The sequence below is a fragment of the Cibotium barometz genome, chromosome 41 (assembly GCF_041138505.1).
Source record: "Cibotium barometz isolate CiBa-2024 chromosome 41, ASM4113850v1, whole genome shotgun sequence".
NCBI classification, from domain to species: Eukaryota; Viridiplantae; Streptophyta; class Polypodiopsida; order Cyatheales; family Cibotiaceae; genus Cibotium; species Cibotium barometz.
In genome coordinates, this window is record NC_141086.1 from 23,193,639 (window position 1) to 23,315,534 (window position 121,896).

Sequence of the window (121,896 nt, forward strand, 5' to 3'; positions counted from 1 at the left end):
GAAGGTACTCTTGAAGGATTCAAAGGCATCATCAAAGCAATCAGCTTGAGCAACAAGAAGGCACCAAAAATCAAAGCTATAACTCTGTGTGTGCCAAAAATAGTGAAAAACAGCCTTGTGAGCATTATTTGGAGCCATTTGTTGAGGGCTTCTGTACCTCACACCTCAGGGTGTAGAGGCCAAGCATCTAATCAGCCCTCTATATAGGAGCGCATTATAAGTGTTTCCTTAGGGTTTGTGCAGCCCTACTCAAGGTAGTTAGGCCCATCCAGAATTGGTGCAAATTTGAGTACCCAGCAGCAACTACAGAGAAGGGGTATTGAGCATGACTCAGTGCAGAAAAACGGGTGCTGCTTAAGCTCTTAATTAGCCTCTAATCCGGGGTTTATCGCGTCAATTAACAGTGCAAACCTCTGACGCATCTCAAGGCAACCTAGTTCCAACAAACTCTGCTCGATTTGATGCACAAATCGTGGAGAAATCGAAGCTCCACCTGCTGCTAGTTTTTGTCCTCCATTTTAGGACGGAAAAAGTGGAGTTAATCCTTGTGGTTATTTTTTTTCTGGATCAAAATTTCACCTTGGTGATTAAAGGGAATCATTTAAAATTCTTATTGGGATTTTTTTTGCACTTCTCAAAATTTCACCTTGGTGATTAAAGGGAATCATTTAAAATTCTTATTGGGATTTTTTTTGCACTCCTCAAAATTTCACCTTGGTGATTAAAGGGAATCATTTAAAATTCTTATTGAGATTTTTTTGCACTTCTCATGATGTATATGCTCGAAAGTTATAAAGAGAAACGCCTCATCTCATTCTGTGTGAAGAATTGGAACTTTCAGTGCGCAATGCTCAAAATCATTCATATCAAAACTAAAGCACACATCAAATTATCTCAAGAATCTAAGAATATCAAAAAGGAGAAGTCATAGCCCTACTACTACTACTGCCTTGCAAAATCACTTGAGTTTTTAGAATTTATGTATACTCATGCATCTCTCTGGTGAAGGCAAATTCTAATTGGGGTAGTTTTCTTCCATCACTTTGTGTAAGTGGGATTTGGGAAACGTGCTTTCCATTATAGCCCTCCAGTTATAAAGGGCATCTTTCTATGTGTGAGGAGTCACTTAGTTGAGCTTTGGTTGCCATACAATTTCTACTAGTTATATAAGATCCTATGATTGATAAATTCTCTCTCTCATCATTGTGTGTGAGTTGGCATAATGTGTGCATCGTCTCAATCTTCTAGTCACCATTTTGGTCATTTCTTGGAGAAATCCGAAAAGTTTGATGGCTCCGAATTTCACACATGGAACATCAAGATACGGATGGGCTTAGTGGATCGAGATCTTTGGGCCATTGTTAATGGCACAGAGAAAAAGCCAACCAGAGACCCTGACAACATTGCTAAGTGGACAAGAAATGATTCCAAGGCACTTTAATTTATCATTTGTGGATTAGTTGACAATCAAATTCATCAAGTGAGCTCTATTAAGAGTTCTCATGCAACCTGGAACCGTATTAGATCAATCTTTGGTCAAGTTAATGTAGCAGCTAGGATGTTTCTTAGAAAAAAATTGTATAGGCTTGAAATGGATGAAAAAGATAAAGTGGCTAATCATGTTAACAATATCAAGAGCCTCAGATCACCCTTCCCCTATTTCACTCACCACATACCACCCCACCTCATGTACCTTCACCAACACCACCCTTGCCACCTTCCTCCCTCTATCTTGGTGAAGGGGGTACATTATGCATTTGGGGATACATTATGCATGTGAAACTTCATGTTTTCACCAATTATGCATCAATTTGGTGGATAGAAAAATCAAAAGTGAAAATGTTTTGTTTTTATGGACTAAACTCTCACTATTTTGTCTAAGTTATCTTTGGTTGGTGAGTTAGCTATGTCTTACTAGCTTGTCTACATCTCTCTACATTTTTTATTGGGGAGAGATAAGCTCAATAAAACACTATGGGTATACTACACTATTTTCAAGGCAAGAACAACCCAAACCCCCCTTTTAATATGGAGACACTAGTGCCTGTGGTTTTCTTTTACTATTCCAACAAGATAATTGAAGTATTTGCAGAACAAGGAGGGTGTTTTTGCCCTTGCGGTGTGATCCCTTCACATGGATCCTTTATTTGTTGTTGCTGATTCTTGGGATCTGATTCTACTTTTGAAACAGTCTTCTGCTATTTGTGATGCTTTTGAGGACTTTGTTACCACTGCAGTTTATATTCCTGCTTCTAATCCTCATTGTGAGGAGTCCTCCTCTGCATCTCTTTGTGATGCTTCTGAGGATGCCCCTCCCCCTGCTAGTCCTGCTGGCTTGTTGTTTTGGAGGATGGTTTTTTGGACCCAGTGGGATGCTTTGGATCTGTGGTTACTAACCGTGCCTGGGACACAGTGGTACTTCTAGAGTTTTTTGGATTTGGATCAGAATCAGGTTGGGCTTATATCAGTCCAACGATATCTTTTTTCAGAGGGGATGTGGAGTCCTTTCATCTTGCGATGCCCACCTCAGTGGTGTGTACTTATGTACAGCATTGGGCAACTCATGTTATGGAGTTTGAGCAGATGGGCAACTCATGTTATGGAGTTTGAGCAGATGGACCCCATCTTTTTTACAGAGTCTTTACATCTTGCCATGCTAACCTTTTCAGAGGATGTTTTTGTACAGCATTTGGCTACTCTTGGAACAGAGTTGGAGCAGATTGACTCTATTTCTTTTTAGGGTTCCAACGAGGAGCATCTTGCTTCTCCCAGGATTGATTATATGCAGGATCTGATCTTGGTTGGTTATGAGGTTTTTCTTACCTTCTCTAGGCTGGATACACAACATTTAACTTTGGGGGGTGTTCTTACACGGGTTTGGAACCATTATTTGGAGCAGCACGTCGCAGCCCATATAATTGTTTTCTTCCAAAGGAGCGGTGTACACTGGCAGCTTGTTTTGTTGCTTTTGTTAAATGCAAAAAGAGGAATTCCCATGGTATTTGAGATCCAAGAAATTAAATGGGAAGAAGAGGAATTTTTAGTATAATTCAATTTATGATTATTTATCAAAAATGGAAATATGGGTAGAATTGATTTCTGTAAATCCCATGAATTCTTTTATTCAAAAGAGGAATATCTATCCTGATTCACATCACATCGCATCACATTCACATCTCATTCATTCACATCTATGCCGATTCTCTATCCCGATTCATATCACATCTCATTCATTCACATCTATCCTGATTCACATCACATCGCATCACATTCACATCTATCCCGATTCACATCACATCTCATTCACATCTATCCTGATTCACATCACATCACATCCTTTCACATATCCTCACATCTCATTCTCATCTCTTCATTCACATCCACATCCATTTACATCACCTCACATCCCATCCATATTCATTTACATCACACCACATCTTTATCACATCCACTTACATCTTATTCCATCGCATTCACATCTTATTCACCTCGCATTCACATCGCATTGACATTTAGTAACATTTTCTATTTTTGATACCGATAGGACTTTTCTAAATTTCTGCCAATTGCTTGTTCTAGTAGGTAAAGGTTCTTTTTCTCGAATATTTTCATATTCTTTCTCAATTTTCTCAAGTGAAATATATTCAATATTCTTCTTTTTGAGTAAAAGATGCATGGGATTTACAAAAATCAATTCTGTCCATATTTCCCAATAATGCTCAAAATTTCACTTTTGATAACTACTCAATCATAATTTGAATTATGCTAAAAATTTCTCTTTTTTCCATTTCATTTCTTGGATCTCAAATATCATGGGAGTTTCTCATTTTACATTTAAATGATTGAATTCCAAATGTCATGGAAATTCCTCTTTTATCATAAAATAAATGTATCTAAAATTTCTCTTTTCTTTAATAGAATATCCATTATTTAAAATTTACCAAGAATTCCACTTTTACCATTTAAATGATTGAATTCCAAATGTCATGGGAATTCCTCTTTTATCATTTAAATTTTCTCATGCATAAATTAAATTTATCTAAAATTTCTCTTCAAATTTAAATAAAAATATCCATTAATTCAAATATGCCAAGAATTCCACTTTTACTATTTAAATGATTGAATTCCAAATGTCATGGGAATTCCTCTTTTATCATTTAAATTTTCTCATGCATAAAATAAATTTATCTAAATTTTCTCTTTAAATAAAATATTCATTATTTTAATATACCAAAATTTCTCTTTTTCTATTTAATTACATGGATCTCCATTATCATGGAAATTTCTCTTTTTGCATAAAAATAGAAATACCAAAAATTTCTCATTTCTCTAATTAATTATTTATGCATAAATACTAAAAATTAGTTTTCCATGAATGTAATGAAAATTATTCTTTTAGCATAGGATGACTAATCCTAGAATATGGTAGGAACTCCTCTTTTTCTATTATGTATAAAAATAAATTATGTATTAATTTTTAAAAATTTTACGATAGCTCTGTTGCTATTACTGATAATTTTTAATATTTTTGAAAAGAATAAGACAGTAATATAATTATGATAGAATAACTATCATTAGATCTAAATCTAATTTATGAAATTAAATCATAAGATTATCATAAGTTTATTAGTATAAAAGCATAAAAACCATTTTCTTAACCTCTAGCTTCACAAGCCTAGAGTTTGATTTTTGAATTTATGAGAAGCATCATTTGAATAGAGAATTGGTCATAGGAATAACCATTCTTTTGGGGAGAGAGATATACATAAAAAACATCCTAAATTAAGCATAAAGATAAACTTTTCTTAATTATTCATTACAACTCTTAAGAAAAGCTTGATTTGCATTATAAACACTTAATTAGAAACTTCTCATGCTTGAGAGGGATTGAGAAGTGAAACATTGAGAATAGTAGAGAAAAAACATGAAATTATATCTTACCTCTTGATTTTACTTGCTTCTCTATCTTAGAAGAAGCACCAACCAATCAATTGGTTAGTGTGTTGAGAGGAAAGCTCCAAGGATAGTTGAAGAGAGAGAGAGAGAGAGAGAGAGAAGCTCCACTCCCTCCAAAAGTAGAGGATTTTTAAGGGATAATATAAAATATGAGTATTTTAATGTAATACTAGCATGGTATAGCTCAAAGATGAGAATAAAAAAGAATGAGGGTCTATTTATAGGTGAGGGAGGCCGCTAACTGAGTCCAACTAAGTTCTAGAATTTTTCAGCTTCAGTTTGGCTGAATTTGGACAAGATTTGGATGAGTTTGGCTCCCTTTTTTATTTGGTTTGATCTAGGCGAGAGGAGAGATAAAAATATCACAATTTTTTTGAGTTAAAAACTCATTCACATATGTGAAATAGGCGCCTACCTCAAAGTCTCCCCCCTCCTTACCAAGGTGTCAAAAATGTATCATTATTCTAAAATATCTTATTTTTTTAGTAGTATCTCATAGTTTTTAACTAATAAACCTTGTACTCAGTCAACTCTTCAGCATTTACTCATTTTTGAGTATTTTCTTTTATTCTTTGGATTTATCTCATCCCCACACTTGGATTAATCCTATTGGTCCATAGGAACCTTAATTGGACCATAATCCAAAATTTTCGAAAATCTTGACCCTTAGGCTAAGGTCTTTTAAATCATTTTTAATTGATTTCTAATGCACTTTGGAGAATTTATTTTGAACTTCTGTTTCAGGGAAAACCATTTCAGACACTAGGAGGATTTTTATATCCAAAGATATCTCAATTTTGGATTACCTCTCTCTAGACATTTTCTCTCTCTAGGCCAAAACATGGTAAAACAAGATCTTTCTTTTATTTCAGAGACGGGAATAATTATAAGAACAAAAGGGGAGGTTCTTACACCTTTACACCTCAAAAGCTGGAGGGAGGAATCTTACATCCTACCCCACTTAAAAAACATGAAATGTCCTCATCTCGCAGGTGGAGTATAGTCTCTTTCATCTTCTTCAATTACTTCCAGCGTTACTGCCTTGGAAGTGGACGGCTGATTCGGGAACATCTCTCTTTGACTTTCCCTATTCTAAGACGGAGGTCTTGCATTACTTTGGATTGAAACTGCGGGTTGGTTAGAGGGTCTACCTCTGGGATTTGCCTGATTTTGGCATAAAGGAACCTAATTACTCTGGAAGGAAGGAGCTGGAATCTTGGTCCCTGATTTCCCCGCCCCAAAAACCTTGATCCAAAAGGAGTTGGACAATCCATACTACGATGTCCAAATCCTTGACAGTTATAGCATTTCCCTTCCTTGTTCAAGGGTGGAACTTCTAAAGTTGAATTCTAGGGGGATCGAGTTCCGAGAAAAGGACCTTTCTTCCATTATGGAACTTTCCATATTCTAAGCTTGACCTTATTGTCTCTTAGGCGGTGGAAGGTTGGAATCACCTCCTTCTAGAGCTAGAAATCTTTTGAAAGATGATGGTGCTGGCTTCGGTGGGACCTTGACATCAAAGGGCTTGGCGAAACCCTTTGTCATCCGTACTGCTTCGGCCATGGAAACTGGATTGGCATTCTTCACTAGGATATTCAAAGGTTCGTTCAGTCCCCGAATGAACCTGGCCCATCACCTATTCTTCATCGGTGGTGACGAGTACTTGAGGATGAGAGCGAACGCTTGGTGATACACTTCAATAGTTATACTTCAATAGTTATGCTCCCCTGGGTTCTCTAAGGATTCGTTTATCTTGGTTTCCAAAAAGCCAGGAGGACAGAATCTCTTCCTTAGGTAAATCTTGAGATCATTCCATGTCTAGGTGTTTGATCCAGACGGTTTGTCTCGCAGTGGTTTCTCCATGCCACTCTGGCTGTTTCTACTATCTTCAGCCTTGCAAGAGCCATTTTACTTTTCTCATTGTTCCCGGTGACATCGAAGTATTCTTCCATTGCTTCGATCCACTTCTCTCCACAACCTAGCCCAAGTTTTCCTCTTCACCCTTGAAAGGTCCAGGCTGTGATCTATGAAGAGTTTGTTGCCATATATATAGGCAGTGATGTGTGTGAACACACTTAGGACCGTCGAGACACTTTTTTCCTGTTTAGGAGGTTTTTTTCCCCGGCTTGTATATACGCCCATTATTCTAGGGCTAACTTATCTTTTGTACATTGACACAATCTAATACACTGTGTATTGTGTGCATTCTTGCTTCTTCTTCTGCAAGCTTTGTGTGCTTTCTTGCAACCCTAATTCCAACAATTGGTATCAGAGCAGGCATCGGCTCCTAGGGCTACGCTGCTAGCACCCTCCGACTCACGTTCTCCAATTGAGGTAAGCTTTCACGAGCGCTTGCAGGTCCCTATACTTTGCAGATAGGCCCGTAGGACTTAGTGTTCTCAGAAATTGCATCTGAGGTCGTTTCGGGCTCTGTTTTTGCATTACAAGTTTTGTACAAGTGTTTTCGTTTCGTCATTTTGTGCAGAAATTTTGACAGTGCAGTTTTCTGCAAAACAGGCATACGTATTCTATTGTGGACCGTGCCACATAGTAGGAGTTGTTTTCTGTTCAGTCTTTGCTTCATTATAGGTAGCTTTTGCATCAGTTTCAGTCAGTGGCCATGGCTAATAACAGCAATGATGTATTTCGCATGTTGTTTGCTGATGACAAATTAGATGGAGACAGCAACTACCCACTTTGGGCATACATGATGCAGCATGTTTTGGTTGCAAAAGGAGCGTGGAACATTGTGTAGGGTATGGATATACGTCCAGGTTCTGTGGATGTAGGATCTGTTGAGAGTGTTGCAAGTTCTAGCAGCTCTACTGTTGTTGTTGTTTTACCCACTGCTGAACAAGCTCATTGTTGGGATGGTAAAGATGCGCAGGCTCATGCCTTGATTGCACTTTCTGTCAAACGTAACATCACTCCACATATTCGTTCAGCTAAAACAACAAAACAAGCTTGGGATATTCTAGCTGGTTTTTGTATGCAGGTCGTAACGAGGCAAAAATATCTTACCTGCGTAACGAGCTAGAATCGAAGATTATGCAGGAAGATGAGGATATGAATGTTTTTCTTGCTGAGATTAAATATCTCAAGGAATAGTTGACTTCTGCAGGTGAGATTATTCTTGATCATTCTCTTGTGTAGACTGTTCTTGATGCTTTACCTGAGTCATATCAGACTTTTGCTTCCACGTGGAGACTTGTTACTGAGATGAGGACAGACCTGATGTTGTCATGTATTATACTTTAGTCAACAAGCTCTTGCAAGAAGCGTAGGCCAGGAAAAATAGGGGTAGGCAATGTGCAGTTGATCAAGCATTTGTTGCTGCTTACCCAGCAGAGAAGAAGTGGTAAGGTAGTCCCTTCCACTGTTTCTTCTCCTATTAGTAGGTCTACAACTTCTTCTCCTTCCACAGGTAGCAAACAATAGGTCTAAGAAGGCTCTTGATAAAGGCAAGCAAAAGATCAGGTGCAACTATTGTAAGGCAACTGATCATCTCATTAAGAATTACCCTAAGCTAAAGGCTAAAGAGGCAAAGAAGAAAGAGTCAAATGCAGCCACAATAGCGGATGCTTCTACAAATGTAGATTCTACAAATGTTGTGCAGGATACAGAATGGGCGTTTAGCGTGTATTGCCAGTATGACCCATCTGTACATGATGCATGTTTGGCAGTTTTTGTTGACTCTAATGTATGGTATTTAGACACTGGTGCTACAAAGCACATTACCTCGCATCGTGATATGTTCACTTGTCTTGAGGTTGTCTCTAATGGGAATACTGTCACATGTGCCAATAATGCTTCTTACCCAGTGAGAAGGGCGTTGGTAAAATTATGCTTACTGCTGCAAATGGTAGCGCTTTCACACTTTCAGATGCTTTGTATGTGCCAGGGGATAAAGAAGAATCTATTGTCTATCTCTGCACTTGCTAGACTTGGACTTATAGTCAAATTTGTGGATGACAGATGTACTGTTCATGATTTGACTTCTGGTGATACGATTATTGCATCTAGCACCTTGTTTCGTGGGCTATATAGGCTCAATTCTTATGACAAGTGTGTGGAAGATTCAGCAAATGCAGTTTCTGCTGAAAAGAAAAGACAGTTCAGATGCAAAACTATGGCATGCTCGTTTTGGTCATCTGAACTTTGCTAGTTTGCTGCGTTTGCAGAAATTTGATATGGTTGCTTCATTGCCCCCTCTTGAGGCACCATTGAAACATCTTTGTGAAGGCTGTATTTTGGGCAAAATGCAGCGTTTTGCATTTCCAAAGGATGGTTCTGTGCGGGCCTCACAAATTGTAACTTGTACATAGTGATGTATGTGGGCCTATGCAAACTCTGTCATTTGGTAAACACTTGTACTTCGTGACTTTCATTGATGATTACTCAAGGCATGCATGGGTATATCCACTGAAGACAAAGTCCGAAGTCCATTCTGATTGAGGGGGGGAGTACATGTCTAAAGAGTTTGATGCATTTCTGGCTAGTCGTGGGATAAAACACCAATGTACAGTGCCGTATACCCCTCAGCAAAATGGTGTTGCTGAGAGGAAAAACATGTCACTTATGGAGATGGCACGATGTATGGTCAAGAGCCAAGCTTTGTCACATGCGTTTTGGCTTGAGGCTGTCATGTGTGCTATATATGTACTCAATAGGTCTCCCACTAAGGCCTTGCAGTCTGTTACTCCATATGAAACTTGGCATGGTAGGAAGCCTTCTATTGGTCACTTGCGTGTCTTTGGTTGCTTGGCCTATGCTTTAGTGCCTGTGCGCAACAACATAGAAAATTGGATGATAAGAATGTCAAATGCATTTTTGTTGGTTACAGTGCTGAGAGCAAGGGTTACAGATTGTATCATCCGCAGGTCAAAGCGTATCTTGATTCGTCGAGATATTGTTTTTGTGGAAGATGCTGTGTAGTCTTTGTTATCATGTACCAAAGAGACAGGTGTGAGCTCACGGGATGTATTTGATACGTTGTTGTCTCTATTTACAGGTGGGAATTCAAATGTAAGTCCTATGCAGATTTCAACCGACATCATAGATTAGCCTATTTCTGATGCAGATTTACAGGATGTAATTTATGAGGATAGGGCTAAAAATGAGCAGGTTAGAGGTATGCCTAAATGGCTAGTGCAAACCTTGCGTGATAATAAAATTGATGCACCTATGTCTAGTCGTACTCGTTCAGGTTTTCAGCATGCCTCTTATGCATGAGATTGTTATGCTTTGGCTGTGTCTAGTATGTGTGAAGAGGAAGAACCGCTTTCATTTGATGAGGCACAAAAATCAAAAAATTGGTTGGCTGCAATGCAAAGTGAATATGATGCTATAATGAAGAATGGTACATAGTCTTTATGTGATTTGCCTATTGGTAAAACGGTCATTGGATGTAAGTGGGTTTTTAAGTTGAAACGAAAGCCAGAAGGTAGTGTTGATCGCTATAAGGCTAGACTTGTTGCAAAGGGTTATGCTCAAGAAAAAGGCATTGATTTTGATGAAACCTTTCTCCCACTTGTCGTATGACTGCCATTCGTAGCATTTGTGCATTGGCAGCTCATAATGGTTGGAATGTACATCAGTTGGACATAAAGACTGGGTTCTTGAATGGAGATTTGCATGAGGAGGTGTATGTATCTCAGCCTCATGGTTTTGTTCAAAGAGGGTAGGAAAACAAAGTGTGCAGGTTGAAAAAGGCTTTATATGGTTTAAAGCAAGCTCCACGAGCTTGGTATGAAAAGATACATGCATTTTTAACTGCACATGGTTTTCAGAATAGTCCAATAGAAAGCACTTTGTATGTTAAACATGTGGATGATGTACATCTAATCATTGCTCTCTATGTCGATGACATGCTGCTCACCCACAGAACCAAATGAGAGTCATATTGTTAATTTTAAGGCTGATTTGAATGCCTCTTTTGAGATGCCATATTTGGAGCATTTGCATCATTATTTAGGGATACAATTTAAACAATGTGATGGAGGTATTGCTTTGTGTCAGACAAAGTATATTGAGACATTGTTATGGAGATTTGGCCTTGAAGACTGCAAGCCTATTACTACTCCAATGGAGATAGGTTTGAAGTTGAGTCTTCATGATGCTGGAGATCACTTTGATGTCACACTCTATCAAACAACTGTTGGTTGCCTCATTTATGTATGCATTACGAGGCCGGACATTCAGTTTGCAGTCACACAGGTGAGCAGGTTTATGCATAGCCCAGGGTCTCAGCATTGGAAGAAGGCAGTTAAACGCATCTTTCGCTACTTGAGTGGCACCATACATCTTGGATTGTTTTATCCCAAGGGGGGATCGTTGCCGCCAGATTTACATGCCTTTTCAGACTCAGATTGGGCTAGTTGCTATGACACAAGAGTGTCCACAAGTGGTTTTTGTTTCATGCTCGATAGCTCATGCATATCTTGGTTGAGCAAGAAGTAACCTACTGTGGCCACTTCTAGTTATGAAGCTGAGTACAGGGCAGCTTTCACAGCTACGGTTGAGTGTGTGTGGCTCATACGGCTTATGGAGGCTGACTTAGGTGTTGGACAGGAGTCTGCCACCTCTATCTACACTGATAGTCAGAGCACATTGGCAGTTGCGAGAAACCCAATTTTTCATGCTCGCACAAAGCACATTGAGGTGCAATATCACTATGTCAGGGAGAGACTCTCAGCAAGAGAGATCAGCTTGGCATATGTCCCAACACAGGACAACCTCGCCGATCTTTTCACAAAGGCGCTTCTTTGTGAGAAGTTTGAAGCTTTCCGCAAAGCTTTGGGCTTGCTCCCCTTTGTGGACTGATAGAAAATTCTTGTTAAGTCCCTTTATTTATAATTCAAATCCGACTTTAGATCCAACTGATTTTGGGGTTCTTTAGATTGGTCAGCCCACCACGGAATCATGGGATAAAGATCCCTTCTAACAGAAGAACATACAGAACTCATTATCAGAGAATAATTCATTCATATTGTTAACACAGTAATGGTCCATCAGATCGAAAATTCCATCTGAACATTCCTCCACGAAAATTTCAGTTATATAGGTTCTGAATTTGTCATCCCTTAATTAGAGTCACTGGGCCAAGGGTTAACATTAGCAATCTGTCACAGCACAATCCACTAATCTCATAGTGATTTGCTGAAGTCACAATCATCATTCCAGTTACTATCATCATCACTGGGATTCGTCCTATTCATTCTCATTGTGGCTTTGTTAAACATATCTTCTTTCAACTAGGATTCAGGAATCATTATCTTTCAATCAGAATCCAAATCAACTCATCAATTCTTAACCAGAATTCTAAAATCATATCAACGAGCATTTGTATTCATCATCTGGATAGCATTTTTGCTTAAAATTTCAAGGTCTTAGATTTACTCATATATATTGTCAGTAAAGAGCTGCAGTTATACCCACGGTATGTACGGGTAGTCACGGTCCTTAGAGTTATAAGGTAAATACCATCATATTTAGGACTCAAGCAAGTCAAGGGTTCCATATAATTACGATACTTCCATCTGAAGACCCAATTACCAATGTATGAATTTTTATTTTGAATATCAATTTGTATGAATTTCATCACACAATTACAATCTTTTACTAGTACTTCATAAATTTTTGACATTTCTTGCTTCTCGATTGATCCACTTTAGCCAATTCGCTCTGTTACTAGCTGAAAGATCCCTGCCCCCTCCGCACAACCAATTCGGGGGTGCTAGCAGCGGAAGGAGCACTTCTTGCACAGGGGCAGAGCCTCTCACTCGAGGCCTCGCCCACACAGATATCTAGACAAGAGACTAATCCCTCGGTTCTTCCAAAACCGAACCCGAAAAAACTTCCCTCGCCCAAAAAGCACGAGCAATTCCTCTAGGATATTTTTGTTCTAATGTAGTTAAGAGCCTTAACTAACCAGACTCATCTGACCGAACCCGTAAGTCACATGGTCAGATGAAGGAAGAAACTTGCACTTGGATCATAGAGACCAACGCTTTTTTCCTCATTGAGAGGCACAGCCGGTTGATTCTTTTCCATAGAACAAGACTATCCGAGATTTGCTTCATCTATCATACCATAACAAAATTGAGTCTCATTTTAGGGATCCATCAGTCCAACCATCTAATCCCATGGATTAGCAAACTGCCCAACCACTGTAGTGATAGGATCCATTTATGAATTTGGTTATGTTTTGTCCCGAGTACCAGGGAAAAGAGTTCTCAGGTCCCCCTAGCTAGCGCTTCATGCAAACTGCAAGATAGTCACACCACTTACACACCCAATATGAAATTGCCTATTTCACAGATTCAGCTATCTTTAAAATAATTTTTTAATGAAACCATAGTATCATTGATCATAATCCTCCAAAACATCCTGTTGAATACTGATTTTCAATCATTCTTTTATCGGTGTACCTATGGTATCATTGGCAACCAGACTTTACCTAGGACAAGCAATTGGCAGAAATTTAGAAAAGTCCCATCGATATCAAAAATAGATAATGTTACTAAATGTGAATGCGATCTGATAAGATGTGAGTGGATGTGATAAAGATGTGGTGTGATGTAAATGAATGTGGGATGTGAGGTGATGTAAATGGATGTGGATGTGAATGAAGAGATGCGAATGAGATGTGAGGATATGTGAAAGGATGTGATGTGATGTGAATCAGGATAGATGTGAATGAATGAGATGTGATGTGAATCGGGATATATGTGAATGAATGAGATGTGAATGTGATGCGATGTGATGTGACTCAGGATAGATGTGAATGAGATGTGATGTGAATCGGGATAGATGTGAATGTGATGTGAAGCGGGATAGATGTGAATGAATGAGATGTGAATTAGGATAGATGTGAATGAATGAGTGATGTGAATCGGGATAGATGTGAATGAATGAGATGTGAATGTGATGTGATGTGAATATATGTGAATGTGATGTGATGTGAATATATGTGGATGTGAATGTGAATGAATGGATGGATGTGGATAAACATGCATGTGAATGACTGGATGGATGTGCATGAATGAGATGGAATGTGTATGGATGTGATGAGATATGGATGGATGTGGATGTGATATGTAATGTTGATAGAATGTATATGATGGGATGGAGATACAATGAATGTGATGGATGTGAACGAATGAGATGTGATGTGATGTGATGTGAATCGGGATAGATGTTATGTGAATGGATGTGATGTGGATCAGGGTAGTTGTGAATGGATGAGATGTGATGTGGATCGGGGTAGTTGTGAATGGATGAGATGTGATGTGAATGGATGTGATGTGATGTGATGTGGATATGGATAGATGAGAATGGATGAGATGTGATGGGATGTAATATAATGTGATTGGATGAGAATGGATGTAATATAATGTGAATGGATGTAATATAATGTAATTGGATGAGAATGGATGTAATATAATGTCATTATTTTAACATACCAAAATTTTTCTTTTTCCATTTAATTACATGGATCTCCATTATCATGGAAATTTCTCTTTTTGCATAAAAATAGAAATACCAAAAATTTCTCATTTTTCTAATTAATTATTTACGCATAAATACTAAAAATTAGTTTTCCATGAATGTAATGAAAATTATTCTTTTAGCATAGGATGACTAATCTTAGAATATGGTAGGAAGTCCTCTTTTCACATTATGTACAAAAATGAATTATGTATTAATTTCTAAAAATTTTACCATAGCTCCACTACTATTACTAATAATTTTTAATATTTTAGAAAAGAATAAGACTTAGTAATATAATTATGATAGAATAACTATCATTAGATCTAAATCTAATTTATGAAATTAAATCATAAGTTTATCATAATTTTATTAGTATAAAAGCATAAAAAGCCATTTTCTTAACCTCTAGCTTGATAAGCCTAAAGTTTGATTTTTAAATTTATCAATGAGAAGCATCATTTGAATAGAGAATTGGTCAAAGGAATCATCATTCTTTTAGGGAGAGAGAGATATACATAAAAAACATCCTAAATTAAGCATAAAGATAAACTTTTCTTAATTATACATTATAACTCTTAAGAAAAGCTTGATTTGCATTATAAACACTTAATTAGAAACTTCTCAAGCTTGAGAGGGGTTGAGAAGTGAAAACATTGAGAATAGTAGAGAAAAACCATGAAATTATATCTTACCTCTTGATTTTACTTGCTTCTCTATCTTAGAAGAAGCCCCCAACCAATCAATTGGTTAGTGTGTTGAGAGGAAAGCTCCAAGGATGGTTGAAGAGAGAGAGAAGCTCCACTCTCTCCAAAAGTAGAGGATTTTTAAGGGATAATAGAAAATATGAGTATTTTAATATAATACTGGCATGGTATAGCTCAAAGATGAGAATAAAAAAGAATGAGGGTCTATTTACAGGCGAGGGATACCACTAACTGAGTCCAACTAAGTTCTATAATTTTTCAGCTTCAATTTGGCTGAATTTGGACAAGATTTGGATGAGTTTGGCTCCCTTTTTTATTTGGTTTGATCTAGGAGAGAGGAGAGATAAAAATATCATATTTTTTTGAGTTAAAAACTCATTCACATGTGTGAAATAGACGCCTACCTCAAAGTCTCCCCCCTCCTTACCAAGGTGTCAAAAATGTATCATTATTTCAAAATATGTCATTTTTTTAGTAATATCTCATAGTTTTTAACTAATAAACCTTGTGCTCAGTCAACTCTTCATCTTATGTGAGCATTTACTCATTTTTGGGTATTTTCTTTTATTCTTTAGATTTATCTCGTCCCCACACTTAGATTGATCCTATTAGTCCATAAGAACCTTAATTAGACCATAATCTAAAATTTTCAGAAAATCTTGACCCTTAGGCTAAGGTTTTTTAAATCATTTTTAATTGATTCCTAATGTACTTTGGAGAATTTATTTTGAACTTCTGTTTCAGGGAAAATCATTTCAGACACTAGGAGGAATTTTATATCCAAAGATATCTCAATTTTGGATTATCTCTCTCTAGACATTTTCTCTCTCTAGACCAAAACAGGGTAAAACAAGATCTTTCTTTTATTTCAGAGAGGGGAATAATTACAAGAACAAAAGGGGAGGTTCTTACACATTTACACCTTAAAAGCTTGAGAGAGGAATCTTACATGTAAAATTCTCGACCTCAACATTTATTTTATATTACTTTTCTTTAGTATTTTAATTTGAGTATAAAACTAGTGTGAAAGTATGTGAACATGAACCTTGAGTTCTATAAACTAGATGTAGAAATAAAATCATTGCATAAATATCATTCCTATATAGTGCACAATTTAAGAAAATAGAAAGCTTTCAATGAAAACTATCTTAATAATAAATGATAACAAATTAAATAATAACCTACATTAAAAAATGGAAAAACATAGAAACAAACAATAATGTTATCTTACAAAATAAAAGACATTGAGAACCTAAGAGAAAGTATGTTGACATTAAGCAAAGAAAATAACTTAACTTCATGTCGAAACATACATAGAATGATTAAACCTAATGTATGAAACTTTAGTTTAATGTAATCGAAATTCATGTTAAAAAACTTAGAGACAAATTAAGTGTTCATTATAAAAATATAAGAAACACAAAAAGTACTTAAAGTTTATATTGATAAATTAGAATTACTTGAGGGTTTTTTTAGAATACCATCTCTTAGAAGCAATAAGAGAATATTTAAACAAATAAATGATACTCCAAGGAAAACTATAGTTGTATGAGGATTATTTTATAGAAAATATTCTCAGCAATAAGAATATATTTAAAACAAATAATTGATACTCCAAGGATTGCTTATGCATCATGTGACATGCTATAAAACAAATGTAAAGTCATTAGTACTCTTATAAAGAAGTATCTTGATTTAATAAACCTTAAAAGCAATTAGAATTTGTAAATTCTATGTAAAATATTTAAAATATAATAAAATTATACCTTATTTATATGTATTAAACTTTAGGTTCAACAAATAGTCAAGGCAATGTTAAATCACTTAGATTGAAGAATGATTGATTTCACCAAGAATAGGATTTATACAAAATAAGAGAATTAGGGTTCCATAAACTATCCAGTATACATGATTCTATTGTTAATGTTTTAGCCAATGCTTCAAATTTCAAAAAATATGAACAAGATTTTGTGATTTCTTCTCAAGTTTATTGATTGAATTTTAAAAGGAAAATGGAGTACAACCAAGCATACATGCTTGGTCACATAAGGCCAGTTTTGCCTTGCTTACCACACTAAGTTGTATATGAAAATAAATGTTTAAATTAATCTTGAGTGGGATTAAACATTTACAAAAAATTCAATCAAAATAACACTAATCTTGAGTGGGATAAAACATTTACAAAAAATTCAATTAGATATCACTAATCTTGAGTGAAAAAAAATTACAAAAAAACTTCAATTAAACAAAAAGGTACATGGTTTGGCTACCTTTAGCAACCCCAAAAGAGAGAGAGAGAGAGAGAGAGAGAGAGAGAGAGAGAGAGAGAGAGAGAGAGAGAGAGATGGCCGTGTATTCAATATATTCATATGATACAAAAAGGTACATGATCTAGCTATGTTTAGCAACCCTAAAAGTCCTACTCTAAACCTAACTTCTTGAGGAGTGAGATAACAAATGAGCAAGGAGATGCCTTTTACAAAAAGGTACATGATCTAGCTACGTTTAGCAACCCTAAAAGTCCTACTCTAAACCTAACTTCTTGAGGGGGAGTGAGATAACAAATGAGCAAGGAGATGCCTTTTATAGGCTTTGGGAGGAATAATCAATTGGCCGACCTGCTGTTGGGGCGAGTTCCACGAACATGAATACATACATAGGCTGTCGACCACCTTAGATAAATACTAAACTCCTAGTGGCCGACAGGGTCCTGTTCCACACATCATGCCTTCTCATGCCTCTGACAGCTATACAATTGCCCATATCTTGATGTTTTATTTGCTGCTGTCTGCAAATCAGGAATTAGCATGGGATTAGGCATGTTCATGTACATGCACATGACACATGATAGAACGGATGTTGAGATATCGAGCTCGACTAGTGTTGCAGACATTGATGACCCGCCTAGGTAATAGCTTCCACAGTTATGCCACTAGCACGGTTCGTGAGATTATGGTTGATATGCCGCCAATGGATGACACAATGCATGATAACCACATTTAGAATACTAGAGTATGGCATAGTTTTAGGGCTAGCTCATATAGTCAGATTCACACTATGCCACTAGCACGGTTCGTGAGATTATGGTTGATATGCCGCCAATGGATAACACAATGTGTGATAACCACATTTAGATTACTAGAGTATGGCATAGTTGTAGGGCTAGCTCATATAGTCAGATTCATACTATGGACTAACCTTATATGTTTTATTAGGAGAGTACTTTCCCTTATAGTATGTATTCTTATCTTTATGATATACTAAGTTGTAGAGTAGAGAAGAAGATAGAAGAAAATTCAGCAATCCATCTCTCGTGTCTTCGTCTCTCTTGTGTGTGCGTGATTTGTTTGCAAGAAACTCAAGCTCTCTTGTAGAGCTCCGGTCCATGTGTGAGATGAGGAGAGGCAAGCAAGAGGCAAGAACAAGGCAATCAAGGAAGCCTTACATGGGTAAGGCTTCCTTTCTTGCACAAGGCAAGAGGCAAGAACAAGGCAAGCAAGGAAGCCTTACACGGGGTAAGGGTATTTACATCTCTTTCTGTTTTTTATTTTGGAGCAACACCTTTGGTAGCTATATCAAAGCTACAGGAAGACAGGGAAGTCACTGTCTCAAATTGAGGCATCCTCTTGGGTGAAGGAAGAAGATTCTATTTTGTTTAATTAACTATGTTAATTGAAATTTTACGTGTTTCGGCACGATTTGGGTGCATTTCGGGCCCTGTTTTGACTCTACAAATTTTCCACATACACTCTTGTGAAAGTGTCAATTTTGACTACATACACCAATTTTTGGTTTGATGAAAAGTTGTGATAAAAATTGGCTGCAGGACAATCTATGTAGAGAACCTAAGTGTTACAGGTATTGGTGGAAGTATATTTATGTGACTAGTTCACATATAGTGGCATTATAACAGGCTCACAGTATCACAAACAGTGATACTGTGAGCCTGTTATTATAATGCCACTATATGTGACTAGTTCACATATAGTGGCATTATAACAGGCTCACAGTATCACAAACAGTGACTCAGAGTTTGCAGGTTACTATAAGTGAAGAAGTTAAAAGTGCTTAGTTTCTACAAGTAAAGATATCTAATAGCTTGCCATAGATTGTGAGTGAGAAGCTGGATAAGAATAATGTCCAAGTATGGAAATTCAAGACAACCAATTTCCTTATGGAAAAAGAATATTGGGAATTCATCAGATGAAAAAGAGCCACAATTTGTTGAAGAAAATGTGACCCCATAGTACTTATACGGGCATATAAACCATGGCATGAAAGAGCCAAAAAGGTGATCTATTGGTTGATAGATTCTATGATTGTGCATATATAGGGTGCATAAATGCCTAAGGAGGCTTGGGACACCTCCGAAGATGCAGCTAAAGCACGAGTTGCATAATGTGACAAGAGAGAAGCTGAGTATAAATGATTACTCGGTGAAGGTTAATTCCATATGCCCTTGCTTCTATTGAATCACCAGTAGATGATTACGATATGGTGTTCGTAACCTTGAATGGCCTTGGCAAAGAATACAACAAATTTCAGACGTCCATTCGAGTTTGAGAGAACTTTCCTAATTGATTACTCTCCTCATCCATGAGAAGATGAATATTGGGGAAGGTTCATCCTCTAGGAATTCACATGAGCAGGCCTTCTACTTGGATACAGATAGAGGCAAAGATAGATCATCATATGGAGGATAAGGTGGTGGTTGGTTTGGAAATTGAAACCAGCAACAACAAACAAGAAGGAAATCAACACATTTGGATATATTACATATGTGCATGTTTCCAATGAAGTGAGAACGAAGTTCGATCCAAAGACAAAGAAATACATCTTCATTGGTTATGCTTTAGAGAAAAAATGTTATAACCTTACCACTCACAAGATGTGAGCAAGCAGAGATGTTATCTTTGATGATGAGTAGTTGGTATGCACCAGTAGAGGCAACAAAAGATGTAGATGTAATAAGTAATGATGCTACCCCACATGTAGAGCAATAGTCACATGTGCTTAGTGGACGTGGAGAGTTCTCTAGCAGTGGATCTAGTGTTAGTCCATGGTCAGGCAGGTTGACAATAGACATAGGTACACATGTATCACACAAAGGGAACAAAAAGATAGATTAACCTTTTGTGCCTGATCTGTCAGTATGTAACTCATATGTGGATGGTGACTCTAGTGGCTTCGAGCAGAGTCTTGATGCGGAGCTTGGCATTCCATCAATGGTTACTCCTAATGTAAGGAGAACTAGAGCTGTTTTGAGGATAGCTGGCAATGATCCAAGTGTACACAGGTCTGTGGGTTAGATACCCTATTGACAGGTTAAGATATGATAGATATAAAGCCCATCATTATGCTTACATAGTTGAAGCAATACATGAGATAGAGCCCACTTGTTTTGAGTAGGCACTTAAAATCAGAAATGGGAAGATGCCATGGATGAGGAGATGGTAGCATTGGATGCAAATGCAACATGGCAGTTAGTGTCTTTGCCTAAGGAAAAAAAGGCAATCAAATGTAAGTGGGAGTGTAAGGTCAAGCATAACTCCAATAGGTATAAGGAATTTGGATGCAAGTAAGTGTATAAGGTCAAGTATAACTCGAATGGATGCAAGTAAGTGTATAAGGTCAACTCGAATGGATGCAAGTAAGTGTATAAGGTCAAGTATAACTCGAATGGATGCAAGTAAGTGTATAAGGTCGAGTATAACTCGAATGGATCAGTGAGTAGGTATAAGGCAAGATTGGTTGCCAAGGGTTATATGCAAACCTATGGTATTACTATGAGGAGACATTCAATCCAGTTGCGAGAATGGCAACCATGAAAGATATCATTGCTATGGCTGCAAAATGAAGGGTTGATCTTTACATTAGATGGATATAAATAATGCTTTCTTGCATGATGATTTGCAAGAAGAGGTATACACGATGCAACCACCAGGTTATGAGAGTGATGCACACCCAAATTTTATGTGCAAGTTACGCAAAGCCTTGTACGGCTTGAAGCAAGCACCCAGAGCATAATCAAACAAGATCGGGAAGTATCTTGTTACCATTGGATTTTAGATATCCAATGTAAATTTTTCACTTTATGTGAAAAAGACAAATAGAGGGATCATGGTACTAGTCATTTATGTGGATGACTTGAGTATCACCAGTGATTAGTAATACTCGCATACATGATGTCAGGATACTTTTGAAGCAGAAGTTTGAGATGAAGGATTTGAGTTAACTGCAATATTTCTTTGGTATAGAGGTGATGAGACCAGCTCATGGCATTTTGTTGTTACATAGGCAATATAGCTTGGACATGTTGTCCAAGCTATTGTATGACAAGCCATAAGCCTATTTCAATGTCATTGGAGCAGAACGCATAGCTTTTTGCAAATACACATGAGCTTTTGGAGGAGCCCACTATGTTATAGACCCATAGTGAGTAGCTTGATCCACATGACCATTACTAGGCTAGACTTGAGCTATGCTATTAGACTTGTGAGAGTTTATACAGGCCCCCAGGAAGCCACACTTAGATGTGGCTAAAGTTTAAACAGATTCTCAAGTACATAAAGTCCACACTTGATTATGCACTTTTCTATGAGGCTGACACAGAGATACAACTACATGGGTACATAGATGTTGATTAGGCTGATAGTGTCGTAGACAAGACACCTACCAGTAGCTATATGTTTTCTTTTTTGGAAGTGATGCTGTGAGTTGGAGTAACAAGAAACAACCGACAATTGGCTTATCAAGTATAGAGACAAAGTACTAGAACGTTGCTATTGCAACTTATAAGGTAGCTTGGTCTATGCCTTATCAAGTATAGAGACGAAGTATAGGGACATTGCTATTGTAACTTGTGAGGTAGCTTGGTCTCAGAAGCTACTTGGTGATATGGGTGAGCCCGTGGATAGGGTTATCATTTATTGTGACAATATAAGTAGCATACAACTGGCTAGTAACCCAGTCTATCATGCTAGGACGAAGCACATTGAGGTGCATTATCATTTTGTGAGAGAGAAGATTCTAGCAGGTGATGTGGATTTGGTATATTTCAGCACAGAGGATCACGTGACTGCCATCTTCTCAAAGGCATTGGGTACAAAGAAGGTTCTAGCAGGTGATGTGGATTTGGTATATGTCAGCAGCACAAAGGATAAGGTGGTTGACATTTTCACGAAGGCATTGGGTACAAAGAAGCTCTGTAGGTTTACGAGCTTACTTGGAGTACAGTGTGTGGAGTAAAGCTCGAGGGGGAGTGTTGAGATATCGAGCTCAACTAATGCTGCAGACATTGATGACCCACTTGAGTGAGCTTCCACACTTATGTCACTGACACATTTGGTGAGATTATGGTTGATATGCTGCCAGTGGATGACAGACAACCACATTTGGATTACTAAAGTATGGCACAACTCATATAGGCGGGTTCACACTATGGACCGACCTTGTCTATTTTTATTAGGAGAGTACTTTCTCTTATAGTAAGTACATTCTCTTATCTTTATGATATACTAGGTTATAGAGTAGAGAATAATGTAGAAGAAAATTCAGCAATCAATCTCTCTTATGTCTTGCTCTCTCTTGTGTGCGTGTTTTGTTTGCAAGGAACCGAAGCTCTCCCTCTCCTCGCATTCTCTTTAATGGACACTTAAACCAAAATCTAGCACTTGAACTTGCTTGATAAATATTATCTCCAACTCCATGTGACCATAAAGGGTATTATCAGCCTTATTTTTGGATCAGAAGCTTCATCTCAAAAACCACTCTAAACTCCACCATTCTGCACTACTCTCAAACCCATTTCTAGGCTTTCAGGATGACCTTTTCTTTGCATAGGGCAAGATCCCATCAAAGAGAAATCTCTCCTGTTTGTTCAAAGGAAGGTTGCGACTGTTATCTTTCCCTACAAAAGAAAATTGCCAACACCTCGTTATAGAAAAATGCACATATTTTGTAAGTGCCTTAGAAGTTTAAGGGCCATCAGGAGTTTTGCAATTCTACAAATGTTGTATCCATTTTGTATGACATGGTCGTGGGTCACAGAGGAGAGGGAATCATGGCCGTACAATCAGGACCTATCCACGAGAATTGAGATCTCCCTTCTTGAGCCGTCACCATCTAACTTACTGCCCATAACATAAGGGCCATTCTGATGGAATCTGATATGTCACAACAGAGCTCAACTGCAATTGCTAGAATTCGGGGCCATTCCAACTGGAATCTGATGCACCTTGATTTTCCATGTCACCATTAGTTGCAAAATGCACCTCCTATCATCATATCTCTCTGCTCTCTGTAAACTTGTCATGATGGCTAGGAAAGGCCGATGGTCACCCCCCTCTCCTCTAGGGAAAGGCCTCCCAACAGCCTTTTCCTACAGCATTCACAGCACGATTTCTTCCTTGAGTTGGTCCCCTCCTAAAGCATTACCTCTATTAAAAGGTGTTTTGAGTTGCTAGAGAGGTGTTCCTTTCTCCCTCTCTTGCATCATTTGGCTAAAAATCCAATCTCTTCTTCTTCTCCTCTTCCATGTCCTGGTGTCCGTTGCGTGAATCGCTCTTGCATGGTCCCTTTCTCTGACTACCTTGTGTGTAAGTATACGTGTCCGTTGCATGAATCGCTCTTGCATGGTCCTTTTCTCTGACTACCTTGTGTGTAAGTATACGTATACCTTGGTCCCATGAATCTCAATGTCCATTGCCTATGGCGATGTTTTAAGTTGTTCAACAGAAAAGATAATATCTAACACACTTCTCTTGGGGGCATTTCTCCAGCCTCAATGTTATTCAAAGTGTCCATGGTGTGAGCATCCTTGATTCCTTGTGGAAAATTAAATGTTTAAGGCTTACATATGCAAGTCTCAAAGAAAATGTTAAGGCCATATTTGCTTGACATTACATTTTTACAACAAAACAAGAACAAAGGTATGGATGATTGATAGGCCATTTACAAGCACAGTAAACCTAGGACAGTTCTTGAGAATGCCAGATGATGGGAACAAATCTCATTCCAAGGTTGATGGAGACAAGCAGGGAGAGAACTGTTTGCCAAATCACATATTCTCGATGAAATGCTCATGATTAAAAGCGGCCTTACTTATCATGCGTCTAGTCAAACGTTTGTGATAATTACAGAACTAATCCTTTTCTTTTCCTTTTTTTTGGGAAAAAGCCTTCTATTAGTTACCAAGAAAAACAACATCAAATGACTAAGTACAAACTCATCTCCACTTGGGGAGTGGGAGTCAAGAAACATAATGAGGGGGAAGGATGCTCTTCTCCTCCGGCTGGCTGCTCTAGGAGGGGAAGGATGCTCTTCTCCTCTAGCTGGCCACTCTAGGAGGGGAAGGCTATCTCATACAATGGGGGGAGGGCGAAAACACCACACGTGGTCTATAGTACCAAGCTGGCTCACCCACCACTCTTAGTGAGAAAGTGACCATGCCGCCAGACCCTCATGAAGGCCTCTCTGACGCTTCTGCATGCAGTCTGAAGAACCACCCTGAAGCTTCCCCCACTATCCATGGAGGGTATGAATGATATCAAGCGAGATGCTCCGAATAGACTCCGCTGGTAGAGTGAGGGTGCCTTCAATGGCTTCGTTGCATCGAGCTCTCCAAATATGCCATGTGGCAATACTGCTGCAAATCTCCCATCGCTGGCTAGAACCTGGAGTCTAGTGATCGGTAGATGGAGCTGGGACTAGCACTGAATACGAAGGTGAGAGACCTGAAGGGCTAGCCCCCCACCCTCCTCCTCATATGACATGATAGCCTCGACCTCAATGGCCCAAGCAAAGTGCCCGACCTAACAGTGCAGGTGGGGGCCCAATCCATGGTAAAGATGTGGAGAATCTGTTGTGCCAAATTTGCTAAGCCTTCATGCAATCCCAAAGATAATGATGCTCAGACTCCTGGGGATGGCTGCACCTCGAAAAGACTGCTGGCCTACCTCTAATGGACAACCAAGTGCCAACCCACCAAGCTCTTATGTGCTAGCTGCCGCATAAAGAGAGTGATCTTTTGCGGCCGAGAACTATCTCACAACAACCACTTCCAGAAATCTGAGAGAAATTGCACAGGGAGGCCCTAGGACTACCAATGTCCTACTAGACTGCTCTCAACCTCTGGCATCTAGATCTTACAGCTCAACTATGTGATGTAGGCAAAAAAGGGGGTACCAAGAGTCTCCTCCCTATCATCTGGATCATGCCATGTCCACTCCCTTGGGTCCCACACCGGAGGCGCGTGTGAGAGGCCAGCCCTCCCAAATCCACAAATGCTAGAATCTCTCTCTGGCCATGTTACATATCCGTAACGCCGCTACGGGCGTTACCACGAGAGGGGACGGCCTCTGGCTCACCACCCAGCCATAGAGGAAGAATGAGGATTGCCCCTCATCCCCCAGGCTATATAGTGTGTGGCCTACCGTCCACACTAGCCTGGCCGCCCATGACTCCGCACGGGCGTCCTCTCCCACCACTGAACCCCAGACATGGCCATCCGGTCTGCCGTCAATCACACAGGCATTACAGCCTACGTGACATTACCCCCCCCTTAAGAAGAGTTTTCGTCCTCGAAAACAAGCTGGGGAAACCTTTTGGAAATTGCACTACGGCGTTCTCAGGTTGCTACTCCTCATCCCTATCTGTCCATTTAACAAGTACCTCCTGGTACACTTTATGTCGGGTTTGTCTGTCACGATACTATAGAATCTTTTCAGATTCATGTGGTATCTTTGGTGGCTCTATCAAGTCCACCAAATTCTCTGGAGAAACTGCGTTCTCTAACCCGTGAACTGATTTCTTCAGTTTACTTACATGGAAGACAGGATGAACTTGAGAACTCTCCGGTAACTCAAGTTTATATGCTACATCCCCAATCTTCTTAAGGACCTTGAAAGGACCGCAATATCTAGGAGAAAGTTTATCACACTTTCCCGTTTGCATGGTTGCTGACTGTGCAGGAACCTTTAAAAATACAAAGTCACCTTCTGCAAAGGTCACTTGTCTGCGTCCTTTATCGACAAATGTATTAGCACGATCCTGTGCGCTACGGATGCTCTCGCGTGCAGCTTTGAGCATATCATTCATTTATCAAGGAACTCCTTGACAGATTGAATCTTCTCCTTTTTTAGGCCTACAGCCATCGGAGATCTCTTCTGGAATTCATACATTAACATGAATGGTGTAAAGCCAATCGCTGAATGCTTGGAGTTGTTATAAGCAAACTCCAATATGGGCAAATATTCTTCCCAATTTGATTGCTTCTTACTTACATAAGAACGCAACATATCCTCGAGTATTTGGTTAACTTTTTCAATTTGACCATCAGACTTCGGATGATCTACCATACTCATACTCAGAGTAGTATCCAACTTTTTTGAAGACTTCCCTTCAAAAATGACTGTTGAACTTTCTATCTCTATCCGACACTATATCTACGGGCAGGCCATATAGCTTGTAGAGATGTTCAATAAAGAGTTTTGCCAACTCTGGCGTTTTTACAGTTTTTTTTGTGGCAATAAACTTTGCCATTTTAGTTAACATGTCCACTACCACCCACACCGAGTCATTCCCTCGACTCGTCTTAGGTAAACCGGTAATGAAATCCATGGAAATGCTTTCCCATTTCCCTTGAGGAATCTCCAGCGGGGATGGAGTAGTCCTCCAACCTTAAGACGTTCATGTTTATTGACCTGGCACTTACTGCATTTCAGCACATAAGTCTGGACGTTTTTAAACAAACTAGGCTAATAAAACTGTCTTTTTATTAGTGCATAGGTCTTCCGAATCCCAGGGTGACCCGCACTTGGACTATCAAAACTATACCCCGAAGACTCGGCTAGCCTCTTCGAATTAACTCTCGCTTCGCTACCCGCCGCACCTACGGCCAGTCTCTCCGGACTAGCATTATGTGCCGGCGAGGAAGGTGGGCGCGGCTGTGACAAAGTGTGCACGCGTACAGCGCGCCAGACCTCTGTAAAGACAGGATCATGCTCACACAAGCCGTGATATGGTATTTCAACCAAAACCCCAAGGCAAATTTCATGCCTTGATTTGCATGCATCATGTCATTAGCACAGAAGCTAATGTACTGGAGAGCACTCTAGTAGCGCAAGTTCTTAGACTATGCTACTAGATATTTGTAGACTACGCTACCATGTTGCATTACCAACTTGTTAAAATTTCTCGTTGGAAAGCTCTACGGCCAATCTAATCATGCATCACAAGGATTAGTTCCAAAGCTGAGAGATACTTTTCTCTTAGAGTAACATCTTTGCACAAGCATATGCTCTAGAATCTTGTTGAGTTTCTAACTACCATCAATCTACGGATGGTTAAACTCCATTCTAACTCAGAGTAAATGTAAGTTTTGAAGATTTCCCTTCAAATATAACAATCAAACTTCCTATCTCTTATGCCATACTATATCTGCGGGGGCAGACCATATAGTATGTGGAGATGTTTGATAAAGATTATTGCACCACTACGGGTGTCTGGAGTTACATCCAATCACTTACAACTCTTTGTTGCTATTACCAGACACATCCCTTTCAGTATTGTCTGGACTCACACAACTATTCCAGTTTATGTGATATTTGAGGATATCCCTCCTTTCCCTCAAGAAAGGTTTTGTCCTCAAAAACTCTACTCTCAAGCGGACTACGCGCTAGTGTCATAGGTCCAAGAACAAATCTAGACCGTGTTTAATATCAATATATTCTTGAGTCCTTCCAAGAAACTTTAAACATCTTGCAACGAAGATGTGGTATAGTGTCTACGCACATATGGTGGTACTATTGATAAATTGCTTTGCAAACAGATCAGTGGTTTCACACTTGTAACAAAGTGCTTCATTGTTGCATATTATTACCCTTCATAAGTGGTTACACACTTATGAATTATTTGGGTGGATTGTACCATCTATCAAGAAAAATTCCAAACCACAATAACCACATTATCAATCCACAGATAATAACCGAGCTTGCTGCGAAGCCATAGGTTGCTAGATAATTGATGGTAATTACACAAGCCCAATGTCTCAATATATCATACATTCAATATAAATGCAAACATCACAGTACTTCGTGATGATGAACTTAGGAATTTCATCCTATCCCTGTTTGGTGTTGGTATGTAGTATAACTATGAGAACATTATTTGCTGCCTCCTCATTATAGCGGCAAAGCTACCTACCCATTACAGGTGGCAATCTCTACCAAGCTATAACCAATGACAAGCAAATAAACGAGTACTCTTATAAGAACTTCATAACCATATCTCACACCCAACTCATAATCACTACGGATTAAATGCCAGGGCTTGCAAAATTGAATGTTATCTGATAGGTAGAGGGGATCATCAAACTACGGATGATTTCGACAACTTACTAGGACTAGTGATGTGTAACTTTTAAGTTACTCCACTTTCCTTGCTTATTTCATACCATCGAACAAATCGGTCTTTGATTTGAGCAACGTCAACATATTTATGAGTACCTCGATACTAATGGATTGTGGTTCGGTAATTTAAAATGTTGATCTAGAGTATCTTTCACTCGAGGATCTTAATTTTATTAGCGGTTATGTATTAGTAGTGGGTAACTACGTACTCACTATCATCACATTAGTGAGTAACTACGTACCCACTATCATCACACTAGTAGCTCCATACTAGTCTGTGAGTAACTCCGTACCCAATGGCGTACCTCCCCCGACGAGTGGGAGTACCATATACAGCCATCTATAACAAGATGCTTAAGTCACTTGCTGCTAAGAAGTGACTACACAAATTGACCCCTCCATTGCACATTGTAGTACAATTTCTGGTATTACAACACGTATTTTTGGACGTCCTTATCATAGAGGTCAACTTAAAAACTGCATAGGTCTTGTGGAGTCTCGGCCGACCTAACCACACCACTGGTGACTTCCTACAAAAAATGTGGCGCCGAAGTCACCACCTATGTACTTTAACTCCGTAAAGTACATGGTCTTCATCTATCATCTATGGAAAGTTGTAAAACATTCCTGCGAGATGGATTTTTATCACCCTAGAATTATTGTGCACTATTTTAGTGTGAAGAGCTTTTTTCCTGGGTACCATGGTTCACCCCAAGCTCATCTTTTGCTAAATTCTCCGATTTAACAAAAGACATGTCTGCCTCCGAACATTCCAGTTCAGCCCCAGACTTTGAGTTTACTTCTTAACACTCCGGTTAAGTCAAAACTCACCAGATACAGTAGGATTTACCACTAAGCTCTCCGGCTTAGCCTCCTATCCTAACTCAGCCCGAGTTTATGTACACTACATATATCGGATCCGATACTAAAAACAACCAGGCTCATTTGGAGTGAGATACTACTCACTATTGCCATGTAAAACCTTATTAAATCCTAGAAATGCTCCACTCATTTCCCAGGGGTCATACGACTTATAGGGTTTACACGCACATGAACTTTGTAAGAAGCAAAATATTACAATTGCTTATGTAGGAAAGTAATATATTTCCCAAATTCATACGGTAGCAACTAAAATGTGCTCACAATGGCACACTTATGTTGAACATAGGCAAGACTACGCTTGCAAAATGCTATAGGGCGTCCCCCATAGTCTTACTGCTAACCTCTAGATTTAGATCACTCCGGAACTAAATCACTCTGTTAGCACTAGTACACCATCATGGTCTTGCTACCTAGAGCTTCTCCGAACTCTGTAACTAGGTTTTATTCCAACTTATGGCTATATTTGGTAATTTTCAAAGTTCAAATTTTATCTTGCACACTTTATCACTACGGACAAGTGTACATATAGACCTGCCAAAGAGTCAAGTTACATGCACAAGCCTTGGCGTCCCATTCCACCAAGACTACAATCGATTCCGTGAGAATTTGATGTCCCATACCATCAAATTACCACCAAACCAATTGATGTGACATATAAAAAGGCTCTTTCCCCCCTCGAAAGATCACCACAAACTCTCGAGCAGTGGGATATCGACGCATGGCAATAAAAAGAAGAGAAAACCATGCTAGTAAGTTTAAGAACAGTTCTCTTCGATCAACTTCTATAAGGGCATTGAGCATTACATCTCAAGACTATACCCCTTCAGATTTACCTTTGATTTCTACAAATCAATCTTAAATCTGCTATTATTATCTAGGCGTATGCTAATCCCTCAGATTAGTACTCCTAGATAAACCATTCCATTGAATACTGCTAGCAGCACTGCTAGCCCCTTTATCCCAAGTAATACACACCTTAGGGATTACTTTTACCAGGCAATCACGTGACTAAATAAAACTAGTCACCACTCTCTAGGCCCAAGTAGTGACACTATTTTGTTATTACCAACAAGGGCCAGCTTGCCTCTACGCATCAAGGTTCTCTTGTTGCTACAAACAGTAAGCAACTTGTTTGGACACAAGGCATAACCACATCAAGACTACGCTTGTACATGGTTTTCATTTGCCAAAGTTTATCACAATCTTCTAGCAAACTGTTAAAAGATTGTGAAGGGTTATGAGCACTACGGCTTAATTAGGCTTACCTTGATTTCTCGTGATAAGCACTTCGTCTAATTTGGGCACAACTGCGCCATTGCCGGTCCTCTTAGCCCAAGTAAAACACACCGCGGTTTCAGATTTACACTATAGCCAAACTACGTGACTTTGATGGTTAATACTAAGTCTATGCTCAGCTTAAATTTAGTCTCTCTAAACCAAATGTGTGATCACCACATGTGCTACTTTCGAGGCGCTACGGTCATAGACGTGCTCACTAGGCACAACGGCCATAGAACAGCTCTCTCTCAAAGGACTCGGCACTACGGCCGTGGGATCTGTCTCTCTCTTAGCACGTGGCGCTACGGCCGTGTGCGGTGGGTCTCTTTCATGGAAAACGGGCACTACGGCCACACGGCACGACGGCCGTGTTGGGCTTGTTTCGTGGGGTGTGTCTACAGAAGAACACATTTGTTTGTCACTACATAACAAACACAAATTTGTCCGAACAAACTTTAACTCTAGCAAGACGGCGCTCGCAAAAGTGTAAATTGAAATCTGGCGAGGCTACGCTCCCAGAGTCTTCATAACAAAAATAAAAATGGTTAAGAGGCTGTGCCTTGCCATATCTTTCATCCCCATTCAAGAGAGGATATGTTGAATTCTTTCATTTTTAATTTCATAAAAATGAACAATAAGAATATATTTAAAAAATATATATAGATTTTTTAACCCTTTTTTTCTTTTTTTTTTCTTTTTTTTCTGCTGCTGTCGCGCTGGTGGTCGTTGATGGCCGCCTAGCCGCCCGCTCTGCTGGCCACCCGCTTGGCCTTTGGTTGGTCGCCCCCGCTGGGCGCCTAAGATTGGCTGCCCGCCCCGCTGGGGGCCAGGGTGGCCTGGCCGGCTGGCCGCCGCTGGCTGGCCGCCGCTGGGCTGGGCTGGCCGGCCGCCTAGCTGGCCCCGCTGGGCTGGCCTGGCTGCAGCGTCGGGTAAGGCTTGGCCGCTGGGCTAGCCTGGCTGCAGCGCTGGGTAAGGCTGGGCTGGTTGTGGCGAAGGCAAACCGGAGGCTTGGCTGCTGGGCTGGCCTAGCTGCAGCGCCGGGTAAGGCTGGGCTGGTTGTGGCGAAGGCAAACCGGAGGCTAGGCGCGGGCTTTCGCATCTACCTGCTCTGCAGAGCTTTCCAGACCTCCAATTCAAGGTTCCCTTCTCTGCTCGACGAGCCACAGTCTTGACGGTGCAGAAGGAGTCTGCTGCGCGCCTGGTTGGCCTGGCCGCCCACTGGGCTGGCCGGCCCAGGCTTCTCTTCGCCCCCCCTTGATACGAGGCACGAAGTCGCCATAGGCTCGCCGTGGGTGTATTTGCTTCACACACAACAGGCTCCGTGGGTTTTACCCCCCCACTAGTCGCTACCTGGGTTCTACGCCCCCACCCACTCAACGTTGTGGGCTGCTCTTCGCTGACAATGGGGCTAGTTTCGCCCCCCACCCCCACACACAGTGTGGTCTGCGCCCCCCCACCTCTACACAGTCGAGAGAATGGCGACTTCCTTTGTAACAAATTCAACGCAGAAAGGAAAAAAAAAACGAGATTCACTTACCTCCAATTCGCTTGCTCCAATTCGCTTCCTGTGTGATGGGGGGAGAGAGAGAGAGAGAGAGAGAGAGAGAGAGAGAGAGAGAGAGAGAGAGAGAGAGTTCTTCCCCTCCATTCTTCCATGGCTGCCTCCCTCCACACCCTCCATTCGAGATAAGGGTGAGAAGATTGTGGATGAAAACCATCGAGTCCCCCGGTCACGCGCGGACTCTGACAATCCCATCGAACCACGCTCTGATACCAATGTTACATATCCGTAACGCCGCTACTACAGGCGTCACTCCTGCACAAACGATTAACAATTATAACTTTTAGAAATCAACATTTAGCCCACATACATACATTTACATAAATAAAATTGCTACTGTGTGGCCTGCCGTCCACACTAGCCTGGCCGCCCATGACTCCGCACGGGCGTCCTCTCCCACTGAACCCTGGACATGGCCATCTGGTCTGCCGTCGATCACAGGCATTACAGCCTACGTGACAGGCCACCTTGGCGGGTGGAGGATCAATGTGCCACTCGTGCAAATGGAAACCGATCACCCTCACCCTCTGCAAGGTGCATCCCCCCCTAAAATCCTCCATGGGGACTCTACTCTCTCTAGTCTACCATCCAACAAAGAAGGTGAGTAAGGCGGAGCTCTCATCCGCACCATGGACTGCTAAGGGTATCTCAGAACTGATAAACACTCCCAACAACTGCAGGGGAGGAGGGTTCGAGATCGGGGCTTGCCACTCCTAAGGGTTGGAAGAGTCAATGTTGAGGCTAAGTCTGTCCCTACTTTGGATCCCAGTGAGGCCCCTCTCTTGGGCCTCTAGGGTCAGCTAAGAATCTCCAAGTGACCTAGCGGGACCCATGTTCAAACCTCCCCATGATACGTGTAGGCAAGCCCCCACCATGTGACCACTGGGCAGGGCTATCAGAGACACTCGTCACTCACGAGGCAACAGGAGTTGACTGCTAAACCGCTAGCCTGAGATGATCCCAAGCACACAAGGGACTTGCTGGCAAATTTGTCCTCAAATGCAAGGCTTTATAAATCCACAAGCTTACGTCTCCATGAAAATCTATCTCGTACTCTCGGGCCAAGGGCTTCCAGGAATTAGAGTGCAGGTTGAGATGCTAGCCAAAAAGAAGTCCTTCCAGCCCCCCCGGAAGAAGGCCCACGAACAATCAATTTGCCCAAAAGGCGCGGCTCTGAATAGAGGGGTCGATGATGCCCATGCCCCCTCTACGTTGTGGCGACTAATTGATCACTCTCTAGGTCACCTTGGCCAAGGAAGGCGTCCCATCACTCGATGCTGCTAACCCACAAAAAATTGTGGATCAACTGCTAAACCTAACCAACACAAGCCTGAGAGAAGGCCCAACAGGAGATGATGTACCGCATGGTGGCGAGAAGATCCTGATTCGCCACCACGACTCGGTCAGCTAAGGAGAGCCTGGCTGAACTCCAATATAAGAGCTTCTTCCGAATGCTCAGAAGAAGATGGGGTAGCTGCTACTCCAAGGAAATATCGATGCCCACCTGGCATCCAAGATAATGAATTGGAGTGCCCCTTGGGATCCACTGAAAAGCCTCAACTGGACGTCAAGCCGCTACGGGTGATGAGCCAACCAAAAATCCACACGACTTGTGCCAATTGATCTACACTCCAAATGCACAATAGAAGATCTCTATCGCCTCAACGAATCTCTAGAGCTTCCCCTCGTCTCTGTAGTACTGGAATGCTACAATGTCATCGACGAACTCGAAATCAAGCAGGTCCTCTTGCGCACGGATGGAAAGATGCAATCCCTGAAGCCTTATCTCCTAAGAGGAGAGAAAACTACTCATGGCCTCAGCAACAACAAATAAAAATAGATAAGGTGCCACTGTGGTGGATAGCCCTGCTGGACCAAGCGAGAAAGCGAAAATATGTCGCCTCTATCTCCCTGAATGAGAACCTCGGTGTTGTTGCATGATTGCAAGTGATGGATTATCCCATATGCAAAAGCATGGAAAGTCGAAGAGCCATATATAGGGTGCGGTGGCACCTTGTCATAGATATCTCCTCCGGCCAAATTTTTGGAGGGAGCAACGGTTGGGAGATGGGCTCCAACGGCTGGGAGATGGGAGCCCAACCACCAACATTGCTCACTGCCCTAGGGTGGTGTGTGTGCTGCTGCGTGTCTCTGACATGGTATCAAATCTCGAGCCTGTGTGTTCCTGGGCGGTCCTAACCGCTCTTGATTGAGGTGCTCGAATTGGAGGAGGGTGTTGGAGGTGGAAATTCGCGCATCTACTCTCAGGTTGTTGCATGACTGGAAGTGGTGGATTATCCCATATGCAAAAGATGGGAAACTGAACCACCACATATAGAATGTGGTGGCACAGATGGTCAAATATGTCGTTTTGAGGAGGTGCGACGGCCGGGAGATGGAAAAATAGTAACTGATTTTGCTTAGTGCACCTAGGGTGGTGTATGTGCTACTACTACTGCGTGTTGCGTGTCTCTGACACTCCCGAGGCCTTTGGTTGCCACTTTTCTCCCTCCACCCTCTCTCCTCGCCGTCCACCTTTTTTTGTGTTTTTCCTTTCTTTCTTTTTTACCTTCTCGCTATTTTGTGCCCCCGTCCCTCTGCCTCCCTTCCTTTCTGCCTCAACTGTCCGTCCTCCGCTTCTTCCCCTGCCTCACTCCCGTTTCCTGCTGCTCAGATTCGGGTTTGCTCTTCATCACCGATTGGCAGTTGTTTCTGGTCTCCCCCCTTCTAAGAACTCCATGGCAGCTGCTCAATCTTCCCAGACCGAGGCCGCTGCCCATTGCCATTTTTTAGAAGCGAACCTCCAACGTTTGGCATTGGCAGTCTCCTCCTTGGAAGCAACATCCTTTGGTTGGCAAGATTGTGGGCAGCTGAGCCCCCAGGGGTCAAATTCGAGATCTCATGCATTCTGCCTTGTTGGGCAGGCAAGGGCAGATTTCCAGCATCCAACTCCTTGGCCACAGCTACATTCACGTGGATTCGACTCGGCCATCATGGCGGATAGAGTGCTCAGTCAAAGCCCCATTACGGCTCACTCACTGGCTACATGGCTTCGAGGCCACATCCGACCCATTGGCAGCTGTTGTAGGATTCCCAGTCACAGTTTGCTTTCCAGGCCATTGCAAGGAGTACTACCCCTTTCTCAAGGCAATCGGACACACCTTGGGCCAAGTCGTGGAGTCCCCTCGGACGACAGCCTCAGTTATCGCTAGGGCGGCTAACATTCCGTCCATTAGGGTGATTGTAGCTGCTCCAGAGGCTCCCCGAGATCATCACCACCTTGCGTCGCCTCCCCGGCGAGGACGTTTTCAGCAGTGGGTGGAGTACTCTGGTCTCCCTGGACAGTGCTGCATCTGCCAGATGAGATCTTGCTCTCGTTTGTATTAGCAATGTAGCCTTCCAGTGAGAGTGAACTGGAGGAAGCGCCCCTATATGTTGTGTTTCTTTTACTATTGTAGTAGTGTTTGTAATCTGCCTCCTAGGCACGTCTTTTTCAACTAATAGAAGGATCTCTTTTCCGGGAAAAAAAAAGGAGGCCTGGGCCGTACACAGCACGATGGGGCTTTGCTGCATGACTCTGTCCGATATGCTGCAACGTGGATCGAACTCAACCTGGTAGTAGCCATGCCCCAAAAGATGAATACCATTGATCTTTCCAAGCTCACCAATAAGGCTTACTTGTAAACAGATCCCTGAGCTGTCCACGTGCTGGGCACAATCTTGCAGGCCAAGCTGGAGGCCTCCAAAGATGTGACTATCGAAGCTAGTTGCTGGAGCCTGGAGGTCTGCTTCTGAGAAAGAAAGGCAAGGGACAATGGCCTCGGTCGGGGATGACCAAGTGGCTGCCATGGAGTCCTCCTGAAGGTTCAAAGGCCAGAAGTTGCCGAAACTTACCTAAAGGGAGACTACTAAAAAGTTGAAAGCACATGTCCAAGGAGATAGAGAATAGGATTTGCGCGGGAAAGGGGGGGGAGGGGGGGTAAACAAGCTGAAAAGACGGAAGCGTGGAATGCAAGGGGGGAACGGAGGCCAGGGCAGCTAAGGGAGAGGCAGAGGGCTCAGGCAGTGCACAACAGGGGAAAGCGGAGGGCAGCGAGAGGAAGGAGGGGAAGGTGGGAGACAGCGGAGCTTTGCACAGGGGATGGGGGGTGCTGAAACAAAAGCGACGGTACGTGGCAAAGGAGGGGGCTGCGCACAGGGGGCCCAGGAAGGGGGGGGATGGGGGGCACTGAAGCGATGGCGATGGTGGCAGGTGTTTGAATCGGGGAATCTCTAGCGCTCGAATCGGAGATCCTCTCTTCCACAACTTTACAAAAAAACTAGAGAGCTACTAATTGGCTTTAACTAGTAAGTAAATTGGGTCAAAAAAAGGGAGGGTTGTGGACTAAAAACAATCCAATCAATTACTTGCCTTAAAAGAGCTAATGTTAAGGTTGAGTATTCTGAATGACACGACCCACACACAATAGAAAGGGAGAATTACCCAACGAAAAGTACCACAGAGGCATCAGAGGACACTTACACCATAGCCCTGCACTTGAACATTGCTTGATAATTTATGTCTCCAGCTCCATGTGAGCATCAAGGGTACTATATCAAGGTTATTTTCAAAACATTGGCTCAACTCATGGGATTGGTCAGTAGGAACAAATAGATCTAAAGGCCAGAAATAAGCTTGGGGAGTCTTTCAAGACATGGAGTATCTTTTATCTGACTTCGGCATTCAAACGCTCTGGAAACAGGAGCTCAATGTTAAATTCCTTTGCCAAGTGGGTGAGATTAGCCATTTGGATGTTTTTTGCTATAAAAAGTTCTTAGAAGTGAACCAAAGTGAGGACCCTTATTGTACAACCGCCCTTATTTGCCAAGTGTACAACCGCCCTTATTTGCCAAGTGGGTGAGATTAGCCATTTGGATGTTTTTTGCTACAAAATGGCTTAGAAGGTGAACAAAAGTGAGGACCCTTATTGTACAACTGCCCTTAAATTTAATTTAAATGTAATTTATACATGTAAATATACATAAGAGAGTCTTAAAATCAATATCCAAAATGTATACATAGGGAAGGGAGTAAATACTAATGTTAAAATATATAAAAGTTTAATTTTAGGGGTATTTTTATATAGAAATATGCTTGAGTTTATAAGGGTTTTAATAGAGTGACCCTCCTAAGACTCTGAATTATACAATTTTTAGTATGAACACAATTTTCTTAAAAATTATCATGCTTTCCAGCAAAAGGAATGATATAAGTTTTTTTTAGTTATTACATTGAGCCAATTGAAGTGAAAGCAAATGTTATTAAATTGCTTGAGTGGCTTGGTACTTATCATTAGCACTCTATTTTTAAAGGTCCACTCTGGTTCTTCAAAGAAAATTGCTACATGTTGGACTAAGCTTTGCACTCCCTGGTAGCTTCAGCTCCACTTTCCAACCTATTTGTAGGCTTTCAGGATGACCTTTTCCTCAGGGAGAGAGGATCCCATCAAAGAGCAATCTCTCCTGTTCGTTCAGAGGAAGTTTGGGACGGTCATCTTTTCCTACAAAAAAGCAGCATTACCAACACGTCGTTGAAGAAAAGTGCCCACAGTTTTAAAGCCTCTAAAGTTTACATAGGGCATCGCAGATACTACAAATACCATAGCCATTCTAATCCACTTCCAAGCAATTGCCTCGCCACAGTTCATTGAAGCAATTCTGTAGTATCCAATTAACCAAGAACTCTGTAACCAGCTTATGCTCTCATTTAGCTACACCTTTGAATGAGGCCTGCACTGTATGGCCGCCTATGGTGTCTTGATTCATAAGCCCCAAACCACACATTGCAAGAATTTCCACCTCGACGTTTCACCTCCTTAAGTCTTCTGTCTGTCATGGTCATGATTCACAGGAGAGGGAAATATGGCCGTACAATCAGAACACTCCCTCTAACAATCCCAACCACTTTTATGCCCTTCTGTCTTATAGCTATTCTCTCCTTCTCCAAAACTCTCACCCCTCTTTGTTTCTGTTGCCACTACTGCCTTTGAGTGTGCATTTTACAACTCGTATCCATGCCTTGATCCCGCTATCATGTTCTTTGCATTCATCGCTTCCCATGGTAGCGTCCACTTCTTCATGCCTTCACCTTCTCCGCCTTGCTTCACACTTAATGACTTCTGCGTAAGAATCGAGATCTCCATCTTGAGCCATCCGCCCAGAAAATCAGGACCATTCTGATAGAATCCAATGTGTCACACAGAGCTTGAGACTACAGTTGCCAACCATCAGTCACCAGGAATCAGAGCCATTCCAACTGGAATCTGATGCATCTAGACCATAGTCACATGAAAATGCGTTTCTGGAGTGAGAAACCCCGAAACGTTACGAAACTCCTAATTTTTTTGGTTTCTTTTTAAAAAAATGTTTCTCAAATGTTAAAAGTTCCTATTGTTTGGAACTTTAGTGTATAGAAAAAAAACCGAAACCTTGGGGTTTCTTAGTTGAAGGCCGAAACGTTTTGCCCCGAAACCCCAAAAACCCCGAAATGTTTCTGGTGACTATGATCTAGACACCTTGATTTTACCGTCATCTTCAACTGTAGAATGAACCTCCAATCGCCATCATGTCTCTCTGCTACCTGAAGACCTGTGAACCTATGACTGGGCTCTTGGCTCCTGCTGGGCAGCCTCCTCTCCTCCCGGGAAAGGAGTCCCGAGGGCTTTCTCTGTTACTTTCCTGAAGCCCTCTCTCTGTAAAACCCTTCCTTTCCCTCCTTGGGCTGCTTCCTTCTTGAACATTACCTCTCTTGCATCTTCTGCTTCTTCTCTCCTCTCTTATTCTGGCATATGTTGCAGGAATCGCTCGTGTCCAGCATCGTACGGTCCCTTTCTCTGACTACCTTGTGTGAGAGTTCAATGGTCTCGTCCCTGCCATGGATCTAACGTTCATCTCTTGGAGGGATATTTCAAGGTGTTTAATAGGAAACAAGACGAGATCAAATGCGATTCTCTTCAGCATTGATAGACCGTGCAGTTCCAGGCTAGCGGTCATGTGTTTCGGCTAATGCTGAGCTTCCTACTCAGCCTCATGGCTGTGCTATCCTCGTGGCCTTGCACATGTTCGAAGAAATCCTCATGCTGCCCGATCAAGGCCTCTGGTTCAATCCAGTATGGTGTCTTCTTCTTCCTCATCTCGCGATGAGCCTTTGAGATAGCGTAGATTAAAAATAGGGTTTCTGTACTGCGATGACAGAAGGGGCGCGTGCAATTGTGACAAATAGGTAGGGGTTTCTAAGGTCTGCAGAGAGAAATTAGGGCTTGGGTTGCTGTATCGCAGGGTTTCGGGTTTCTCTACTGCGATGACGGGAGACATCGCGAGCAATTATGAAAAACAAGTTAGGGTTTCAATGCCGGGAGAGAGAGAGAGAGACATATACTGTGCTTGCAATGCGTGGTTCAGGCCTGCTACACGTCACCACAATGTGATATGCCAAACACTACCCACCTACTTATGGTGGTAGTTACGGCAGGTGGGCGCCCTTACCGAAGGAGCCATGGCGATCGTGTACACCTCCATTTCATTATCTTCAGGTGCCCTTGCTCGCTCTTTGCCTACCTCCACCACCATTCTTCCCAAAGCGTCCCTCGCGCCTCCCATCTCCAACAGCGCCGCCCCCCGTGAGCAGGAGGAGGAGCTGCAGCGCCCTCCCCCCTCCGTCAAGCGACGGCAGCGGTGGCAGTGGTCCAAAGGTGACGGCCCGGGAGAGTACGGGGGCCCCCCACTGGACTTCCGAGTACGCCGTGTGTGGGGCGGAGGAGAGACCGTCCCGGATCCCATCACCACTATCGACGACTACATCTGGAACAAAGAGTGGCAGAGCCATATGCCCTCGGAGGAGCCCTCTCTGCCATCACCCTCTTCGGTACTCTCTCTCTCTCTCTCTCTCTCTCTCTCTCTCTCTCTCTCTCTCACACACACACACACACACACACACACACAATCTGACTTGGCTTGCGTCCTCTTGGTTGTGTTCGGCGCAGGAAAAACCTGCTGATGTTGGATTTTTGAGCCTGAACAGATCAATTGCCCTTGATAGGTTTATTTCGCTCTCGTGTTGTTCACATGTCTTACGAGCAAGACTTCCACCACATCTGGCTAACGGGAGCTTGGCTTGCAGAATAGAAGTGGACTTAACCAAGGAGCTTGCGAAACCTGCAAAATCCGTGCTCGCTTTGCAAGTGGAGGCTGTCCGAGAAGGGCTACCCACAGATGAGGTTCTCAACCGCCTCCTTTTTCAACACTCTTTGGCTTGAAGCTTGCTTCATTGGGTTCTCAAGGATGGTCGCCTGTTCTTAAGAATTGAACGGTTCCATTACAATTACAGAGTTAATACAGAGGATACCTGCAAGCTTTCTGGATGCCATGTACTCTCACTTTGAGCTTCAAAGTTCAAATACTCAGTACAGAAAATGGAAAGGATTTTTGGAAGTGTACACCATTTTAGGGTTTTGAGCTTGGATTCAGAAGTTAAATGTCACAAGTGCCTTGATTTTGAAAAATCAAAATCAAAATAAAATCAGTGAACCCAGAATATGTAATTGCTTTTTCCAGGCCATCAGGCAGGACAAGCCAAGGTGGAGAATGGCACCCACTCGTCGAGAGCAGCAGCAATGGGCTCGTGCCCGCAAGGCTGGGGGCATGGTATGTACTTCTTTGTTGTGTGTGTGAATCTTGAAATCGTATACATCTTCCATCTTTCAAGAAAAGGTAGTGCTATTTGCCAATTATGTCCTGTCAGAGTCACTGGTTGGCAGCATTCCAACCCAGCTGTAAAAATGATGTGCAAAACCTTAATTTTGAAGACTGCTGTGTGGTGCATACGTTTTACCTCCATTCCTAGGGCTGATGTGGCCCATTCTGCAGTGCCCTACCAGCTGCTGCAGGATGGCCTGTGGGAATGGGTGTCCGGGAAAATATTCCCTAAACCTTCCTGGCCATATGTGGCAGTTTGTCTTCAAGTTTGAAAGTGGTTGCCTTATCTTGCTAGGCTATGTTGGTATCAGAGGGTGAGAAAGGTCAAGAAGTCATTGGAAGAACAGTTGATGCAACCAGGCAAGATTACACTCGGGTGAGCCACAGCAACTGGGTTTCTGCACTTCGCAGTTTTGGAATGTTGTGTAGAGGTTTTTACCCCATCACTTTGCTCCTAACTTGAACAGTTGATTTATTTGAGCAGATAAAGAGTGACTTGCAACTCCTCACAGCAATTTTTGGAGGTGTGGGTTCTGCTGTTGCATATGTATCATACTCAGCTGAAATTGCATTGAGGTACATCTTTATTGTTCAATGTTGCTTTATATGAGGGTCACAATGGGGAGCAACCTTTGCCTCTTTCTTTGGTTGAAGTCAGTGTCCTGAGTAGGATCTGGTGGAATTTGGATACAGCTATGGAGTTGGACTGCTTGGAGCTCTAGCCTATGTAAGAATGTTGGGCAACAGTGTAGATTCACTTGGGCAAAGTGACACTAAAGGTGCCATCAGGTATGTTTGGGAGCATCTTCTTCTTGTTGACTCTGGTTGTTTTTGTGATGGTGATTGATACCCATTCTTGATATTTTGCATGTATAATGGTGATTAAGCTCATTTTCATTTGATGCTACTGCCTAGTTGTTTTTTGTCTGCCTTTTCTGCAAAGCATTTATGTGTGTGCAGAGTGAAACTTGCATAAGCATGGGTTCTAGAAGTGCTCTCCACATGCCCAATGACTGGATGGATAGCAAAGCTTGCAATGCATATCAATGCACTGGCCACTGTTTAAGGTGTGGGGAGCATGGCTTGAGTTCATGGGCAGCTCCTTCCAAACAAGCTGATTGGCTGAGTGTAAGGTCACTCCCCAAGAATCACCTGATACAGGTTAAGCACACAGGATTTGAACAACATAGAAGGGTACAAGAAAACTCACATCCCAAATGTAGATTCTGTAGATTCCATCCAGAATCTCCCCTGAGCCAGGGGCTCCCCCAAAGGCCAAGCCAGTCAGCTGTGGCATCCCATACCACCAGAACCTATCCTGAGGGACCATCGGTACTGCATGTGAACCACCATGTGCATGACAGGTGTTAGACTACTCTGGTCCAGGCACAAACCAGCTGTTAAGTATATCAATATGTGACGTGACTACTGCTACTATAAATAACTATCCCGTTATAAATAGCCAGTAACCATAGATTATTAGTAATATTGAACCCTACTTGCAGCCTTCCCCCGAACCTCAAGGCTCCCCAACTTTGCCCATATGAGGACCTAATCCCGAGGATTAGTGTTAGGTACATAACATTGTTCCTATTGAGGAACAAGCCCTCATGTTGTTGTTTGCCTGCCATTGAATTAACTAGGTAGACTTAAGCCTGCCTCCTACACCGTCTACAGGAGATAGGAGTCCCATCTGACAGGTTTGGAGCATCATCGCCCTCTGTGAGTCTATCACCGGACGAGTGAGAGCCCCCAAGAGGTACATCACAGGAGATTTCTTCCAGCACTATTGGGGTGAAACAGGGCTGCCCTCTGTCACTCACACTGTTTGGCCTCCACATTGATGAGATCTCGAGCTTCATTGACGGATTAGGCGGGGCTGGTCCCACACTGGCAGGCATATTGATCCCCATACTACTTTATGTAGATGACATCATCCTTCTCTCAGATTCAACCGAGGGGCTTTAGAGATAGTTTGATGCCTTACATGACTTTTGCACTCAGCAAGACCTCTCTGTTAACCTTGGTAAAACCAAGGTAATGGTCTTCTATACTTCCCACCCCTTCATATCCATATTGAGCTTCACATACAGAGGGGATCCTGCTGCCCTATATTTCCGGAGCTCTAACAGAAACTCAATACACAGACCTTTGTACGAATGTGTGCTCTTATGTGTGTGTGTGCGCGCGCATGGGGGTGTGTGTGTGGGAGCATATATTGATACCAAGTTCTACTCCCACTATTGGGCACTGATGACGTTAGTGGGGATGTCGTAGTATCCAATCCATACTATGCATGATGGAGTTGATGTTTTATTGTCTTGTGGACGACTACCATGAGGTTATAAATTGCACATTCTTATAAGGTGAATTTGGGCCTGTTCTTGGATTCATCTAGGTATATCATCCTATCTCTACCTTGGTGTCACTTTCAGTGGCCCATGCTTCCTGCAGCACATGCCAGAGTGACACGGGGATGTGTAGCCTTGAGCTTACTTGAGCGGTAATGCTTAGCACTCATGGTATGCCTTAGTTTCCACTTGGTTCTCAGCATATCGAATCTGCATGGACCGCCTACTACCACCCTTCCAGTATAGTTTGGACTTCCCTTTACTCCAGCTTTCTCATGAGGACACCAACCAGGTTATCCGGTTAGATCTTCTTAGCCTCCACACCCATTGCACATGGATCACTCCAGCGGAGCTCCCAACGAAGATGCACTTCTTCAGAGATCACTTCCTCGTGCTCACTAAGGATGGATTCATCCGAATTGCGATTGGCCAGATATGGGTTTCGTCCCACCTCCCCAGAGTGGACATAGGTAGAGCTGAGCACTGGGGGAGCTCATACGGAGACCCAAAGAGGATCTACTGATCATGCCACATAGAGGTTGAGACAGAGGAGCATTACATATGCCAGTGTCCACTATACTATGAGAATCTGCGGGAGGTCACTGTGTTTTGTGAGGGATTTGGTCCATTCTCTAGGATCATTGACTTCCTGGACCAACATTGCCTAGGGCTCTTCCTGCTTGAGCTCCGCAAACACAAGGACGCTAAAGATTGATTATTCTTTAAATATATTAGAGCATTTGGAGAACATTACATACAATGCACATTACATATGGATGACCAAAAAACATAATGATTCATGAGGGAAAGGATATCCATGCTCGTGCCATCGTATTGGCCAATCTCAGTTACTTGTGGAGAGACATCCACAGTGTCAAAGTCAATGAGGTCTTCATCAACATCCTGGACAAGGTGACAGCAGAGCTCTTCCTCCCTCAAATCCAAGACCTCAAGGACATCCTGCAAGCATGAGCAAGTACTCAACACCATCTATAGTGATGGCACTCAATGATGCAAGTTTTGCATTCTCAGTAGGATGGGCTGTCTCTTGGTAGATAGTCGACAAGTCCAAAGACAAGCCATGTGCCTCGTCTTCTTGCTTGTCCAAGGATTGTCTCCTCTAGCTCCTCCTCTTCATAGGTGAGAAGAGGCACCATTGGCTCCTCATCATTCTCCTCTTCAAAATCAGAGCATAATATATAAATAGCAAAGGCAATATCTTGCTCGATGAGATCGATCGGGTTTGCCGACAGAGAAGGAGAAGTGAAGAGAAGGGAAGGAAAGGAGAACAAAAGGAAGGAGAATATAAGAGAAAAGGAGAAGAGAAGAGGAGGAAAACGGAAGGAAAAAGAAAGGAGATGGGAAGGAGAAAGTAAGGAGAAGAGAAGAGAAGGAGAAGGGAAGGAGAAGGAGAGGAGAAGGGAAAGGAAGGAGAAGGAGCTCAAGGGCCTACTAAAGGGTGCGCACAAAATGAGGTGAAACAACTCGCAAACCAAGAGCCTCGCACCAAGTGTTGGCTTTTTGACACTTTGTGTCATGTGCAAGATTTGCCATGGACATTCTCTAAGGCTAGTCCTGAAGGGCAACAGATAAAGAAGGAACTCAAGAATCAGTTAGAACTAGGTTTTGGAGCATGAAGTGCAGATTTGGCAAGTGTTGGACTAGGAGAAGGACAAGGAGGATGAGTCGTCCGCGTAGAAGTTCAAGAAAACTGTTGTCGGCTGCATGTAACTGGTTGGAGCGACTTTTATGGTGAACATGTCCAGTCGGCCAGCACTCTATTTGTCCAAGAGGCCTATATAAGGGCACTAATGCTCATAGTTGGATTCATTCACTCTCTTATGGAGCGGGTTCAAGATTTAGGACTGTTTTGGGTGTTTCCACCTTTTCATGGAAGGCTGCCAGATTTAGAGGTACCTTTTTGTACCATATGAATATATTGAATTTCCAGCCATCTTTGTCTCTCTCTTCTCTCTCCTTTGTCTCTGCATTTTTGCATCAGCATGTTCTAAGTGGTGTTTAGGGCTGAAAGAAGACTCTCAGAGCTTCCGTGTGTTACATTGGTAAGCATGAGGCTCAGCAAGGCTAAACACTGATTCAGTCCCATATGAAGGTGTACAGGTCCAAGGTATAGGAAAGTGCATAGATACGAAGCCCAAGGCAAGGAACACAAGTTTGGGAAGAGCTCCCAGGAGGTTGGTTGGTGGTGTTCCACAAAGCCCAAAGGGGATGGCAGTCGTGTGAGCCAGGAAAGGCTTTTGGGCAACGGTTCCAAGGGAGGATGATCCTCAAGGGGTGGAGTGAGAGTGCCAAACTCATTTCTTAGGAATGAAGACCAAGACGATGTTCAGAGATAGGGCAGGAACGGATTGGGGACTGGATGGAAGAGATGCATAGATCTTATTCAGAGTTTGAGTGGATGGGTTTTCAGTGAAAAGGGTTGCCAAAGATGGATGGGATGACAGAGGGACTCCGGGAACAGAATGGGATGATGACAATCATCCAAGAGCAGGTTGGAATCCCGTCATCAAGTTTAGCAGAGGGGGATGTCATGTGCAAGATTTGCCATGGACATTCTTTGAGGCTAGTCCTAAAGGGCAATAGATAAAGAAGGAACTCAAGAATCAGCTAGAACCAGGTTTTGGATCATGAAGTGCAGATTTTGCAAGTGTTGGACTAGGAGAAGGACAAGGAGGACCAGTCGTCTACGTAGAAGTGCAAGAAAACTGTTGTCAACTGTATGGAACTGGTCGGAGCTGCATTTATGGTGAACATGTCCAGTCGGCCAACACTCTATTTGTCCAAGAGGCCTATACAAGGGCACTAATGTTCATAGTTGGATTCATTCACTCCCTTATGGAGTGGGTCGAGAATTTAGGACTGTTTTAGGTGTTTCCACCTTTTCATGGAAGGTAGCCCATGGCTTCCAGATTTAGAGGTACCTTTTTGTACCATATGAATATACTGAATTTCAAGCCATCTCTCTCTCTCTCTCTCTTCTCTCTCCTCTGTCTGCGTTTTTGCATCAGCATGTTCGAAGTGGTGTTTACAAATTAGAATTGATTATGCAAGGGCTTCGAGGCAAGTGGTGTTTATGATTCAACTAAATATTGAAAATGCTTATGATCATGTTAGTTGGTCTTTTCTTTCACAGCTTATGCGAGCTATGGGATTTGGCTCTCGCATGTCTTCTTTGCTTTATACTATTAGCCAACATGCATTGGCTAGGCTTATGATTAATGGTGGGGTGACTGAGCCCATTCATTTGACGAGATCGGTGAGGTAGGTATGCCTACTTAGCTCTCTCTTGTTTGCAATTGTTACACATCCAATCTTATCTCAATTGAATAAGCTAGTGGAGGTCGACGAAGTTGTAGGGCTTACATTTTCAAGTGGAGAGCAGATGGTTCACCAGGCATTGGTAGATGATTCTTTCATGTTCCTTAAGGCTTAAAGAGATAATGTTCAGAAGGCTGTGGCTGTTTGAGATACTTTTGGTCTTGCTTCAAGGTTATACATTAATATGTAAAAATCTGCTCTAATGAGCTGTACCGAGAGCAATTTAGTTGGTTTGGGATGAAATGGACAGGTCATACAAAGGGGATGCATCATACGCCACTTGGGTTATCCGATTGGAGTTGATGTTGATTCACAGGCTTTGTTGGTATGGATTTTTGCAAGGATAACTGATAGGTTTATGTATTGGAAATCTCAGGGTTAGCTTATGCATGTTCGGCTCAACGTGGCACAATCCATTATGATTAGCATGATATCTTTTTACTTGCCTTTATTGCCATGGAGAGGCAAAGCTTTGCATTAGATACAACAGCCTATTAGATTTATGCTATGGAAAAGAGCCAGAAATAAGCCAAGGCAGGCGTGGATTTCTTGGGAACATGCTACTACACCGAAGAGGAGTGGAGGAGCAACCCTATTAGATGTTAGATTACATATGGTCACTAGGAGATGGCCTTCATTGCAAGATATGTGTGTATCTCAAGAGCCATGGGTGGCAATGGCTAAGGCTCTCATAGAGGAGGTTGCACTTGTGCCGGGTAATACCAAGATTGACGGTACATGGTGGGATGTAGTGAATGGTTCCCAACAGGTTGAAGTGGTAGCTTCACCTCTCCTTTCTCATTTGATGATCTCATTGAAGGAGGTGTTGGCACACACTTAATGGAAGCCTTCAGAATCCAAATCAATGGTTGCAGTTGATATCTATGGCAAGTAGTTGATCTCTATGGCAGGTGAGGTGTTGGCTACTTTACGGCTTCTAGACTGGCCCAACAAACTTGTTGAGTGGCCAAAATTCTATAGAATGGCTCGATTGGGACTAGTGAGAATTATGGATGCCTTGTTGCTAAATAGAGGACGCTTATTATCTTTTCAGAAAATCCATTAATATTTTTGGGTTTCACATGGATATATACAGTTATGGAAGAAGGTGAGGGCAGGACTTACACTATTTGGTGATATTCCTCAGTTGGAGTATCAGCAACCTTGGTTAGATTGGGCATTTCGAAAGCCTCAGGACATTGTCCAGCGTACAAGTAATCAAGTGTACCATATGATGGTGGCAGATAATTGTTGGATCACTGAGAAGGCTAATAGGTTATGGAACATCAGGAAGAGTAGGGCTTGGTGGAAGGAAGTAATCTTACAAGGCTGGTGGTCTAAGATTCCATATCAAGGGAAGGTGTTCCTATGGCGCTTGCTAGTTGGAGGCCTACCATTGGGGGACTAGTTGCGAGAGCGGCAGATTGGTTCTAGTAATTGTGTGTTTTGTACTACATGCTTGGAAACATGCCAGCATCTTTTCATTTCATGTCTGGTGGCAAAGAAGGTGTTGGATTTCCTTTTTCGCGTATGAATTCCGTTGACAGATAGGCCATAGTGACAGGGGGACGGCGGGACGCCCATGTGGGACGTGGGAACACCGTCCCGACTAACGGCATTTGCGTAACGGCGGCGGGACGGACCAGGGGACGGAACGTGACCAGGGGACGGGCGTCCCCGCCCGGGGGGACGAGGGGACGTCAGCAGCCGGGGACGGGGGGAATTTTGCAACGGCTACAAATTCCAGCCGTTTTTTTTTCAGGTAACGGCTACTAGCCTACTAGCTGTTGGCGCTTGGCTGTTTGAGAGTTTGAGAGAGAGAGAGAGAGCTGCCATATGCTATATAATGGGCTGCAAGCTACTCCTCTTCTACTCAAGCCTTCCAACTTCCAAGACTTGAGTTCATCTCCACCATCTCCCTCTCCTACTCAAGCTTTCCTCTCCACTATCTCCCTCTCCTACTCCACCACCTTCCTCTCCACCCTCTCCTACTCCACCACCTTCCTCTCCACCCTCTCCTACTAGACTACTTCAATCTTCCCTCTACTTCTTCTCCTACTCTACCCTCTTGCTCTAAGCTCTCTCCACCCTCTTCTACTAGACTACTACTAAGTTACTAACTATTCATGGCATCCTCTTCTCGTGTGGGCGGTAGGAGTAGAACGGATGGGTGGTCATGGTGGGATGAGGTCAAGTTCGAGCCTCCTACTCATGCGGGGGGTGCACGTCCATGGACATGCAAGCTTTGCCCATATAAGGGTGTGGGTGGGGCCAATAGGGTGAGGGCCCATTTGTTGCATGAGCCCGGTCATGAGGTGAAATTTTGTGAGCGGGTCACACCGGAGATAAGAAAGGAGCTTCTTGCAAAGCTTGCCGCCCATCAAGCTTTGAGTGCAAGCCAAAAGGTGCGTGGAGTGGATCCCAACACTTATGTCACTCCAACCCAAACATCAGGTTCTACATCGGGTGGTGGTGCATCTTCATCTACCCCTCTATCACGTCCTCCTCGTGGCACTACTCGAGGCTTCACACAAGCCGCCTTCTCAATGCCGCAACCTAGTCCCACCCTCTCTCTCTCGTCGGCAAAGTACTCTTGAGGGGAGTTGGGATCCCAAAAAGAAGGAGGAGGTTGATGCCGCGGTGGCCCGCTTCTTTTTTCATGACCACATTGCTTTTCGTGTGGCACGGTACGTATTTCACTCACATGATTTCATCATCATGTCTCATGAGTCACGATTCACGGGTCACCATTTTGCCATTCTAATTACTTACCCTCTTTTTTTTTGAAATGATAAATAGGTCCGACTACTTCAAAACGATGGTGAAGAAGATTGGCGAGTACGGTCCTCACTACACACCTCCATCCTCCGAAACCTTGCGGACCACTATGCTTGACAAGGAGAAACGCCTTGCTGAGCAAGCGGCGGCAAACACAAAGAGACAATGGGCTCGCAATGGAGTCTCTTTGATTGCAGACGGATGGAGTGATACGCGGAAAAGGTCTATCCATGGCCTTGTGGCATACTCACGGGGGGAGATGTACTTTGTCTCCTCACATGATGCTTCAGGGACAGGAAAGAGTGCGGATGTACTTGCTGCTGAGTGGAGTAGTGCTGTCGAGATTATCGGCCCCGAATGTGTGATCGGTTTCGTCACGGATGGTGAGGCGACAAATAGGGCAGCGGGAGCTATTCTTGAGAGTATGTATCCTCAAATCACCGTCTCTTTTTGCATGGCACATTGTCTCAATAATCTTTTGAAAGATATTGGGAAATTGTCATGGATTGAATCGGTGATTGATGATGCATGTGCAATTGTGACCATCAACAATCACACATACCTTTGATCCGAGTTTGGGAAGAGGTCCACAAAGGTCCTTCTCAAGTACTCGGACACTCGCTTTGCATACAACTTTCTTATGTTGCATCGCTTGAAGGATTGTCAGGGTGCCGTGCGGCAACTATTCATCAGTTTGATGAGTTTTACTCCTCATCTTTTGCACGTACACAGGTAGGGATTTCATGCAAGGAAAAGGTCGACGATGCTGATTTTTGGGAGGACCTCAAGCGCACTGACGCCATGGTGCATCCCATTGTCCACTCTTAGGATTGTTGATGCTATGCAGCCATGCATCGGCAAAGTATATGAAGCCATGGACTAGATGATAGAGAGTCTTGAGAAGCTTGAGCTAGACGTAGATAGATATGAGGAGATCCACTCGCTTTGTGTGGCGAGATGGAGCTCATATTCCTCTCCTTTACATGCAGCAGCTGCTTTTATGGTGGACCCAGAATTTCAGGGAAAAGTGCAAGAGGGTGAGCAACAATTGGAGACTCATCTTGGATCGCCTCACACCGGATGCAGAAATCAGGCGCAAAATCAGAGACCAGCTCTCTAATTACAGGGCATTTCAAGGCTCATATGGATGTGCAGATGTGCAGCATGACAAATTCAAGGTTGGTGCAGCATTATGGTGGGAGGACTTCGGAGCAGATGGACCAGAGCTACAACAGTTGGCGATCCGGATCTTGAGCCAGTCCGTTAGCTCTTCTTGCCTAGAGCAATTATGGTCGTCCTACAGTCACATTTCATCAAAGAAAAGAAATCGGCTTGGGGTGGAAAGAGCTAATGATCTTGTCTTCATTAGCACAAACTTGCGCATGCTTGGCAAGAGTGCAAGATGCAATGCCGATACTTTTACACAGTGGGAGATGGAACAAGAGGAGGCAGCTACAACTATTGCACAGGAGGGTGGGACAGATGGTTCTTATCATGAGCCTTCATCGGATGACACAACCCCCATCCACACTTCACGCACTCATGATCATGAGGCTAGCACCTCTGTTATTGGGAGCGTAGAGTATGAGAGCGAGTGACTTATATTTTGTATCGCCTAGGTCCCAACATCTTTTGAGTATATCTATTTAATGTTATCAACTTTAAAGTCTTTCTTTTCCAACTTTGCAAGTCTTGACTCTTGACTCTTGCACCTCGTAGCGTAATTTAAATGTAATGTGTATCATGATTCATAACTTTTGGAGTTAGAAAGCTTGTTGTTATTGATTGATTAATCTTGATTCTTTACTCCTCTAAAATTAACAATTTTTAGTGCCGTCCCCACCCCCCATCCCCGTTCCCTGCAAGTCTTGACTCTTGACTCTTGCACCTCGTAGCGTAATTTAATTTTAAATGTAATGTGTATCATGATTCATAACTTTTGGAGTTAGAAAGCTTGTTGTTATTGATGGATTAATCTTGATTCTTTACTCCTCTAAAATTAACAATTTTTAGTGCCGTCCCCACCCCCCATCCCCGTTCCCTACCTTTAGCTGTCCCCGTCCCCGTCCCCGTCCCCGTCCCCGTCCCTGTCCCCGTTCCCGTCCCCCGTCCTCGTCCCCGTCCCCTGGTAACTATGAGATAGGCCCTTGAAGGTTAAAGATTGAATTTTTTGCAAGATTTCGAATGGGCCAGATAACCCAAAACATTCAGTTTTCTTTCATTTTTTCAGGTGGACAGGTTTATGGCATATCTGATTGACTAGGAATGCCTTCATATTTGATGTAAAAGTTGGTATCACAACTCACATAGGTCGTATAAAAGGGCTACTGTTGTGGCAAGTCTCTTCCTTGTGGTTGGCTCATTTGGTGGAGAATGACACGGCTATATATTGGATGAGGATACTCTGAGCCACACCTATGGTTGAGAGTAATTAGTGAGAGAAAGCTAGTACATCACATGGCAGTCATGTGGCCATTTGCAAAGTAATTTTGGTAATATATCTTCTATTACGGAAAAAAAAGAGGGATAAAACATGACTCAATACGAGGGTGGCAAAATGATTCAAATGCTTGCTTTTTAATCATTGACAAGAGTGCCTACATGCTACTAATATAGCTAGCATTTGTGATTAGGTTAAGGCTTGTTCTCCAACATATGGATTAACCTCAGGTACATGAAAGGTATTGATTGTACAGTAGTTATGTATGCTATACATCTCTATATATAAATCATACTATAGGTACATGCACTGTTAGTAAAAACAAGACGCCGAACAACTTGTGAACGCTAAAGGGTCGTACATAGCTACTAGACACTGTCTATCAACTCTCGAGTGTTTTTGCAAGTTTCAGAGATTGTTAGCATGAAACCAAACCCTCATTTTTTATGCTAACACTTATGAATGTAAATACCAAGGTTATTGAAGCCCTAGACTCGTGAAGAAATAGCATGTGCACTATATGATAGAACATGGAGGGCTAGCATGCAAGGGGTGAAGAAGAAGGTGGTCGACCAACTTGGAGGAGAAGCTCACAATTTGATGCACCTCAGATATGCAGCTTGCTTCTTGCACCCCATTTGTGTGGCACCCTGCATCTAAGTTGTGATTGAACCATAAAAACAACCTTGGCACCTTGGCATTCCTTTCTATAATTTAGTACACATCCTATTTCTTCACGAGTCTAGGCCTTCAATAACCTTGGTTTTTATATCCATAAGGGTTAGCATAATAAAATAATAATAAAATGAGGGTTTGGTTTCATGCTAACTGTGTGAAAATGGCATTTTATCCAGTCCTAATAAGGGGATTTATCTGGATTATTTTGGATATATTAGATTTTTTCCATCCTTTTTGTGTCTTGTTGTTGGCCGACAGCCTCTAGCCTGGCCGACCAACAGTCCACTTGACTATATATAGCATTTGCCTCACCATTCAGCACTCATACCACTTCAAAGACATATCCGGTACCACTTTTGCTGCTGTTGCTACTACCAGGGACTACACATCATCTGCTTCATCATCATCGGCTCTTCAGGTTAGCACATCAGCATTTTACATCAGGCCACACCTTGGGACAGCAGCCCACTCATTGCTACAGGTCAGCACATCAATGTTTTATATCAAGCCACACTTTGGGACAGCAGCCCACTTTCTGCTACACAGTGCAACACTCCAGCGTTTTATCGTTAGTACCTATCTTGGGACAGCAGCCCACTCTCTGCTACAGTTTATCATCGTTTTTGTTCTACAGTTTACCTTGGGACAGCAGCCCACTCTCTGTTCACCATCTCACATCATCAGGACGGCAGCCCTCTCTGCTTATCTTCACCATCAACACCACTCGGGATGGCAACCCTCTCTACCCCTCACCATCACTCAAGTATTGCAGCACCTTGTCACCAGAGCTTGCACGACCACCACTCGGGACGACAGCCCTCTCTGCTCCTCACCACCTCTCAGTTATTGCAGCACCCTTGTCTCCAAAGCTTGCACCACTCGGGACGGCAGCCCTCTTGGCTCTTCATCACCACTCAGATACCGCAGCACCCTTGTCACCAGAGTCAGCATCCCTTCCGCTGCTCACTGCCACCTCGGAGTGCCTTTGCTTCCACCAATGCGAGCCTTCGACACCAACCACCTCACGGAGTGCCTTTGCCTCACATCGACGCGAGCCTTCGTCACCAACCATGTGACATGTGAGGGATACCAACCATGTGACATGCGAGGGATTGATCGTAGTAAAACAACCTTAGGCTTAACTAAACTTCACTTAATGATACTTAAGAGATAGACAATGGTGTCAATGTGTCACGATTGTGACGTGTTTATGTATCAGATTCTCTCTTCATTGCTGATTACTGTTGCAGATGCAAAGAGTTACCAGCCAAAGGGAACCCCTACCCTCGACTGGTTGCGACTCTTCGTCAAAGGATGTACCTCTTCATCGAATAGCCACATCTCTTCGACGAATGGTTGTATCCCTTAATGAATGGTTGTGCTTCTACATTGACTAGACACATCCCTTAGCCTAAAAGTTGTACCCTTTCGTCTAAGGTCATGTCCTTTCATCAAAGGACATGCCTCTTCAAATGTGTCTCTTCATCTCCTATATAAGAGACCTATTGTACTCAGTTTAATAACAAGAAGTCAATTCAATCTTGTCTCAAGTGTTCTCCTGAAGGTTCTTGTTCTAAGTTAATTACTTAAGTAGTAATTAGTACACAATATGCAGGATTAACAACATAATCCCCACAGTGGTATCAGAGCAAATTTTTTTTCCTACCCGTGGGTTGTGAAGCCCTCACCCTCTCCGCGGCACTCCCTCATCCACCTCTCCTCTCAGTGTTGTATGGAAGAAGCAGAGCGATGGTGGACTTGGCGTGAATCCTTGCTCGTAGTAATGTAAACAAGTACACAAGGTCTCACACCCATATACAGGTATTGTGTGTATAGCAGAGAGGGACCCCTGCTGTATTTCCGGAATACCCTCCCTCCCTGCTGACCGGTGGCGTTCGCAACATGGCAGGAACTGCCTCCCTCACTGCTGAATATGGAGCCCCCCCTCTCTTCGCCTTGGTTGCTGCCAACGTGCACTCTTGTTTGCTGAGCGTGGCTGCCAGTTGTGAGCCGCCTTAATATATTCAGCGACTGTTGGTGGCACACTGTTCGAAGCAACTCACAGTCGGCGATTCAGCCCTGTTCGAAGCGATTTAGTCGACGATTCAGCCCTTCGAAGCGTCACCTTCGCACCTCCAATCGGCGACGGCCTTCGAAGCGTCAACCTTCAAAAAAAAACAATACACAATATTAATACGTGTACTGCCACGTGGAATTCAAAAAAAACAAAACAAAAAAACACCCAACAGGCGTGCGTAACCCGCTGGGCGTGCGTTGGGCGTCCGTTTGGGATTTGCTGGTGTGAACAGCCACCGTGGGCGACTCGAAAACCACCACCCGGCTGTCAGGATGTCGCCTAGTTCTTCCTCGCCTCCTTCTCTCCAGCGAATAGGCGCCCTTCTTCTTGGCTGTTCATGGGTTTTCCTGGCTTTGCCCACACCACATACTCTGTGTGCTCTCACCCTCTACGTGCATGCTTCATGGACAACTTTCCGGAGGAACCCGACATGCACGTCTCTTACCTGAGTTACATTGACGAGATCCCCGAGGCTGTTCTTCCCGAACACAGCCCTCCTCGTGCCCTCACTCCGGAATCAGTGCCACTATCCGCCGATGTTGGGTGGATTCCAAGTCTTCAGGCCTCTCCTATCCCAGCATCCCCGGCCTCTCAGGTGTACCGCATTCATGTCAGCAGCCCGCATGTGACCGAACCCGACACTTGGGCAATTTGGACTATTTTCCTCACCTGCGAGCCACTGCATCTTACTCATTTCGAGTATTTTCTATCACGGTACCCGCAGTTGGCACACTTTCTTCCAGTGTGGATGGCTTACGCAATATCTCCTCCACACGCCATACTGCGAGATCTTCGTCCTCGACTATACTCCATTATCTCCGGTGCCCAGTTCTTTGGCGGAAGCCGATGCAGTAACTTCGGAGGACGATCCTGATGAAGTGGAAGACCCCGACTTCGCGTACGAGGATCCTATTACTGCCTCTCCAGCAGCTTTTCCTTCCATTCTCCATTTCGGGTGGACCTTTCCTGCTTCATCACAGTACTCTCTCTGAGTGCTCCAGATGTCGACTTCGCACGACAACGTGCCACCCGCCGATCCTCAGATGGAAGCCTTGCAGATGACTACTCTCCAACAACAGATGGAGGACTTGCAAAGGGCATTTTTTGACGGAATGGCATCAATGAGATCCCAGATGGAAGACATGCAGTAGCGGCACCAACATCAGCACGAGGGATCCAGGAAGTCACAGCGAGCGCATCATTCGCATTCTCCACAGTCATCATCATCATCCTCGGTGGGCCAACAAGACGATCCCTTAACTCCTCCCGATCCGACTGCCGAGGTAGACAATGTTGAACTTAAACTTTTATATAAATTAATGACCACAGCAGAAACACGAAAGATGGACATCAAGTTACCTGAGCCCTACAATGGCCGCCGTGATAAGCGGTTAATCGATCATTGGCTCTACAAAATGGAGGTTTATTTCTCGAATACCGAATTGCCCGAGAACAAAAAGGTGGCATTGGCCAGTACCCTCTTGAAGGATACCGCCTTCCTCTGGTGGCGACGCAGGATTGCAGATGGCAAGTCTACTCCAACGTGGGATAAATTCCGGCGTGCTCTTCGCAAGGCTTTTGAGCCTGCAAATGCGAATTTTCATGCCAGGTCTTCTCTCCGCCGCCTGAGTCAAACTGGCTCCGTGGCCGCGTACATCTCAGAGTTTCAAAAACTGGCTCTGGAGATAGAGACACTCAGCTCCTCTGATCAGCTTCACAGCTTCATTGACGGGCTTGAACCCACAATCCAAGACGAAGTCCATAAGTATAATCCTGCCACCCTGGATGAAGCAATCTCGTATGTCGAGCGCATTAGTGATTGCCGGCGTCCTCCCAGGAACTTTTCCTCTGGCCCCCGTTCCTCTCAGCGGAATCGATCCAATGGAACTAGCCAACCCCAGCGTCCTAATTCTGGACAACCCAACTTTCGGCAGCCATATTTTGGACAACAGTCCTTCCGGCCGCGCTTTTCCGGGCAAACTTCCGCGTCAAATGCAGGATCCTCTCAGACCGAATCCTCTGGCAGCAGCAGAAATCGAGATTGGTCTCGACAGGACCGTCGCAACAATGATCGGCGCAACTTCAAGCGAGAAACCTCTTCAAGACAGCAAACCTCCTCATCAACTGCCCCTTCATCCCAACCTAGTCGCCCAGGCCTTTGCACAATTGTTCTGGCAATCACCGATGGTATGAATGCCCTCAGCGTCCTAAACCCTCCAACACTCGGCGCAATTCTCAGGTGGACAGTTGTCACCATGCTGATCATGACCCGCCTCCTGTGAAAGACAAGAACAAACAGATGGCTTGTTCTGTTCGCGTTTCGGAGTTTGTCAGTACCCTGATGCTTAATGGCCAAAGTACCAACCCTGTTTCGGTAAATCTTTCCAAACAGGTCCTTAGTCTTCTTGGCTTCATTGGCGACCGTCCCATCAATGTGCTGGTGGACAGTGGCTGTTCCACTAATTTTGTGGGCACTTCTTTGGTTCACAAGCTTCGCCTACAGACCCGACATTTTGTGGATGTTTTTCAAGTGGAGCTTGCTGATGGTTCCTTCCTTAATTGTAACCAAAAGGTGCAACAGCTTCAGTTCCAGATTCAAGATTACCAGGATCACCTTAATTTTTCAGTTATGCCGTTGTCACATTATGACATGATATTGGGACAATCTTGGCTGTATCGTTATGATCCGGTGATCAGCTTTCGTTCCCATTCAATCCAATTATATCATGATGGTCGAGATCTGGAACTTCATGGCCTTTTCAGTGCCAAACCCATCACAGTTGTTTCTGCCCTGCAAGTCAAACGTCTCGTTCGCAAACGTGACAGTACAACATCCTTGGTCATGTTACGAGAGATTGAAGCAGAAACCAGTGAGCAATCTCAAGCCTCGTCATCAACTACTGCTTACTTGGAGCAACCCTTCTTCAGGCCTTTTCAGGATTTGTTTCCGAATGATCTTCCGACGACATTGCCTTCTCGTCGTCCTGTGGATCACCCGATTGATCTTATCCCAGGTCAACCTCCTCCAACCCGAGCTCCATACTGTGTTTCTTACTCTGAATCTCAGGAGATACAAAAGCAATTACAGGAGTTGCTGGACAAAGGTCACATCCGTCCCAGCAAAAGTCCCTTCGGAGCCCCGGTTTTACTTGTCAAGAAGAAGGATGGATCAATGCGGCTTTGCATTGATTACCGTGCTCTCAACAAGTTGACAATCAAGAACAAATTTCCTTTGCCTCGCATCGATGAATTGTTCAACCAACTGCTTGGTGCTAAGGTGTTTTCCAAGATTGATTTAAAGTCCGGCTATCATCAAATTCGTATCCGTAATGGTGATGAATACAAGACAGCCTTTCGGACAAAATATGGCCATTATGAATTCTTGGTCATACCTTTTGGGTTAACCAATGCCCCGGCCACTTTCATGACCCTGATGAATGAAAATTTTGGGCCATACTTGGATAAGCTCGTGATCGTTTACCTTGATGATATTCTGGTTTTTGGCCAATCTATGGTCGATCACAAAGAGCATTTACAGATAATCTTTGAAGTACTACACAACAATGTGCTGTACATCAACAAGAAGAAGAGCGAATTTTTCAAAAACCATGTGGAATATCTTGGGCACATCATTTCTGCTAATGGGATTGCAGTAGATCCTAAGAAGATTCAGGCGATTGTGGATTGGCCCTTGCCTCTCACCACTTCAGATGTTCGATCTTTCTTGGGACTTGCTAACTTTTATCACAACAAGGTGCATAGATTTTCGGAGATTGCTGCCCCTTTGACAGAACTGACAAAGCTGGACAAACTTCAGTGGTCTTCGGAAGCTGAGCAATCCTTCAATGATCTCAAGCATGCCTTGACGACAACCCCGGTCTTGGCCATTGCAGATCCCACTCAGCCCTTTGATGTAATGACAGATGCCTCAGATCGTGCTTCTGGTGGAGTTTTGATGCAGAATGATCGTGTCATTGCTTTTGACAGCAGAAAGTTTTCAGCCATTCAAAGCAGGTATCCTGTGTATGATAAGGAGTTTTTGGCAATCGTGCATGCTTATCGAACATGGAGACATTATCTTCTTGGAGCAGATTCAGTTGTACGTACAGATCATCAATCTCTGACGTATATTTTCACTCAGCCTGTTATGAACTCTCGACAAGGCAGATGGGTTGAATTCTTGGCTAATTTCCACATGATTATTCAGTATGTTCCTGGTCTTCAGAATGTGGTTGCAGATGCCTTAAGTCGCATGCCTCGAGCCATTAATTTTGCCATCACAGATGTGCAAATGGAAATCCCTGCTTGTTTTAAAAATGAATATTTGACGGATAGAGATTTTGGAGATGCGTTCCGTGCTCTCAAATCTTCTAATCCCAGTCCTACAGAAATGAACATGTTTGCAGCCTATATTATCATGGATGAGTTGCTGTTCTTCTCTGACCGCATTTGTGTGCCTCACAATATTTCATTGCGGAAGATTCTTATTCAAGAACATCATGAAGTTCCTTATGCTGCTCACCTTGGTATCAACAAGACATATCGACTTTTGTCTGCTACATACTTCTGGCCTCAGATGCAGCAAGATGTTATCAAATTTGTCAAAGCTTGTCATTCATGTCAAACAATGAAAGCCTCTCGACAACTTCCTCCAGGGTTACTTCAACCGTTGCTAGTTCCCACTGAGAGATGGGAAAGTATCAGTATGGATTTAACACCACCTTGCCTCGTTCATCCAAAGGCAATGCTCAGATTCTTGTGGTGGTTGATCGATTTTCCAAAATGGCGCATTTCATTCCTTGCAAGAAAGCTGCTTCAGCCCCAGATGTGGCGTCATTATTCGTGCAACATGTCTTCAAATTGCATGGATTGCCAAAGACCATCATCTCTGACAGAGATCCAAAGTTCACTGGACATTTTTGGACGTCTTTGTTCAAATCTCTTGGCTCGAATTTGTTATTCAGTTCAGCCTATCATCCTCAAACAGATGGACAGACTGAAAGAGTCAATCAGATTTTGGAGGAAATGATTCGACATTACATTCAATTCCGTCTGGCATCATGGGAAGATTATTTACCACTCGTGGAATTTGCTTAGAATAATTCCCATCATTCAGCAATTGGATTAACTCCATTTCAAGCAGCATATGGACATACTCCTCTTGTGCCTACAAACTTTGTTTTACAACACAAAGTGGCGTTGGTAGATCAGTTGGTTCAGGAGATGCAAGATGTGCTTGTACAAGTTCGAGATAAATTGGTCCATGTGCAACAAAAATATCAAAAACAGGCCAACAAGCATCGTCGACATGCAGAATTTCAAGAAGGAGATTTGGTCTTATTATATGTGGCACCTCACCGCTACAAAACAGTGAAATCAATTTTTCCAAAGTTACCACCTCGCTTCTATGGGCCTTTCAAGATTCTTAAGAAAAATTCAGCTGTCAGTACAAGTTGGAACTTCCACCGTCATGGGGAAAGATTCATCCGACTTTTCACATATCTTGGCTCAAACAGTATATTCAAGGAGATTCGCCTGTTCCATACTTATCTTCATATGTACCAGAAATTGAAGATGACCATATTATCCTTGTTCCAGAAGTAATACTTGACGTAAGACAGAAGGAAACAAGAAGAAAGTTGACTACAGAATTTCTTGTGAAGTGGATGGATTTGGATGAGTCTGATTCCACTTGGCAAACAGATGAAGAAATGCAGCAGTACCCTAACCTTCTTCAAAAGTTCTTTGACAAACGGATGTCTATCATTTGACACATGGGTTTTATTTTAAATGGGAGGGAATGTCACGATTGTGACGTGTTTATGTATCAGATTCTCTCTTCATTGCTGATTACTGTTGCAGATGCAAAGAGTTACCAGCCAAAGGGAACCCCTACCCTCGACTGGTTGCGACTCTTCGTCAAAGGATGTACCTCTTCATCGAATAGCCACATCTCTTCGACGAATGGTTGTATCCCTTAATGAATGGTTGTGCTTCTACATCGACTAGACACATCCCTTAGCCTAAAAGTTGTACCCTTTCGTCTAAGGTCATGTCCTTTCATCAAAGGACATGCCTCTTCAAATGTGTCTCTTCATCTCCTATATAAGAGACCTATTGTACTCAGTTTAATAACAACAAGTCAATTCAATCTTGTCTCAAGTGTTCTCCTGAAGGTTCTTGTTCTAAGTTAATTACTTAAGTAGTAATTAGTACACAATATGCAGGATTAACAACATAATCCCCACACAATGCAATGCAATGCAGCTATATTAAAGGGATGAGTTACAATGAAAATCTATAAATAGATCTATGTTGTTCCTAGATGAAGTATCTATCTCAGGAAGAGAGAGATAAGGTGAATGCTAATAATGAATGACTGTTCCCTTCTCCAATGCTGAGGTCCACCCTTGGAATGTCGGCTTTCTCTACGTAGGAGGCGACATGAATCACGTTAAACAATTTATCAAGAGAATCCCCCATCTTTCAAAGCTTTGTTCAAACATTTGGAGAAGTGTCTCTACAGTCTACAACCAATACTCTAATCCAAACGAGGTAGTGTCTCCATAGTAGTTGCCTTGATCGTAATGATGCAATATCTCTATAGCTGCTTTCTTGATCTAACCTATATAGCCAATTGTGGTTTTAAAAGATCTGAGAGTTTTATGGACAACTCGCCATAGCAATTGTTCAGCATTTGGGCTTTATGGGTTACTCCCATAGCAAATGTGCCTTTGGTGATGAGAGGAGTCACTACCTCGATTTAGTTGTGAAATTTTTGTCTTTACACCATGTTGAAATCTCCTCAAAGAATAACAGGAGCTTTAAGTCAGGAAAGGGAGTCTTAAAGGTCTGGTCTAGAACACAGAGCACTAGAGCCATAGATTGAGGTTGGAAAAATGAAACCAAGAAGGGTGAAGATTTTGTTGAAATCCATCTGTTACCATTGGAGTAGTTTTGTAAATAATTCCTTTTTCAAAATTTAAGATTGTGTTTCCCCTTGAAAACGAAAGAGTGTAGCTTACAAAGAAAATAACTTGTGTTACTCTTAAAGGTCTTGAGGTGATAGTGTTAATTGACTTCTTAAGTTTGCTAATGCGCAGCTTAGAATCCTCTGATTTGACTACAATTTTTAGTAAGATATGTTCAATTCATTAGTTTGTTGACTAAAGGGTACTTGTTCCTTTCATAGAAGAAATTAAGTTTTGTTAGCACCTTACAATTTCAACTTTTATTCACAAGAACTTGCTAAGAGAAGAAAACTTCTTGTTTTTTTGTTTCTATTGGTGGTTTTGGACAGAGGAGCATTAGGCCAGCCACGTCTTTTGGTACCTGTAGTTCTTGTCATGTTCTTCAATAGGTGGAATGAGTGAGTTTGACCTTTTCTCTTTCTTGCCTACTTTATGTGTGCTTAAGTTGCATTTCTAGTTTGTAAGTGTGTGTGTGTAAGAGAGAGAGAGAGAGAGAGAGAGAGAGAGAGAGAGAGAGATTAAGCATCTACCAAAGACCCAATAGGCCTATGAGACCAAAGTGAAACAATGATGTCCATGGCATATCTCATCATGGAATGGAAAATAAAATAGAAACAAAACAAGGTAATCTCACTGGGGCGATACAAAAGTGTCCATGGAATCTCATCATGGAGAGAGATTTTATTATGTCTACGAAAGACCAAAAGGGTCTATAAGACCAAAAGTAGTACATGTGATCTGAGAGTAAGTGTATGCCAACAGAACATGAAAGGAAAAACTAGCTACCCAAAAAACTGTGAATCATCCCTGTACAATGGAATCGACTCAACCAATCATGTGGCATCCTCGTTCGGATGTGAATAGATGGCATCACTGTCAACCCCCGGTGGTGGCAGAGCTGTTGTATGGGGCATCGAGATTTCATAATTTCCTATGTAGACAAATGTTCTAATTATTATATATGCAAAAAGTTCTATTTAGAATGTCTTTTGAAAGAAGTTAACTCTTCTACTCAAACGTATGAAAGTAGCTCTCTCTCGCCCCAAGAGGTTATTGCAAAACACCAAGATTTCTGCAAATCTTTTGGTTTTAAGGTGAGCAATAAGTTACCTTTTCTTTATGCTATTTGGAAGTTTCATAAACATCCCAAGAAGCCTAGATTTATAGTTGCCTCTAGTAATACCTCTTTAACTTAGTTTGGAGGTTAATTTTGTGCTCGCTAAAGCTCCCGCCGTCACCCCCCCCGCTCGCCCCTCGCCATCCCTCCTTCGCGCCCTGTCCCCCCCCCCCCCCGCCTGCCAGCGCTTATGCGCCCCCCCCTTCTTCTCGCCATCGCGCTGTCGTGCCATGGCACGTCTATGGTGTGAAACCGTGCATGTGAGGCCATCAAATACACATCCAGATGCACGAGGTTATGTGCCATGACGAGTCATTATATGATGCCATGTACATATGTTCATATTGTAAATGAGGTTCAATAAGACAAGCTGAGCCAGATCTAGGAGTTTTTGTATATGAGTGTGGAGGGTGATGGTTCTGCTAAATGGTATCGATTGGGTTAAATCAGTGAACCTTATGGAATGCAAACATGAGGGCATGCCAATGCACAAAGGAATGTATTTATGAAAACATGGGAAAATACTTGAATGAACAATTGAGGATTCTATAAATCACATGGCCGATATGATGATTTATAAATTACGAAGGCATCAAGAGTAATGGAGATTCAATGGACATTGCAGTGTCGAGGAATTTATTGAATGCTGGGGAATAAAATTAGATGAACTACCTTGCATTGAGCACCTTACCTTAATGCTAAGGTTAGGAGTATTACACTAAGGGGCAGATTGCGTGGCATTAAAAAGGAAAACAATGGAAAGCATTAGAGTGTGGGTGGCAGCATACGTGGAGGAAAAAAAAAGAAATGTATTTCTTTTTATTAGAATTTGCTAGATAATGGGCAAAGAAGATTCGAGCGCAGCTTTTTAAATGGGAAATTTCCGGATTGATAGCTGCAAAAGGTGGTGTAAGCACGATTTCCCCGCGGGAAAAAGAGAGGAAAAACCAGAGGCAGACGGCGGCGAGGACCAGTGAGGAAAAAAATTCTGCAGAGAAGGAGAACCAGTGCCCATTCGACCAGTTTTTTTTTATTTCAAGAATACATAAACTGTTTGTGCCTTGTAGGTGTTAGATTTGGAGGAAATCTTGAGTACTATAGAAGGAGATACTCTTCGTTTTTTTTTCTCATGACCTTCATCGAACAGTCGGCGACGTGCAGCTTGCGATTAGTGAAATGAATCAAGAAATTCCACGCATGTAAACCTTCAGTTAAGTGATTTCTTTTTTTTAATTCCTTTAAAATTACTCTCACTCTATACGATTTGAGAGAATCGTATATCCCATATATCAAAAAGAATTTGGAAGTGAATAGAAAGACCTTGGGGAAAAAGCTAAAGGATTTGGAGCTCGGAGATTTGTGAAAAATACATTGAAGTCGAGGGTAATTGGTCTTACTTTCTACTCAAATGAATTTTGGAAATTACGAGTATGTTAAAGCTATGCCGAATGCTATCTTTTGCTTGTGAGATGTTAGAATATTAAGGCAGGTTTTCAGGTGAAAAAGAGCATCTTGACATAATGGTTTTGATGGCACTGGATGTAAAGGATGTAACTGGTCACATGTATATTGGAAAAATTTGAAGGCCTTGTTATGCCTACATGTGAATGGTTCAAAGGATTTCGAGAAAGAAGTCAGTGAGTAAAGGAACAAACACTTGGTATGCAATTTTGTGCAATCATCAGGATGAATTCAAGGATGTATTAAGGTAAATCGACACATGTAATTGTCATTGGAAATAGTGATGTTCAATACTCCTTGGGAAATTTTGTTGCGTGAGTTTCCTTGTTAGATTTGACGTTCACTCTCACAGCTAGAAGTCTCGTACTTTCTTGGCTGTACCGCACACTTCACGACATCTTTTGGTGAACCCGACGTGAAACTGCTGGGGTGAGAGTGTGGTGAACTATACAGGGAAGCTATGGCTAAGAATTCTGAGGGTCAGGGGGTTCATTTTGACCCCGGAGTTATGCAGATGTTTCAGATGTTTACCATGTACATGCAACAGCAACAAGCTGCTGATAGGGGACAAATTTCCACGACCAAAGCATTACAATCAATTGTGAAAAAGATGGATCAATTTGATGGGAAGGACATTACAAAGTACCTGCGCAATTATATAAAGGAGATGGAGCTAAACAGGGTTACTGAGGAGGACATGGTTCGAAGTTTCGAGCTGGTATGTGTTCCTGAAATAAGAGAGCGCATAAAAGGATTGCAGACAGCACATGGTGGCAGAAATTGGGAAGAGTTCAAGCTTGCTTTAAAGGATGAATATTTTATGGAGGATTCTGAGCGAGTGACCAAACGAACTTTCTTGGAATGGGTCACAAAATCTAAAATGGGAATTTCTGCCACAGAATTGCTAAGAGAGTTTGAGAAGCGTTATGCCCAGTTGTCAAGGATAGAGCGTGCAACTTTGGACAGAGAAAAAACAGAGCTCTTCTTACAAGCAGCTGGGAAAGATCTCCAGGAGAAATTGGAAATCCTCCTTGAGGATAAGGATACAGAACAGGGATTAAAGAGTGATTGGAATGATGTTGAGGATGCAGTTACTATGTTAGCAAAGCGGCAGCGGAGGAGGGATAAAATGGTAATGGGCTCTGCAACCCCCATAGCTGTTGTTACCCCTGAGAATCTACCCAAACCAGCTGCTACAATTCCCAAGGTAGATGGGCCAATGGATGAGCTTATCAAGGGTATGTGTGACTTAAAATTGAAGATGTCCAAGATTGAAGAAAAAGGTTTACCATTGGGGCAGGCTTCTATGCAAAGGCCTCAAAGTAAAGAAGGGTTTACATATAGATACATATGGTGTGATGACCCAGAGCATGCAAAGAAAGATTGTGCTAGCTATAAAGAAGCTCTTAAAAATCAACTTGTGTTTTTCAAAGATGGGAAAATACATCTTACAGAGACTGGTCTTCCATTGAGTACAAACTTTGGAAAAGGAGGGATGAAAAAGCTGGTAGAGGTTATGGCTGCTAGTCATGCCATTTCTATGGTTGAGGCAGCAACCTATGGATTAAAGGTTGGTCAATTAAAGCAGGGATTTGAGAATGATGAGGATTATGAGAATGAGGATTTTGGCCATCAACAATGGAATTAATTGCGTCAAAGAAAGTGTCAAAGCAAGCTTTGCATGAAGCAGGTGATTGTATACGTCTTGAGACTGGCTGGGAGGAGCCTGTGGATTCTTTATCTATTCATGCCTATATTGCCAAATGCCAAAATAATGAGGCACAGGTAGAGGAGAAGCGTAAAAGGGAAAATGAGGAAGGAGGGCCATCAAAAAGAGTTACACGTGGAAGTGAAAAGAAGGATCCTGGGCCATCACGTATACCTCCACAGGATGTTTCAATGGAAGAAGTGCCAGCAAAAATGAAGGAGAAGGGTAAAGGGAAAAGTCCACTCTACAAGCTTCAATCTGATATTGAAGCTGCAACAGATCTCAAAAAAGTGCTTGAAGAGAGGATTCTAAACAGCAGGGTGGAATTCACACTAGGGGAAGTCTTGGGGATTGCAAAGAAAGAATTTCATGATGAGATAATTGATATTATACGAAGGAAAAGACAGTTCATAATTGAATCTATTCCATCACAAGGGGAGGCAAGCACTTCCAAGACTCATGGAGTACAGGTACAGAAAAAGGAAGAGAGAGAAAGTGTGGTGGAATGTAATCACTCTGCTGATGGGGCACGACAAGTGCGCTTTGTGGAAGAGGATGATGAAAAAGAAGTTCTTACAAAGAGTCATTACTCCAGGAGCCATTGGGCAAGAGCAACCACTGAAACCCTTGTCAAGATAGGTGATTTGGAAGAGCCATATGTCGCTCTAATTGATCATGGGTCTGAAATAAATCTTATGGCTAAAAATCTCTACAACAAATGTAAGTGGCCAATGGATGTGGATCATGGGTGGATGATTAAAGCAGCTAATACCTCATCTAGAGAGCTTTATGCAGCATGTCCAAATGTAAGGGTAACTATAGGGGATGTGAAGGATGATCAGAATTTCTTTGTTCAGGAGATGTCATTGTATCCCCTCATTCTTGGGCAACCCTACATTACAGCTGTAAGGATGGAAACAAAGGTTTTGGATGATGGTTCAGTATATGCAAGAATAAGGAGTAAAGATGGCAAAAAAGCTGTTCAGTTTTTGACAGTTTGTATTAACCATGAAAGGAATCGTGAGTCTCTTCGAGCACAGTCACTTCCAAAGATAAATAGAGAATTCATGAATTACAGGGAGATGAGGGATTTTGGCCAGGTGCCATTGTAAGGCGGGATTCCAATGGTACAAGGAAAAATGAGTTCTCGCAGGACTCAATCAATGTAAATAGTTTTCCAGTAAATTTTTAGGGATTCTCTAGCTATGGGTCACTGGTTTTTGTAAAAACCAAGGATTTGAAGCGTGGCATGCGAAAACATATACAAAATGAACAAAAAAGTTTTCAGCAGTGTGGTCTTTTGGGGAAGAATGAGTTTATTTCAGGGGTGCTTGATGAGGTGTCATGTGTAGATACTATGGATGTGCTTTTTGATATGGGAAGAGCATGCTTACAGGGTGGAAATGAAATGATAAAGGTGTCATCCGTGGAGATGTATGATATAATCCAGGAATTTGAGGGGGTGGAATGTAAAAACATGAATTGTGAGATGGATGCTCATGTTGATACAAAGTACAAAACGGTTGCAAAGAAGGTGAAACCAGTTGCCTTGCCCTTGCCACCAGGAAGCAAGGAGAAGATAGATGAAGCTTCTATGCAGCCAAATCTTAGAGATCCGAAGAAAATTGGGCATAAATTTACTCAAGAAACTCTAAAAGAGCTGAAGATTGGTGAGAAGGATTTTCTGTTGCCAGTTGAAAGAGAATGCTTTGAGGAGATGCTTGTAAAACATGGGAAAGCCTTTGCTTTTCAGCCGCATAAGATAGGCTGTGTTGATCCAAGTGTAACAGCACCAATGGTGATCTTTACTGTTTCACATGTACCCTGGAACCTGCGGCGGCCAATTCCAGTACCAAAGGCTCTCTTGCCAAAGTTGATGGAATTACTAAAGGAAAAGATCAGGATGGGAATCTTGGAGCCTTCATGTGCCCCATATTCCAACAGATGGTTTACTGTACCAAAGAAAAATGGGACATTGCGCTTTATTCAAGACATGCAACCTGTAAACAAAGTCACAATCAGGAATGTGGGAGCAGGTCCAATTGTGGATGAGTTTGCAGAAGCATTTGCAGGGAAAGCTATATACTCTATGGGTGATCTGTATTCGGGGTATGATCAGTTCCAGCTGGATATACAAAGCAAGGACTTGACCACAATGAGAACTCCTTTGGGATTAGTAAGGATGTGTACCTTACCACACGGAGCCACTAACTCAGTGGCACATATGATGAATGGAATGAATAAAGTCTTACGAGACTTCATACCACAAAAAACTATGCCATTTTTGGATGATGTGCCAATAAAGGGCTGTGATGAGAAAGACAAAGATGGGGATTTGGATTCAAAGGGGTGCCGCAAGTTTGTGGCAAATCATATAAAGGATTGTGACATGATTCTATCCAGGCTTGAAGAAGTGAATCTTACTTTATCTGGGCTGAAATCAGTGTTTGGAGTTGGTGAAGTGCTAATAGTGGGACATCTTTGTAGTACTAGTGGACGCCGTCCTTGTCCAGCCAAGATAGATGCAATACAAAGAATGAAGGAAACATGCATTAATGTTACAGAGCTGAGGAGATTTCTTGGAGCATGTGTCTTTTATGTTATTTGGATCCCACATTATGCACATGTAGCAGATCCTCTTTATCAACTTTTGAGGAAAAATCTAAAATTTCTGTGGAGTGCAGTACATATTAAAGCTATGCGGAAGCTGAAATATTTGCTCCAATCATCACCCACTTTGAGAAAGGCAGATTATGAGTGTGGCAGGCCTGTGATTGTTACAGTTGATACTAGTCCTACTGGGATAGGATGGGCAGTAGGGCAAGATGATGAGGATGATCATAGGTATGTAATTAGATTTGGAGCAAAGGTATTAAGCTTTCGGCAACGAAAGTATCCACAGATCAAGAGAGAGTTATGGGAGATAGTCACTGCTCTAAAATGTGAAAAAGAATATCTTATTGGGGCATCTGTACTTGTGGAAACTGATTGCTTGCCACTTCTTGGGATGATAGCAAGTTGTACCACTCCAGATATTGCTATGCTTAGGTGGATTGCTTATATCAAGTCACTAAATCCTGAGTTTGAGCATATTGCGGGAAAAGATAATCCAGTTGCAGATATGCTATCAAGAGCCAGGTATGAAGATGAGAAAGAGATGATTAGTGACATTGATGATGTGGGTACAAAGTTCTATACTACAGCATATGCAAAAGGGGATCATATTTGCCTATCAAATGCACTTGAGTCTTTTATTGAGGAAATATATGAAGGAGATTGGTTGCTTATTGGTCAATATTTGAGTACTCTGACAAGGCAAGAAAATTGGTCTGACTCAGAATTTAAGAGGATCCGCAGAAAAGCATATGGTTATTTCCTAAAGGATGGGTATCTCTGGAAGCATCCTAAGCAGAGGAATGCTATGCCACAGAGAGTCATATGTGATAAAGAGACTCAAGGAAAGCTTGTGAAAGAATTCCATGAGAGTCTCTGGGCTGGACATAGAAGTGTGTGGGCCACCTTTACCAAAATAAAGGAAAAATATTGGTGGAAAGGAATGCACAAGGATATTTCCCAATATGTGGAAACATGCATGGTATGCCAAATGTACTCAAATGTGCGGCATCGTGATGGCTTGCAACCAACCTACCCACCTGCCATGCACTACAAATGGGTAGTGGATCTAGTTACAATGCCTTTGGGAATTTGGCAGATGCGGTACATTGCACTTGCAAGAGAAGATTTGACAAATCAGGTAGAAGGGCGTGCTCTTAGAACAAAGAGTACGGAAACAGTATGCAAATTTCTCTTGGAAGATGTGATCTGCCGGTATGGTTGTGTTGGGAAGATAACAGCTGATAGGGGTGAGCTAGATGTTGAAGAAGCAAGGGAATTCTTCTCTAGAATTGGTATCAAACTGTCCCTAACATGTGCTTACAATCCTGAGGGCAATGGGAAAAGTGAGCGAGGACATCCTCCAATCATTAAAGCTTTGGCTAAGGCATGCAGAGAAAGAGTGCGAGAGTGGCCAAAGCTGCTACCATATGCCTTGTGGGCTGACCGTACAACTCATAGCTCAGTGACAGGATACATGCCTGCAGAATTGATGTATGGTCAGAAGCCAGTGATGCCAGTTGAAGAAGTAATTCTAACTTGGAATGTATTGCCCTGGGTGGAAGGATTGAGCAGAGATGACCTCCTTGCATTGCGAATAAGACAGTTGGAGAGGAGGCCTGAAGATGTAGAGCTTGCTAAAGCTCGCTTGAAAGATGCAAGGCTGAAAAATAAAGAAAGATTTGATAGTAGACACAGACTCCGGCCAAAACCTATTGAAGAAGGTGATTGGGTTCTAATGTATGACAGTAGCCTTGACAACCAATTCACTGTTCAAAGAAAATTTGCAAAAAGATGGTTTGGCTCTTACATTGTCAAGCATGTGCATGGAAATGCCACGTATACTCTGTGTGAGCTTGATGGAACAGAAATAAAGAATCTTGTGGCAGGCAAAAGGATCAAGATATTTAAAAGAAGGCATGATAGTGATCCTTTTGATTCACAGGAGACTCAGGATGAGAGGCTTGACAGTGGTAGTATGGATATGGTTGAAGAGGAAGAGGATGATCTTCCTGACAATGCAGAAGATGAAGACGACATCCAGCTATATGTAGATCTTGATGATGATTTGGCACATACCAGAGGATGTGCAAGTTTAGAGGGGGTGGATGTCGTGCCATGGCACGTCTATGGTGTGAAACCGTGCATGTGAGGCCATCAAATACACATCCAGATGCATGATGTTATGTGCCATGACGAGTCATTATATGATGCCATGTACATATGTTCATGTTGTAAATGAGGTTCAATAAGACAAGCTGAGGCTGAGCCAGATCTAGGAGTTTTTGTATATGAGTGTGGAGGGTGATGGTTCTGCTAAATGGTATCGATTGGGTTAAATCAGTGAACCTTATGGAATGCAAACATGAGAGTATGCCAATGCACAAAGGAATGTATTTATGAAAACATGGGAAAATACTTGAATGAACAATTGGGGATTCTATGAATCACATGGCCGATATGATGATTTATAAATTACGAAGGCATCAAGAGTAATGGAGATTCAATGGACATTGCAGTGTCGAGGAATTTATTGAATGTTGGGGAATAAAATTAGATGAACTACCTTGCATTGAGCACCTTACCTTAATGCTAAGGTTAGGAGTATTACACTAAGGGGCAGATTGCGTGGCATTAAAAAGGAAAACAATGGAAAGCATTAGAGTGTGGGTGGCAGCATACGTGGAGTAAAAAAAAAGAAATGTATTTCTTTTTATTAGAATTTGCTAGATAATGGGCAAAGAAGATTCGAGCGCAGCTTTTTAAATGGGAAATTTCCGGATTGATAGCTGCAAAAGGTGGTGTAAGCACGATTTCCCCGCGGGAAAAAGAGAGGAAAAACCAGAGGCAGACGGCGGCGAGGACCAGTGAGGAAAAAAATTCTGCAGAGAAGGAGAACCAGTGCCCATTCGACCAGTTTTTTTTTATTTCAAGAATACGTAAACTGTTTGTGCCTTGTAGGTGTTAGATTTGGAGGAAATCTTGAGTACTATAGAAGGAGATACTCTTCGTTTTTTTTTCTCATGACCTTCATCGAACAGTCGGCGACGTGCAGCTTGCGATTAGTGAAATGAATCAAGAAATTCCACGCATGTAAACCTTCAGTTAAGTGATTTCTTTTTTTTAATTCCTTTAAAATTACTCTCACTCTATACGATTTGAGAGAATCGTATATCCCATATATCAAAAAGAATTTGGAAGTGAATAGAAAGACCTTGGGGAAAAAGCTAAAGGATTTGGAGCTCGGAGATTTGTGAAAAATACATTGAAGTCGAGGGTAATTGGTCTTACTTTCTACTCAAATGAATTTTGGAAATTACGAGTATGTTAAAGCTATGCCGAATGCTATCTTTTGCTTGTGAGATGTTAGAATATTAAGGCAGGTTTTCAGGTGAAAAAGAGCATCTTGACATAATGGTTTTGATGGCACTGGATGTAAAGGATGTAACTGGTCACTTGTATATTGGAAAAATTTGAAGGCCTTGTTATGCCTACATGTGAATGGTTCAAAGGATTTCGAGAAAGAAGTCAGTGAGTAAAGGAACAAACACTTGGTATGCAATTTTGTGCAATCATCAGGATGAATTCAAGGATGTATTAAGGTAAATCGACACATGTAATTGTCATTGGAAATAGTGATGTTCAATACTCCTTGGGAAATTTTGTGCGTGAGTTTCCTTGTTAGATTTGACATTCACTCTCACAGCTAGAAGTCTCGTACTTTCCTGGCTGTACCGCACACTTCACGACAGCGCCCCCCCCTTTCTCCTCGCTTTCTCTCCCTCTCTCGCGCTGAAGCGCCCCCCCCCTTTCAGTTCGCCTTTGCGCCCCCTCCCCTCGTCAGCGCCCCGTCCCCCCCCCCCCTCCGCCAGCCCTCTCTCCCCCCACCGCCTCTCCTTTCGCGCTGTTCCCGCCCCCCCCTTCTTGCTGTTTCTTCGCCGCCTTACCCCCCCCCTTTTGCTGTTTTTTCCGCCCCCTGGGGATCCTTCTTTTTTTTATCCTCCCGCCTTCCCTCTCCGCCCTTCACGTACAGCTCGGTTCTTGCAGGTATCGAATTCGCTCCGCCTTCGCCACAGCTTCAGACTCTGATGGAGGCTCCTCCCGCCCCACCTCAGAGGGACTCTTCTGCAGCCCCCTCGACCCCCCCTGAGGATACTCCCATCAGGCTTTCTCTTTCGCCAGAAGAGGAAGCGAGCCTCGCCGCAGAGGTGGAACGTCTCCAGGCACATTCCACTATCTGCCGTATAGTCGGCACTCGCCCCAACAGAGGGGAGATCCGGGATCTTCTTCAGGCCTGCCTTCTTGCAGATGTGGGCAAGATCGTGGACGTACAGCTATTGGGCCGTGGACATTACCAGATCGAGTTCGAGGCCGCCCAGAGTGTTGCCAAGGTCCTTGCCATGAGTCCCCTTGACATCAGGGGTGCTCGGGCTTTCTTCAGACCTTAGCAGCATGGATTTGACCCAGCAGCGGCGGAGCAAGGAGAGCACCTTTTTCATGTTACAGTTTTCTTCCCTGGACTCCGTCGGGAGTATCTTCCGCTCCTCCCCAGGCTCGGAGCATTGGTGGGCTCGGTGGTGGGCTCGGTACTAGAGACTGGCCCCTCCGCTGCTTCAGTGGTGGCCAGAGCAGCTGGGCTACCTTCGGTCAGAGTGTTGGTGTCTGACATCTCCTCTCTTCCTAAGGTCATTCAGCTATGGATAGATCAGAGAGTGGAGTTCTCGGGGCTCCCGAATCAGTGCTTCATTTGCAGGCAGGTCGGCCATCTAGCCAAGGCCTGCCCTCGCAGGAGACCCCGACCCTCACCACAGCAGCAGGCTACTGATGGCCCGCCCACAGATTCGGCTCGGCAAGCTGCCTCCGGGACACTTGCTCAGGCCACAGAGGCCTCGGAGTGGCAGCCTGGATAGGGGCGCCGCCGAGGGAGACAGCCACAGCAGCACGCCCAGAGACCGCAGCAGCAGCAGCCACAGTCTCAGCCTCACTGGGTTCCTGTGAGGAACAGCTTTTCTCCCCTCCAGGAGGAGACCCCCGCGGCGACGACTGAGGACCAGGAGATGCCAGCACCCCCTCCTTCACTGTTAGAAGTCATCCTGTCCAGTTTTATACACCAGGGCCTTTGTTGTGGGTGTGCCCGCCCTTATGAGGTGTTTTCCCATTTTTCCCCACTCTCCGTATTTTTCCCCCATTTTTTCCCATTTTTCTGTGGCTTGGGATGCATCCTTGAGTTGGCAGGAGGATCTATATGCTGGCCGACTACATCTGATATGTGTATTGGAGCTGGCCGACTGTATTTGATCAGTCGTGGACTCCTCAGAGCTGGCCGACTGGGTGCATGCTGCTGGCCGACTGCATATGCAGTCGTGGAGCCCTTTTTCAGCAGGCCGACTGCACTTGTGGGGGCATATAAATATGTCCCCACCCCCATACCACTGATTGTATCATATTCGGGATCTTCTTGTGTATATCAGAGCAGAGTTACACGCCTACATCTCTCTCTTTTTGTGCTGTTTTTTCTGCCTGCGTTTTTGCTCTTGTGTTCCCAGATTTGGTCATCATCTCCGCTGCATATTCTGACATGGTATCAGAGCCTAGGCTCTAGATAGGTCTTGGGATTTGTGTGAGCAAGAGGGGGCTGTTTTGTGGCTGATTGGTGGACTGTTCTGGACTGTTCGGGAAGAGGAGAAGCAAGAGGAAGGCGGGCTGATTTGCTGGACAGCCACTTGCAGGTATCAGTTCTTCTTTGTTCCCACCCACCCACCCTTTTCAGAGTACATCCCCGCTATGGCAGATCTGTTTGAGATGGCCGAGAGACATGTGAAGATCCCGACACTCCCCACGTTCCCGGTGGACCGTCAGTTAGACGGGAGCAACTACGGCATATGGAAGGTGATGATGGAATCCGTTCTGGAGTCCTACGATCTCGCCGATTTCGTCGTTGTTGGTGTTCCACGGCCGGAAGTAGAGGAAGGGGAGTTACCGTCAACCCGAAAGGACCGGGAGGCCCAGACGCAGATGTGGGATCGCGTCAACGCCAGGGTCCGTTCATTTATCTTCCTCAACTGCACACCACAGGTAATCAATCATGTAAAGCACATGACGCTGGCCAGAGGTATATGGCAGCATTTGGCTTCTCTGTACAACAGGGTATCACCCATGAAGAGGATTTCTTTGGAAGTACAGATGCGGGTTATGAGCCCTGCAAAGTCGGCGACGATGCGGGAGCATATTAACAAGCTGCAGGCTCTTCAGCAGGAAGTTCTTCAGGCTGGGAAGGAGATATCGTCAGAGGACATGACCATCACGTTGCTGTCACATTTGCCCTCTTCGTACTCAGCATTTTACTCCTCTTTGATTACCAGTGGCAGGCTCAGCACCATCACGTGGGAGGAGCTTGTGCCCATGGTCTTGGAACAGGAGGAACGATTTACGAACCCTCCTCAGGGTGGAGGTTCGGAGGCCTTTACTGGCCAACGGTCGAAAGGCCGTAACTCGGGCAAGGGGAAGGCTTCATCGGATAAGTCTTCTGAGAAGATGTCCGACGCTGACCGCGAGAAACTAAAGGCAGAGAGGACCTGTAATGATTGTGGCGAGAAAGGCCACTACTGGAGGCAGTGTCCCAAGCGGAAGACCGAGAAGGGTGAAGACTCCTCAGCAATCACGAAGACTCCGGCTTTTGTGCACCTGGAGGTGATGGACACAGATGTTTCATTTTCTTCAGGCAGGGAGGGGATTGGAGGACTCTCCGCAACGGATACTCGGGAGTGGATTCTCGATAGTGGTGCTTCCAGGTACATGACTCCTTCCCGTTCCGGTTTACAGGATCTTTGCAGGCTTTCTGGTCATATTCTTACTGGGGATACGTCCACTATCCCAGTTCACAGTGAGGGCAGGATGGAGATAGTTCCCGATGGCAGAGGGGGGAAGCATTCCTCCCAGGTGTTGTATGTTCCGGCACTTGGTTTTCATATGTTGTCAGTGCATCAGGTTTGCAAGACTGGCGTACGGGTGGAGTTTGATGAGCATTTTGTTGCTCTCCGGGACAAAGCAACAGGCCAAGTGGTTTGGGAAGGTGGAGTGGAGAATGGAGTCTACAGGCTTTCTGCACTCTCTCTCCCAGGTCCTCAAGATTGTGATGAGTGGCAGTGTGGTAATAGCTACTCAGGTGTGGATACGCTGCAGGTACAGGCTTTCCGAGACCAGGTGGTGGATAGCTTGCCAGTAGATGGCAGCAGTTGGCAGGAACTTTCTAGTACTGAGGTTGGTAGTTCTTGTGTTCGTGAGTCAGAGGAAGCTGAACAGGTCACTTATGCTCTGATGTCTCGTAGTGTTCGGGACATAGAACTTCCAGTAGTTGAGGATGTTCTTTCCACGGGGACCTTTCGGAAAGCCAGGCAGGTGACAGGTGATTACTTGCAGAAGGAGGTGGTTTCTCCATGCTTTGTGGTTCCGGATTCAGAGGGGGTGGTTGACAGGTTTCATCAGGTTTCCAGGACTTGCTTGTGCACCGTAACAGGTGTTGATCCTTGTGAGCAGGGTGATGTCTCTGTGACTCAGAAGCTGTATGGTTCATTGATCTGGTTGATGGACACCGGATTGGACGGGAGCTTCCTCATGAGGCAGGTGAGCTCTTGGTTGCAGATGTCTCTTTGTGAGGCAGGATCGCGTTTCCTGTGGTTACTGCGGCATGCGAAGGATCATGGACTCTTGTACACAGGAGGGGGATTGTTGGATGGAGTCCGACTCCACGGTTGGAGTGACTCGGTTTGGGGAGGAGATTCGGACACGAGGGGATCTACTTATGGCCCAGGAGCAGTTTTACGGAGCAGGAGGAGGTTGCATTGCAGGTTTGGGCTTCCACTGGAGGAACCCTTGGTCATCCAGAGGCACTTTGTTCGTGAACAGATTGTTGCTGATGACATCTTGCTGGAGTTCTGTTCGACGGAGGACAGTACAGTGGACCTCTTCACGAAGTCGCTCTCAGGATTTGCTCAGGCGGCACCCCAGCTCCCAGTGGTTGGTCACACAGCCAGGAGCTGAGAGGGGGTGTTAGAAGTCATCTCCTGTCCAGTTTTATACACCAGGGCCTTTGTTGTGGGTGTGCCCGCCCTTATGAGGTGTTTTCCCATTTTTCCCCACTCTCCGTATTTTTCCCCCATTTTTTCCCATTTTTCTGTGGCTTGGGATGCATCCCTGAGTTGGCAGGAGGATCTATATGCTGGCCGACTACATCTGATATGTGTATTGGAGCTGGCCGACTGTATTTGATCAGTCGTGGACTCCTCAGAGCTGGCCGACTGGGTGCATGCTGCTGGCCGACTGCATACGCAGTCGGGGAGCCCTTTTTCAGCAGGCCGACTGCACTTGTGGGGGCATATAAATATGTCCCCACCCCCATACCACTGATTGTATCATATTCGGGATCTTCTTGTGTATATCAGAGCAGAGTTACACGCCTACATCTCTCTCTTTTTGTGCTGTTTTTTCTTCCTTCGTTTTTGCTCTTGTGTTCCCAGATTTGGTCATCATCTCCGCTGCATATTCTGACATTCACCCCCCCACCCCCGTCCCCTCCCACCGCCTCGCTTCCACCATCGCCTCCTCCCGTCTCCGCTCCGGTTTCGGCAGCAGTTTCCCCTCCCCCTCCTCCCCCTCCGCCTGCCTCACCTTCCCGGGAGGCCTTGGCAGTTCCCTGGCGTTCACCTGCAGTCCGGAGAGCGCTGAGCATTGACCTCGCTCGAGCATCACAGAGGAGACCTATGCCGATTAGGGCTTCACGGATTTCATCTATCCGCAGTCGGCTAAGTCGCCTTGGCATTAGACGGCGCTCGGAGGCTTTTGATTATACCTTCACACGGCTTTTTGGAGCAGAGGGCCCCCATGAGCCAGCACCCATCCGAGTTCATGTAGTGATACCTCCGGCCCGCGGGGAGGAGGCACTAGACGTGGCGGTGGCCTTCTCGTTCCCTTTATGTGGCCCTTGCGATCGGGAGTGGACTCTAGAGCTCGCTCTCAGCACTTCAGTTGAGTTTTCTCATCACATGAGCGATCTGGAGGTGACAGATGTGATAGGCCGACTTTGGGAGTTGGCTCATTTTTTCTTGGATCCCGGGAGTGTGGATACCTCAGGGATTCGGCATTTGGTCGTTCGCATAGTGGCAGACTTAGCACGCGACCCTGGATATGTGTGTATACACGAGGTTGCTTTGTCAGAGCGGGAGGCAGTCGCCATGGGCCACAGCCACTGGCGCCTGATCCGGGATTCTTGCAGCACACCGGGTGGGCAGATTCGCAGCCGCTTGGATGGGGACTACTCTCCATCCAAGCCGCTTGCGAAGGCCCGCCGTACGGCTGAGACAGCATCCACCTCAGTAGGGCATCCATGAGGATCATCTCATGGAATGTACAGGGCCTTGGCGGAGCACATTTTATACGCTATCGTGGTTGCTTGAGGCAGGAGCTTCAGAGATGCCTGGTTGGTGGCAGCATTGATATTTTGATGATGCAAGAGCACCACTTGGGTGAGAGCAGGATCCGGAGATATGGTTCGGTGATGCATGGTAGATGGGACACTTTTTGGTCTGCAGGGTTTAGTCCTTTGGGTGGACAGGGAGGAGTATGCATGGTCATTGCAGATGTATGGCGGCAGGCCATTGTGGATCGAGGGATCATTGTGCCTGGTAGAGCACACTATGTCATTCTGAGGATGCATGATGAGCTATTGGGCGTGCTCAACGTCTATGTGCCCAATCATGCTAGTGCCAGAGCAGAGTTCTGGACCCAAGTTACGGATGCATTGCCAGAGGCCGCACATTGGTGTGTCGGGGGAGACTTCAACATGCTTGAGGACCCGGCAGATAGGGTGGGAGGCAGTCATGTTACAGTGCACGGCACGGAGCTTGCAGCTTGGGACCGGTTTTGCATGTCATTGAGGATCACTGATGCATGGCAGCATGGGGCTTTCTCCCGGTCTCAGGACAGTCTTAGTTTCTCTCGGTCGGATCGCCGGCAGGGAGGGACTAATCTATCATGGATTGATCGCTTTTATGTGGGCGACTGGTTAGGGGAGCGAGGGGGCTCCATCGGCATTCTCGCTGGCACCTCATTTTCAGATCATGCGCTAGTTATCTTGACATTGGAGGAGAGGACACGGGAGCCCAGCTTGCAGTTGAGGATCCCAAAGAGGGTACTTACAGATCCCAGTCTCGCTGAGAACATTGAGAGGATCTGGCATGATAGTCAGTGCTCTGACCAGGATGCAGCAGGCCAGTGTGCCCAGGGGCTCATCGATCTTAGCTCTTTTCTGCACGCTGCAGCTTTGACACGGCTGGGAGAGATTCGCGAGAAGGTGCATCGGCTGAGACGCAGCCTTGCTTCGCTACAGCGCCTTTAGGAGCAGCAGCCTGCATGTGAGTGGGTGGTGTCCCAGCTGAGCCAGGCACGCCAGGAGGTTCGAGAGGTAGAGGAGCAGAGACATGAGTTTTACTATCGTCGTCAGGCCTCTCAGTGGACGCAGCTTGGTGATAGAGTGACTGGAGAGTTTTTTGAGATCACTGGGCCCCGTCATGCACGAGCAGGAGTCCGCCAGCTTGGTAGACCGGATGGATCGGTAGCTACTGAGCTCGGGGAGATCAGAGCCATTGCCACTGCATTCTATAGAGACCTGCTTTCAGCGGAGCTAGCCACTGAGGATCGAGATGTTTGCAGACAGACTGTGTGGGCCCATGTGCAGAGGAGGGTCACAGACCGTATGCGTACAGTTCTAGGTGCGCCTCTGTCAGAGATTGAGCTTGCCGAGGCCTTGAGGGTCCTGCCGCGACATAGTTGCCCAGAGGAGGACGGACTGACGCCGGCCTTTTTTATGCGCTATTGGGACCTTTTGGGGCCAGGCCTCCGCAAGGGCTTTCAGCATGTTTTGGACACTGGGGTGATGCCGCAGAGCTTTTCAGAGGGCTTGATCTATCTTATCCCCAAGGGGGAGGGAGTATCAGATGATATTCGGCATTGGAGGCCTATTACGATCCTCAATACTGTCTACAAGGTCTTAGCAAAGGCCTTGAGTTTGAGGATCCAGCCGTTCCTGGGGGAGTTGATTCATGCTACTCAGACAGGATTTGTCAAGGAGCGCAGTATCCTTGACAACATCTTTACTTTCTGGGAGGCGACGACCCGAGCTAGATTTCTTGGCGAGGACTTGGTCGTGATGCTTCTCGATTTTGAGAAGGCATACGATAGAGTTGATTGGGGTTTCTTAGAGGGCACTATGCTTCGCTTAGGCTTTGAGCCAGGATGGATCAGAGGGGTGGCGGCTCTGTATTCCACAGCTCGCAGCCAGGTGTTGATTGCAGGAGGACGGGGGCCGAGTTTTGAGCTGACCAGATCAGTCCGTTAGGGGTGTCCCCTCGCCCCTTTTCTTTTTCTCTTCTTTGCGGAGGCTATGAGCATGTATTTGACGGCAGAGGAGGTCGGTTTGAGAGGACTTCAGCTCCCAGTCCGGGGAGAGGACCTCCTTGATGCTGAGTTTGTAGACGACACGGGCTTATTTTTGCATGGCCAAGAGGCCAATCTTCTTCGGGCAGAGTAGTTGCTCCAGGTTTTTAGTGCAGCTTCGGGAGCATTGATCAATTGGCGCAAGACAGTGGCCTTTTGGATCAGTAGTGCTCCCACTCCGGCATGGAGCCCGGACCCTGGTTTTAGATGGATTTCTCCAGGCACCGTAGTGCGGTATTTGGGATGCCAGATTGGCCTAGATTTGTCACCTGAGCAGCAGATTGCCGCGCTTCTTCTGAGCATTCGGAAGAAGCTTTTGTATTGGAGTACAGCTCGACTATCCTTGGCTGGGAGGGTGGTGGTGGCAAATCAGGTGCTGTTAGCGACCATGTGGTACATTACGTCTTGCTGGATCTTCTCGAGCTCTTGCATCAGCCAGGTACAGAGGCTGATCAGGAACTTTCTGTGGTCTGGGCGGGACGGTCAGCCAGCTCGGGCAAAGGTTGCATGGGCAGTTATTACACTTCCGCTGGCTCAGGGAGGTTTGGGCATTATAGATCCAGTCGATCAGAGTAGAGCTTTATTGGGGAAGCTTATCGTTCGGGGGTTGCTTCCAGGCGCTGAGCCTCGGAAAGAGCTCCTGTTGCAGCGGCTGCAGGCTCGGGCGCCCCCAGCAGGGGGCACTTGGGCACCAGAGATTTGCTGGATCTTTACAGAGATGAGGAGGACAGGCCTCAGTAGAGGATGGGAGGACAGATTTGCTTTGAGTATCCTGAGAGCTTGGGAGCTGCTGAGACCGGGGCTCTCTCAGCGACCTCCTTCTTGTGTTGAGGAGCGGGCCAGACAGCCGCTCATCTGGAGCCCAGCGGTTCGCACAGAGCAGGGTCATATGTTGGGTTCTCGGCCTCGGCTAGCGTGGGGCCCTTTAGCGGCAGGCCTAGCTCGTAGTTTTGGAGACTGGCAGGCCTTCTGCAGTCTACCAGAGGAGATCCAGGTCGAGAGGCTGAGTCACTTCAGAGGGGGGTTGATTATGAGGGATGATATTCAGGAGGCACTCACAGAGGAGTGGTTCACCCTCTCGAGCCAGTGGCCCCATGGTGGATGGGAGCCTTTACACAATTGGAGATCCTGAATGCTGTCAGAGCTTGCACTGAGGATGGCAGTTGCCCCTACTATGAGATTCAGGATGAGGGCAGACTCCACAGAGTGGAGGTGGAGTCGCCTTTGGTTGTAGAGTGCACCTTTCAGAGGATTCGGGTAGTGGCCACCGCTTCTCGGAAGTGGCATATTGACCCCGACCTTGCTGATGTGCTCCCAGATTGGCGCATATGGGCATATGCAGCGCGCCCCTTGGCCCGGCTATAGTGGGACCCCGGGGAGTACAAGTGGCATGATCCTTATGCATCCCTTGAGGCCACAGAGATCACCTTTTTCCAGTATACTGTTCGGCTGGGGCGGCATATTTTGAGGGCGAAGAGGACGGTCTCTCCACAGCGGCAGCGGGGCATTGGCGACTACAGGGACTCTCACAGGAGTTCCTGGAGGATTTTTGGGCTCGGCTCTAGGCTAGTCGATAGGCCCGCAGGATCTCGACTTTTCAGTGGCTGGTCGCCCCACAGGGGCTCAGCAGTTGGCACTTGGCTTGTTTACAGCGGTCTTCCGGCGGCCTGCGTCCGATGCGGCCACCCTATGGAGACACAGAGACATTGCCTTTGGATTGCCCTCAGGCACAGCAGATTTGGCTGCGGATGCTGCGTATTCTGGCCCCCCTCTCTCCAGAGGATATGTTTACGTGGGGTGCCGTTGCTTGGTCGACTTCGTCAGGGCCTGCTATGGGCTATGAGATGGAGCAAGGCAGTCAGGCCATCAGATTTATTCGGGGCCAGCCTCGCCTGGTTCCGGCACCGGATTTTCTGGACACAGGAGAGGGATTTATGATGGGAGCTCCTCAGCAGCCTCGCCATCTGGTTCACCTAGAGGGCCCGGTGCTTTACGGCCTTTGAGGGAGATTGGGAGCCACCAGCAGAGACTGTACGGGGGATTTGGCAGGAGTTGATCCACACCCTGCAAGGACAGTACGACCGCATCCGGGGAGACTCGGATGAGGCGATCTTACGGCACCAGGCCTTTCACACCACTTGGCGCTGTGGCCCTTTCTACACCTTACACACGGGATCCCCCCGTTGGCACAACAGGCCACCTGTTTGGCTCTTCCCCCCCCCCCCTATTGTATGATTTAGCCTCTCAGTTCTTTGTACTGATGCTTGTATTTTGCAGCACCTAGGGAGAGTCTCTCGGGCTGTCATGCTGTATTCACTGCTCTGTCTCTCTTATGAGCAGGAGAGATCTTTTGTAGCCCTACGGGTGTTTTTTTATATAACTAATGAAAGGATCTTTTCTCGGAAAAAAAAAATACCTCTTTAACTTCGGTTTCAAAATGGTTGAGTAATTGCTTTAAAGCCATTTTGCCAAGTGTTCATGAGCTTTGTAGAAATTTGCTTAGAAAGAAGGATTTACCTATAGATTGTAGTTGGATCTTAAAAGATTCAGTGGGAGTGATTCTTGTTGTTAAATTCTTGAACTCTTCTCGTAGTCTCACGGAGAAGTCATTAAACCTGGGTTTGTTGAATTACAGAAGAACTTCGCCTGCGAGCTCCGCCTCCCCCCCCCCGCTGCTTCTCGCCGTCGCGCCCCCTCTCCCCCCCGCCTGTCCCCCGCCTTCTCCTCCGTCCTCTCCCCCGCCTCCTTCATTGCGCCCTTCCTCGCCTCTTTCCCCCGCCTTCTGCCTCGCATCCTCCCCCACCATCGCTCCCCCGCCTCCTTCCTCGTTTCCTCCCCCGCCTTCTCCCCCCCCCCCCCCCCCGCCTTCTCCTCCTCCACCTCCTTCCACGCTGCCTCCCCCGCCATCCCCCCCCCCCCCCCCCCCCCGCTTGCTTCCTTCCCCCGCCATCTCTTCCCCCGCCTTTCTACCCCCCACGCCTCCTTCTCCTCCGCCTCTCTTCTCTCCCCCGCCACCTCTCCCCCCTCCGCCTTCTCCTCCGCTGCGCGACTCTTCCCCTCCGCCTTCTCCCTCTCCTCCCCTTCCGTCTCGCCCCTCCCCCCACCGCTAGCTCCCCCCCGCCTCAGCTCCCCCCTCCCCCCCCCGCCCCACCCCCGCTATCGTGTAGCCCTCCGCCTCTCTTTTTCCTCGCAGGGCTGTGTCCCTCCCGTTGGTGACCCCAGTTTCTGGCCTTTCCCTCTGGAGGACTCCATGGAAGCCGCTCCGACTACCCTTGCCGATTTCGGTCTCCGTCTGGAGTTCACAGCTGAAGATCTTCAGTTGTTTGTTTCCACAGTATCCGCTCTTGAGGCCTCCTCCTTGGTCTGCAAGATAGTGGGTAGCCGTCCGATGCGGAGAGAGCTTCGCGACCTTCTTCAAGGCAGCCTTGTTGGCGTGCCCGCCAAGATCGTTAGCGTAGATTTTTTGGGACGTGGCTACTACCCAGGTGGATTTCGAGTCCCCCCAGGCAGCTGAGATGGTGCTGGCTCGGAGCCCCATTGCCCTCCGCTCATCCCCGGGCGTTCCTGGCGCGATGGACTCATGGTTTCGACCCCGGTTCTGACCCGCTAGCAGGCGCGACAGGTTTCCCCGTCACTATCTGCTTTCCTGGACTCCGTAGGGAGTTACTTGCCCCTCTTGTCATCCATTGGCAAGGCGTTCGGGCAGGTGGTGGAGACGCCTCAGACAGCGGCTTCAGTGATAGCTCGGGCAGCAGGACTCTCGGCCATTTGTGTTGTGGTTTCGTCACCGGAGTCCCTCCCAAAGACGATCCTCCTCCCTTGTCTTTCTGGAGGACATCTGATACAGCGCGTGGAGTATTCGGGCCTCCCCGGCCAGTGTTACACATGTCGGGAGATGGGCCATCTCGCACGCGCCTGTCCCCGCAAGGGGGTTCATCCTTCACGCTATGCCGCCTCTGGACCCCCTGCAGAGACCCGAGGGGTGACCATCCACCTCTCCCCCCCCCCCCAGCCCCCCCCTCCCGCCTCCCCCGGCGGCCCCCCCTGACACCTATCCTCTGGCAGATGCCTCTCCATCCTCTCCTCGCTCTCCCCCCTCCTCGCCGCGAGCCCCCATCCCTCCCTCCGCCTCTCCAGGATACTTCGCCAAACCACCCACTGCCCCGGGGCAGCGCAGCTGGGTAGGCCAGAGTTCACTCCAGCAGCTGTTCCATCGCCACTCCGGGCCGGTGGAGATGGCGATCCTAGCTTCGCCCGCCACAGAGTTCTCTCCCCTGGGGGGGCCCCGCGAGTGATGGGGCTACCAGTGGATTACAGTTTTTTCAGGTGCCTCCAGCTGGATGCTGGCCCGTTCGAGACTCTGGTCGCGCCCTTGCGAGTGATGGGGCTACCAGTGGATTACAGTTTTTTCAGGTGCCTCCAGCTGGATGCTGGCCCGTTCGAGACACTGGTCGCGCCCTTGCGAGTTTGCGTGGTGTGCCATCCCTCTCGTTCTCCTTCAGTGGTGAGCAGCATGGTGGCCTTCTCTTTTCCTCTCAGTGTTTCCCCAGACACAGCAAGGGATTGCAACTCTGTAGAGGAAGTTTTGCGTGATCAGATACTGGAGTTTTCTCACCACTTCAGTGACTTGGGGCTCGCGGACCTATTGCAGACCCGATTACACTCAGCCCGCATGAGCTTGTTTGGTATAGGAGATTGGCGGGCAGATCCGGTCCACACCTCAGTTGAGGCGGTGCTACTGATCCTCCTCCATGCCGCCCCGAGGGTGCAGCCTACCTTTAGATACATATATGCAGAGGATTGGTCTCACGCCTATGCCCTGGACAGGGCGAAGGCGGAGTGGGGCTGGACACAGAGACAGGTCACCCTCTTTCTGGAGAGACTCCGCACCCGGACAAACAGTGACTATTCTCCCTCCAAGCCGGCGCCCAAGACTCACAGAGTGGAGGGCAGATCATCCGGGCCGGCTGAGAGGGGTGAGCCAGTGGCGGTTGCTTCACTTGCCATAGCTCATCCATGAGGATCCTCTCATGGAACATCCAGGGTCTCGGTGGACATCGCTGCTACATTGGTCGGGGCAGACTTCGCCAGGAGATCCAGAGGGCTCTCGTTGGAGGACCCATAGATATCCTTTCATCCAGGAGCACCACCTTTCTGCCGGGCGTACCCGCACCTGCGGGAAGATCTTGCCAGGCAGGAGTCACACTTTTTGGTCACCGGCATATGGCTCCCAGGGGAACCAGGGTGGAGTATGCATCTCAGTCAGCGAGCAGCTTCGAGGTTGTGGACTCTGGCACTCTGGTCCAGGGTCGAGCGCAGTGGATCATCCTTCGGGTTGGGGAAGACCGCATTGGCTTCCTCAACTTCTACGCCCCTAATGGGGCGATCGGGAGAGCCGAGTTCTGGAGCACCATTAGGCAGTCCCTCCCCTTGGCAGACCACTGGTGCCTAGGAGGGGATTGCAACATGCTGGAGGATGCAGAGGACAGGATGGGGGGCAGCCAGGAGACCATTCATGGGCCGGAGCTCGCTGCCTGGGAGGAACTAGTGCTGCAGGTGAGAGGCCAAGATCCCTGGACTCTCCCGGAGTTTGGCAGGTTGCAGGGGAGTCTATCTTTCTCGCGCTCAGTTAGACGGGCCATAGGAGTTAACCTTTCCCGCATCGACAGGTTTTACATTAATGAGTGGGCTTGTGATAGAGGTGGCACTGTGGGCATACTTGCAGGCTCCTCGTTTTCAGACCACTTCCCAGTGCTTCTCCAGATCGAGGACCCTACGAGAGGAGAGCGGGGCCAGAGCGTTCGGATTCCAGATTGTCTCATAGAGGAGCCCGAGATTGCGATCAGAGTTGAGCAGGTCTGGCAGGAGCTGCAGTTCAGGAGAGGATCGGCAGCCAGCGATCTTGCCAGTGGCTTGCAGGAGATCAGTCGGATGCTCAGACAGGCTGCCCTGGACCGTCTGGAGGCCTTCAGAGAGCAGGAGAGGAGCCTACGGAGGAGTCTAGCGTCCCTCCAGAGACTCCAGGAGAGGGATCCTACGAGCCCTTGGATCTCAGAGCAAATGGAGTCAGCTCGCACTGAGATCAGATCCATCGAGGAGAGGAGGGTGGAGTTCCGATTCCATGCTTGGGCTTCTTTTTGGACACAGGCTGGAGATAGAGTGACTCGAGATTTCTTTGAGGCGACAGGGCCTCGCTTCAGACGAGAGGGTCTCAGGCGTCTTCGGCAGGCTGATGGCCAGGTTGTGGTGGATCCCCCCAAGGTTCGGGTGATAGCCACAGATTTTTACAGGGATCTTCTCTCTGCTGAGCCAGCAGATGACAGGGTGAGAGAGGCTCAGGAGGCAGTCTGGAGCTTCACGAGACCGGTTGTGCCGGCCCATTTGCAGCACTCCCTTCTCTCCCCCTTCTCGGATACGGAACTGGAGGAGGCTCTTCAGGCATTACCTCGGGGCAAATGCCCAGGAGAGGACGGTCTCTCAGTGGCTTTCTTCCAGAGGTACTGGGGCCTCTTACATAGGGGCTTCAGATTGGCATTCCAGGAGATTATGGAGTCGGGAGTCATGCCGGACAGCATGGCAGAGGGGTTGATTCACTTGATCCCCAAAGAGGGAGGAGACATACTGGAGATTAGACAGTGGAGACCGATCACCTTGCTAGGTACGGCCTACAAGGTCCTAGCTAAGGCGATCAGCAGGCGGCTTCAGCCTCACCTTCCGGACATCATCCACTCCACGCAGACAGGCTTCATCCAGGATAGGAGCATTCTGGATAACATCTTCTCTTTTTGGGAGGCTACGGCTTTGGCTAGATTTCGGTAGGAGGATCTGGCAGTGCTCCTTCTCGACTTCGAGAAGGCATATGATCGGGTGGACTGGGCCTTCTTGGAAGGCACTATGGAGAGGATGGGCTTCCCCCCTCAGTGGATCCGTGGGGTCTCTGCACTCTACACATCGGCTCATAGCCAGGTGCTGATACAGGGCGTGCGCGGAGAGAGGTTCCAGCTCTCGCGCTCGGTGCGGCAGGGGTGCCCCTTGGCGCCCTTTCTTTTTCTTTTTGTGGCGGAGGCCATGAGCACTTTTTTGACGGCACAGGATATAGGTTTGTGGGGCCTCCAGCTTCCCATCCGCACCTCGGAGGAGCTCCTAGACTCGGAGTTTGCGGATGACACTGCTGTCTATCTTCAGGGAGGTGAGGAGAACCTCCGCCGCTTCGCCTCAGCCACGGACAGGTTTTGCAGAGCTTCGGGCGCTTTGATCAACTGGCACAAGTCGTGTGGGTTGTGGGTCAGTTCTATGCCCCCCCGACTTGGAGGCCAGTTGATGGTTTTCAGTGGCTGCCCCCCGGCACTAGAGTGCGTTATTTGGGATGCTATGTGGGCATTGACATATCTCCGGAGCAGCAGATAGCCCCCCTTCTTCTGAGTATTCGGAAGAGCCCTGTGGTGGAAGGAGGACCTCTGATGCTGGCCGACTGCATGTACATGCTGGTGCTGGCTGATTGTTTTGCTTCAGGTCCACAACCTCCCACGTGCTGGCCGACACCCCTGCAGCTGGCCACAATTGCTTTTTTGGCTAGTCGTGGAGATTTAGTGCCAGTTGGCTGCCTCTGAAACAGGCCGATTGCACTATGGGGGCCAAATAAAATGGCCCCCCCCTTGTCACATGTGTATCATATTCGGGATCTTCTTTGCGTATATAGAGCAGAGTTACACACCTCTTTCTCTCTTCCTCTCTTGTGCTGTTTTCTTTCTGCATTGCGTTTGCTCGTGTTCCCAGATTTGGTCATCATCTCCGCTGCGCATTCTGACATGGTATCAGAGCCCTAGGCTCGTGATAGTTCTTGGGATTTGTGTGAGCAAGAGGGGGTCTGTTGGGTTGCTGATTGGTGGACTGTACGGGACTGTTTGGGAAGAGGAGAAGCAAGAGGACGGTAGGCTGATTTGTTGGACAGCCACTTGCAGGTGTAAGTTCTTCTTTGTTCCCACCCACCCACCCTTTTTTAGAGTACATCCCCGCAATGGCAGATCTGTTAGAGATGGCTGAGAGGCATGTGAAGACCCCTACACTCCCCACGTTCCCGGTGGACCGTCAGTTGGACAGGAACAACTACGGCATATGGAAGGTTATGATGGAATCTGTTCTTTAGTCTTATGACCTTGCTGATTTCATCGTTGTTGGGGTTCCACGACCGGAAGTAGAGGAAGGGGAATTACCGTCGATCCGAAAGGACCGGGAGGCACAGGCACAAATGTCGGATCATGTCAACGCCAGGGTCCGCTCGTTTATCTTCCTCAACTATACACCGCAGGTAATCAATCATGTAAAGCATATGATGCTGGCCAGAGGTATATGGCAGCATTTGGCTTCTTTTTACACCAAGGTATCGCCCATGAAGAGGATTTCCTTGGAAGTACAGATGCGGGTTATGAGCCCTGCAAAGTCGTTGACGATGCGGGAGCATATTAACAAGCTGCAGACTCTTCAGCAAGAAGTTCTTCAGGCTGGGAAGGAGATATCCAAGAGGAACGATTCACGAACCCTCCACAGGATGGAGATTCGGAGGCCTTAACTGGCTAACGATCGAAAGGCCGTAACTCGGGCAAAGGAAAGGCTTCATCGGAGAAGTCTTCTGAGAAGAAGTCCGACGCTGACCGCGAGAAACTAAAGGCAGAGAAGACTTGTAATGATTGTGGCGAGAAAGGCCACTGGTAGAGGCAGTGTCCCAAGCGGAAGACCGAGAAGGGTGAAGATTCCTCAATAGCAATCATGAAGACTCCGGCTTTTGTGCACCTGAAGGTGATGGACACTGATGTTTCATTTTCTTCAGGCAGGGAGGAGGTTGGAGGATTCTCCGCAACGGATACTCAGGAGTGGATTCTAGACAATGGTGCTTCCAGGCACATGACTCCTTCACGTTCAAATTTACAAGATCTCTACAGGTATTCTGGTCACATTCTTACTGGGGATACATCCACTATCCCAGTTCACAGTGAGGGCAGGTTGGAGATAGTTCCCGATGGCAGAGGAGGGAAGCATTCCTCCCAGGTGTTGTATGTTCCATCACTTGGTTTTGATCTGTTGTCAGTGCATCAGGTTTGCAAGACTGGCGTACGGGTGGAGTTTGATGAGCATTTTGTTTCTCTCCGGGACAAAGCAATAGGACAAGTGGTTTGGGAAGGCGGAGTGGAGAATGGAGTTTACAAGCTTTCAGCACTCTTTCTCCGAGGTCCTCAGGTTTGTGATGAGTGGCAGTCTGGTAATGGCCACTTAAGTGTGGATACGCTGCAAGTGCAGGCTTTCCAGGACCAGATGGTGGATAGCTTGCCAGTTTGATGGCAGCAGTTGGCAGGAACTTTCCAGTAGTGATGTTGGTGGTTCTTGTGTTCGTCAGTTAGAGGAAACCGAACAGGTAACTTATGCTCTGATGTCTCGTAGCATTCGGGACAAAGAAACTCCTATAGATGAGGATGTTCTTTCCACGGGGACCTCTCAGGTGGCAGCAGTTACACGCCTCTATCTCTCTCCCTCTCTTGTGCTGTTTTCTTTCTGCATTGCGTTTGCTCGTGTTCCCAGATTTGGTCATCATCTCCGCTGCGCATTCTGACATGTGGATGTGTAGTATGACCAGGAAACAGGCCAGAAGTCCTGATTTCAGATTCAGGCCCATACGACCAGCTACGAACAGGTTCCTCATGCTGTCCTTGATCTCTCCACAAAGTTTCATCGCTGAGGGACGAGCCAAACTCCAGGAAATTAGTGTTTATCAACTGTAAATTAGGGTTTAGTGCTGGACAGAAGGAACAGGTGAGGGGCAGCCATCTCATACTTCTTCTCGGTCAGATTCATTGGTCGGATTCATCTGTGTACCAAGTTTCATTGCTTGAAAATGCCTAGGTCATCTACAAATTAGGGTTTACAGGTTTCGACAGTATTTTCACTTACTTGGAGCAACCCTAGAGTGCCCCCAAGACAAGCAAAACACTGATCTTCTCAACTATCTTGTCTGCTCCCTCTTACACCTTTCCAATGCAAGCTTCTCTACCATTTGCAATCCTCATTAACTGCAAGTCTACATGATAGGTGCTACAGTCTCATTGATGTGCTTTACTCTCTCCCAAAAAACATCATCCAAAATAAGCCTCCTACAATCTCTACCTATTGAAGACCCAGAGTGAGGCCGTTTCTCCCACTCACTACTAACAACCAATTGCCACAATGCAGGTGCAACCTCATGCAAGGCGATTTAGCAATAGGAAATTGTAACCAAAGCGTGAAGAAAGTTTTACAAAAGGTATACCTAGATGAATCTAGGAACATGCCCAAATCCACCTTATAAGAAAGTGCAATTTATAACCTCATGGTAGTCATCCACAAGACAATAAACCATCAACTCCATCATGCACAGCATGGACTAGATACTACGAAATCCCCACTAACGTCATCAGTGCCCAATAGCAGGTGTAGAACTTGGTATCAATATATGCTCCCACATACGCACCCCCCCCCAACCCTCCTGCACGCCCGCTGTCGTGCCATGGCACGTCTATGATGTGAAACCGTGCATGTGAGTTCATCAAATACACATCCAGATGCATGGGTTAAGTGCCATGACGAGTCATTATATGATGCCATGTACATATGTTCATATTGTATATGAGGTTCAATAAGACAAGCTGAGGCTGAGTCAGATTTAGGAGTTTTTTGTATATGAGTATGGAGGATGATGTTTTTGGTGTTACTCAGAGCTCATGGGCAGGTTAGAAGCATCCAGTTATATATGATGGCATGAGGGCATACCAATGCACAAAGGAATGCATTTATGAAGGCATGGAGAAATACTTGAATGAGCAATTGGGGATTCTATAAATCACATGGGCCGATATGATGATTTATAAACTATGAAGGTATCAAGAGAAATGGAGATTTAATGAGTATCACAGTGCCGAGGAGTTCATTGAATGTGGGGAAAATATGGAGTAAAAAAACATGGGGCTTGTGTCTTCATAGGTGTGAGAATGCCTTGGGAATCTTGTGTTTGTGCCAAAGCAGAGAATTCAAAGTATCATTGGCTAAAATGCCTTATGGGTGAATGTATGTCATGTGGAGGCCAGACAAGAAATTTTTTATATACCCTCTGGAAGCAACAAAAATACAAAGATCCATGTTGAAGTGCTTGAGGAAATTGTTGTGACCATTAAAAAGAAGGGAATATAAGGTTATGCCTTGCAATGAGACTTCTAACCTTAATGCTAAGGTTAGAAGAAATACATAATGAGTGGCAGCGTACGTGGAAAAGAGGAGAATATTTCTTTTATTTGGAAATTTCTGGAGCGCAGCCTTTGTAATGGGAAACTCCCGCATCAATAGTGGAAAAAGAGGGTAAGAAGGCCGAGTTCCCCGCGGGAAAGGGGAGAAAAAACCAAAGGCGACGACGGCGAGGAGGGGTATGAAAAAAAAATCTGCAGCGTTGAGGAACAGCGTCATAATCTACCAGAGCTTTTAATCTCTTGAATACATAAACTGCTTGTGCTTTGTAGGTGCTAGAATTAGAGAGTAATTCTAGTACTACATAATGATGTAATTATGGGAAAAGCCATTTTCAAAATCGACTGAAGCGATGCTGCTCCAGATGTTTCTCCTTCGCAAAATCGGCGAGCAGCTTGTGATTGGTGAAACAAATAAAGAGATACACGTATGTAAATCGTCAGTTAGGTGTTTTATTTTATTTTGTTTTCTTTAAAATTACTCTCTCTTAATACGACTTGAGAGAATCGTATATCTCTTTCTACAAAAAGACTTTGGAAGTGAATAGAGAGACCTTGGGAAAAAGGCTAAAGAATTTGGAGCTCAGAAATTTATGAAAGATACATTGAAGTTGAGGGTAAATGATCTTACTTTCTACTCAAATGGATTTTGGGAATTACGAGTATGTTAAAGCTATGCCAAATGCTATATTTTGCTTGTGAGATGTTAGGATATTAAGGCAGGTTTTCAGGTGATAAAGTACATCTCGAAATAATAGTTTTGAGGGCACTGGATGTAATGGATGTAACTGGCCACATGTATATTGGAAAAATTGGAAGGCTTTGTTATGCACACATGTGAATGATTCAAAGGATTTCATGCAATTCTGTGCAATCATCTGGATGAATTCAAGGATGTATTGAGGCAAGTTGACACATGTATTTGTCATTGGAAATAGTGATGTTCAATACTCCTTGGGAAATTTTGTGCGTGAGACTCCTTGTTGGATTTGACATTCACTCTCACAGCTAGAAGTTTCGTACTTTCCTGGCTGTACTGCACACTTCACGACATCTTTGGTGAACCCGACGTGAAACTGCTGGGGTGAGAGTGTGGTGAAATATACAGGGAAGCTATGGCTGAGAATTCTGAGGGTCAGGGGGTTCATTTTGACCCCGGAGTTATGCAGATGTTTCAAATGTTTACCATGTACATGCAACAGCAACAAGCTGCTGAGAGGGGACAGATTTCCACGACCAAGGCATTACAATCAATTGTGAAAAAGGTAGATCAATTTGATGGGAAGGACATTACAAAGTACCTGCGTAATTATATAAAGGAGATGGAGCTAAACAGGGTGACTGAGGAGGATATGGTTCGAAGTTTCGAGCTGGTATGCGTTCTTGAAATAAGAGAGCGCATAAAAGGATTGCAGACAGCACAGGGTGGCAGAAATTGGGAAGAGTTCAAGCTTGCTTTAAAGGATGAATACTTCATGGAGGATTCTGAGCGAGTGACCAAACGAACTTTCTTGGAATGGGTCACAAAACCTAAAATGGGAATTTCTGCCACAGAATTGCTAAGGGAGTTTGAGAAGCGTTATGCCCAGTTGTCAAGAATAGAGCGTGCAACTTTGGACAGAGAAAAGACAGAGCTCTTCTTGCAAGCAGCTGGGAAAGATCTCCAGGAGAAATTGGAAATCCTCCTTGAGGATAAGAGTACAGAACAGGGATTAAAGAGTGATTGGAATGATGTTGAGGATGCAGTCACTATGTTAGCAAAGCGGCAGCGGAGGAGGGATAAAATGGTGATGGGCTCTGCAACCCCCATAACTGCTGTCACCCCTGAGAATCTATCCAAACTAGCTGCTACAATTCCAAAGATAGATGGGCCGATGGATGAGCTTATCAAGGGTATGCGTGACTTAAAATTGAAGATGTCCAGGATTGAAGAAAAAGGTCTACCATTGGGGCAGGCTTCTATGCAAAGGCCTCAAAGCAAAGAAGGGTTTACATATAGATGCATATGGTGTGATGACCCAGAGCATGCAAAGAAGGATTGTACCAGCTATAAAGAAGCTCTTAAAAATCAACTTGTGTTCTTCAAAGATGGGAAAATCCATCTTACAGAGACTGGTCTTCCATTGAGTACAAACTTTGGGAAAGGAGGGATGAAAAAGTTGGTAGAGGATATGGCTGCTAGTCATGCCATTTCTATGGTTGAGGCAGCAACCTATGGATTAAAGGTTGGTCAACTAAAGCAGGGATTTGAGAATGATGAGGATTTTTGGCCATCAACAATGGAATTAATTGGATCAAAAAAAGTGTCAAAGCAAGCTTTGCATGAGGCAGGTGATTGTATACGTCTTGAGACATGCTGGGAGGAGCCTGTGGATTCTTTATCCATTCATGCCTATATTGCCAAATGCCAAAATAATGAGGCACAGGTAGAGGAGAAGCGAAAAAGGGAAAATGAGGAAGGAGGGCCATCAAAAAGAGTTACACGTGGAAGTGAAAAGAAGGATCCTGGGCCATCACATATGCCTCCACAGCATAGCAGACCTCCACATGATGTTTCAATGGAAGAAGTGCCAGCAAAAATGAAGGAGAAGGGTAAAGGGAAAAGTCCACTCTACAAGCTTCAATCTGATATTGAAGTTGCAACAGATCTCAAAAAGGTACTTGAAGAAAGGATTCTAAACAGCAGGGTGGAATTCACACTAGGGGAAGTCTTGGGAATTGCAAAGAAAGAATTTCATGATGAGATAATTGATATTATACGAAGAAAAAGGCAGTCCATAATTGAATCTATTCCATCACAAGGGGAGGCAAGCACTTCCAAGACTCATGGAGTACAGGTACAGAAAAAGGAAGAGAGAGAAAATGTGGTGGAATGTAATCACTCTGCTGATGGGGCACGACAAGTGCGCTTTGTGGAAGAGGATGATGAAAAAGAAGTTCTTACAAAGAGTCATTACTCCAGGAGCCATTGGGCAAGAGCAACCACTGAAACCCTTGTCAAGATAGGTGATTTGGAAGAGCCATATGTCGCTCTAATTGATCATGGGTCTGAAATAAATCTTATGGCTAAAAATCTCTATAACAAATGTAAGTGGCCAATGGATGTGGATCATGGGTGGATGATTAAAGCAGCTAATAATTCATCTGGTGAGCTTTATGCAGCATGTCCAAATGTAAGGGTAACTATAGGGGATGTGAAGGATGATCAGAATTTCTTTGTTCAGGAGATGTCATCGTATCCCCTCATTCTTGGGCAACTCTACATTTACAGCTGTAAGGATGGAAACAAAGGTTTTGGATGATGGTTCAGCTTATGCAAGAATAAGGAGTAAAGATGGCAAAAAAGCTGTTCAGTTTTTGACAGTTTGCATTAATCATGAAAGGAATCGTGAATCTCTTCGGGCACAGTCACTCCCAAAGATAAACAGAGAGTTCATGAATTACAGGGAGATGAGGGATTTTGGCCAGGTGCCATTGTAAAGCGGGATTCCAATGGTACAAGGGAAAATGAGTTCTCGCAGGACTCAATCAATGTAAATAGTTTTTCAGCAAATTTTCAGGGATTCTCTAGCTATGGGTCACTGGTTTTTGTAAAAAGCAAGGATTTAAAGCGTGGCATGCAAAAACATATACAAAATGAACAAAAAAGTTTTGAGCAGTGTGGTCTTTTGGAGAAGAATGAGTTTATTTCAGGGGTGCTTGATGAGGTGTCATTTATAGATACTATGGATGTGCTTTTTGATATGGGAAGAGCATGCTTACAGGGTGGAAATGAAATGATAAAGGTGTCATCTGTGGAGATGTATGATATAATCCAGGAATTTGAGGGGGTGGAATGTAAAAACATGAATTGTGAGATGGATGCTCATGTTGATACAAAGTACAAAACGGTTGCAAAGAAGGTGAAACCAGTTGCCTTGCCCTTGCCACCAGGAAGCAAGGAGAAGATAGATGAAGCTTCTATGCAGCCTAATCTTAGAGATCCGAAGAAAATTGGGCATAAATTTACTCAAGAAACTCTGAAAGAGCTGAAGATTGGTGAGAGGGATTTTCTGTTGCCAGTTGAAAGGGAATGCTTTGAGGAGATGCTTGTAAAACATGGGAAAGCTTTTGCCTTTCAGCCGCATGAGATAGGTTGTGTTGATCCAAGTGTAACAGCACCAATGGTGATCTTTACTGTTCCACATGTGCCCTGGAACCTGCGGCCAATTCCTGTACCAAAGGCTCTCTTGCCAAAGTTGATGGAATTACTAAAGGAAAAGATCAGGATGGGAATCTTGGAGCCTTCATGTGCCCCATATTCCAACAGATGGTTTACTGTACCAAAGAAAAATGGGACATTGCGCTTTATTCAAGACATGCAACCTGTAAACAAAGTCACAATCAGGAATGTGGGAGCAGGTCCAATTGTGGATGAGTTTGCAGAAGCATTTGCAGGGAAAGCTATATACTCTATGGGTGATCTGTATTTGGGATATGATCAGTTCCAGCTGGATATACAAAGCAGGGACTTGACCACAATGAGAACTCCTTTGGGATTAGTAAGGATGTGTACCTTACCACAGGGAGCCACTAACTCGGTGGCACATATGATGAATGGAATGAATAAAGTCTTACAAGACTTCATACCACAAAAAACTATGCCATTTTTGGATGATGTGCCAATAAAGGGCTGTGATGAGAAAGATAAAGATGAGGATTTGGATTCAAAGGGGTGCCGCAAGTTTGTGGCAAATCATATAAAGGATTGTGACATGATTCTATCCAGGCTTGAAGAAGTGAATCTTACTTTATCTGGGCTGAAATCAGTGTTTGGGGTTGGTGAAGTGCTAATAGTGGGACATCTTTGTAGTACTAGTGGACGCCGTCCTTGTCCAGCCAAAATAGATGCAATACAAAGAATGAAAGAGACATGCATTAATGTTACAGAGCTGAGGAGATTTCTTGGAGCATGTGTCTTTTATGTTATTTGGATTCCACATTATGCACATGTAGCAGATCCTCTTTATCAGCTTTTGAGGAAAAATCAAAAATTTTTGTGGAGTCCAGTACATATTAAAGCTATGCGGAAGCTGAAATATTTGCTCCAATCATCACCCATTTTGAGAAAGGCAGATTATGAGTGTGGCAGGCATGTGATTATTACAGTTGATACTAGTCCTACTGGGATAGGATGGGCAGTAGGACAAGATGATGAAGATGATCATAGGTATGTAATTAGATTTGGAGCAAAGGTACTAAGCTTTCGGCAACGAAAGTATCCACAGATCAAGAGAGAATTATGGGGGATAGTCACTGCTATAAAATGTGAAAAAGAATATCTTATTGGGGCATCTGTACTTGTGGAAACTGATTGCTTGCCACTTCTTGGGATGATAGCAAGTTGTACCACTCCAGATATTGCTATGCTTAGGTGGATTGCTTATATCAAGTCACTAAATCCTGAGTTTGAGCATATTGCGGGAAAAGATAATCCAGTTGCAGATATGCTATCAAGAGCCAGATATGAAGATGAGAAAGAGATGATTAGTGACATTGATGATGTGGGCACAAAGTTCTATACTACAGCATATGCAAAAGGAGATCATATTTGCCTATCAAATGCACTTGAGTCTTTTATTGAAGAAATATATGAAGGAGATTGGTTGCTTATTGGTCAATATTTGAGCACTCTATCAAGGCAAGAAAATTGGTCTGACTCAGAATTTAAGAGGATCCACAGAAAAGCATATGGTTACTTTCTAAAGGATGGGTATCTCTGGAAGCATCCTAAACAGAGGAATGCTATGCCACAGAGAGTCATATGTGATAAAGAGACTCAAGGGAAGCTTGTGAAAGAATTCCATGAGAGTCTCTGGGCTGGGCATAGAAGTGTGTGGGCCACCTTTACCAAAATAAAGGAAAAATATTGGTGGAGAGGAATGTACAAGGATATTTCCCAATATGTGGAAACATGCATAGTATGCCAAATGTACTCGAATGTGAGGCATCGTGATGGCTTGCAACCAACCTACCCACCTGCCATGCACTACAAATGGGTAGTGGATCTAGTTACAATGCCTTTGGGAATTTGGCAGATGCGGTATATAGCACTTGCAAGAGAAGATTTGACAAATCAGGTAGAAGGGCGTGCTCTTAGAACAAAGAGTACGGAAACAGTATGCAAATTTCTCTTGGAAGATGTGATCTGCCGATATGGTTGTGTTGGGAAAATAACAGCTGATAGAGGTGAGCTAGATGTTGAAGAAGCAAGGGAATTCTTCTCTAGAATTGGTATCAAACTGTCTCTAACATGTGCTTACAATCCTGAGGGCAATGGGAAAAGTGAGCGAGGACATCCTCCAATCATTAAAGCTTTGGCTAAGGCATGCAGAGAAAGGATGAGAGAGTGGCCAAAGCTGCTACCATATGCCTTGTGGGTTGACCGTACGACTTATAGCTCAGTGACAGGATACATGCCTGCAGAATTGATGTATGGTCAGAAGCCAGTGATGCCAGTTGAAGAAGTAATTCTAACTTGGAATGTATTGCCCTGGGTGGAAGGATTGAGCAGAGATGACCTCCTTGCATTGCGAATAAGACAGTTGGAGAGGAGGCCTGAAGATGTAGAGCTTGCTAAAGCTCGCTTGAAAGATGCAAGGCTGAAAAATAAAGAAAGATTTGATAGTAGACACAGACTCCGGCCAAAACCTATTGAAGAAGGTGATTGGGTTCTAATGTATGATAGTATCCTTGACAACCAATTCACTGTTCAAAGAAAATTTGCAAAAAGATGGTTTGGCCCTTACATTGTCAAACATGTGCATGAAAATGCCACGTATACTCTGTGTGAGCTTGATGGAACAGAAGTAAAGAATCTTGTGGCTGGCAAAAGAATCAAGATATTTAAAAGAAGGCATGATGGTGATCCTTTTGATTCACAAGAGATTCAGGATGAGAAGCTTGACAGTGGTAGTATGGATATGATTGAAGAGGAAGAGGATAATCTTCCTGGAACTGCAGAAGATGAAGACGACATCCAGTTATATGTGGACCTTAATGATGATTTGGCACATACCAGAGGATGTGCAGGTTTAGAGGGGGTGGATGTCGTGCCATGGCACGTCTATGATGTGAAACCGTGCATGTGAGTTCATCAAATACACATCCAGATGCATGGGTTAAGTGCCATGACGAGTCATTATATGATGCCATGTACATATGTTCATATTGTATATGAGGTTCAATAAGACAAGCTGAGGCTGAGTCAGATTTAGGAGTTTTTTGTATATGAGTATGGAGGATGATGTTTTTGGTGTTACTCAGAGCTCATGGGCAGGTTAGAAGCATCCAGTTATATATGATGGCATGAGGGCATACCAATGCACAAAGGAATGCATTTATGAAGGCATGGAGAAATACTTGAATGAGCAATTGGGGATTCTATAAATCACATGGGCCGATATGATGATTTATAAACTATGAAGGTATCAAGAGAAATGGAGATTTAATGAGTATCACAGTGCCGAGGAGTTCATTGAATGTGGGGAAAATATGGAGTAAAAAAACATGGGGCTTGTGTCTTCATAGGTGTGAGAATGCCTTGGGAATCTTGTGTTTGTGCCAAAGCAGAGAATTCAAAGTATCATTGGCTAAAATGCCTTATGGGTGAATGTATGTCATGTGGAGGCTAGACAAGAAATTTTTTATATACCCTCTGGAAGCAACAAAAATACAAAGATCCATGTTGAAGTGCTTGAGGAAATTGTTGTGACCATTAAAAAGAAGGGAATATAAGGTTATGCCTTGCAATGAGACTTCTAACCTTAATGCTAAGGTTAGAAGAAATATATAATGAGTGGCAGCGTACGTGGAAAAGAGGAGAATATTTCTTTTATTTGGAAATTTCTGGAGCGCAGCCTTTGTAATGGGAAACTCCCGCATCAATAGTGGAAAAAGAGGGTAAGAAGGCCGAGTTCCCCGCGGGAAAGGGGAGAAAAAACCAGAGGCGACGACGGCGAGGAGGGGTATGAAAAAAAAATCTGCAGCGTTGAGGAACAGCGTCATAATCTACCAGAGCTTTTAATCTCTTGAATACATAAACTGCTTGTGCTTTGTAGGTGCTAGAATTAGAGAGTAATTCTAGTACTACATAATGATGTAATTATGGGAAAAGCCATTTTCAAAATCGACTGAAGCGATGCTGCTCCAGATGTTTCTCTTGAATACATAAACTGCTTGTGCTTTGTAGGTGCTAGAATTAGAGAGTAATTCTAGTACTACATAATGATGTAATTATGGGAAAAGCCATTTTCCAAATCGGCGAGCAGCTTGTGATTGGTGAAACAAATAAAGAGATACACGTATGTAAATCGTCAGTTAGGTGTTTTATTTTATTTTGTTTTCTTTAAAATTACTCTCTCTTAATACGACTTGAGAGAATCGTATATCTCTTTCTACAAAAAGACTTTGGAAGTGAATAGAGAGACCTTGGGAAAAAGGCTAAAGAATTTGGAGCTCAGAAATTTATGAAAGATACGTTGAAGTTGAGGGTAAATGATCTTACTTTCTACTCAAATGGATTTTGGGAATTACGAGTATGTTAAAGCTATGCCAAATGCTATATTTTGCTTGTGAGATGTTAGGATATTAAGGCAGGTTTTCAGGTGATAAAGTACATCTCGAAATAATAGTTTTGAGGGCACTGGATGTAATGGATGTAACTGGCCACATGTATATTGGAAAAATTGGAAGGCTTTGTTATGCACACATGTGAATGATTCAAAGGATTTCATGCAATTCTGTGCAATCATCTGGATGAATTCAAGGATGTATTGAGGCAAGTTGACACATGTATTTGTCATTGGAAATAGTGATGTTCAATACTCCTTGGGAAATTTTGTGCGTGAGACTCCTTGTTGGATTTGACATTCACTCTCACAGCTAGAAGTTTCGTACTTTCCTGGCTGTACCGCACACTTCACGACACCGCGCACACACACATAAGAGCATACATTCATACCAAGGTCTGTGTACTGAGTTTCTGTTAAAGCTTCAGAGATGTAGGACAAACTTAGCCATAATGAAGCCTAGCACTAAGGATCATTACTCGCAGCTTTTGAATCTTGCAAAGATGGAAAAATCTAAGGTGTAACCAGCCCATGGAAGGGGTCTTATGCATGAGCCTATGGTTGGCTAAGCACAATTTTTAGCAAGTGGACAAAGGCCTCTACTTGAATTATCAAAGCAAGAAGAGGGTGTTTCCTTGTACTTAATCTTTGTTCGTGATGTTTTAGGGCATGATCATGTTAATGCAAATTCTCTCGATGCAAACAGACTAAATTTTTTGCGCGAGTACAGTGATTTCTTCGCAGACTTTGTACCCACAAGCATGCCATAAGCGAGACCGGAGGACCGTACCATAGAGTTGATCCCTGGAAGCTCTCCTCCCAACCGACCAGCCTATAGGGTGAGTCCTAGTTAGCAAGAGGAGATCATGACTAAAGTGAATGACCTATTGGAAAAGGGTCATGTACGTCCCAACTCTTCACCCTATTGTTCTCCCCCCTTGTTGATCCCAAAGAAGGATGGTTCTTTAAGGATGTGTGTGGACTACACAAAGCCTTGAACAAGATCACCATCAAGAACCGTTTTCCTATCCCTCGTAAAGGTGATATCATGGATAAGCTACATGGGGCAGCATGTTTTAGTAGCATTGATTTGAAAAGTGGCTACCACTAGGTGCGGGTGACACCGCAAGATGTGCATAAGATGGTAGTCCACACATCTTTTGGGCTTTATGAGGATCTTGTGATGCCATTTGGTCTCACAAGTGCACTTGCTACTTATAAAAAGGGATGATGGACAAGATTTTCCAAGAGCATAGTGAAACCGGCCTCTGATAGAAAACCAGAGTGCGGTAGGAGCAATCACCCGTCCACTTGTAGTCTAGATGAAGTACAAAACACAGATTGGGGCTAGAGTGCCCAAATCTGAAAACACAGCGACACCTGTTGGCCCCAAAGCTTGGCGCCCCTTGCGGTATTTCTTTATTCAATTAAAATAATATGTATGGCTGAGTACAACACAAAAACCAGCCAAGAGTTTACACCTGTAAGTCCAATCTGACTGCCCACAAATCCTTCTCAGCACAGAGGATCTATGCACACAGATCTGTGTCTTCAAACAACGCACACTGTGCCTCCCTCTGATCAGCCAAGTTCACAAAGCAGGCCAGCCATGGGCATACATCTGGCATAACTCAAGAGCTTGATACATTTTCTCAGCTCAACATACATGTGCTGTTCAATCCCTGTCTTAATCCCTTGTCAATCTGCCATACTCCTCCTCTCACAAGGAGCCAGATAACACATACCTGTAGCAGACATCAAGCAATAGAAAGAGAGATAGATGAACAGAGTCAAGGCTTACCAAGTTCAGCTCGTGAAACAACTCTGGAAGAAACAACAGCACTAATCTGTGCCTGCAGGCACTTGAATCCACAACCCTGCTTCACACGTGTGCTTGCACTTGCCTGTATCTTCCTCCTGATGCTCACGCCTATGCTGTCCTTGTAAAGTACAGATCTGAAAATCAGCACAGTACCCGTCTGTACCGCCTCGGGATACGTGCCAGGCGTTGTACTTGCAAAAACAGCCTGCTGTCCACTTCTGTACCAGCCTGAATCAGAGTACACAGGTCTGCACAGGTCTGTCCAGCACCCAGAAAAGCGCCGCCTGCACCTGTACTTGCTGTACCTGACTGCCCGTACACTATACGGCAGTCGTACAGTAGGGTTTGGGCTGGAAAACAGGCTGTACAGCCTGTACAGAGCTTCTGCGCAGAGTTTCCAGCAGCAGCTCTGTGCGCCGCCAGCAACAGAGAAGAGAGAGAGAGAGAGAGAGAGAGAGAGTGTCCAGCTCTGGCCGTACAGTGCTGTACGGCTGGTTCCACTCAGAAAAACAGCAGCACAACTGATCTTCAGCAGTCGCCTCCCCTTCCTGTGCTTTTCCACGCTAGTTTTTCATGCGCATGAGGGAAAGCTCCCCTTTTACTACACGATTCCCAAAAAGGGAAGAGAGAGAGAGAGAAGAGAGAGAAAACCTCCTTCCCAATTTAATCCCTAGGGCCCCAACTTAATAAGTTCCTAGGGCCACTAAGGCCTAGGGGCAAACTTCAATAAATATTCAAACTTAATGTTTTAATGTTCCCCCTTCACACCTAGGGTTGTCCACACATCTTAAACACTGTCCGGGCATCCCCCATGTGAATCATAAAATATTCTGACCCTGCAACCACCATGCCCACACTTGTCCTGCTCCATTTTCACAGGGCCATGACATACCCCCCTCTTGAAAGATGGCAAGCGTCCTCGATTGCATTCTGGTGATGCATCAAAATATCCAAAGTGAAATATACAATATGGCAAGATCAGCGTCCCAATCTCTCTGAGCCATACACATGTATCAATATTCACTGCAAACCAATTGCATAGTAATAGTCCAAGTTGTATACCACTGTGAACCATACATATCCACAAAAATCTCTATGTGACTAGTACACATATATCATAGAAGTCCCATAAACAGATGTACTGTCAGCCTCAGTACCTTTGGGTGGGATAAAATCTGCACCAAGCAACCTCTAGATATCATCTGAGCCTGTCTGTATCAAGGGAGTGGAGGTGCTACCCCCCTCTTGAGCATCAGGTAATGCTCCAGACCCATGCTCTGCTGAACCTGAATGAGCCACAATAAGAGTCGGCTCTAACTCAAAGGCATCGAGATAAAGCTGCAAAACCTGAGGTGAATCTGTTAAGTCACCTTCCTCCATCCACTTCGCATCCATCGGTGAATAGTTCTTGAACTTCACAAGATAGCGACGGGAAACTTTGCCTCGTACCTTCCTTTCTTTATGTGCCAGTATCTGCTCTGGAATCAGAACCTCATCAAGTTCCTCAACTTCCGGCTGAGCCTCATCTGATACATCCTCAGGCACATCCCCACGGAAAGGTCTAAGAAGACTTACGTGAAAAGCATTGTGAATCCTCCAGTGATCTGGTAACTTCAAACGATAGGTTACCTCACCAATCTTTTCCAAAACCTGAAAAGGCCCATAATATCGCATGCTCAATTTAGGGAATAAGCGCTCTTTACCCTTCATCTTCTTGAGTCTAGCCTTTTCAAAGCGCAAAAGAACCCAATCACCCAATGCAAACTGTAAATCACGTCTGTGACGGTCTGCGGCTTTCTTTTGCTTCTGCTGAGTTTTCTGGAGGGCCAACTTAACTCTCCGATAAGCTTCATCCAAGCTCTCCACATACTGATCAGCCTCAAAGATCTTATCCTTTGTATGCAAAATGGGTGGTACCTTTTTCCCTCCTTCTACAATCTCAAAAGGCGCCTTGCCTGTCGAGCTATGCACAGTGTTGTTATATGCAAACTCCACCAAAGGAAGATACTTTTCCCATTGTTGCTTGTGCTCTGACACATAACACTTGAGAAGATCCAACACTGTAGAGTTAGCCTCTTCTGATGACTGACCATCTGTCTGTGGATGAAATGACGATGAAAACTTGAGAGTTGTACCCATGTTGTCAAACAACCCTCTCCAAAACAAACTCGTCATCCGTGGATCACAGTCACTAATGATAGACGTAGGCAAGCCATGATACTTGAAGATGTTCGCCATGAACAACTTCACCATATGATCCACTTTAATTGTCTTCCTCACGGGAATGAAATGAGCCTGCTTACTGAACCTGCATATGATAGTCCAGATGCCATCATTTCCCGTTTGTGTCCGTGGAAGATCAAATACAAAATCCATGGCAATGCTCTCCCAAGGTCTATCCGGAATAGGTAAAGGCTGTAATAACCCTGGTGTCTTCTGACGGTCAAACTTTACCTTCTGACATACGATGCATTGCCTCACAAAGGCATCAACATCTCTTCTCAAGGTTGGCCAATAAAAGAAAGTCTCCACTGCTTTGACCGTGGCGTCAATACCTCTATGACCTGCATACGGTGGAGCATGACTTTCAATCATAACCTTGAGTCGCAATGGCCTGGTAACACACAGTCTGCCATGCATCAATAAAAACCCATCTCTGAGAGTGTAATGCTCATGCCGCTGACCCTCAGACATCTGATCATACAACTTTTCAAAATCCTCATCATGGGCATACTGCTCTTTCATTTCATCAAGCTCATGATGATAAGCAAGTGAAACTGCAGAGACCTGTGGCTTGCGTGACAAAGCATCTGCCACTACATTCTTTTTGCCTTCCACATGCACAATCTGGAAGTGAAACATTGACAAAAAGTTTGCCCAACGCATATGCTTCTCTGAAAGCTTAGTCTGCGTGAGGAAATAACGCAAGGTCTGATGATCTGTCTGTACAGTAAAATCAGCCCCAAGCAAGTAGTGTTTCCATGTAGAAAGAGCGTGAATTACAGCCAACATCTCTTTCTCATACACCTGTAAATGCTTCTCGGCATCTTGCAAAACTCTACTCTCATAGGCTATCACATGTCCCTCTTGCATGAGAACTGCACCAATGCTACTTCCACATGCATCACACTGGACAACAAAAGCCTTTCGGAGGTCCGGTAACACCAATACTGGGTCCGAAGTAAGCTTTTCTTTGAGCTTTTTGAATGCTGTAATTTCCCGATCAGCCCATCGAAACGGAGTTGCTTTCTTCGTCAAAGCATGAAGAGGCGAAGCAATTTCAGCAAAGTGCCGTATGTAACGCCTGTAATAGGAACACAATCCTAGAAAGCTGCGTACATCATGCACGGTCCTCAAAGCTGGCCAATTAAGTATTGCTTCTACCTTGGTTGGATCCATACGAACTCCATGACCAGACACAATATGCCCCAAGAAATGTATCTCCTGCAAGAAAAACTCACTCTTCTTGCCATTAACCACCAATCTATGGTTTCTGAGTTCTGCAAACACAATGGCCAAATGCCTTCTATGCTCTTCCTCAGTTTGTGAATGCACAATCATATCATCAAAGAATGTGCCCACAAACTCTCTATGAGGCCTGAAAATCCTGTCCATCATTCTGTTAAATGTGGCAGGCGCATTTGTCAAACCAAAGGGCATAACCAAGAACTCATACAACCCAAATGTGGTTCGGAATGCTGTCTTATGCACATCCTCGGGTCTAATGCGTATCTGATGATACCCGCTTTTCAAGTCAATACGACTGAAAACTGTGGAGCCCTGTAAGCGGTCCAAGATGTCATCGATCCTCGGTATGGGGAATCGATTCTTGATGGTATTCTTATTCAGCGCCCTGTAATCAATACACATGCGCCAAGAACCATCCTTCTTCTGCACTAAGAGCACAGGTGAGCAAAAGGGTGATGAGCTAGGCTGTATCAACCCCTTATTCAATAGCTCCTGCACCTGACTCATAATCTCCTCCTGTTGGGCTGCACTAACACGATACGGCGGTCTATTCGGTGGAGTACTACCAGGAATCAGATCTATAGCATGATCTTCTGGCCTCTCAGGAGGTAATTCTCCTGGCAATGACTCGGAAAAACAATCTTGAAACCCACTTAAGAAATCAGCCCTGTCCTTACCTAACATTGACAAATTAGACTTAGACTCATCATCCTGTGCATCCTTTACATAAATCAAGTACGCGGAAAGATGCTTTTTCATTACTGATGAAATCGCCGAAGCGGATACAATAGGAACAGGTTCCCCTTTGAGTTTTACATCCAATACATGCTCTTTCCCTCTATGAGTCAGAGTAATTTTCCTATTGTAAGTATCCACCACCGCATGTACCCTGTGGCACCATGGCATCCCCAACAAAACATCACAGCCATCCAAAGGCATGATGAAAAATTCCTCACTGTCCACATAACCCTGCAAATGAAGCCGAAGCTTCCCAATGATAGGAGTAACGGGTTCTGCATACCCTGGACAAGCCATATTTGCCTCATGTAGCGGCCCCATCTCCTCTGCGCGAATCCCCAATCGGCCAGCCAAATCTGGTGAAATGAAGTTGGCTCTAGCACCTGTGTCAAAGAAGATCAAAGCATTCTGATCTCTCACTTTGCCCCATGCCCTGCACAACTCTGTAGCTTCACCACTTAGCTGCTCCCCCACAAGATCAGGAACTAAGCCTGCAGAAGGCTTTGGTTTCTTTGGCTTGGGCTCTCCTTTATTGTCAGGGTCCTTCTTGGACGTTCTTTTGGGACAATTGAATGACATATGCCCCTCTTCAGTACAGTAAAAACACTTTTGAGCATCTCTCAAAGCCTGTCTTTCCTCAGAAGTCCTTTTGGGCATTGGCAACTTCTTAAACTTTGTCTCTGTAGACCCTTTAGCATCACGAGAAGCATGCCCAAATTTTTCAGCTTTCTTGCTCAATTTCTTACTGCCTTTAAATCCAGATGAACCACTTGTGAGTAACGCATTAGCTGTCATAGCATTTTCAATCATCTGTGACATGTTCGTTACTCGTCTTTATACAGTAATCTCGTACCTCCTTGGGCAGCCCACAACAATACTTCTCTACCTGCTCAGATAATGGCACGGCACGATAAGAAGTCACTGGGAGTAGAGCTTCCCAAAACTTCTTGTTATAATCCTCCAAACTATCACACTTTGAAGCATCCAGCTTGTGCCATGCGGTCATAACATCCACCTCGAATGTAGATGTGAGCCATACGGAAGAGAAAACCTGTTTGAATTGGACCCATGTGGTGGGTGCTATGCCCTGCAAAAGAAGAGTAGACCACCACTGCAAAGCATTGCCCTTGAGAAAAGTGGCAGCTTTCCTCACCTTTGAGGACTCTGTGTAATTCCCACCAGAAAAAGCAGCATCAAACTGCTGTAAAAAGGTAAGTGCCTTCAATTTATCCTTGGCCCCACTGAAAGTGTCAAACTTCACTGCAGCTCCCCCTTCCTTGTAATCCTTCGCCTTTCCCATAGGCGTTAGATTATCATATGGAGGTGGTTTCGTGAGATTGCTGCCCCCAACATTCATACCCATCATTGGGTCAACATTTCCCATTCCAACACCAGGCATACCATACATCCCAGCCATGTTTCCATACATTCCACTATGCATACCTGGCTGCATGCCACCAAACATATTGCCTTGCATCCCAGGTTGCATGCTTCCAAACACATTTCCTTGCATACCGGACTGCATACCACCATACATATTCCCTTGCATGCCAGGCTGAAAATTGGCTCCAAAAGGCCCATACATACCCATGCCTCCCTGAGGATAACCCCCAGTCATGGATTGAAACACTGAGCCACCACCAAAGTACCCTGGATGCATGTTCTGCTGAGGAATAGGTGGCTGTCCATAGAAGGAACTCTGTGGGTTAGCACCAAAAGCATGCTGCATGTTCGGAAACTGTGCAGGAGATGGATCCTGTGGAGTGGTACCACTATGACCTTGAGAAAGATTCTTCGAACGAACCTTCTTCTTCTTTTTCTGGGGCTCTGTGCGGGGCTCTGAGCGAGATCTCAAAAATTCAGCAAATCTCTCACTCTGTGTGAGCTGCATAAAAGTATCCATAACACTAGCCAAGCGATCTTTGAACCGAGCATCATCATCCTCTTTACCATGCACATCGTCTGGCTGTGTTACATCCTCATAAGGCTCAACATCTGCAGCCTGTTCTCCTGCAAAAATATCCTCAGATACATCTCTTTCAGGAGAAGTCTCTTGCTCTTCTTCTTCTTGATAGAAGTACTCTTCCTCTGTATCAGACATGGTTGCTGAATTTTCAGCGATGACTTTCTCCAAAGCAACCACGAGCTCACCCCCTTCAGAAAGTTGATGATTGGTCCCGGCAACGGAACCTTGAAACCGGCCTCTGATAGAAAACCAGAGTGCGGTAGGAGCAATCACCCGTCCACTTGTAGTCTAGATGAAGTACAAAACACAGATTGGGGCTAGAGTGCCCAAATCTGAAAACACAGCGACACCTGTTGGCCCCAAAGCTTGGCGCCCCTTGCGGTATTTCTTTATTCAATTAAAATAATATGTATGGCTGAGTACAACACAAAAACCAGCCAAGAGTTTACACCTGTAAGTCCAATCTGACTGCCCACAAATCCTTCTCAGCACAGAGGATCTATGCACACAGATCTGTGTCTTCAAACAACGCACACTGTGCCTCCCTCTGATCAGCCAAGTTCACAAAGCAGGCCAGCCATGGGCATACATCTGGCATAACTCAAGAGCTTGATACATTTTCTCAGCTCAACATACATGTGCTGTTCAATCCCTGTCTTAATCCCTTGTCAATCTGCCATACTCCTCCTCTCACAAGGAGCCAGATAACACATACCTGTAGCAGACATCAAGCAATAGAAAGAGAGATAGATGAACAGAGTCAAGGCTTACCAAGTTCAGCTCGTGAAACAACTCTGGAAGAAACAACAGCACTAATCTGTGCCTGCAGGCACTTGAATCCACAACCCTGCTTCACACGTGTGCTTGCACTTGCCTGTATCCTCCTCCTGATGCTCACGCCTATGCTGTCCTTGTAAAGTACAGATCTGAAAATCAGCACAGTACCCGTCTGTACCGCCTCGGGATACGTGCCAGGCGTTGTACTTGCAAAAACAGCCTGCTGTCCACTTCTGTACCAGCCTGAATCAGAGTACACAGGTCTGCACAGGTCTGTCCAGCACCCAGAAAAGCGCCGCCTGCACCTGTACTTGCTGTACCTGACTGCCCGTACACTGTACGGCAGTCGTACAGTAGGGTTTGGGCTGGAAAACAGGCTGTACAGCCTGTACAGAGCTTCTGCGCAGAGTTTCCAGCAGCAGCTCTGTGCGCCGCCAGCAACAAAGAAGAGAGAGAGAGAGAGAGAGAGAGTGTCCAGCTCTGGCCGTACAGTGCTGTATGGCTGGTTCCACTCAGAAAAACAGCAGCACAACTGATCTTCAGCAGTCGCCTCCCCTTCCTGTGCTTTTCCACGCTAGTTTTTCATGCGCATGAGGGAAAGCTCCCCTTTTACTACACGATTCCCAAAAAGGGAAGAGAGAGAGAGAAGAGAGAGAAAACCTCCTTCCCAATTTAATCCCTAGGGCCCCAACTTAATAAGTTCCTAGGGCCACTAAGGCCTAGGGGCAAACTTCAATAAACATTCAAACTTAATGTTTTAATGTTCCCCCTTCACACCTAGGGTTGTCCACACATCTTAAACACTGTCCGGGCATCCCCCATGTGAATCATAAAATATTCTGACCCTGCAACCACCATGCCCACACTTGTCCTGCTCCATTTTCACAGGGCCATGACACATAGAAAGTTCAGGGGGACTTTTTTTATGATATTCTTGTCCTCTCCGAAGATGAGGACAAGCATAAGAGGCACTTTAGTCATCGTTCAATGGGCAAGAAAAGTGATTTTTTCTTATTGGAAATCCAATTTTTTGGGTCATATTGTTTCCAAGGTAGGGGTTCCAATGGATCCTACTAAAATGCAGGCAATCAGGGATTGGCCAGCACCTACGAATGTGCAGGAAATATGAGCTTCTTGGGCCTATGCTCATATTTTTGAATCTTTATATGGCACTTTGCTCACACTTCCAATACATGCTTTGACCATGAAGAAGGCTGCGTATAAATGGGGCAAAGCTGAAAATGATGCTCTTCATAGTTTGAAGAGTGCTATCATTTGTGGGCCTATACTCATATAGTGTTCGACTTGGAGAGGCCTTTCTCCATGGTGGGGACTGCAGAGGGGCTGTCCTAATTCAAGAGGGACTTGCAGCTGCATTTGAAAACCGCAAGCTACATGATGCAGAGAGACACTTGGGCATTTATGATAAAGGGCATCTAGCCATGATCCGTGCCCTTACAGTGAAGAAACACTACCTTTTAGGTTCTGAGTTCACTATTAAAACTAATTCATCAAGGTTTGAGATATGTTTTATATCAACCCAAGCTTTCCTAGAAGCATATGGGCATGGCAAATTTCTTATCCATGTTCCATTTTCAGATTGTGCATGCACCCCGGAAAGAAGAACTTAGGGGTCGATGCACTTTCAAGAAGACCATATGCCGACGGTTATGCGATACATGTATGCCATGGATAATGATTTCGCAGCTATATGGGTTGATTTGCAGGCCTGATTTGCTGAGGTGTGACTAGGGTAAGAGTGCAAGCACACATGACGAGCAAGGTTATCAGCACAACAACAAATGATTAGCAAGGGGATTACGGGGAGGGATTACGCATGAGTCGTGGAAAGCATAAATTCTAAGGCCTTATGGGTTGGCCCATAGGGTTGTCCCTTTGCCTACATGCCCACATACAACATGTATGCATGCACAAAGGTTCCTAAAACCTAAATTTGGTGTCCCATGCACATGTGACCATGACCATGTACACGACTTGTACACCTGACCATGGACTCTAAAGTGGATCCTTGGCTGACTCATCCTGGACTGGGACTCACAAGGGCCAATTACCACTCTAGGTCCTACACCTACTATATAGATATGGCTATGTGGCATCCAAATGTGGTATGCACATGACATCCCCTTCTACTTAACTTGATGGAAGTTGCATAGCTTTGGCTGTTGCATAGCCTTGGCCCTCCAAATAGTCCGTGAATAATGCCAGATAAACTTCAACGAAGTTATTGTCAATCCCAATTATTTCATGCATCCCTCGGTCTCGAAACTTCATGAGAAATTGAGACTCTTTGTGGTTGGAGCGGTGCAAAAGGACCTCGGTGAGAATTGTTTCATGCATCCCTAGTTCTTCACCCTTCTGTTCTCCGGTGCTTCTAGTGCAGCAGGAGGATGGCTCATTCTGCATTGTGTGGATTACAGAGCCTTGAACAAGATTACAATCAAGAATTGGTTTCCTATACTATTGAGGGTTGATGATGTATTGGATCAGCTGGAAGGCGCGGCATTCTGTAGTCGGATTGACTTGAAGAGTGGCTATCATCAGATTTGGATCTGTTGATGGGGAGAAAACAGCAATTAGGGTTAGAGTTCATTCATGGGAGACATACACAGAGAAGCAAGGGGGAGAGAGAGAGAGTTGTGGGGATAAGTCAACTCATCAAGTATGAGTGTGTGACTCCCCTATCACATGTATATTGCACTAGTACACATAGTGCACTTAGTACATTAAAAGTACTAAGTGTACTATGTACTATAACTTATGGGCTTGTACACACTATAAGGGTGGGCATAACGCCTTTACCCCAACAACCTCCCACTTAAAGGCAAAGTGCCCTTAAGTAAAGGAAAAGAAAAATCAGCATGTACATGATAATATACAAGGCCATATCAAGGCTGAAATTGGCCTCATCCAATGCCCATCAAGTGTCTGCAATGAGCAAACCGCTCCGGAGGCAAACTCTTCATCAACAGATCAGCCGGGTTGTCATCTGTATGAATCTTAACAAGCTGAATTTGCTTGTTCTCTATCACCTCTCTGATGAAGTGATACTTCACATCCACATGCTTCGTCTTTGCATGAAAGACAGGGTTCTTTGCCAACTGGATGGCACTCTGACTGTCACAATGCAACAATGGAATATCCCCTGTATAGCCCAAATCAACCACTAACCGAGATAGCCATAATGCCTCCTTGCAAGCCTCTGTGGCTGCAATATACTCGGCCTCTGTAGTAGACAAGGCAGTGCACTTCTGCATCCTGGATATCCATGACACAGCACCTCCTGTGAATGTAAACACATAACCGGTAGTAGACTTCCGGTTATCTGGATGACCGGCATAATCCGAATCCGTGTAACCATGCACTAATGCATCCTGTTTGCCAAAGCAAATGCACAAATCCTGTGTGCCCTTCAGGTATCTCATGACACCTTTCACTGCTTCCCAATGCTTCTTGCCAGGGTTGGCCATGTATCTAGAAACCACTCCCACTGCAAATGCAATGTCCGGCCTAGTAGCAACCATGGCATACACGAGACTGCCACAAGCTGAAGCATACGGAATCTTGGCCATATCAGCCCTGTCTCTATCTGACTGTGGGCTGTCCATAGCACTGAGTTTCACATATAGAGGCAAAGGAGTACTAGCCTTCTTCCCCCCGTCCATATTGAACCTCTGCAAGACTTTGCCAATGTATTCCTTCTGAGACAAATACAACACATGCTGATTTCTGTCCCGAAGTATCCGCATACCCAAGATGTGATTTGCATCACCCAAATCCTTCATATCAAAGGTTTGATGCAGCCTCTGCTTCAAGGCATCCATCTCTTTACGAGATTTCTCGGCAATCAACATATCATCAACATACAAAATGAGAATCAAGAGACTGCCATCCAAAGCTTTCTTGGTGTACAAGCAGTGATCTATGTCACTTCTCCTGAATTTCTGAGATTTCATGAATGTATCAAATTTATGATACCATTCTCTTGGTGCCTGTTTGAGCCCATAAAGACTCTTTTTCAGCTTGCATACAAGCTTCTCCTTTCCACTCACTGCATAACCCTCTGGCTGCTGCATATATATCTCCTCATGGAGATCACCGTGAAGAAAAGCAGTCTTCACATCCATCTGAATCAAGTCCAGATCATCATGCGCAGCCAAAGCTAACACAGCTCTAAGTGTGGTCATTTTGACCACTGGAGAGAAGATCTCATCAAAGTCCACACCATATTCTTGCTTGAAGCCCTTAGCCACTAACCTCGCTTTGTATCTTGGCTTTGCATCTGGTGCAACTTTGAGCCTGTAAACCCACTTGCATGGCAAAACCTTCTTGCCTGTAGGCAAAGGCACCAACTTCCATGTTCCATTTTTGTGCAGAGAATCCATCTCTGACTTCATGGCACGCTCCCAAAGAGCCTTGTCTGCCCTCTGTAAAGCCTCCTTATAACATGAGGGCTCCCCACAGTCAGTGAGCATCAAGTAGTCAACCCCTGGAACAAACCTGTCAAGGGCTCTGGAGGGTCTAGTGGACCTCCGTACCCAATGACCATCATTTGCAGGTTGCTGTCCAGCCTGCATATCACCCATTGGTGGCTCCTGTTCCATGCCATAAGGCTGAAAAATCATGCCCGGTATCTCCTCCAACTGTGGTATATCCTATCTTCTGCCATCTCTGGCTGTCCATTTGGACCATTTTCAACACCATTTAAGGGCTGGTTTTCCTGCTGTAATGGCTGATTTACAGCCCTTTGTTGTTGTCCATGATGTCCATCATCATCAAAGATGACTCTGCCAGGCTCCTGTTGCCTTGCAGGCTCCTTATACATGCATGTTTCATCAAAAATGACATCATTGCTGCGTATGATCTTTCTATTTATGGGATCCCAAAGTCTATACCCCATTTCACCTCTGTCACCATATCCTAGGAATATGCATTTGTGAGACTTAGGATCAAGTTTGGTGCGCATTTCCCTGCGTATGTGCACGTACGCAACGCAACCAAACACTCTCAAGTGCTTGTATGACGGAGGCTTCCCTGTCCATACTTCTTCTGGCACTTTCCCACCAAGCCTCGTGTTAGGTGACCTGTTTATAAGGTGAACGGCTGTCATAACAGCTTCAGCCCAAAAACCATGAGGTAATGCAGCATGTGACAACATAGAACGGACCTTCTCCTGTATGGTCCTGTTCATCCTCTCTGCTGTCCCGTTTTGTGGAGGATCATAAGGAGTAGAGAGCTCCCTCTTGATGCCTTTAGCATCACAAAAGTCCTGAAACTGTTTGGACATATACTCTCCACCATTGTCGGAACGCAAAGCCTTCAGTGTTTTGCCAGTTTGATTCTCAACATGAGCAACAAACTTCTGAAACACTGAGAATGTATCACTCTTCAAACGAAGAGGATAGACCCACACCTTGCGTGTGGCATCATCAATAAAAGACACAAAATATTTTGCCCCTCCCAAAGAAAGCTGAGGCATCTCACATACATCTGTATGCACAAGCTCTAACTGAGCATCTTTCTGTCCAAGAGCTTTCTTGTGGGGGCACTGTAGTTGCCTACCATATATACAATGCTCACAAAACTGAAAACTTGAAAACTTTAGAGAAGGCAAGTAACCCAAACGAGACAATTGCTCCATTCCTTTGACACTCATGTGTCCCAACCGGCTATGCCACATAGAAATTTCCGGCAGCTCGATTGCATTTACATTAGCATGGTAACAAACACCTGCATGCATGAAGTAAAGAGTGTCCACCTTAGAGCCTCTGGCAACAACCAGTGAGCCCTTACTAATCTTCCACTTTCCACTACCAAATGTGGTAACATAATCAGCATCATCAAGCTGTCCAGTAGAAAGCAGATTCTTCTTGATCTCAGGCACATGCCTGACATCATGGAGCATAAGCTGTGAGCCATCTGAAAATACAAGCCTTACATCACCTCTGCCAAGAATCTTGCATGCATGGTTATCACCCAAATAAACCACTCCTTCATTGCCAGAGTGTACCTGACAAACAAGTCTCTGCAACCTGTGACATGAAAGGAGGCACCTGAATCAATGATCCATGAGTGCATACCATGACCACCTGTAAGAAGTGAATGGGCATCAAGTGAAGACGTAAAGAGGACCTCATCCTCATTGCCACCTGCATGTGACACATTGATTTCTTCGATCTTGACTCCACTTTTGCCCTTTGGCTTTACATCTTTGGCTTCATCCTTCTCTTTGTCTTGGCCTTTTCCCTTTTCTTTTTGATCATTTTTCCATTTGTAGCATTGTTTTTTGATGTGTCCCTTCTTGCCACAATAATGGCATTCCAAATCCTTTTTAGAGCGAGACTTGCTCCTTCCCCTTTCTTGGCTTTTCCCCCTTTGCTGGGATCTCCCACGTGCATTCATTGCATTGGACTTTCCAACAGAGTTGTTTTTCCTGTTCATCTCTTCTTGAAGAAGAGCACCCTCAACATCTGCATATGACAGCATAGCATGCGAATTGCTAGTGGCTGTCCTGAATGTGTCCCAACTCTCTGGCAAAGTGCATAACAGAAAAGTGGCTTTGAACTCATCGTCCATTGCCAACTTTTGATTAATGACCTGGCTGACAATACCATTAAACTCATTTAGATGGGCTGTCATAGATGCCCCTTCCTTCATCTGAAGACCTATGAGTTTCTTCAACCAATACACTTTGCTTGAGGCACTTTGTTGGGCATACAAGTCCTGCAATCTCTGCCACATTTCCCAAGCTGTCTTCTCTTCACGAATGCTGAAAAGTAATGAGTCTGACACAGACAACATGATAGTAGATCTTGCCAGCTCATCCATATCTTCCCACTCTTCAGTAGTAAGAGAAGCGGGCATTACACCCCTTTCTTTGATAGGCTTGTGCTGCTTTTTCTGGAGCAACACATTGTAGCACTGGGTTTGCCAAATATCATAATTATGCGAGCCTTCAAGCTTCTTGATGTGAAGCAATGAAGAGCTCTCACCTGTGGTTGCCATAGCAATATGCAACCTTTAATGCCTGACTCCCTGCAAATGTGCAAACACTGCACCCAAGATGTGCAAACACTGCACCCAAAGCACACAAAATGCTCACAGTTTTTCTCCCAAGCTTTATCTCCCACTACGGAAGCAAGAATGCAACTTTTCTTCCACTTTATGTGATGGAAACACCAAAATCTGGTTGCTGCAGATTTTGGACAGCACCTTAAATGTGCTCTTTTGCCCTTCCAAAGTACTGTACAACAGTACCAATTGCTCACAAATGATGTACCAAACCTGTACCGGCAAGTTCAGCAGCTGAATTTGAACCTTTTGATCACTCAAAACAGTGTACAGCCATGCCAAAACATGCACAAAGCTGTGCCAAATCTGTACCAACAGGTACAATAGCAATAAATGCTCTCCTGGCTGTCCAAATGAGTGAAAATCAGACTTTTACAGTCCCGAACACTGCATACAACAGTCCCGAACAGAAATTGGGCAAAAGCCCCTTGACTGCAAGCTGATTTTTGAGGATTCAAGGCATAAATGTCTTGCCTGCTGCTTTGCCAAGCTCAACAAGCATACGAACTTGAAAAGCCCCTTGATTTGAGATCAATTTCTGATCATGCATGGTACATTGGCGCACATAAAGGCATCCAGAGTGTTCACGATGCTTCCCCCTGGCCACATATACATCCAATACATGAAAGCCCCTTGATTTACAGGCACATTGAGTGCTTGTAAGGCATCAACACATTATCCACAGCATCAAATGCGATTGCCTGCATGCAAATCAACCAAATCGGCACAAAAGCCCCTTGATTTGCACTGCAATTTGCTGCAATTTTGCCCAAATGTGAGATTTTTCACATCATACAGCATGTATGAGTGCTTAATTGCACAATTACATCAAAAGCCCCAAATTTCGACATCCAATTTCCTGCAAATTGATCCTGATTGTGATCAATTTCCTGCAAATTGATCCTGATTGTGACCAATGTCACCCAATTTTGCCAATTTTGCTCAAAAATTGAGCAATTGGGCACCTGTACCTGCTCAATTGATTTAATTGATAAGAAATTCGCAAAAAAAATAAAGGCAAGTACCTATGAAATTCTGAATTTCTCTGATTTGCAGGTTGATTTCTGTTGCAGGAGGGGGGGCGTGATGAATATGCTGCTGCCTTCTATTTCTTCTCTTGCACGAATACAGCTGTCGAGCGCCTCCCTGGCCTGAATATTTGAGGGACTACGCCATGAATTGGGGAAGCGCACTACACAAGGGACGCCGTGGCTTGTGAAGTGCAGAAGATGAGGAGGACCAGGCTACTGTGAGCTTCTTCAAGAAAGCGAGCTTGGCCTTCCCCAATCACAAGGGGTTGCTCGAGTCGTCATGCCCGCCTGTGCGCTTGACTCATAGACCCATTCGCACGCTTGGCTGCGAATGATTCATCGCCCGGTGGTTTTACACCGTCGCCTTTGTTTCCGCCTCTTCGCTCGCCTTGCGCTAGAACTCCACGTCACGTTCGCCTGGCTGCTTAGCCTCTACACGCGACTTGGGCTGGCTTTCGCTTTGCTTCGCCGTGCGCCTTCTACACGCCTGAAGTCGACAGCTCTCTTCGCTTGATTGGCTGCGACTGACTTCTTGTCCGCCTGGATGCTGTGACCCTGATGCAAGCTGCTCAGCGCTCTCTGCCACAGCTGTAGTATGACAGCAGCAAAGCAAGCAGCTCGTTCAGCTATGAAGGAGAAGAGGGAAGAGGGAGGGATCACTAAGGGCTCTGATACCAGTTGTTGATGGGGAGAAAACAGCAATTAGGGTTAGAGTTCATTCATGGGAGACATACACAGAGAAGCAAGGGAGAGAGAGAGAGAGTTGTGGGGATAAGTCAACTCATCAAGTATGAGTGTGTGACTCCCCTATCACACATGTATATTGCACTAGTACACATAGTGCACTTAGTACATTAAAAGTACTAAGTGTACTATGTACTATAACTTATGGGCTTGTACACACTATAAGGGTGGGCATAACGCCTTTACCCCAACAGGATCCAGCCACAGGGTATTCACAAGATTGCCTTCCGTACCACTTTTGGATTGTATGAGTATTTGGTGATGCCTTTTGGACTCACAAATGCTCCGGCTACCTTCAACCACATGATGGATCGGATCTTTAGACCACATCGAAAGTATGCAGGCACTTTCTTTGATGACATCATTGTATTTTCCAAGACCGAAGAGGAACATGAAAAGCATTTAGCTAAGGTATTTCAGGAGTTGCGAGAGCATAAGTTCATCAATGGAAAGAAGAGTGAGTTTTTCTTAGAAGACATACATTACCTTGGACACAGTGTGTCTAAGGAAGGAGTACGGATGGACCCAACAAAGCTTGAGGCCATCAAGAATTGGCCAGAATTGAAATCCGTACATGAGGTGCGCAATTTCCTCGGGTTATGCTCCTATTATAGAAGGTTCATTAGAAACTTTGCCACCATTGCCGCTCCATTGCATGATCTAACCAAGAAGAAAGTAGTATTCAGATGGAGTGAGCGTCAAGAGATATGCCTTCAACCTATTGAAGGAGAAGCTTAGTACTGGTATTGGTCATTCCAGACCTAGTGAAACCTTTTGTAGTGGAATGTGATGCAAGTGGGGATTTTATAGGGGCAGAGGGCATGCACATCTGACCATGACCATGTACAGGACTTGTACACCTTTACATCATTCCAAAGGGTGGTCACGTGTGCATGTACACCTTTACATCATTCCAAAGGGTGCACACGTGACCACGACCATGACCATGTATGAGACCTGACCATGGACTCTATAACGGATCCCTGGCTGACTCGTCCCAGACTGGGACTCACAAGGGGCCAATTACCACTCTAGGTCCCGCACCTGGTGATATGGCCATGTGGCATCCAGTGCAAGATGCACGTGATATATTGGTGAAAGTGTTTCTCTCACAGGTGTTCAAACACCATGGAATGCCTAAATCCATAGTTGGGCGGGATCCCAGAACCACTAGTTTGTTTTGGTAGGCATTATTTGACAATACGGGCAAGTTGTGGTGATGGCTGGTTGGGCCAATGTGCATTACCACCATTGACCAGTGGTTGTGTTTAGCATGGGTTGGACATGTCACAGATGGCCTATGTGTGTCTTTGATGTGATTGGGCATACATTGGACCTATTTCTTTTAGATGTTTAGGACTAAAGGTATTTGTACTTGATATGTGAATGGGAAATCTCCAAGTTGTACATGCATTTGCATCATTCATGGTTGTTTGTGAGTTAGACAAACTAGTAGTTTTGTGACCTATTTTCTTGTCTTGGGCATGGTCCGCCGGGGATGCAAGGAACTATCGTGTGCAAGACCATGTGCTTGTAATTGTATGTTGACTGATGGCTGGCATTTTAGAGGGATCAGAAAATGGCTGTCGTGTAGAGGGCGGTCATGGACCGAGAGCCCGTGGGCGTGGAGTGTGCTCAAGCTCACAAGCGCGGTCGAGTATGAATCCAAAAGGTTGAGGTGCTCCAGGTAGTGGCAAGATATTGCAAAATCGCCATTAGAGAGTTTCATATCTGAAATGAGTCCGAATCGCATCTGAACATAACAAGAAAGATCCGAGGTTCTTGCAACACATTTGTCCTTGCATGATTCGAATTTCATGCGACGCCGTTCGGGCTATTGTTGGAAATTTCTGCCATTTACCATGCCGAATCGCATCTGAACACAACAAGAAAGATCCGGGTTGGTTGCCACACATTTTTCCATGCATGATTCGATTTTCATGCCTCTTCAGCGCCGTTTGAGCCACGGTTGAAAATTTGTGCCATTTGGCATGCTCGTGGATATTTTTCGAGAACCCGGATGTGGACAGTTAGAAGTTGAGGATCTGGGACCCCATGAGAGAACAGACCAGACGAACTTATGCTAGGAAAGTTGCTCTATGTCCACATCACTCTCTGCATGGATTTGGGCAGATGGGTCAATGGGCCTGGCCCCCTCTTGGTATTGTTGACCGGTGCTGTCATCATGCACCTAGAAGCGGGTGATGGTTGGCTGTGAGATAAATTTGAGCTCCGCTCTCTCTCAGAAGGGAGTCTCTATGTCTACTGAGCTATAGCAAATAAAGACCTAGGCATCTTTGGTCAGGGAAATTCAAGATTGTGGCTGTGGAATCTCCCCTGGATCTGATAATATACTGGACACCTGCGAAGATAATGCTCCTGTTTCTCAACCTCCGTGGAGCAAAGTCTACAGATCCTATTCTCTCTGACAATGCCCTCTGATCTCCATGTCTCCACTCTGAGGTGGTGAGATGAAATGCGTATCTACGCTATCTTCGTGATCTTCATGGCATGTTACATGTCTCTGGAGGTATCCTGACCTCTGGATGACTCATCTCTTGTGATCCTCAGGAAATAATACCAATAAAACTGCATCTTCAAAGCTCCAGTGGGGGACCAATCCATGTGGTATGAGTATGCAGGCTTATGAGATCGGACCAGATGATCCGGCTAGTGTCTGCTGGGTGAGGCAGAAGGAGGGGGAATCTAAATTGTACAAAAAAAAAAGGTGGTAAGCAATCCATCTGGAGCCCTTGTGCAAAAGAAACCACCGAAGACTCTGGCATACCCAGTCATGACCCTAATCTCCTAGTTTTTTTCCCAACGACTAGCCTTAGGCCCAAGATCCTCCCATAGTTATCAGTTCCTCACTGGAGCGATACTAAACTGTCCATGCAAATCTCATCATGGAATACAAGGAACATGAAACATGAGAGGAGCATCAGCCCCCAATAGATGCTATAAGGAGGGGGGAGATGTTAACATGATATGGGAACGCATAGGGTGGGGAGGAAACTCGTGTGCTATTATAATTCATAGAGAGTTGATTGTACGAGGCAGAAAAAGCATCAAACAAGTGTGGTTTTCATGGAATATGCTGACAATGTGTTGCCACAAAGGTCTACAAATAGAAAATTAAGGGGGCGGCTTTGGAAAGCTTCATTCTTGTCGTGGCAAACTAGAGTGATGTGCACAATTGGCAAGGTGGTTTACCTATAATGCTTACTTTATAATTATGCTTTGGTTTTATTTGAAGAAGAGGCTTTTCTGATCAAGGCATGCTTGCAGGATTGTAGCCCCAGAATACAGCTTATTGCATTTACAGATGATACCTATACTAGTTGGATTTTTCACCTACAAAGCGGCAACTGTGGTTGAAGTATTCAGGGATGTTTTGCAAGCTTCCACTCGAGAGGAGAATGTAAAGAGTTGAGGGTTATGATTTGAAGCCAGAGATTGCTTCACTGAAAGCACTATATTGGGGTTCCACAGTTAATATTGTGCTTGTTCTTCCATTGAAGAAGTCAGATTTCATTTTGATATTTGCTGTTCATTTGCTGGAGCATTTATCCTGAATCCTGATGTAAGCACCAACAATAATCTGTCCTTAATTAAGAAGAGGGTATTTAATGCTGAAGTACTCATGGTTTATTTGTGAGGGCCCTCAATAACATTTAGATTAGAAAGATAAGCCATTCGAGTTTATGTCCACCACCTGTCCTAGGCATGTAGTTTTGAGCAAACGCCATCCAACTCTTCTTCAACATTTAATCTATTGCAGTCTGCACACATAAGTATGTAGGTGAAAGCATGAAAGGTGTCCAAAATAGTAGTGTCCCGAACGTGTTATAAAAGCACAAAAGCAAAGATAAAAATGGCGTCTCTTTAATCTGCCTCCGGAATTCCCCAACCTTTATATGGAACCTGGCAATGATCTCAGTAGTAATATTTAGTGCTGCAATCAGGGCCCGATCGAAGGCAATGTGCTTTGTCCAGAATTACAGGTCATAATAAGGAAGTATGAAGCTACCAGGAAATGGGAGCAAAGGAAACCAAAGAAATCAGTACATAGTGATGACACTTTTCACATTGATGCAAAGAAGAAAAAGGTTACAGAGAAGATAGTAAATAACATTTTCCAGTTATCATGTGGTTGTGGCAAGTAACAGAGGCCTGAAATCATAGAAGCAAATTGCTATGTTGCATGATGAATGTATTGTAACATGTCTTGGGGACCAATATGTTGATAATTATCCAGTTATTTTTGCACTCAAGAGCTCCTTGCAAGAGCTGAAGAATCCCAAATCGGATACTGAATTCTTTGTAAAGAGATGCATACAAACCATGTTA

The 121,896-nt window shown here is 44.6% G+C and overlaps 1 protein-coding gene across 2 annotated transcripts; it reads left to right on the forward strand.

The window, feature by feature from the left end:
• Nucleotides 1-38,844: 38,844 nt before the first annotated feature.
• LOC147614789 (ATP synthase protein I-like protein) lies at nt 38,845-121,183 on the forward strand. Of its 2 annotated transcripts, XM_086780132.1 has the most exons (10): nt 38,845-40,185; nt 40,304-40,359; nt 40,441-40,537; nt 40,875-40,964; nt 41,311-41,391; nt 41,500-41,591; nt 41,709-41,804; nt 61,979-62,047; nt 120,666-120,750; nt 120,835-121,183. In XM_086780132.1, the coding sequence occupies exons 1-10, from the start codon at nt 39,817-39,819 to the stop codon at nt 120,922-120,924; spliced, it is 1,125 nt and encodes a 374-aa protein (XP_086636258.1). In that variant the 5' UTR covers nt 38,845-39,816; the 3' UTR covers nt 120,925-121,183. The 2 variants fall into 2 exon arrangements, with proteins under 2 accessions (XP_086636258.1, XP_086636259.1); XM_086780133.1 differs by lacking the exon at nt 120,666-120,750 and having other exon boundaries at nt 38,857-40,185.
• Nucleotides 121,184-121,896: the final 713 nt, after the last annotated feature.

Coding starts and splice junctions, on each gene's coding strand:
- LOC147614789 (XM_086780132.1), top strand. CDS start 39,817: ATGGCGATCGTGTACACCTCCATTTCATTATCTTCAGGTGCCCTTGCT. Junction 40,360..40,440: donor AGATCAATTGCCCTTGATAG/GTTTATTTCGCT, acceptor CTTGGCTTGCAG/AATAGAAGTGGACTTAACCA. Junction 62,048..120,665: donor TTCTTCAATAGGTGGAATGA/GTGAGTTTGACC, acceptor GTTGCCACAAAG/GTCTACAAATAGAAAATTAA.